Source organism: Chroicocephalus ridibundus, unplaced genomic scaffold (genome assembly GCF_963924245.1).
Source record: "Chroicocephalus ridibundus unplaced genomic scaffold, bChrRid1.1 SCAFFOLD_219, whole genome shotgun sequence".
NCBI classification, from domain to species: Eukaryota; Metazoa; Chordata; class Aves; order Charadriiformes; family Laridae; genus Chroicocephalus; species Chroicocephalus ridibundus.
This window is the reverse complement of record NW_026961300.1, coordinates 78,145-219,543: the sequence shown is the minus strand read 5'-3', so window position 1 is coordinate 219,543 and position 141,399 is coordinate 78,145. Positions and strand designations below refer to the sequence as shown.

At 46.3% G+C, this 141,399-nt stretch overlaps 8 protein-coding genes across 37 annotated transcripts; 3 read left to right on the top strand and 5 right to left on the bottom strand.

The window, feature by feature from the left end:
* The first annotated feature begins 3,933 nt into the window (after positions 1-3,933).
* LOC134509229 (olfactory receptor 6E1-like) lies at positions 3,934-4,887 on the top strand. The gene is given in 1 exon segment (XM_063321702.1): positions 3,934-4,887. A coding segment is annotated over 1 exon segment (954 nt).
* Positions 4,888-28,071: 23,184 nt separating this feature from the next.
* Positions 28,072-38,113, bottom strand: LOC134509235 (von Willebrand factor A domain-containing protein 5A-like). 11 transcript variants are annotated; one of them, XM_063321742.1, is made up of 19 exons: positions 37,880-38,113; positions 36,902-37,028; positions 36,723-36,801; positions 36,134-36,381; positions 35,806-36,055; positions 35,307-35,449; positions 35,038-35,167; positions 34,478-34,605; positions 34,117-34,205; positions 33,533-33,677; positions 33,129-33,208; positions 31,918-32,029; positions 31,420-31,584; positions 31,192-31,295; positions 30,656-30,837; positions 30,273-30,476; positions 29,544-29,767; positions 29,209-29,335; positions 28,072-29,004 (listed from the first exon to the last, which is right to left on the bottom strand). In XM_063321742.1, the coding sequence occupies exons 2-19, from the start codon at positions 37,007-37,009 to the stop codon at positions 28,925-28,927; spliced, it is 2,598 nt and encodes an 865-aa protein (XP_063177812.1). In that variant the 5' UTR covers positions 37,010-37,028; positions 37,880-38,113; the 3' UTR covers positions 28,072-28,924. The 11 variants fall into 11 exon arrangements, with proteins under 11 accessions (XP_063177812.1, XP_063177813.1, XP_063177802.1 ...); XM_063321743.1 differs by having other exon boundaries at positions 35,038-35,152; positions 35,806-36,028; XM_063321732.1 differs by having other exon boundaries at positions 33,129-33,677.
* A 23,360-nt stretch (positions 38,114-61,473) lies between these two features.
* On the bottom strand, positions 61,474-77,556 carry LOC134509233 (von Willebrand factor A domain-containing protein 5A-like). Of its 9 annotated transcripts, XM_063321713.1 has the most exons (19): positions 77,412-77,543; positions 73,961-74,142; positions 73,720-73,788; positions 72,113-72,360; positions 71,783-72,005; positions 71,275-71,420; positions 71,028-71,142; positions 70,723-70,850; positions 70,490-70,578; positions 70,089-70,233; positions 69,587-69,669; positions 68,246-68,360; positions 67,904-68,068; positions 67,514-67,617; positions 67,074-67,255; positions 66,703-66,909; positions 63,533-63,756; positions 63,097-63,220; positions 61,474-62,923 (listed from the first exon to the last, which is right to left on the bottom strand). In XM_063321713.1, the coding sequence occupies exons 3-19, from the start codon at positions 73,760-73,762 to the stop codon at positions 62,805-62,807; spliced, it is 2,460 nt and encodes an 819-aa protein (XP_063177783.1). In that variant the 5' UTR covers positions 73,763-73,788; positions 73,961-74,142; positions 77,412-77,543; the 3' UTR covers positions 61,474-62,804. The 9 variants fall into 9 exon arrangements, 6 of the variants coding, with proteins under 6 accessions (XP_063177783.1, XP_063177788.1, XP_063177782.1 ...); XM_063321712.1 differs by lacking the exon at positions 73,961-74,142 and having other exon boundaries at positions 61,475-62,923; positions 77,412-77,556; XM_063321715.1 differs by lacking the exon at positions 73,961-74,142 and having other exon boundaries at positions 61,475-62,923; positions 73,734-73,788; positions 77,412-77,535.
* A 4,576-nt stretch (positions 77,557-82,132) lies between these two features.
* LOC134509237 (olfactory receptor 10A7-like) lies at positions 82,133-83,083 on the bottom strand. Its single transcript, XM_063321747.1, has one exon. It carries the CDS (start codon positions 83,081-83,083, stop codon positions 82,133-82,135), a length of 951 nt encoding a protein of 316 aa, XP_063177817.1.
* A 12,130-nt stretch (positions 83,084-95,213) lies between these two features.
* Positions 95,214-96,149, top strand: LOC134509228 (olfactory receptor 13G1-like). Its single transcript, XM_063321701.1, has one exon. The coding sequence runs from the start codon at positions 95,214-95,216 to the stop codon at positions 96,147-96,149; it is 936 nt and encodes a 311-aa protein (XP_063177771.1).
* Positions 96,150-106,175: 10,026 nt separating this feature from the next.
* LOC134509234 (von Willebrand factor A domain-containing protein 5A-like) lies at positions 106,176-116,209 on the bottom strand. Of its 12 annotated transcripts, none has more exons than XM_063321726.1 (19): positions 115,976-116,209; positions 115,006-115,132; positions 114,827-114,905; positions 114,238-114,485; positions 113,910-114,159; positions 113,411-113,553; positions 113,142-113,271; positions 112,582-112,709; positions 112,221-112,309; positions 111,637-111,781; positions 111,233-111,312; positions 110,022-110,133; positions 109,524-109,688; positions 109,296-109,399; positions 108,760-108,941; positions 108,377-108,580; positions 107,648-107,871; positions 107,313-107,439; positions 106,176-107,108 (listed from the first exon to the last, which is right to left on the bottom strand). In XM_063321726.1, exons 2-19 carry the CDS (start codon positions 115,111-115,113, stop codon positions 107,029-107,031), a joined length of 2,598 nt encoding a protein of 865 aa, XP_063177796.1. In that variant the 5' UTR covers positions 115,114-115,132; positions 115,976-116,209; the 3' UTR covers positions 106,176-107,028. The 12 variants fall into 12 exon arrangements, with proteins under 12 accessions (XP_063177796.1, XP_063177797.1, XP_063177789.1 ...); XM_063321727.1 differs by having other exon boundaries at positions 113,142-113,256; positions 113,910-114,132; XM_063321719.1 differs by having other exon boundaries at positions 111,233-111,781.
* Positions 116,210-117,280: 1,071 nt separating this feature from the next.
* LOC134509238 (olfactory receptor 5J3-like) lies at positions 117,281-121,613 on the top strand. Its single transcript, XM_063321748.1, has 4 exons — positions 117,281-117,334; positions 117,913-118,074; positions 119,586-120,564; positions 121,210-121,613. The coding sequence occupies exons 3-4, from the start codon at positions 119,617-119,619 to the stop codon at positions 121,219-121,221; spliced, it is 960 nt and encodes a 319-aa protein (XP_063177818.1). The 5' UTR covers positions 117,281-117,334; positions 117,913-118,074; positions 119,586-119,616; the 3' UTR covers positions 121,222-121,613.
* A 10,332-nt stretch (positions 121,614-131,945) lies between these two features.
* LOC134509227 (granzyme B-like) lies at positions 131,946-134,938 on the bottom strand. Its single transcript, XM_063321700.1, is given in 4 exon segments — positions 131,946-131,969; positions 133,784-133,931; positions 134,314-134,470; positions 134,881-134,938. Coding segments are annotated over 4 exon segments (387 nt in total).
* Between the last annotated feature and the right edge of the window lie 6,461 nt (positions 134,939-141,399).

Genomic DNA, 141,399 nt, shown 5'->3' with positions numbered 1-141,399 from the left:
CTCTGCCATCTCATGGTCACTGCAGTCAAGGCTACCCCCAGACTTCATATCCCCAACTAGTCCTTCTCTGTTTGTTAGCACGAGGTCCAGTGGCACACCTCTCCTCATTGGTCCCTCTGCCACCTGTCTCAAAAAGTTATCATCAATGGTCTGTAGAAACCTCCTGGACTGTGTGTGCCTGGCTGTGTTGCCTTTCCAGCAAATAGCAGGGTGGTTGTAGTCGCCCATGAGAACCAGGGCCTGTGATCATGAGGCTATTTCCAGCTGTCTGTAGGCCTCATTGACTTCTTCTTCCTGATCTGTGGATCTGTAGTAAACACCCACAACAGTGTCTCCCATATTATCCTGACCCTTAATTCTTACCCATAGCCTCTCAACAAGTTCTTCATCCACCCCTAGGCAGAGCTTTCTCACCTAAAGAGCAACTCCACCCCGCTGGCCTGTCTTTCCTAAAAAGTACATAGCCATCTGTCCTGGTTCTGGTGGGCATAGGGTTCATTTCCCCAAGGATCTGTCAGGGACACAGGTGCACACATCCCATGTGAGCCATGCCCAGTCTGCAGCCTTGAGCTGCCGGGGGAGGGAGCAGGAAGTTGCCACTTGGGAGCGGGCTGGGGCGTCCCGGGTCTGGTCGGTGAGTGGTGGTACTGTAATTGTGTTTGTAGATTCCTCTGTACATTCCTCTCTCAGTGTTATTGTTGTTGTTTTCCTGTTCTTTTTGCTGTTCTGTTAAACTTTGTCTCACGCCACGAGTTTTGCCTTTTTCTTCTGATTCTCCCCCATGGCTGTGGGGCACTGAGAGGGCAGCCGCATGGTGCTTTGTTGCCAGCTAAGGCTAAACCACGACACCATCCATGACAGCATTCCAGTCGTGTGAGCTATCCCACTGTGTCTCTGTAATTGCAGTGAGATCATGGCCCTGCAACTGTACACAGGTCCCTCGTTCTTCCTGCTTATTCCCCATGCTGCATGCAGTGGTGTACGGGCATTTCAGAGAGGGAGTAGAGCACATAGGTTTCCCTGGAGGGGTGCAAGGAGATCCACCAGAGCCATTCACACCCTTGAGGTGGTTGGCCTTCTGAATCTCATTTTGGGAGTCAGCTAAGAACCATTTGTTGCTGCTCTGGTTGGCCTGGCTTATTTCCCAGTTGGATGTGATGGCATGAGCATTGCTATCTTGGGACCCCACTCCCTGAGTCCTTCAATTTAAAACCCACCTCACCAAGTTGGCCATCCTGCTGCCAAAGATTCCCCTGCCTATTCTAGACAGGTGGATTCCATCCCTCTCTAACAGGCCATATTCATCAAAGAATGTCCCATTGTCATAAAAGCCAAAACCCTCACAATGGTAACAGCCACGTAGCCAGGAGCTGGTACGTATTATCTGTCCATTTCTGGATGATCCCTTTCCTCTAATGGGTAAAATGGAGGGAAAGTAACTTGGGCACCAATTTTTTTCACTTGCACCCCCAGGGCTTTGTAGTCTTCCTTAATTCTGCCCAGGTTCCAGCTTACAGTGTCATTCATGACCACATGAAAGAGTAACAGTGGGTAGTAGTTTGTGCTCTTGACAAGTTGTAGAAGCCTCTCAGCAACATCTGAAACCTTACCTCCCAGAAGGACATGGACCTGTTGGAGCGGGTTCAGAGGAGGCCACAAATGATCAGAGGGCTGGAGGACCTCTTCTATGAAGAAAGGTTGAGAGAGTTGTGGTTGTTCGGCCTGGAGAAGAGAAGACTCCAGGGAGGCCTTATAGCCCCTTCCAGTATTTAAAGGGGACCTACGGGAAAGATGGGGAGAGACTCTTTATCAGGGATTGTAGTGAGAAGATGGGGGATAACAGTTTTAAATTGAAAGAGGGTAGGTTTAGACTACATAATGGGAAGAAATTTTTGACTCTGAGGGTGATGAGCCCCTGGCCCAGGTTGCCCAGAGAAGCTGTGGATGCCCTGTGCCAGGAGGTGTTCAAGGCCTGGTTGGACAGGGCTTTGAGCAACCTGGTCTAGTGGAAGGTGTCCCTGCCCATGGCGGGGGTCTTGGAACTAGATAGTCTTTAAGTAACCTTCTGACCCAAACCGTTCTATGATTCTATGATTCTGTGATTCCAGTCAGCCTCTACAGAACTGTATGTGTAATCTAGGAAAGTGATTTGTCTTGTTTGCAGGAATCTGTAATTAGATGTAAGCTACTCTACAACCAATATGTGCAATCAATCAACACCTCCTGAGAATGGTGCAACTAGTGCAGATGTCCAAAATGGGCTGAGTTGCCGCTTGGAGGTTCTACATGACTTGTGAACTGCTACACGCAAAGAGGTTTCTGCTTCCCCAGATGATAATAACAGATGTTGTCACTGACATAATCTGCTCCTGTGATTTGCAGTGAAGAAACCAAAGTTTCTGAAGAATCGGGCAACTGTTTTCACTGAACTGTTTCACTGAACAACACTAGGGTTATTACCTTGTCTGGCATTGTCTTTTATGATGTTCTGTGGAACTGGTTTAACAGGGAGAAGAAGAACAATGAAAATACAGATGGTGAAGATTGTAAAGACATTTTACAAAGGACCGGATGGAGGAGTAAATAGTTCTTGGATATTTGAAAGAGCTATGGTTACCTGAAAAGTAACAGTTTTACAGAGTGATTGACATTGACAAAAGATCAATCTGGGAAGCAAGTTCCACCTTATTTTTCACTCAGTCAAGGTAATAAAGTGAGTCATCATTATGAGTAAAGTTTGTTGCAAGAAGGCTTCTCCTCTCTTCTTTTCCGATAATACATTTTTTTTGCACTTTTATTCTTTATCGTCTTTCACTCAAACCCACATATTTTTCTATCTTTTGAATAATTAATGAGGAGCTATATTGCAACAATGATGACAATAAAACATTACATATATTTATTTAGCTGATATCAAGAGGTTCAGGTTGGTGTTAGTAAAACTAGTCAGAATTTAGCTAGCTAATGCCTGTGAACTAGTACTGAGTACCAAAGTCCCACATGTATTGAGTTCTGAAGAATGGGAAGCAGTCTGATAATTCAAATTTTTATAGGTTCCCATACAGCAAAGAATTAAACCATGCTTTTAGAGAGACTTAATGTTCATCATCATGCATGAATACATTGACAGTGATCACAGTCTAGAAAGAAACGTAATTAGAGAATTTAACGTGCTAATCCAGGGTGGTGTTTACATTTACAAGATGCCATGCTGTCCCAGGGTAGACATCTTCCCTCCTCCTTATTCTTGGTCAGTTACATAAAAGCCTTCATCATTTGGTGCTGGAGAATATGCCTGGAGAAGAGAGACCGAGCTCAGCCTTAGATAGTGCATTAGAACAGTGGGAGTATGAAGCATCTTAGACTTAAACCCTGACTTTCATCTTGTTACAAAGGTAACTAACTTACTATTCATGTGAAATTTTTTGAAAACAGACTCCTAGGAAAGTAGATTTATTTTCTTGCAACACATGTAGTTTCAAATACATCACAGAGTTTAGAAAACTCAACAATAGGATATCTTCTTCTCCCTTAAACTTTGTAATGGTTTTCTTAGATTGGAAAGAAATTGGAACAGGTTAGTAGAAACTGACTTCAGTGACATGTTTTTCTTTTGAAATCTTATTTTAGTCGTCTCAGCTTTCTTTTTGAAGATAGGATTTGACTGTGCAGTGGTATTATGAACTACAGCAGCTGTATAATTTTCCATATTTTGAAATCAGGAATAAACAAAAAGCTAGTATTGATGGAAAAGAAAACAAAAGTATTGAGTAGTTTATTAATAACGTGCCTTTATGTTAGAGAGTCATTTCACTTTCAGTTCACTGCTGATTCATGTTTCATATACATTTAAATTTAAAATATAGCATTGAATCTTCCCTTTCCTCTCCCCCACAGTTATTCACAGCACAAGACACATAAGTAAATATTGCAATGGAAAACCAAATGGTGGTCAAGAATTTCATCCTTGTGGGTTTCACAGCTGGCAGGAAGTTGCAGATCTTTATCTTTGTGCTTCTCCTCATCATCTACATATAAATTATAATTGGAAACTTAGTGATTGTCACCATCAGCATAGTGGACTGTGGGCTCCATGTGCCCATGTATTACTTTATTTAGAACTTCTCACTCTTGGAAATCGGTTTCACTTCCTCTATCATTCCTAAGGTCTTGTTTAACCTAGCATCAGGAGAAAGGACAATTTCTGTGACTGGTTGCTTTGTTCAATTTTCTTTATATTTCATCTTTGGCATGACAGAGTTTCTTCTCTTGACAGCAATGTCAATTGACAGGTATGTAGCCATCTGCTATCCCTTGACATACTCCACCATAATGAGCAATGGGCTTTGTAGCTTATTAGTACTTGGTTCATGGGGGATGAGCTTTGTACTTCTTATTGGCCCATCAGTTGTTGTCTTCCAGTTACCCTTTTGTAACCAAAACATTAACCATTTCTTCTGTGACAGTGCACCTTTGGTAAAACTTTCCTGCATAGAAACACCTGTTCTAGATCTTGTTAACTTCTCAATAGCTGTTTTTTCTCTCCTGGGCACTCTCATTATCACAGTCCTGTCTTATGCCAATATAATTTCCACTATATTGCACATTTCATCTGCTTCAGGGAGGCAGAAAGCCTTTTCCACTTGTGCATCTCACCTTATTGTTGTCTTCATGTCTTATGGGAGTTGCATTTTCATATATGTTAAACCTATACACATGGGTGGGCTTGACATCAGCAAAGGGGTAGCTATTCTCAACACAGTGGTATCTCCTCTGCTCAACCCATTCATCTTCAGTCTGAGGAACAGGCAGGTTCAAGAAGCCTTGCAAAAATATTTGTGCAGTTCTTACAGAACAATTCTGAGTCTGATGGCAAGTGACAAGTAGAGAAACTTTATGGTGAAGCACCTTAAAGGCTGAAGACATATAAATATTCCTAGTATGCATTTGTGCAGTGAATGTCAGAAACTTTGTTACTGTCTCTGATCTCTTGTCCATCACTCACTTTTTTGCCTACATGACAAAAACTTCAATATGGTGGAAGATGAGTCTCCAATACATTTTAGCAATATAGCAGCTGGTTCTGAAAAGAAAACCAGGCATTTGATATACACCATACTGGAAATACAGGAGCGATTTAGGAGGGCAATAATAAGAGGAGAAAGACCATATTGGTGTATGAACATGGACTGCAACAAACTGAACTTGGCCACAGGAAGGTACACTTAATGAGGTTACAGAAGAAAGAAGTTTTTCTTTGATCTAGAAAGTGGTCAATGCTGTAGATTTGCAAACTTTATTTTACAAGCCCTGATTGTTCTGTTTCTGTGCTAATGGAATTTTTCTTTCAGTTTTAAAGAAACAGAACTAATATTACTCTGTCAGGGACCTTGATGGGTGGTGGGATACTTTAAGGCATATATATTTGCTTACTACCTGAATCCTTGCCTTGTAGTGGTTGTGTTGTGTTATAGTTTTGCCTTCTGTGGGAAGTATGGACTTTGAATACTAATTAATGAAGAGCTTCTAGAAATCTGTCAGTGCATTTTAAGATCCATCTTTTGGAAGAGTACTGAGAGTCTGGGGGTTGCGATGGTATTTGTACTTTTGGGAGCCTTGGGTGGAGATGTGTTCTACTCAATCTAGTGGGAATACCCTTGAACTTTAAACCTACAAGAAAATTAAAAACTCCAGGCTTGTTTTTGAACGCCTCGCAATTCCAAAGCTGTTAGGAAGATTTTCAGGGTGGCCACTTTTAAAATCCGAAGCCAGAGTTCAGAAGACGAAAACCTCATACTTTTCAAGTTCCTGGTTGTTCTTTACTGTTGTCACCTGCATCTGAGGCGAACCAATTTGGACTTGTCTAAGAAGACTCTGGGCATGAAGGTCATGTTGACTTTACCAGCTCTTTCCAGATGAATTTTCTTTCCTGTTCCGCTTGACCTCTGTGGTGGACCTGTTAATTGCCAATATTGTTTATAGCACCTTCTTTTCTGAGTCTGAATTGAAAAGACTTTTATTTAAGGATAAAATTTTATTTTATAGCAAAAATGGTTTTATTTATTTATTTATTTTTACTCAGGAAAATAATCCTTTGGCCTTTGCCCAAAAGACAGCTCCCTTTTCTGTTTTTCAAAATGGCTGTGTAAAAATACAGTTGTTATTTTAGGCCTGTCATAATCATGTAAGTCCAAAAGCAAAATAAAAGTGGATCATTTCAACATATCATCTGTTCCTTCCCTGATGCTAATTATGAAAACTACAAAAGTTTTAATTACTGTGGGATCATCACCATTAGAGCTATGAGGCTTAGGAAGAGTTAGGAAACTCTGTTAATTGAATGGTCTAGAACTAGTAAAGCCTGAGAAGTTTCTCCAGTTATTCTTCAAAACTGTTTTTCTTGCATGGAAGAGAAGCATTTAGTGTGTCTAGTGACAGAACAAAAGAAAACCAAAAGGCCCAAAAACTCACTTGAAGCTGTTTTGGCGACAGATGCAGGCCACGATTTAGCAAACACTTGAAAACACGAGCTCAGTGATCAGCTAGTGTCTCCATGAACACACATTTAGGTCATAAACTGAAGATCAGTTGAAGAGCATGTTACTCTATAGCGAGCAGTTCACATCTCCACATCAGTACAGTTAAGAAAACCACAAAACCAAACGTTTCCTTTTTCTTTTTAACTCTTTCTCATTAAAGCTTGGATGTGGTCAGAAATATTTATTTGTTTATTTTTCCTAGAGAGAAACTGGAAATATTAGGAGATTTACGAAGCGTGTTTCTGTTCTAGAGTTCACATAATACCTGCAATGGGGCTTCATTTAAATGATCCTACTCTGAATAGAGCATTTTCAGAGCTTTGTAAAACACAGCAGGGTGTGTACTCCTGAACCTGCAGGACCAGGTGAAATCAATGATGATCTTTGGGGGATCTTATCTGACAGTATTAGTGAAGTGAACTTGGTTAAAGTAGACATTATAGTGTAGTTTTAAAAGTTTGCCAGTCTTCCCGTTGTTACTGCTCTGGCAGGGACCCAGTCTTACTGAAGGAGGCACACAAGTTTCATGGTTGTTGCAGAATGTGCAAGTAGGGTGGCCAGGCAGGGTGGTGTTACAATAGTAGATAGAGGAGGAGGTAAATCAGGCTGTTGCATTGTAGGAATGTGTCTGAGAGAAAATGGTCATGTGAGCCAGCCTCCCTACTATGAGAGATTAGATTAAGGGCAAAACAGGTGGTAGAAGATGGAATTAGTACATGGGAAAAATGGGAACTGAGAAGGTAGAAAACATGTTGTGCTAATGACTAAGCAATTTACTATGCGAATTCTTGTAACCAATCTGATGTGTGAATGAACTGCATGCACGGCGCGTGGACAGTGTAACTAGCTAATCAGAAATAAGCAAGTGGCATGTACGGCTACAACGCAGGGTATAAAAGATGATGATCTGTGCTTAATAAAGGGCTTCTGTTGATTCACATTGGATCGTCTGGAGTCCAGTTATTTCTCCTCAGATGGTGACCCCGACGTGATACCGATCGGCACTTGGCTTGAGCAACGGAATGCGAGGGGCGGAATACCCAGAAGGAGATCCACCGGCTGGAGGACGGCTCAGCTGGACTGAGACCGGGCGGATTGGGCGGCAATCCGGAATAGAGGAAACAGACGACGTGGCCACGGACACCCAGAGAGAGGTGAGCAGCCGGGGCAGGAGATGGGGCAACAAGTAACAAAAGAAGAAGGGGCTATATTAAGACTTCTCCTGCATATCCCCTCTAAGAGAGGGGTGAAATACGACGAGCGTATGCTCCGAAGGTTGTTAACCTGGTGCAGAGAGAATGGATTTGCACCAGAGCCCCAGACAGCTTTTAAACCAGAAATACAGGAGGCTGTTGGGAAAAAACTGTGGGAAGTGATAAGTAAAGGAGACAAAGAGGCATCACTGTTAGCGATGACATGGTGGTTGGTGTTATCGACCTTACAAGATATGAATGCAGAGCGAGCCATGGCAGCCGGGGCTTTTGCAGCATTACAACCCATGGGAGGGGGATCGAACAGGCCAGGTCTGAAGGTCTGGGACGATCCCCTGCTGATCCCCTCTGCTCCACCTGAGGCCGAGGGAGGAGGCAGAATGTCAGCAGAGAAGGACAGAGCCGGAGCTGTTTGCTCCTGCCATGGCCCGCCTCGCCCCCTCCCCTCCCCAGTCGTCTCCCTGAGATGGAAGTGCTGTTTTTGTATGTCTGCTGTGTAAGTGTGTGTGGGCGCCAGCTTATACCTGCTGATTAGCATGTGTACTACTGTTTGCTTTTTGTTGTGTGCAGTGTCGTTAGGTGACTACACTTGAGCAGGTATTCTGCCCGGTGTGGTACTGTTCTCGTATGCATCTAGGGCTGACACTCCGTCAAGTGAAGAAGTTTGTATATACACAGTGTTTAGACATAAGGCGAGCACGCCCCAGGCAGATACACCAGGATGGGCTGTAGAACCGATGGAAGTCCTGAAATACTGGGGGAGTTTTCACGAGCCGACACATTTACACTCTCAGAAACGGCTCGCCCGTGCGGGGCGTATCGCTGGTTGTTTGTTGTTTGTCTATAAGATCATGGTTGATTGGGAAAAGGAGTTGAGCCAAAATCTATAGGATGCTCTGTATGAAAATGAGAAACTTAAGGAAAAATGAGAAACTGAGCTCTTGTTGCAAAGGCAGACTTTTATGTCAGTCGTAAGTGATGGAAAAAAAAAAAAAGAAAAAGAGAAAAGAAAAAAAAAGAGAAATGAAAAAGAGAAAAAAAGAGAAAAAAAAGAGAAAAAAAAGGAAAAAAAAAAAGAAACCAAACAGGAACAATTAGATGGGAAATGTGCCACGTTAGCACAAAAGTATGCCATACGCATTACGAGAAAGCATCAGAAAAAGAGAAATAGGACACCTGATTCAAAGCAGTACCATAGAGATATGTTTTTGTTTTTTTCCTATATGTGTATATGTTATTGCATGCCTTAGTAGATTGCTCTGTGTTATACCCTGCGAGACTAAAATGAACCCCAGCAGAAGCAGTCTCTTGAGCAAGGGGGTGGAGTATGGGAAAGCAACGGAAGATCGGCGAGGAGGATTGTAAATACACTCAAGGGACTCGCACCTGGGTGCTGGAAAACACAGATATCACACCAATCGTTATTCAGTCTCGGGTGCTGGCAAGAAAAACATTTGGATGACATAAGCCGGTAATGGACTCACAGACACCTTATCTAGCTGCTTGAGAATCTTGGCCTGTTGTGGAAGAAGATCAAAGCACAGTACCGGCAAGAACAGGGAGTCCGCATGCGCTCTTGCTAACAAGGACTCTTTTGCTGCCAAGGATTCGTGATAACAAGGACTCTCTTGCTGCCAAGGATAAGTTTAACAATGCTACTAGTACAGCTATTTCTGAGTTATTGCTAGATGTAGATAGTATTCGATATGCGATGTTGCAAAACAGAACAGCTACTGATTTTTTGCTTTCAGCTCACAGACATGGTTGTCAAGATTTTGAAGGACTGTATTGTATGAATCTAAGTGACCACTCCAAATCCATCCGTGCCCAGTTGCAGGAACTGCACCGACTGAACCAGCAACTTGTGGAGACCACTGGGTGAAATCTCTTTGCTGGATGGACTCGGGGGTGGGGTTGGTTGAAGCAAGTTATACTCATTGCCTGTGTGGAAGGAATTTGTCTGTTATGTTTAGTATGCTGTTTGCCATGTTTAATAAGCATTATACGATCAGCTGTAAATGCCGCTTTGCATCATACCCTCATACGAGTTGTAGAATATGTTGCTCTAAAAACTACGTGTGTATCCATGAGAACCTGACCTTCACAGAAGAAGATAACAAGAAGGATTACAACAATGTAGTCACGTATCAGACAGCCGCTGTCAGCAGAGCTGGATCATGAGTTTGGTGAGACTTGCTGCATACGCTGGCCACGCGTGCAGCGACTCTAGCCTGTACTTTTCTACTTAATCCAGTGCAGGAGAGTCTGGTGGGACTCGCTGCGTGCACTGGCCATGCATGCAGTGACTCTAGCCTGTACTTCTCCAGTCAATGCAGTGCAGGATATAAGGGGGCTGTCTCGGGTCAGAGAGGGGGAGAGAGACATGAGCGCACTTTGAAGATACAGGGTATGCCCTGAAGCACTGTGTCTGCCTCCGTCCCCCCCCCCATAAGTTCTATGTTCATTAACCCCAACAGCTCCGAAGGCATTACAGCATGTTGCAGATAAGATATAGTCTACTACTGCTGCAAGACGCATTGAACACCTTCCTACAAGAATTTCAACTTTATGCCCTGACAGGACAATGGGATGATGCACTCGCAAAGAGCCTGACTGCATTAGAGTGGGTATTTTTTGCCGATTGTCAGCAGCTGGCTCCTCTGCCATCATTTGCGAGGGTTAACCTGAGAGGGCTTACACCTGATGAACTTTGGCAATCCGATGTTACGTGCATTATGGAATTTGGACATGTTTCAGTCGATTTGTTTTCTCACTTTGTTGTGGCTACTGCTCATACAGGAGAGAAGGCTTGTGATGTTATTCAACATTGGTTGCAATGCATTGCAGTCATGGGAGTACCGAAAACTACAAAAACTGATAATGAACCAGCTTATGTGTCTGCTAAAATACAGGTCTTTTTTTTTACAGATATGGGGTATTAAACATGTCACCAGTATTCCTCATTCCCCGATTGGGCAAGCAATTGTGGAGCGTATGCATCATACTTTAAAAACCATGCTTGCTAAACAAAAAAGGGGGAATCCTGTAGGTATGATACCTCAAGAGTGAGTGTATAAAGCAACTCATGTTTTAAATTTTCTAAACATGTCTTCTTTGTCATCCACAGCAGTAGATCGACATTTTGTAAGAACTGTTGAATGGCCTGAACAACCGAAGGTGTATTATAAGCACCTTAAATCGGGGTGCATGCTAACCACAGATAATACTGCAACAAATAGAAGTTGTGAGCAAGACAATTCTGTAATGATTTGTACTTCTCATCCGTATGTTTGCTTCGGCTCAAAATGCAAGTATACAAGAATGTAATCAATCTTATTGTGTAAATTTAACACGAGTAAGGTATAAAACAGCAGTAATATGGATAGGGAATCGTCAAAATGCATGAAAAACACGTCTTTCTCTGTATTGGGATTGGGAGTACAACTCTCGAAGACTTTGTGTTACATCTCTCCCCTGGAATACGTTGCTACATGGCTGAGAAATGGTTAAACACCATCTCCAAGGTGCTTTTGACATGTCATTGCAACAAAATATTCGCCCTTTACATGATCAGCTAAAAGCTCAAATACTAAAGATTCAAGACTTAATGAACCGCAATGTATTTGAAATATTACAAAAGGATTTCTCGTGGGTAAATCCAAAGAAATTGGCTTTCTGGGCTAAATTTAGGAATCTGGGTATTTATTGCCTTAGCAGGGTTCCTTTTGATTCTGTTTTTAATTGTGTTTAGTATATAACCTGCTAAGAGCGTCACAACGAGCAGAAGCACAAGTCATGGCGACCTTGTTAATAAATGGTCTGATGTTAAACAAAAAAGGGGAAGATGTGGCAGATCTACAAGCAGAGGCCTGCGTACGGCCAAAGACACAGAAAGCAGCAATAACATGGTACATGGACAATAAATGGCATGATATTGTGATCACAGACTGTAAAGGGTCCACACGAAAGCTAGAATTACGTGCTGTACTAGAAGTGTTTGTAGGTGGACAAAAGGAGGTATTAATATCATATGTGACTCCTTATATGTGGTTGGAATCGTTCAACAAATGGAGCGTGCTTTGCTGAAGGAGGTCAGAGATGAGCAGCTGTTCACCCTGCTCCATGAATTGTTGCTACTACCCAATGAACGGCACGATCCTTATTTCATCACCCATATTCGCAGCCATTTGGGGCTCCCAGAAGGTTTAGCTGAGGGCAATAGACGACCTGATAAACTTGTGGCTCCTGCATGGGCCGCACCACCTCCAGATAAGTTTGCACGGGCATCTCATACATTCTTCCATCAATCTGCACGAATGCTGCACAGACAATTCGGGATCTCGGATCTGATGCCCGAGGTATAGTGCAAACGTGTGCTGATTATCAACCATTTATACCTAACTTCAACCCAGGCGTCAGTCCCCGAGGGCATGGACCTTTGGAGTTCCGGCAGACTGATGTAACCCATGTGTCAGAATTTGGAAAACTGAAATTTATACACCTGAGTGTAGACTGTTATTCAACTGCAATTTGGGCAACTGCGCAGACTGGTGAATCTAGTAAACATGTACAAAAGCATTTGCGATCCGCGTTCGCGGCCTTAGGCGTACCGCGTGTGATAAAGACTGATAATGGCCCAGGGTATGTAGCCCGTTCAACACAGGTATTTCTACAGCTGTGAGGCATTACACATGTGACTGGCACACCACATTCTCCGACGGGTCAAGCCATAGTGGAACGCATGAACCAGTCTTTAAAAAATTTGCTTCAAAAACAAAAAGGGGGAGAGCAAGGGCTGAGTCCTGTAGATTGACTGAACAAGGACGTTTACGTCCTGAACTTCCTACACCTTCCTCAACACTGCCTTGTACCTCCAATCGTGCGGCACGGCGCAGGCCTGCAGAGAGACCTGGGAGATTTTAGGCAGGCAAATGGCATGGTAGCAGTTAAAAACAGTGTGACGGGGAAGTGGGAAGGACCGTGTAGACTATTAACCTGGGGTCGAGGATATGCCTGTATCGTTACAGATGCTGGAACCAGATGGGTACCAGCCAAGCGGATAAAGCCCTGGTTTGAGCAGACGGATTCGAATGAGTTACCCCACAATACCAACGACGACGGTGAGGGCTGAAGAAGTGCAGTGCCCTAGGTGTGGAACTGTGACCCATGGATCATTGTGCCTTGTGAGGATTGTTGAGGCCGGTGGTGGTTTGAAAGACCACGTGCTGCGGCCCGGTGTGCTGTGTGTTTTTAATCCGGTGTGCTGTGTATTTTAATTTTAGTGTGCTGTGTGTTTTTTATAAGGAATTAGGTAAAGTGATAGGGTATGCTGTGTGTTTTTAAATCCGGTGTGCTGTGTGTTTTAATAAAGAACTAAGTAAGGTGACGGGTTTAATTCGTTTAGCTATTGCAATAGAGTACAGAGTCAGGTTCATCTCAACACGAGCTGGCTGAGCGACAGGAGATTAGGGAAGTCTACCATTCACAAGGATTGGTCAAGGTGTGGCATACAGTGCTGTTACACAGTGCTACTGCCAGAGGTTTGGTCGGTTCCAGAGGACTAGCGGGGACAGGTAGTATGTCACTGTAGCAACAGGTTCGGTCATCTACAGCGCAGAAAGAAGGGCAAGGGTACTGATATTTGAAGATGCCACTGAGAATTAGTGTCGGGCTTATCCTTGTGATTGGAAGTTGTAGCTGAGCACAAAATTGAGAACCCTTGGTATTTCGGCTTCTTTTAATACAGCAGGATTCAATTCAGTTTACCCAACATTTAACACGTCCCTCGTGAACTTTTGTGGAGACACCATAGGGGTGATGATTGATTTTTGCTGTTGGCTCAGGATCATGGATGTGAAGATTTTGAAGGTATGTGTTGTATGAACCTTTCTGACCACTCATCATCCATTCATAAGCAGTTACGGGAGCTGAAGGATAACACGTCCAAATTAAAAGCGGTCAAAAACGGTTTCGATGATTGGTTAAGCTCATGGGGTATAACGGGATGGTTATCAGATTTACTAAAGCAAGGGTTCATGCTATTGTTGGTTATATTATTATTGATTATGGTAGCCTTGTGTGTTCTCTGCAAAGTGACTGACATTATAAAAAATGCCATGCATAAGGTCTGGCTGGCTCAAGAAGAAAAAGGGGGGATTGTAGGAATGTGTCTGAGAGAAAATGGTCACGTGAGCCAGCCTCCCTACTATGAGAGATTGGATTAAGAGCAAAACAGGTGGTAGAAGATGGAATTAGTACATGGGAAAAATGGGAACTGAGAAGGTAGAAAACATGTTGTGCTAATGACTAAGAAAGTTACTATGCAAATTCTTGTAACCAATCTGATGTGTGAATGAACTGCATGGACAGCGCGTGGACAGTGTAACTAGCTAATCAGAAATAAGCAAGTGGCACGTACGGCTACAACACAGGGTATAAAAGATGATGATCTGTGCTTAATAAAGGGCTTCTGTTGATTCACATTGGATCGTCTGGAGTCCAGTTATTTCTCCTCATTGCATCTTGGTGGATATCACACATTGGCAATGCCTCTGAAGAAGTGTGAGTGGGCACAGCTTTTCCCATTACAGGTGTTTCCCTGATCACAGAAAGGCTAGAAATATATTGTTAATTGTTTGTCTGAACACATTCCTCCGCAGAAGTGGGAGAAGATTCATAACTAATAATATTCATTATTGAGTATTGAACTAATAATATTCATTAATTCATAACTAATAATAGTTATTATTCATAACTAGTAATAGTCTGTCATGTTGGTATACTCTGAGTCTAGCCATCGGAACTGGAGTCCTATTTTGCAGGAGTAAAGTACATATACAAATTGCTGGGATCATTTTAAGGATTTCTGAATATTGATTTTGCAGAAGTCATAATGAGTAATTCAGGTATGTCTGTCTGAAACACAACAGAGTTTCAGTTCTGTACCAGTTCTTCATTAGCTTGACAAACATACTGAGGTAGGAGGAGAGGTAATAACTGTGTCTAGTTTTCTCCTGAGGAAAATTAACCCTGAAAGGAAAAAAATAAATAAAAAATAACATGACGATTAGAAGAAATGTCTTCCCTTTTTATTTAAAAATAGATATACACAGAAAAATATCAAGACCAGAAATATCTTTGGGAATGGTTGAAAAGGAGCAGGAATTATCTACAGGAAAAAATTAACCAAATGTCCTTGGAAAAAGAAAATATATAATTCATGGTCTTCTTTCTACCTTCCTTTTTAAAAAATACATAGATTGTATCAAGAGTCCATCTTTTGGGTAAAAAAATGTCCTCCTTCTTCCGGGACTTTCTCCTCAGATGTGGATGCCAAGGAAGGGTTATTAGCAGCGTCATAAAAGCAGCAGCAACTTTGCTGAATTCCAGGGAGCAGCTTTCATTGTGTCAGACACCAACAAGCACAGAATAACATTGTTAAGAATTGAATAGATGGTGATAATGAATGACGATGATTAAAAACTAACCACTGATGATGTATAATATTAATGAATGTCAACCTAGTGAAGTTCTGTTTTAAAGTTTGAAACTAGACTAATTTATTAGTAATCTGAACATTCCCATGACAGTGCTGACTAGTGCCTTCATATACATGACATGTAATTCTTTGATGTTCATACACATACATCACAGTTGCAACACAAGGCAATCAATGAATATACAGGCTGATCTCTGCAAAAAAAAAACAAACCAAAAAGTAATCATGGAAAGGTTAGAGTTGGAAGGCACCTTAAAGATCATCTGGTTCCAACCCCCCTGCCCTGGGCAGGGACACCTCCCACTGTCCAACCTGGCCTCAAACACCTCTAGGGATGGGGCAGCCACAGCTTCTCTGGGCAACCTGGGCCAGCGCCTCATCACTCTCACAGTCAAGAATTTCTTCTTATTATCTAACCTTTTTGTTTAAAACTGTCACCCCTCGTCCTATTGCTGCACTCCCTTATAAAGAGTCCCTCACCACCTTTCCTGTAGGCCCCCTTCAGGTACTGGAAGGTCACTATAAGGTCTCCCTGGACCCTTCTCTTCTCCAGGCTGAACAACCCGAAGTCTCTCAACCCTCAGCCTGTCTTCACAGGAGAGGTGCTCCAGCTGTCTGATTATCTTTGTGGCCCTCCTCTGGACTCGCTCCAACAGATCCATGTCCTTCTTATGCTGGGGGCCGCAAAGCGGGATGCAGTACTCCAGGTGGGATCTCACAAGAACGGAGTAGAGGGGTAGGAGCCCCTCCTTTGACCTGGTGGCCACGCTTCTTTTTGATGCAGGCCAGGATGCAGTTGGCTTTCTGGGCTGCAAGCGCACATTGCTGGCTCATGTTGATCTTCTCATCCACCAACACCCCCAAGTCCTTCTCCTCAGGGCTGCTCTTGTAAGAAAAATCTAAGTATTGTTTTTGCAAAGGAACAACTTGGCAGTCTGCAATGATGTAGCTAGAGAATGATTAACAACACATAGGCTGATCAAGAGACAGGCAAGAATGCTCATCCCTTAGACAAAGGAGAAACCAGCCTATGCCGGACCGGTGGTTTAACGGGAGGATGAATGTTTAACTGAGACCAGCTACTGTGGGCAATAATACCAAAAAAAGGAAGAAACAAACAGGTGGAGTGAGGGGTTTAGGAGGGGTGATGGGGAGAAGTAAACAGAGGCAGAGCGAATGGAATTAGTTTTAGGCAAATCGGACAGGCTGTAAACTCCGGAATACCTAGCCAGTGGTGAAACAGGGGAGGGAAATTTCGGCTGGGGATAGGAAATAAAAAGAAGTTACTTCGGGACCTCAGGTGTGCCTACCTGCTAGGTCACCTGTTCTTGCAAGAATGTCTAAATAAAATGTGCTTCGTATTGATCACTGCCTGAGCCATTGTTAGTGGATAAGGAGCGTTTCACACACTCTCAATCAATTCTCCACCCAGCCTGTATTTGGCTTGGGATTGCCCCGACGCAGGTGCAAGATCTTGCTCTTGGCCTGGTTGAACTTCATGAGGTTCATATGGGCCCACATCTCAAGCCTGTCCAGGACCCTGTAATTTTGCAAAAGAAATGTCCAGTTTCTTGGGCCCAGAAAGGTAGCCTGGTTTATATGATGGTGGGGCTGATTGCTGGTAGAGATGCCATCATTCAGCTGCTAAGGATGAACATAGAGCATGATCAACCATCCAAAGTTACAATATAGTGCAACAGGTTGCAAGTGACCACTAGCATCAATTCAGGTTGGATGAACCAACTTAAGGATATCCAGGTGTTATGATTTTGGAAAACCCATAACAATTTATTGTCATTTAGACAATTATTCTATCACCTGATGATCCCTCCACACCTGGAAAGGGGAATCAGGGAAAGCAAGGAAACACAAGGGTTGAAATATAAGTAGATTTAATACGATAAGACTAAATAATTAACAATAATACTAAAGAACCAGTATTAATCCTGATACTAATATAAGATATACAAGAATTATACTCAGCCAATTATATCAGTAGGAAGCCATGCACTCCCAGCAGTGGACAGTAAATGTCAGACACTGTGAGCACAACAGCTTCAGGAGGAAGGGAAGGCCTCAGGGATCCGGCACTGGGGCAAGGAGTTTCTCTGGACTGCCACCATCAAAGGAGAGAGAAACTACACAGCAAACTTTCTAATTTACATAGAATGTGACGTTCATGGTATGAAATAATCCTGTTGGCCAGCCTGGGTCAGATGCCCAGGCCTTGCTCCTCCTCATCCCTGCACCTGGTAAGGCTTGAAAACACTGAGAGCTTGAATCCCACATAGCCTAGCTGGCTATGAGGTAAATATTTTCCCAAATTCAGACACTAGAGTCTTCCAAAGGCAGAGTTTTCCTTAGCATTAGAACAGAAATTTGTCCTGTGTTGCTCAAAGCAGGACACCAGGAAGATGGAGGAGGAGGTTGGGATTCACAAGTAGCCACTAAAAAAGCCTTTATTTCCAAGATAAGGCTGACAAAGATTTTGGGGGAAATCACTAAGGTGAACAGAATATCTTAGAAGTGGCTGAGGAAGAAGTACTTTAAAGTGTGGAACTGTGGTGAAACACAACGGTGGAAAGTATGACCATGTTCCCCAGGAGAGTGAGCAGATAAATCAGCAGCAGAGTGAAAATTTGCATCTTTCAGGTGCAAAGGTCACCAGAAAGAATTCCCTATCCCAGGTCTGATTGAGAGGATCCATCTGAGTGCCCGGCCTGTTGAGAGGACCACCTGAAAGGTGGGATAAAGAGTCAGTTGAATCTAAAATTGCACAGCATCTCTGGGGAGACGACAGATGTGAAGGTGTTGCTGAAAGATGGCAGCTAGTATGGAAGAAGTATGTGGGTGTCTGGGGGTGCTAACTGTAAAGATATGTGGAAGATGAGAGGGTCTGCTTCCTATGGTTATCTGATCAAGGACCTTTTCAGTGCAAATATGTTAATAGGGAAAGAGGGAAGCGATAAACAAAAGCACAGAGGGGCACAAAACCTGGTTAACAAGGGATAATGGAGACAATGGCAAAGACCAAAAGTCTTCAGTCACCAACTGACAGGCCATTAAGAAACTCCAGACACAGCTTTGGAGAGGCCTCCCTGAAAATTTGTAACTGATAAGAAAGGGGGCAAGAGGAACTGAGGATTTGGGATATTCAACGGGTGAAATTACAAAGGAATGTTTGTGGAAAGAGGACTGGGGAAGAATAAACTGGGGTGGACAGTTAGGTGTGTAGATGGGGTGGGTCAGTGCTCTGAGCCCTACACCTGATCACCGCAGTCTGTCCTGTCTTCTTATTAAATCCTTTCTTAACTCTTTCTGTGTAGTGTCACTCTATCCATGTGTACATGTGCATGGACTAAGTGCCAGCTAATGGGGGGACTGTCATGAGTGGATTTGGTGCCAGCTACCAAATAGGAAAGAGGAAATATAGAGATATACATGTGTATGTGCATATATTTGTACACACCTGCATATACACATATATATGTAATATAGGAGGCATTGTGATGATTGATTTAAATGTTTATTTTAAATGAACCAGGAGATTTGAGATCGTTATAAAAGTTTTACTGTTTCATTTCTCAGTTACTTTTTCAGTTGAGCAAGTGATGTCTTTTATACTAGAAGACTGTAGGGAAGATTAAAGAATTTATAGTGATATATACTGGTAATGTTCCCTCTACCAGTTACACTTCTACAGGAGACATTAGCCTAATTTATGTCCTCGAAAAGATGGATGTCTAGCCAAAATTAATCTGGGCTCCTACTTTGAAGCCCAGAGTACCATTAAAAAGTGATTAACCCCATCTGGACATAGGCAGCATGAACTACCCCTTACCATAGGTTTTTCTCCATAGCAGAACACAGGATAGCTAGATGGGAATAGTTACCCGACAATGCTATTGTTTAAATAGAGATGAAACGTATTGCACCTGTTGTATATGCAAAAACCTTCATAAGTCTGTCCTGGATGTAGCTTTTTGTAAGAATTTGCTCTCCAGGGAATTATTTCATGCTAAAATATAGACTATACAGACAATACTTTAAATCTCTGCTTTATTAAACTTTATATCACCTGTTTTTTGTTACCTTGCTCTTTTTCATCCTCACAGGTTGTTGTGAAGTGGTTCTAAATGAAAGAAAGGGCATATGAGTCACATCTATTAATTGCTCATATATTTAGTTTTACTAACAATAAAAAAGTACAAAAGTTGGGGCTGTCCTTACATTCATACTTATCAAAATAAGCATGAAGTTTACTTGGGAGTAGAAATCATGTTCTTCCCGTGCTAAGTACATTTTAAAAATTATCCAAGTTTCTGGCCGTCCCTGCTTTAGGATATAAACACCTTACTAATACATTATTGTCAGCACATTCTGTGTCTATTCACCCTTATTTATATCATACAATCCAATTACACATACATGCAAACAGTCTAAATTTCTTGGACAACAGGTTATTCTGAAGTATTTTCTTTTTCTCGTCCTAAACCAGAGTATAATACTAACATGTCTCGGTCTCTTAGGGCCTGGACTACCTTCAGTAGCCACCAATGGTTCTCGGAATAATGAAAAGTCAAAAATGGGAACACTTTTATGAACAAGCCATCAATGTTGAAGTCACCCCCCGCCAAATAACAAATACATTCTGAGGCGGGAAGGAAAATAAATATCTGTCAGCAATGTCTGTACTCAGCATATCATTAAACCTCTCTATGTGGTATTGTGAAGCAAACTGGGTGGCTCTGGACTGAGGGAAGATATTCAGGTAGCTCCATTGCACATTCACAGGCATTTAAATGTCCCACTACTGTGCAAAGACTATTAGCTGGGAATGGGCAATTAACTCAGCTCATCCAACGTGAAATCCTTAGGGAGAAAATGGATCGCTTAAGGCATAAAGGGTCTGCAGAACTTTAAAGAAGAAGCCGAGTTGATAAATCAGCATGGAAAACCAGAGTATCTTAGCTAGTAACAAAAATTAAAATCTTGTAAAGAGCCCCAGATTCTCAGACAGACGTGATGAATCAGCTATTGCAGAGTATCTCAGCTCTATGGAGTCAGTGAACATAAGGATCTATATTTCATTTCCCTGTGTTTCTTTTCATTTTGGGTGGTAATGATGCTTAAAATTTGTGAGCAAGTCTGCACAGCTTCATCTGGGTAAGATGCCTTTGGTAATGACTGCTGATAGTAGAGTGAGTGCAAAAGACCTGTGGGAACAGAATACCCAAACCTGTCTCTTCTGAGAACTCTTTCTGCCCTACTGTAGTGGCAGCTTCATTTCTGAATTAGCAAACTTCAGGCTGCTATTATCACAAATGAAGCTCTCTGTCCCACATACCTCTCTGTCTCACCTTAACTCCCACAAAGGAAGTCCTTTGAAAGGAAGGAGCACATCCACTTGATCTGAATGGGAGGGCAGGGGTGACAGGTTCTGTTAATGTTCTGAAATTTGTTGGACACCTAAGTTGAAAGATTCCACTGTGAGATAAAAAAAATATATTCCTTAACTGCTAAGAGAAAGAAAATAATGAAGATATTTTCACTGGGGAACAAGTGGAGTCTGATGGCTGATTATGACCAGACAACACAGCTGAGGAGCAGACGGGATGGGGCAGGAGTGTATTTTGTGTACGTAACTGCACAGATATACAGAAACAAGGGAATATATCTGCATATACACATATGCAATGGAGAGGAGCATTAGTGATTTGATAAAGATTGAGTTAGCCTTTGAGTGCTTATTAAGGAAACCTCTCATGTTCACAACAAAAAGCAGCAGCTTGTTTTGATTCAGCATAGAAGTAGGGCTTTTTGTTACAACAGAATGATCCCGGTTCAAACTGAAATAAGGGCTTTCATGTAGAAGTTTTTCTCATTTGGGTTTTGCTCTAACTCAGCTACAGCAGCTTCCATCTGAAGTTCCACAGTTCACATCTGCAAGAACAGAACCCCAAAGAGTTTTGGCTCCTGCAAGTTTTTCTTTCCCACCCCTAGCCTTGCTCTCATTAATTTTGTTGTCAAAGGTTTTCACAAACCATTAGTCAGGCTTTTGTCAGGTATTTGTCATGAGGAGAGGCTGAGGGAACTGGGCACGTTTAGTTTGGGGAAGAGGAGGCTGAGGGGAGACCTCATTGCCCTCTACAAATACCTGAAAGGAGGTAGTACAGAGGTGGGTGTTGGCCTCTTGTCCCAGATGAATAATGACAGGACCAGAGGAAATGGTCTGAAGTTGTGGCAGGGGACATTTAGGTTAGATATCAGGAAGAATTACTTTACTGAAAGAGTGGTCAGGCACTGGAACAGCCTGCCCAGGGTGGTGGTTGAGTCACCATCCCTAGAGGTATTTAAGAAACGTCTTGATTAGCACTTTAGGGCAGAGATTGTAGGGGGGGTTTTTTGTGTGTGTATGGTTGGAATCGATGATCTCAAAGGTCCCTTCCAACCATGAAGATTCTATGATTTGTCTCACTACCCTTGGATCACGTGCTTGAAATCCTTTTTTCCTATCTCAAACAGCCAGGGATTTAAAGCAGCCCCTTTTTCTCCTTTACACAGGAGAAAGCCCCCAGTTCTGACCGCCGTCAGCCCACAGCAGAGAGACTCAAAAACACCAACAAAGACTCAACATTTACCTCAGACCCAGACAAAAGGCTGGATGGGGAACCCCTACTCCTACCAGTTACTTTTATGTTATGGATGCTGCTTTTTCTCTCTTCTTAAGATATGCAAGATGCATAAAGGCAACCATAGCCTAACGGACATTTTTTACAAGTATTGTTATAGGTACCAGGAAAATCACCCCCTGATAGTTGGTTTGCCAACAGAACTCGTAAGCATTCTGGAAGGACTGCTCAGCCTTTTTGTTCCTCCCTGTTGTTCCCAGTAGTGGTTTGGTTTCAGTCAGGTCTCAAACTGAAATAGATCTGTTAGCAATTTTCCCATCTGTAGGAACGTGCCAATAAAACAAAGTGTGTGTGAGAAAGCAGAACAGGGAAGAATGCAGCATTGCCTTCCCACCTCAAGGACCTTTAACAGCACTATGTTATCTGTATACAAATGACATATGTTCCCTTCCAGTACTTGGTACTCCTAAAAGTACAGCAGGCTATGATGTCGAAAAGAGCTAAAAGTCCACAAAACTGAGTGGCCTTGATGGCATACTCTGAAACCATAGCAACAGGAATAGAAAGTCCCTAAACCAAAAGGCCCATAAACATAAATAGTCCAATCTTGAAGTCAGACATTGTTCCAAGTGGAGCCCCAACAGAATAGAAAGTTAAACAGTAACCTAGTGGTAGCTGATAGGATGAAGGTATAACCTCTAGTTAAGTTAGATTATTTTAATACTAAAAATCACACCTCTAGGAGGAGATTTTATATGTAAATGTAAGACCACCTTAGTATAATGAGCCCGACATGTGCAAATGAGGTGTTGTCGTGTAATTAAAAGTGACCAGTCAGCTATTTTGATGTGATTTTTCTTCATTACCTTTTTGTATGAAAGACCTAACAGGTGTGCTGGCTGCATGAGATGCCTACCACCCTATTCTGCAGAACTGAAATGAAGACAACTATCTTAACTCAGTGTGTTGATTGGCTCTCACACACTGGGTGAAGAACCCTTGTTTTTAGGGACAACAGCTAGACAGGGAGTTGGCATTTGATGAGACCCATCACCAATTCTGTCTCCAGCTTTCTCTTCCTGTAAGCCAGCTCAGAGGGACATTGTTGTTATCTTGGGTATCAGGATTTTTTGGTGCATCACAGAAGATACTGGTCTCCTGGGAGGTGACTCCTGTCCCATTTAGAATCATAGAATCATAGAATGTGTTGGGTTGGAGGGACCTTTACAGGTCATCTAGTCCAACCCTGTTCTCTCCGGGCCCTTAAGGCATCCAGTTTTTCAACAGGATTATGATCTGAAATCTGGTTTAGCCCATCTGAAGTGGAAGCAAGAAGTCCCATGCATGAATTAGCCCATGGTACTGGGATTGACAGCCTCCTGGGAATCTGCTGCAGTGGACTGCGTGCATCGTGGTGGATAATTTAAAAAGGTTCTGGCCTGAAAATCTTAAAAAGACCACAACGAGCATGAATGATAATATCAGCACATCCTGTTGGCAACTGAATAACCTGAGGCCAGAAGAAAGTATCAGGCATTACCTCACCAGACACCTGAGAAACATGTTGTTCAGCACTGTCCATAAGCCTTCTGGCAATGAGTCAGCCCTTGTTCACACTAAATAGCCAGGGCTCTGGAGATATCTCCCTGCAGCCAGAGCTCCTGGCAGGTTCTGGCTCTAGGCAGTCACACAGGAACTTTTCTTTCCTTAGCTGAATAGGCTGGTTTTGAAAGAAAGGTGTTAAACACCCAGAAGGAAGACACAAATTTGGAAACAGATGTGGTTGTTTTGCAAATGCTAAGCAAACAAGAACAGTAAATGTTAATGACTGTAAAAAAAACCAACACAAAAAAACCAACAAAAAAACCCAAACCCAAACCAAACAACTGAACAAAAAAAAACCAAACCAAACCAAAAAGAACAGGTGAGATGAACAAGTTTTAGCACCTGAACTGTGAACTTCTACGTGGGGGAGGGTGAAATCTTCTCCAAGTATCTTTTTCCTTTTCTAACCCCTTGTTCTCATGTCTAGCTCATTTTTCATGGCTAACCCCAAACAGCCAGCACAATCCCTAAACCTGCCATTCTGAGCACACCCCCGGAGCAGCAGTCTGTACGAGCCTGCCGGATTAATGTACAGCAGAAAAAGGGATATTCTACTTTGTAATAAGTAAGCTTGGCTACTTTATTAATGCATGCCTTACTAATGACTGTATCCTTGAAGAAGATCTGAAAGGCTGATAAAGAAGGACTAAAGGCTGATAAAAACAAAACATCGTAGCCCAGGAGGTGCTGAAAGCCAAATAATTGCAAAAAAACCATAAAGTCAGCAAAAGTCAGCTTTAACTAAGGGAAAGGTGGCAGGGGGAGATCTCCAACTCAATTGGAGATGAACAGGCTTACCCCCCACTGTACTGGAGCACGTGCATATCAATTAAAGGGCACTGTAACTTTAAATGAAAGCAAGGAATAATACTAACCAATTGAAATTGTTAAAATAAGGTACTAACCAATAATCATAACTAAAGGCATGTACTTCTGTGTTTTGATTCATATAAACGTACTGAAGATTTTGTGAACAGGTACGCTAGCTTTGTGGAATACCACCTAGTGCCCATCTCTGCGCAAATAAAATATAATAAAATACCTTTGGTCTCTGTGTACGTTGGCGTCTTGCACGGCACTTCTTGGGACAAGAAGATAGCTGAAACTGCTGATTTTCACGATGCACATGCCTGATTGCCCCCAGTAGCCTTCTAGGTGGTCTTTCTTGGTATCTCATGCAGAAAGACTATAGTTCTTGTGTATATAGTTCCCACATGCAAGAATGTTCTTTTTACCTCAAAGGAATAAAGCAAAAACATTTTGTTCCACTACCTTTTAGTGAAGACTCATATTTCTGAAAGGAATTCTTCTCTCTCCCTGCCTGCCTTTCTAAAATTGTTCTGACAGCCAGACACCTCCAGAGATATACCTGCTACGTAATGTATTCCCTCCACATCATCCCTACAGTTTTGAGGAGAAATAAAGAGTGTTTTGTAGCCAGTGATGCACAGCTAGGGTGCACTCTCAGGGCAGGCCACCGTGTTCCTGACAGCTTTTCTCAAGGATTGCTTGACCTCTCCATTCCTCAGGCTTACAGTGGATTGACCAGGGGTGGGAAGATGGTATAGAAAAAGGAGAAGGTTTTGTTCAGGTTACTCAGTGGAGGTGTCCCAGGCAGCAAAGAGACAGTAAGAAGTGTCCCTTAGAAAATGTTGACCACAGGGATGTGTGAGAAGGCTTTCAGTTCTCACACATGGTATAAAAGGCCTTCTGCCTCCCCTTACTTGATGAGATCCTCAGGATGGAATCTGTAATGCAGACATAGGATGCCAGAGGGAATAAAAATAGCAAGACCGCATCTGGGATGGACATTATAGCAGCCTGGTGTCACTACAGGAGAGCTCCAGCAAAGAGATCAAATCACAGACGTTGTGACATCAATTGTCAATTGGGTTGGGGCCACAAAACTTCAATAGGCTTGAGAAGTATGTGATGATTGTGGAACTAGTCGTTCCTCCATGCCACAAGCCAACTGCCAGCTGGAAAAACACCTTCCAGTTCACCATTCTTGTATAGAGCATGAGGTGACATACGGCCAGGTACTGTTCGTAGGACATGGTGGTCAGCAGGTAACACTTGGAGACTACAAGAGATTCAAAGAAATAGAGCTGAGCCATAGCAGTCCTGAGCAGAGGTGGTGCAACAGTCAGGAAGCTGGCCAGCAGCCTAGGAAGATCGATGGAAGCGTAGCAGATCTCCAAGCTGGACAAATTCTCCACTGGGCTGGGGAGATGCTGGTGTGTTGCCACCAGCACAACAATGAAGATGTTCCCAAGCACAGTCTCTGTTGTTCCCATTCCCTTTCTCCATGCAGGTCTTGTGGAACTCAGCAGGTTGGTAGCTCTCGGGGATCTGAGAGTGCTTGTCCAAAGGCATCTGAAAGTGCCTGCATAACTGTAACACTGCACTGCTAATAGTGACCATGGCTGTGTGGCTGACTGCTTGATAGGTATCCACTGCCAATTGTTAGAGTCAATCATATCACAGTTATATTGTAGTCACATACTGGCAAATTTAAAGAGACATAACTGACATAAATGCGCCTGCTATTGCTGTGATTATCATAACCACAGGCCACAGCCTAGGTAAGGTATTACAGATCTCTCCACGTGTACTTCCTATAGTCACAGTTTCTTCCCTCACTGGCTCATGCCGCTCTATGCTTTCCTCCCCAATAACAGAGGAAAACACACAACTGATGTCATATCATATCAGGTGCCTTTTTTCCTGTCAGGAGAAGAATTGGCACCGCGGGTGCTGAGTACCTCTGGGCTCCCAGCTGTGGTTTTAGGGCTCTGTGTTCTGTTGCCATTAAGAGGCTGCTGAGTGCATAGAGTGGGGAGTGGGGAAGGAGCAGCATCTAGTGTGTGCTTGTGGTAAATACCCATTACAAACCTGCGTGCATGCTCAGGGAAAGCCCATGCTTGAGGAACAGAACCCTCTGCCCAGAGTGCATCCTAGGGTTTTCCCAATTTCCCAAGATTGTGGGTGAGCACAATGATGTCCCCGCTTATTTGCTCCCCATGGCTTTTGAGCCTTTAGAGGGAGATGGAGATGCTGAAGGAAAGCAGCTAAGGGTCCATAGAAATTCTGGGATGGGTGGGCTGCTCAAAAAGTGATGCACCCAAACTCGAATGCACCCTTCTCTGAGGCTGGGATGAATTGTGTCTGGAGATGTTAATGACAAGTGCAATTAGGAGAGGTTCCCCCGCTGAACACTGTGAATGAAGAGTGTGATGGTGCCTGTGAATGAGGACTCAGGTCTGGGTGTCACCTGTTCTGCCCCATATCGCTTACCTACCTATTCTCTCTGAAAGCCCTTACCTCGCAGGAAGGCCAACAGAAAGTTTAGCTTTTTCACTCTTCCATCCATAGATGGAGCTCTGGACCTGAAGCACCTGAATGCCATATCCTGGTGTTATGGAAATAATCGGTGTCCTGGAGGGTGCCTCCTGTGGGATTTCAGGGAGGGAGCACTGCACAAGTGTATCCCTGTGGAGGATGAAAGCTCTGAGTGGGTGCAAACTGTTTCAACACCTCAGGCAATGGCTGTCCCTCCCCAGACCTCCAAAGCATTTCAGCCTGCTGTGAGAAAAAGAGAAACTGAGGTGGGGCAACAAGCACAGCCTTTTCCAAACTGATGCAGCAGAGCCTGGTGAGGCTCCGAAAAGGGGATTCAGCTCACATTCTGCAGAAGACTAAAGTGGGATTGACTCCTTCAGAATTAGGCGGCCGTGGCTGACTGAGGTTGCCTTTTCAGCCTCTGCCAGTGGTCAATGGGGAGAAAGAAGCAGAGTCTGGTATTCCCTCCAGGCCATGGAGACCAAGTTCGATCAACCCTTGGAAGTATCTTGGAGGGAAGAAGCCAAAACCTGTCCCTGGGTCAACAATGCATTTGTTGGTGGCTGAAGTAAGCTGAGCTACCAGTACTTCCTCACAGCCATGATTCACCTCTCCAAAATGGGAGGTCCCCAATGCCCTTCTTTCCTCCTTCTGCACCCCAAGAAGTGTGGCAGGGACATTCCTCTCAGCCCCATCCCATTTGCATCTCTGGGGAAGGTGACTCCTCTGTCTCCCCACTGACGCCCAGGGAAGGAGGGGGTTGCCAATGCACTCAGACATTAGCGCTGTGTCTGCTCCAGATAGCAGAGATGAAGCTTAAAGGGAGAACAGCATTTATCTTCAGAGTCGCATGCTCCAATGGAGTTAAAAAGTTAAAGCTAAAACCAAGTTGGACATTAATCACCTGACAACTTTTCTGTTACAGCTAGGATAAGTTAGATATCAGTCATCGATCTGCTGGGCAAATGTTGCTACAGCCGGTACCTCTAAGAGCAAGCTGAAATAAGTTCAAGCCAAAAGGAGTCTAGAAAAAGCCTGGCATGTCCTTAACTCTTGTCTTGCTAACCTAGAACAGATCTATGTTCTTCCAAGAGCAATGGCAGTCCCTTATTCACTGTATTACAATACACAGCTCTCTGGGAAGCGACCTTTCGTGCCCCTCCTGGTGACTTATAGACGGCCCCTGGAAGGAAGGATCATAGACCCGACTGAAATAAAGACTATGTTGCACCTTTTGGCTTAGAGAAGATTCACTGTTTATTGGAAAATGAATCAGAGACTTTGCCAACACGGCATGAGACCCATGAATGAAGGGTGCTGGGGCAGGAGGTGGTACATTGCATGATTGGTTTGCTAATCAAAACCTCCTGCTGTTCCACCTCCAACATACTACTAGTTTTCAAATCAATCTCGCCCCACATGAGTTCTCTTGGACATTGTGATGGGCTGGGACTGATGCGGATGAGAGTTTTACTTCCAAAATGATTGCTTTACATGGCAACGCAGATACGGGAGTTCCTGACACAGCCTGATCTTATGGGGTAAAGGGAAGAGTTCGGTGAGTGGGGTGCAGCAGGAGTCCTTCATTGGGAGCCACTGCCGTTGACACCTCTAAACACTCTTCTGGTGTGCACAGCAGTCTCTCGTCAGGACAGAAACCATAGAATCATATAATAATTTGCATTGGAAAAGACCCTGCAGACCATCAAGTCCAATTGTTAACCTAACACTACCAAAACCACCACTAAACCATCTCCCTAAGCACCACCTTTGTGGAGGCCAGTAGCCCATTTTGCCAAAGCCAAATGCAGGAAGCGCAACCACTGGAGAATGTGATGCTTCCTTCCCACTCCCACCTCCATCCAAACCAAACACGCTGGAGGCTCTGAACTAGAGGCTTTCTCTTGAGGAGTTCGGCATGCTACAGGTTCAGCCCAACTGGTATAAGACATAAGCAGTGAGAATTCATCTGTAATGTAAGATCGCAGCTGGTAGCAATAGTGGTATCCCAGCATGGTAGGTGAATTTAGGCTATACTTTCTGGCCCTTTTTATCTCTGCAGGTGCTGCTGATCTGTAGCACAGGCACGTGTTGAGCTCAGAGCCTGAAAACACTTGGCTTCACGCTGCTCCCAAGGAGGGTGTTGGCTGTCTCCAGGCACTTGTCCAGCTGAGACACTGCAGTCAGAGAGAGACAGGCACACTAGGGAAGTTAGGCAGGAGGGAGACTCCACAAATGGAAAGGAGAATGGAGACACAGGACTCCTTCACCTGCCCCCAGGAAATTGTGGTCCTGCAAAGGGGTGAGGCAGGTCCCACTGGAGAGAGAATGGAGGAGGCTGTTCTGTGGGGATCAGCAGGAGAAGGATCATCAAGACTCACCAGCTTGGCTGCACAGCCAGGTCACAGCCTTGGCCTCCAGCAGCTCACAGAGGTCTTGGTAATACTCGTCATGTCTGTGTAGCCACGTCACAGCCATCACTGTGGCCCAGATGCTTGGCTCCATGACCTGTAGTAGAACAACAACTGAGACTAGCACGCAGTGCTGAGCATCCTCCCTGCCCCCTCACTGCTTCCCACCCCTTCCTTTGTGGCTTCTGGTTTCTGATCCCTTCATTCCTCTCTGTCTGCCCTTTGGATGCCAGTGTTGCCACCAGCCAATGGGCTCCCACTGCTCCAGGATGACATGCTGCCACCGTAAGAGGTTCTCCCCTTACCTCATCAGGCATCTTTCCCTTGATTTCATCCTCATCAACTTCTAGCACAGAGGCCAGTCCTGAGCTGAGGGCCCAGGAGCCATCTGCATTCTGCAGGGCCACCAGCTCCTGACACTTGGCAGCGGCTTCAGGGCACCATCGCCACAAAGTTGAAGAGCACAAACCAAATTCCATGGGATCCACATACTTGAGAGAAGAAAAAAGTGGTGGTGGTGGTTTACATGCTGTGGGAGGAGATGTGAACAGCAAGGTTGGGAGAATGACAGGAATCTGACCTCTCTCTACTCCCCTGTGCAATAATAATGCTCCAGAACATTATCTCTGCTCTTCTTTAGGCAGCTACCTGCAGTCTAAGCTCCTTCCTGTACGTCCCCAGAGCAGACCCATCCACAGCTCTTTCTGGACACCCCTAACTCATCTCCAACCTCGGTCATTGCCTATTCTCCTGTCATTCCTTCCAAGCCATGTCCCAGGACCTCCCTTGATACTCTCCCAAAACATTTTATCCAAACGTGTATTTATGATCCAGCACCATCCCTGCCCCATCCCTGGGTGTCCTTGAGCTGGGTCTGATATTTGCTGAAGGACTTGCAGGTTTAAGGGTAACTAAGGGAAGGGGTAAAGGCAAAATTCATTGGTTTCCATGCCATGGGCAAGACATGGCAGCATAACCCTTCTATAAGATATTAGGTTATCCCGACATCTCCCATGTGGGTCAAGGCCCCATACCTTTTGAGCAAGCTCTCCTCTGGGGCAGGGCAGCAATGTCATGGGTAAGTTGACGGAGGGCAAGCCATGATGCACGCACCGCTGTCAGCCAGCCAGGTGGGACCCAGATGCTCTTAGGATAGCAGGAAGAGATCCTGGAGCCACGAAGTTCAACGATCTGGCAGGGGATGAGTGACTGGCGGGGTGGCAACAGTGCCAGGGGCCCTTTGAGAGCAAAGAGGGCAAGGGGCTGAATTAAACAGATGGGAAAGAAGCACCTGGTGGTGACGGGGCCTACCCCGCAAGACTGGGGGTGCCCTGTGGCTGGGGTTCCAGATCCAGTGGAATGAAAACATCCCATGGAGCTGCCCCACCAGCTCTTTCCCAGAAATGTCTTTCCTTACTTTGGTACCAGGTGACCCTCTGTGGTGTGCGAACCCCCACATAGCTGGTAAAGGGGCAGATGATCCCCGAAGTGAGGCTGATCTCAACTGCGCGATGTCTTGGTTCCTCCCCTGACCCACTCACAGACTCTGGCAACAACCTCTTCATCAAGCACCTCGCAGCCAGACGATGCCCAGCCAGCCTGGGGACAGAATGGGGTGAGCCTGACCACCTGGCTTATCTTCATGTTAGGAGAAGGTGGACAGAGAGAGAGCCTGGACACCTGAATTCTTTCCCTTCAGGGGTGAGGATGGACAGAGGGGAAACCTGGACGCCTGGGTCCTTGTCTGTCTGAAAGCGATGCCCAGGTTTCTGGGTCCTACCACTGTGGGGTCAAATCAGGGAAGGGAGGCATGCTTGGACACCTGGGTTCTCTGCCAGTTTGGGATTGTGTGTGGAAGGTGGGAATGTGTAATCTATCTGGGCCCCTTCTCAGCTGGAGTCAATGTGAGCAATGAGGGGGATGCATGCATCTTCCCTTAGGACGGGCTCTCACCGGCCATCTCCCTGTGGGCACAGGGGGAATTCAATGGTGTAAGTGACATCTTGGCCATCCAGGCTGTACTGCAAGGTCATGACCCCTTTGGCCACTGTTGTATCCTGTGAACACATGGGAAGCTACTGGAGGTTACTGGGGACACAAGATGGTTACTGGGGGATATTGGAAAGTTACTGAAAGATTACTGGGAGGCTACTGGAAGGTAACTGTAGGCCCAGCTCTCACCTGTGCCTGTCCATGGATCTGGGCATAGAGGAGGTTGTGTTGACCCTGGAAGATGGACTGAGGAGTGCCCCCCAGCACCTCAACCTCCAGGCCGCGGGGCAGGGTCCAGCTCAGAGAGACTCCCTCAGCTGCTGGCTTGAGGGCCTGCTTCAGGCACTTCAGCACCTGGCGACAGAGGGCAGGACACCACAGTTGGCAGCTCCACCAGGGTTCAGCCCATGTCCCCCCATGCTGGGGATCTCTGGGGGACAGTGGAATGTGTGGGGTAGCCTGTGCCAGCTGGGTTCCCTGGGTGCAGTGATGTCTGTGGGTTGTAGTGGGGTAGAAGCCTGGGCACCTGGGTTCTCAGTGTGGGTAGAGTCAGGGAAAGTGAGTGCCTGGGGTCCTGGGGCAGCTGGGTCTCGACTACTGTGTGTGGGCAGTGCAGGTGCTGGGGTACTTGGAAGTCAGTGTGCCTGTGGAATAGAGGGGGACCTGCCAGGACTCCTGGGTTCCTACCACAAAGCTCCTCCTGCTGTCAGAGGAGACGTAGGCAGCTTCACCCCCTGTCTCCTTGGCCAGGGCCATAGCCAGGGCAGCGCTGTCCTCAGAGAAGCAGAAGGAGAAACACCTATGGGGGAAGCAGGGAAAGGTGTCAGAAATGAGAGCCAGAGGTGGGCGCAAGGATGTGGAGTAGAGCTGGAGGACACAGGCTGGAGTTAAAGCTGGAAGAACAAAGTTGGGTTGCAGAACAAGGGGGCAGGAGGAAGAGCAGGGAGTGAGGGCCTGGGGTTGGAGCTGGGGTTAGACAGGGAGCTGGCAGAGGAGAGCTGGGACTTGGGGCAGAGCTGGGGTGAGTCTAGTGGGGCTGAGAGAGAGCTTAGGGACACATCAGGGTGTACAAGCCCTGTGCCTCAGTCTCCCTGCTCACTCTGTGAAAAGTGCCTTGGTTGTGGGAGTAGTACGCAAAGACTGCCACATGGGAGCTTGGCACTGGAGAGCTGTGCTGGGTGGGAAGGGTCTTTGGGACACTGGAGGCACCCAAGGACTGGGACAGGCACTAGTGAACAGGGACCCTCATCGGGGATCATAGAATCATTTAGGTTGGAAAAGACCCTTGGGATCATCGAGTCCAACCATCAACTCCACTCTACAAAGTTCTCCCCTACATCATATCCCTTAACACCACATCTAAACGAGTCTTAAACACATTCGGGGATGGTGACTCCACCACCTCCCTGGGCAGCCTATTCCAATGTCTGACCACTCTCTCTGTGAAGAATTTTTTCCTAATGTCCAGTCTAAACCTACCCTGTTGCAGCTTGAAGCCATTCCCTCTTGTTCTATCGCTAATTACCTGTGAGAAGAGACCAGCACTAACCTCTCGACAATGTCCTTTCAAGTAGTTGTAGAGAGCGATGAGGTCTACCCTCAGCCTCCTCTTCCTCAAACTAAACAGTCCCAGCTCCTTCAATCTCTCCTCATTAGATTTATTCTCCAGGCCCTTCACCAGCTTCGTTGCCCTCCTCTGCACTCGCTCCAGCACCTCGATGTCTCTCTCATATTGAGGTGCCCAGAACCGGACACATTACTCAACGTGTGGCCTCACCAATGCTGAGTACAGGGGGACAATCACCTCCCTACTTCTGCTGGTCACGAAGCATGGAAGGGATGGAAATGACTGGGCAAGCAAAGGATGACTGGAGGACTGGGGAGCGAGTCTCCATTACCGGTGGCTGTTGCGGTGACGGCAGACCTCAGCTGCAATGGCTTCCACATCAGGGGGTAGCCCAGCCATAAAGATGAAGAGCTGAGAGACAGGGGACATGAGTGGTGGGGGTCTGGCACAGTGACCCCCAAATGGGGAGAGCAGGCCCCTGAAATGGAGAGAGGGGTCCAGCAGAGAGACCCTCTGTAGAGAGAGTACCCTAGGGAGAGATATCCACTCAGGGGCAGAAACCCCCAAAGATACAGACCCACCTCTCCATTCCCCCCTCCCCGACCCACAGTACCATCCTTGTTCCCTTGTGACCACCGTGTACTTTGGGTGGTTCCTTCCACCCACACTCCTGTGTCCTCTCTCTCTCCCCTTGGACACCTGTCCCTCCACCCCTCCATGCCCCTGTACCCAGACCTGTCGTGGATGGCGGTGGGGACGAGGGGTATTGTAGACTGAGCGGAGGGTTTCCAGCAGATTGGAGTCACCCAGACTGGAGCCGGTGGAGGGGATGCGCCGCATGGCCTCGGTCAGGTTGTCCTGAGTATATTCGACACTTTGCCTGCAGGGGACAGAGCATGTTTGGAGAGCACATTGCTCTGTGCTGGCCCTAGTGCTCCTGAGACCCTGTCCCATAGCACTTCCCACAGCTATGCCCTAAGGTCCTCTGCAAGTCCCCGCCCCGTAGTAGTTCTTCCAGAGACCTGGCTTCGTAGTTCCTACAAGTCTCTTCTCAGCAGAAGCCCAAGAGGTGCTGTCCCATAATGCCACAAAGAGGACAACCCCAGAATCCAGCCCTGCCCTCCCGCAGCTAGTCGAGCCCTCCTGCACCCAGCCTTGCCTTATACCATCCAGCATCAGAACATGCACCCGTGCCCTCCAGCATCTAACCCTTCCTCATAGCACCCATTCCAGCACCTGACCATGCCCCACAGTATCCAGCCCTACCCACAGCACCCAATCCAGCACCATAGCACCCAGCCTGTGCCATGTTTGCTTACGAGTAGATGCCCACAGAGGTTTCTTCATAGCAGTAGATGTTGAAGTAGCAGCCCAGGGGCAGGCTTTTGAGAAGGAAGAGCAGGGAGTCCTGTGGAAAGACACAGCAGGCAGGTCTTGGGAGGCACTTGTAAGGAGTACAGGTGCCTTGGCCCATAGCCTGGTCCTCTTAAAGCCTCTGGTCTCTCCTGGGTGACCCAAGCCAGTGCCCTGAACTCTGCTGGTCACACAAGTTATTTCAGGCCCTTTTCAGGCCCCACCAATCCCCCCTCATGCCTCTGTCCCTGCATAAACACCTGCCCTGGCCCGCTCCCCCTCAGCCTGCTCCTCCACCCCATCCTGGTCCCTGCTCTGAGGAGGTACCTGTGCATGCTCGAGGAATGTGGTGTTCAGGAGGAAGATGAACTCTCCAGACTGGCGCTGCCCAGGCACTGCCTCAGGGATGCTGGGTGCCAGCGTCACCAACACCATGGGGTCACCAAGGAGGGAGCCTGGAGGAGGCATGGGGTGGGATGAAGGCTAGATAAGGACCTCCCTCCTCCTTCTGGTACTGATTCTCATTGTGCTTTGGGCTTCCACCATCCCAGGGCCTGTGGTGCCCTACACTGGTACCTCAATACCCTACTGCACTGTCCACCAATTGCACAGCCCAGTGCCTCATGTATTCCAATCCAGTGTCTCCAATACAGCTACCCAGTGAGACCTAACATAGAACTTCACATGTGCATCCTGCTATAGCTGATAGCTCACCACAGTGTCCCCAGCACCCCACCCTGGAGCACCAGGACCCAAACTATGCCGTCTGAATGCCTACTATTCCCATCCCAGTGTCCAACGATACCTCGCCTCCTAGTGTCACCCTGTGCCCCAGTGCCTGCTGCAACCCAGAGGTGCCTCCATGTTTCCTCCCCAGCTGTACTCACCTGGAGGGGCCTCAGGGTCTCCCTTCTCCACCACAGCACTGACTGCAGTGGGGTCTCCATAATATACCAGCAGCTCCAAATCATGATGACATTGGGGGCTGCCAGCCAGTGAGACCTGAAGAAGGGGTGCCTGGTAATACACAGGAGGAGGGGACCAGAGCCAGCATTTGGCCGGGAGCACAGGCCCTGACACCAGTGCATCCCCTTTTTCTCAGTGAAGACACCCTTCCCCAGCTCCCCCTGGGATCCTGGCACGCAGGAGGACATACCTGTGCAGTGCTGTGGTCCTGGGCAGTGTAGATCAAAGGGGTGAGGGCAAAGTTGGCCTGGACATTGACCACTCCACGGGGTGACTGTAGGCTAGCGGTGAGCAGCAGGCTGTAGTGCAGCTTGCTAGTGCGACAATTCCAGACTGCAAGGAGAAACATGGCCCGGGGTAGCACAAAGGCTCTCCCTGTGCGGGTGCGCGCAGCAGGATTTTGCACCCCTATTTAGGACATGTGGAGAGAATTGGGGGCTGTCAATAAGGTGTATGGAGGGGTCCAAGAGTCTGTTTATGGGAAATGTGTGTGGGAGGTGTGGATCCCCACATGGGGCACAAGGAAGAATATGTGAATCTGTTCAGGGGCTGCATGGGGAACCAATATGGGTCCCCCTGTGGGTGCCAAGGGAAGTTGCATCAAGTCTGTTCATAAAGTACACGGGGACCCTGTGATCCTTCTGTGGGGTGTGTGACTGGGAGGGCAGGTTCCTTGTGGGGTCACTCACCATAGAGTGTTCCGTAGGGATTCAGTGTGGGTGACAGCACAAAACGGGCTGCTCCATCTGGCTCCCGTGGCAGCTCTTGGACGTAGCGCAAGGTCACGACCACCTCCCTGCCAGGGGACAGGGTGCCCAGGAAGCAGGCAAATGCCTCGCCTGGATACTCAGACTGATCCCGAAGGTATTCCAGATTCTCCCAGCCCCCTGTAGCCTCGTGCGGCTGCTGGACCTGGGAGGGACAGGGAGGGACAGAAAGCTGATCACCAGGCAGGCCATGGGCTGCTCATCCCATGCCCCTGTGGTGGTTCGCCCATTCATCCCTGGATGCTGGTACCTCATCTTGCAGCACAGCGTGGACCTTGGCGTCCTCACTGCGGGCCTGGAAGGAGTAGATGGCCATGTGAGGGCCCAGGGGGAAGACGAAGAGGACTTCCGTGGAGGTCTGACTCTTATTCTGGTAGATAAGTTCGGCAGCCACATCAGCCACATAATCCTGGATAGCAACATCTACAACAGCACTGCACAGAGATACTGGGTACAGGGGTACGCGGAGCCACTTCCCCAGGAAAAAGGATCCTGTTGCTGTTGGGAGAGATGCAACCTGTCCATCAGCACACATGAATGACACAAGGAGGTGATTGGGGCTGCTTCAACTATGTGGCTGTTCCCACTCTGAAAACCAAGACTAGGTGACCAACATTACTGAGGGTCTATTGTGAGCCTACCAGCAAACAGTGTCTGCCCTCCACTCCCCTTTTTCCCTTTTCCCCCATATCTCTGGTCCCCACCCATTTCCTGTAGAGTTCTTGACCATTCTCATCCTTGTTTCATCCTATAGCTGCCTACAGTCCTCCTTTTTTTGTCCCCCCTTGGGAGCATTCCCATCACCAAAATGTCCCTCAGCTGTCTGATCCCCAGCTCACTGTCATGGGCGTAGGATTTTCCTAGAAGTCCAAAGCTCTGATGCCACATTTCTGGAGACCTGCAGACAAGAAGGTTCTTCTGTAAGAGGAGAGATCCACAGAAACCATGTCAGCCCCTCATTGGTGAAGATTCCTTGTCATTTCCTGTCCTACACACGTAGCTGGAAGCCCCAACCCACCATGTATAGCCAAAGCAAACCCAGGGGTCCAGAATCCCTGTTCATGAGCACTGGGTTGTCACCAGGAGTATCTCTGCATTGAAGAGGTCTGGACTCCACCCCCAGCATGGGAGAATCTTGAAGAGAACTAAGGAATAGCAAGGGAAGACAGAGGGAAGAAGGTGTGAAAGCAAGAGTGCATGGATGGAAGGAAGGAAGGAAGGAAGGAAGGAAGGAAGGAAGGAAGGAAGGAAGGAAGGAAGGAAGGAAGGAAGGAAGGAAGGAAGGGAGGGACTGAATTGGGATGAACAATACATGGCTCTCCATCCATGGCTGGATGGACAGACTGGCAGACAAGGTCCATTTTGGGAAAGATGGATGGGCAGAGAGACATCAGAATTTTTGTTGAAATGGATAGATGGAGAGGCAGAGGGGTCCGTTTCAGAAGAGATGAGCAGGTACCCATCACTAACAGTATTGTGTCAATGTAGCTGCACAGGAGACCGCACACATGAGGATATGTTGATGGAGTAGCTTGTGAGGGCAGGTTGAAAGTCTAGGTAATAAGAGGAACATGATGGAGAGAGAAATGAGGCCAGGACATGATTGCAGAGCAAATCCCAGAAAGGCATGAGGGGGAGGGTGTAGTTCAAGTCATATCTGGCTGTCTTCCAGCCAAGTGCCAGGAGGTGAAAGGGACCACCCTCCACTCCAGACCCATCCACATAGATCTCTCTGGTTCAGACGCATTTGCCTCAATTTCCCCCCTTCTCACTCTGGGGTGACAGGGTGGGGAGCACCAGAAACATCCCCACCCCACCATTGTGCTGACAGGGTGGTCAGACAGAGCAACTAGGGTGTACGTCCTTGGGGGAGTAGGGGTGAGGGATGGAGAGAGGGATGGATTGAATAGGAGCGAGCTCTCCTCAGCGCACAGGGACAATGAACAGAGAATAAGGCCAGAATAACAAAACGAAGCACAAACAAGCAGACACTCACCAGAATCAAGGCCAGAGTCAGCAGGGACGGACTGACGATCAGACGGATGGAGGGAGAGATGGAAGAGGAAGGGGGAGAGAGGGTAAGGGGCAGACGAACGAGATATGGGAACAGAGGGGGGAGGGCTGCAGAGACAGAGAGAGATGCTCGGTCTGGCAGGAAGATGCAGGGCTACGCAAGGAGGAGGGATGGCTGTGATGGAGAGAGAGGCGGAGGGGCAGGCGGACAGACAGACGTCCGGGAAGGCGGGGAGGCAGGGGCAGGGGGGCGGAGACACTGGGATCGGCACTGGGATCGCTGCAAACCTCCTCCCCGGCACCGGGGCGACTGGTTCCCTTGGGGGCTGTGGGGGCAGCGGACACCGCCGGGAGGCTGTGGGATGGAGAGGGGACAGCCCCGGTGGAGGGAATCTGACCGGGGTCCCTGGACCCCTCACTCCGCCTCGGAAGCCAAAGTGGCGAGTGGGCGGGAGCGCGGCAAGAGCTGCTGCAGCGGCGGGAGCACCCGCGCCCCCGCCCCGCCCGCGCCCGAGCGCAGGATGCTCCGGGCACAGCCGAGGAAGGGGCTGCAGAGGCCCCTGCAGGCCTGCTCCTGGCCAAAGGGGCTCTGCCCAGCCCTTCCGCTCTGCCCTCACACCCGGTGCAATGGGCCGCAGCTGCCAAGGGGGCTCTGCAACCAGGGCGGTGTCTTCTGGGTGGCTGAGGAGGTGGCACTCGTCCCACCAGGAACCTGTCCCCTTGCCAGGCCTGCAGCACCGACTGCAGATTTGGAGACTGGGCTCAGGGCCATACGCTGAATAATGCTAGGCCGTTCATTGGGCGGTCGATTGCAAAGAAGCAAACCCAACATACTGGCCAGCTGAGGAATGGGGAGAGTTTGCACACCAGCTCAGGCTTATATACCTACTTTTGACATGGGTGTGTCCTCTCATCTGCTGTATTGGGAAGCTCCATCTCCGTTCTCCGTGCAGGAGCCAGCCCCATGCACATGCCTCCCTGGCAGCCAGCCCCTGGTTGAGACAACCCACCTCATCGGGGCACCAAGACACTCGAAGGGCCAAATTGCACTGGACTTCAGATGTGTTGCTCCCAGAGCACATCCTGGCTGTCTCTCACTGGGAGAGTGCAGTAAGATGAAAAACTCATGGGCTGAGATAAAGACAGTTTAATAAAGCAAAAGGAAAGGTTGTACACAGAAGCAAAGGAGAAAAAAAGGAAAAAAATATTTATTCTCTCCTTCCTATCAGCAGGCGATGTCCAGCCCCTTCCTGGGAAGCAGGAGCTCAGTACACATACTGGTTTCTTCGGAAGACAAACAACTTCATAACGAATGCGCCCCTTTCCTCCTCCTTTGTCTTAGGTTTGATTGCTTAGCATGATGTCATACAGCATAGAATATCTCTTTGGTCAGACTGGGTCAGCTGTCCTGGCTAATGTCCTCTCCCAACCCACCCCCAGCCTACTGGCCTTTGGGGACGGAGGGGTAGGGCGTGGGACATTCAGCCTTGATGCTGTGCGAGCACTGCTCAGCAGTAGCCAGAACACTGGTGTGTTATCAACACAGTTCTAGCTACAAAGCACAGCATTGTGAGGGCTGCTGTGGGGAAAGTTAACTCCGTCCCTTCTATTGCTACATTAGTTGTAAAAGGATGAACAAGGAACATGCAGGAAACTGTTTCAACAGTTATGACGTGCAAAGGCAACCAGCAGTGTCTGGGTTTGCAAGACTTCCTGCGTTACTGATGGAGAACTGCAGAGGGAGCCAAATAATGAGATTTTGTTCCTATTGTCTGTGGTTATAGTCCCTGAAACAAGCAAGCTGGAGAGTCTCACCACAACACAGAGGGAATTTGTGGATTAGCCCAAGAGTGAATGAAGTTTGCCTTCTTGTGGACGGTTGGAACTTGGAATTCAGGAATGGAGTGAAAACTTATGTGATTCACACCCTGGTTGCACCCTGTGCATCTAGAGGGACTCTGTCAGTCACAGTACATGTGAAAAATAATAATGCTGCAAATCTAGACATGTAGCGGAGAAAAAGGTGCCTGATGAGTATAGTGGCAAGGGATGTCTCCAGGACATGTGGAAAGAGTTGTCTTCTGGAGGTGTTTCTCTCTCTCCAGGACTCCAGCTAGAGCAAACATGACTATTTCAGACTTGATATATCATCTTTGTTGTACTATAGATCGAAAAGATAGTTCTTGGGCCAGTTCTTGTAGTCTAGTTGTGACTATTACAGCAGCGAAGATGGAATGAACTCCTTTTGGCTTCTGGAATTTATGCCCATCTTTGGGTTGCCAAATACAGCTGTACAGAGGTCAGTTCATCTGTCCAAACATTTGAGGTGCCCTGGGGTACCTGGACATTCTCATCAGGCCACTAAATATGATGTAGAAACTATAAGAAAACCACACTCTTCTGAGTATGCAGTTGGATGCCAGGTGGGGTACTCCAGGGAATCTCAAACTATTTGCAAGCCCATATTCTGCCTTTGTTGTGATGTAGACTTGAGGTTTCACTCCAAAGAAGTGAACAAGTGCTCATTCAGTGATGGTGACAGCATGAGTGTTCTCCGTGAGTTGCAGGGAGCAAAACTTGGGAAGCAGAGGGCAGTACCAAAGGATCATTTGGTCAGTCTCTTTTATCTCCATTGTAACAAGGAGGTAATGAACATTGCTGGAATTTGTTCTTACACCATAAAGTAGACTGTTGTAGGTCCTTACTTGGAGCATTATCAGAGCTCTGGCAAGAGGTAGTGGGATACATGACATCAAGAAAAGCCATTAAGCCCATGGTTTTGATCTCACAGAGCAGAGAAAGAGATGTTCAAGGTCAAATGTAACAGAGGATGGGGGCTGCGGTGCAACATTTAAGACTGCAGGTGTTTGAATCCAGAGATGGCTCAGATCGAGGTGGAAGGAGGGAGCTGTGAGTTAGGGTGGCTTGTGGTTCATGAATGTGTCAGCAGTGTGTGTTGCAGTCACAGTGTCTTGGCTGATCGTTATAACGGAAGCCTGGGGAGCAGAACCCCTGCATCTGCCAGTGTTTCAGAAGGGCAGGTTTGGAGAGGTGAGTCCATGGCCATTTCCTTTCCACGTGCCGTGTGTGGAGATTGCTGACTGAGAGGACCACCTTCCCGGCACCTGGGGATTGCCGTTTGACTTCTGTAAGGGAAGTTTGATACAGAAGATGTCTATGGCTTTCTGTGCTGCCTGTAATCAAAGTCTGTGAGTTTCTGCTCTGATGAGTCCTGGTGGGAGCACATTGTCCAATTACGTTTCTGGTCTCGCATCTCACACTGGGCTCCATTAAACTCCAAGTAACTTTTCCTTCTGCTTCTGCCTGTCATTTCTTCAAGGCAGCTTGCCAGATTTTGCCACAGCTACAAAGTAACAGGGAGGCAGCACCACATTCCTCACGGGGCTCATTAAAATGCTGACAGACATAATGAGCTCTGCGTGTGGTTTTCTGCCACTCCCCATAGAGTTGCAAGCATCCTGTAGCTGATCAGGGGCCTCTCAGATGTGTTTCAATGAATAAGTACAGTATAATTTTCATTTGTCATTTGTTTTAATTATGTATGACAAGAAGAATAGAAATGAAGGTGTTTTGAAAGGAAATTAGCCCCGCTTATATCCTGGAGGGAATAAGGCAGAGAGAGGAAAAGTACCTTTGTCGCCAAGCAACAAGTGGCCATAGTCAAACTTTGATTCATGTGCTGGGAATAAGATAGTTCTTATTACAGTCTATTCTCTTGTCACCGCAGCCCACAGCAGGGTCAAAGGCTCTCCTTGCAAAGCCTTTGCCTGCTCTAATTAGCACTGTCTTTACCTGGTACTAACTATGCACAGAAACAGGAGGAATGTTCGTCACCACTGCAAAACAATTTCAAGGTCTTTTTTGATGAAAGAAAGAAAAAAATCTCTATTAAAGAAAGTGATATCTTTTACTCTGGTCCCACTGACCTCCAGTTTCCTCAGGACATGAACCCTGAAAATAGCTGGCTCAATGGAGAGAGGGACAGGTGATAGAAATTTTCAGGGGCAATTAGACTACGGAATGTTTAAACAATGGGATGAACAGGAATAAATTCAGGAAAACTGCATGCTCATGCAGAAGAGAATGCCATTGGCTTGCCAGATAATTTAGCAGATGGACAGGACAACTGAGTATCGACTTGATTGACTGCTTCAGGAATTACAGCGTTAGTGAGGTAGAGCTATGGACAGGAGCATTCTCTTAGGATGGCTTTTCTTCTCCAAAGTTAACACCATTTTTCAACATTTCCATGTCGGGAACACGGGAAGTTACAACAAAGACATTTCAAATGTGAAGAATGGACTCAGCTGAAATAGAGGGATACCCAGGAAAGTTGTGGATGCCCCATCCCTGGAGGTGTTCAAGGCCAGGTTGGACGGGGCTTTGAGTAACCTGGTCTAGTGGGAGGTGACCCTATCCAGGGCAGGGTGTTGGAACTAGATGATCTTCAATGTCCCTTCCAACCCAAACCATTCTGTGATTCTGTGATTTTTTTGGAAATGGTAAACTAATTGTTGGAACTGTTCATTTAAAATTCTTATACTATTTATAGCCAAACAAAAGCAAACGAATAGCAAAACAAGACAAAAATATAATCATGAGATAATCAATCTATAATCAAACTATAATCAATAGACAGATGGGAAAGAGGCAAATATCAACACTTCTTACAGTTAAAAATGTATGGATCATAAAAAAATCTTTTGGTGTAGTGAAGTAGTATTTCCTTCTAAAGTTTATTGCTTGTTTCTTGCTTTTATTATTAAGGCATTCATAACGTTTTGCTTTTGGGTGTCAGTACTTATTCCAGGGATGGACTAAAGTAGCTTTCTTCTCCAAGCCTTGCATGTTCTGACTTTCCTAGAAAAGTGCACAAGACTCCAGTTGATGTTCTCAGCAGACTGACTCTTGAGAGACCCTCCAAAGGCAGCTTGGACTTGAGGGTGTATTTTGAGTGAACGTAGTGGATTGAGCTGAAATCCACCAAAAGCCTTTCTTACAGTATTTATTTACATCATAGAAGAGGTTGTTGCAATTTCAGTATAGCTAGTCGTTTGCAAAGTCCTGCACCTGGGACAAAATAAGCCCCCTCCAGAGGACAGGCTGGAGGCCTGGTGAACAAGGTGTTGAATGTGTCTCAGCAGTGTGCACTTCAGATGATGAAGGCAGACTATATATTGTACAAAATAATTAGAAAATAATTTCTGCAGAATAATTAGAAATCAGAATTATGCTGAAATGTCTCTTGTTAGTTGTTGGGGGAGAACCAGGGAAACTGTATTTTCAATTTTTATGTTTATTCTCTGGTTTTGTTTTGGACCCGGTGCTCTTTTCTTAGAGCCTACACCGAGCTCTTTGACAGGAACAATGTTTAAACTGCATTTGGGGACCTACAGCATTTTTTGAAGTTCAGAAAGGGTGGAATTTATGAGATTAGAACTTCAAGGGCAGGACTTACTTCAGTATTAAGATATCTACATCAAGGCATCTATAAGCATATTTCCCAATAGTCATTGGAGATCCAGCCAGTGCAGCCATCTGAGTTCCAGGCACGGTTTGTCTGACTGGCAGATAGATTTCTACTTAAGAGAGAGCCATCTAGGTTCTACATGAGGCTTTATTTTTTTTTTCCCTGTTCAAAAATCCTGAACTATTATGAGGGCTATGCGTAGTCACCAAAAAAAACCAGGAGAAAACTTCTATGTCATGGAGCTGAGGGTTTGCATTGTAGCCCTGAAGGAATTGCTTGAGAGCCATTGCAGGTGGTAGACACTGCAGAGCTTACCTAGGTAGCGTTGGATGACAGTGTAGAGCAGAAAGAACAAAACCTGTTCCAATCTTATCCATGTTGCCTCTTTGAAAGGGATTCCTGGAGTGATCTACTCTACAAACGTGTTTGTTTCACTCCAGATGGAGACAAGTAATTGACAGTCCGTTCCACCCTGTGGACATTCAGAGGACCAGGTGCCAAGAGCAATCAGAAGAGTTATTTGACAGCACTAAAGAAAATCCATTTCTTTCTGGGAAAGACAAACCCCAGGAGACTTTGTAGGGAAGAATCTATTTTCACCAAAATGGGTACAAAGCATATTTTCCTTTCCTAGTTCTTTTGTTAGTTCCTTAGTTTCCTTTCCTAGTTCATTTGTCTCAAATGACATCAGGAAAAAGCCTGATGCTTAGTTTTCATTTGCTGATGTCTTTATGCATTCCAAATATCTGCAATTACTTCATACCCATTGAAGAAGTCTTCATTATAGGGGACAGTGTGATTCAGCTGTGTAGTCAGCATGGGCAAGAATTAGGTGAAGATGAGGATATTTAAATCTAGGTGTCCAACTGAAGATGTAAATTGGGCATTTAAATCTTCATTATTATCCCTGCAGGTCCAGTTAATGCAGTTACTGGAATTAAACAAGCTATAGTGTCAAAGAATGACAGCATATACTGCTGTACAAGTTTCTGGAGGCTAGCAAAATATTCTGTAGCCCTAGCACTATATTTTGATTTATTCTTCCAGTCTTGCCTGTACACTAATGGTTACCTAAAAAATCAAGTTACCAAGCAAGGTGGGGCTTCTGTCTGACCTCCTGTGGATGTTCTTGGGTGGGATTACTCTTAGCTAACCTGAGGAGAGATTAACGGACCTACATTGGGGTGCCCAAATCCTGGTATTTATTTGTGAATCAGGCATCCAACGGTCAGAACAACCAATGGAGCCAAAAAAAAGATTCAGCTGATCAAATATAAGTGTTCTTGCTATGGGGACCTGAATGTCTCTCTCAAGTCCTTTTATTTTCTTGCTCTCCAGTCAGTACATTTGAAGCATAGAGGCATAACTCACATGACGATACAGGGACTGGGGGAGCAGTGAATGGATAAAATGGCTCAAATCCCCCATTCCTCCTTTTGAGTCTGAAGTGACAGGCAGAGCTGGTCAGAATTACTATTCAAGTGAGCAATGCATTTTCATATTCTAGGCTTTCACGCATGAAATGGGAGTCTTTCTTTCTAAGGATTTCTTCAACATAGTCCCTGGAGCTCTGTACTGTTCATAAGCTGAGATTCAAAGTAAAATTCTGCTGCATTTATTACATGTAAAGCTAGAAAATACCAATGTGATACTCTACTTTGTCCTTTTCAAGTAAATCAGTCAGATGATCTCAGTCAGAATTCCCAATTCTCAGCTCAGTCTGTCTGTGCAGAGACCAGAGGGGGAATGGAAGTCTTTGAGAGGTGTTAGCCATGATCTCAGAAACACTTCTGTGTCACACAATTTTAATGCTCTAGGTGATCTCACAGCCTCCTAGTCCCCTCTCTGCATCCTTCACTGTTTGAACACTACTGTAAACTTTTCAGTGTGTCTTGATTCCTGCCTTCCAGGTAATATTTTTGATCTTAAAAGGCATGGAGTTTGGGACCGGAGTGTTGGCTCAAAAGAATAAAGGAAGAGCAATAGTGAACAGTTACCATGTGATCCACCTCACTCAACATTAGAGTTCAACTGCTCACAGAGGTGTGCATGGCAACTGAGGATGCCTCAAAATAACCCCAGGATATCATACCTTGCTGCTTGACTTACTGCTGGGTCCTGCACTCTCTACCGGTCTTGTACTGATTTTGTACATAAACTCTGGCATCTCAAATGACACAAAAAACCCTAGAAAACGTATGAGCTTCTCCTCTTGGAACACTTTTCTGGCCATATATAGGAGACAAAGGTTACTTGGGAAAAGTCAGTCTGCAGGTACTGATCTGATCAACGTGGTCAACCTGATTGCCTATTACTGTCTTTGAAAAACAGCAATGAACAGATTGAGAGGTTGTGGATAAAAATTAAGGGCCAAGCCATCAAAGGAGATCTCATTAATGACATAGATAGCAGAATTGAGGGCAACTTCAGCAAGTTTGCAGGTGACACCAAGAGGAGTGGCACAGTTGATTCACTTGAGGGAAGAGATGCCATCCAGATTCACCTTCACAGGCTTGATTATTAGCTTCATGTGAAACTCATGAAGTTCAACAAGGCCAAGTGCAAGGTCCTGCACCTGGTTTAGGTTGTCACCAGAATCAGTACAGACTGGGGATAAATCCATTGAGAGCAGCCCTGCAGAGAAGGACTTGGGGATACTGGTGGATGAAAAATTGGGTATGAGCCAGTAATGTGCACTTGCAGCCCAGAAAGTCAATCATATCCTGGGCTGCATCAAAAGAAGCATGGCCAGCAGGTCAAGCGAGGTGATTCTGCCTCTCTGCTCCACTCTCATGAGACCTCACCTGTAGTACTGCATCCAGCTCTGGGGTCCCCAGCAAAAGAGAGATGTGGGCCTGTTAGAGCAGGCCCAGAGGAAGGCCACAAAAATGATAACACTTGATAAAATGATGAGTCGTAACACTTACCTTATGAAGAAAGGCTGTGTTCAGCCTGGAGAAAAGAAAGGTCCAGGGACCTTATTACAGCCTTTCTGTATATAAAGGGGGCTTCTAAGAAAGATGGAGAGCAACCTTTTACCAAGGCCTGTAGTGACAGGGCAAGGGGCAATGGTTTTATACTGAAAGAGGGTAGCTCTAGATTGGCTATAAAGAAGCATTTTTTATGATGAGGGTGATGAGACACAGGTTGCCCAGAGAAGTTGTAGAAGTCAGATAATTGAGACTGTTCAAGGTCAGGTTGGTCAGGGATTTCAGCAATGGCAGGGGGATTGGACTAGATGACCTTTAAAGTCCCTTCCAACCCAATCCATTTTATGATTCTACGATAAATTGACTAGATTTGTGGACCAGGAGAGAGCATGGTGTATCATTTACCTTGACTTTAGCAAGGATTTCCTCATTGTTTCCCATAAAATCCTTGTATCTAAGTTAGGTCATTATAATCTGGATGAGTGGACAGTTAGACGTGGAAAAAAACTACTTGGATAGTTGTACTCGGAAGACAGTGGTTAATAGGTTGTCCTCAACTTGGAAGCTGATAAAAAGTAGAGTGCTGTAGGGGTCCGTACTAGAACCCATCATGTTTATCAGTGACCTGGAGGAGGGGCAAGAGAGTGCATTCTTGTCAGTTTCACAGATGATACCAAATTGAGGGGACCAGGCAATACTCCTAAAGGCAGGACTGCCGTTCAGAAGGACTTAGGCAGGAGGAAGGGGGACAAAAGGAACTGCAAGAAATTTAACAAGAACAATGTACATTCCCCTTGGGCGAAAATACAGACTGTCGACTGATTGTCTTGAGAACAGCTCTATGGATAAGCACTTAGAGGACCCTGTGAGCAGCAAGTTGAGCATAAAACAAGCAGTATGCCCTAGCAGCAAAGAAAATCAACAGCACGCTGGGCTGCGTTAACAGGAGCATAGTCACTACATCAAAGGAAGTGACTGTTTCCCTCTAGTGGGAAGTCATTAGACGACATGTAGGCTACTGCATCAAGTTGTGGGTCCCCTGGTTCAGGAAACAGAAGCGAATGAACTGAAGCAATTTCAGAGGAAGGACACTAAGGTGGTTGGTGACCTTAGCACATGCCGTGTGAGGAAGAGCTGAGGGAAGATGGCTTGTTGATCCTGGAAAAAGGAATTTTTCAGAGAAACCTAACAGCAAGCCCTTCAGTACATTATGAATGTTATGAAAAGGAAGGAGCCTGGCTCTTCATAGTTGTGCAAGGTGGGAAGATGTGAAATAAGAGGCTTAAATTTAAAACAGACTGTATTTAAAGGAAAACTTTTTTCACCTTGAAAAGCAGTCAAGCATTGGAAAAGGGTATCCAGAGATGTTCTTAGGTAACCTGACTGAGCAACCTGAATCAAGGCCCTGCAGTTCCATATGAACATCAAAATGTCAAATTTTCCAAGTTTTCCCTCAATCTAAAGCTACATCTGCACTTTATTTCTTAATATGATTTCAGATGAAAAGAGGGAGAGGAGAGGAGAGGAGGGGAGGGGAGGGGAGGGGAGGGGAGCCTGACCACTTCAGGGCTGACCAAAAGTTAAAGAATGTTATAAAGAACATTGTCCAAATGCCTCGTAAATACTGAAAGGCATGGGGCATCAACCACATCTCCAGGAAGGCTGTTCCGATGTGTGGCCACCCTCTCAGTAAAGAAATGTTTCCTAATGTGAACCCTGAACCTTCCTGGATGCAGCTTTGAACCATTCTCATGTGTCCTGTCACTGGATTTCAGGGAGAAGGGATCAGCACCTTCCTTTCTCACTTCCCCTCCACAGGAAGCTGTAGAGAGCAATGAGGTCACCTCTCAGACTCTTTTTCTCTTAGACAAACCCAAAGTCCTCACTCACTCCTCATAGGACATGCCTTTCAGCCCTTTCACTGTCTTTGTTGCCTTCCTCTGGATGCATTCAGGTACTTTCACATCTTTCTTAAATTGTGGGGCCCAGAACTGCACGCAGTACTCAAGATGAGGCCACACCAACGTTAAATACAGCAGGATAATCCCCTCTCTTGACTGGCTGGTTGGACTGTGTTTGATGCACCCCAGGCTGTGGTTTGTCCTCTTGGCTGTGGTTTGTCCTCTTGGCTGCCAGGGCACACTGCTGACTCCTGTTGAGCCTGCTGCCAACCAGCACCCCCAGATCCCTTTCTGCAGGGCTGCTCTCCAGACACTCCTCTCCCAGTTTATACTTGTTCCTGGTGTTACTCCACCCCACTCCATCCCAGGTGCAGAATCTGTCATTTGGACTTGTTAAATTCCATCCATTGGAATCATTGCCCGATGCTCCGATCTATACAGATCCCTCTGCAAGGCCTCTTATCCCTCAAGACAGTCAGCAGCACCTCCTGGTTTAGTATCATCAGCGAACTTCCATTCAACTCCTGCATCTACCTCATTGACGTTTGCCTCTTCCCCTGCCCATCTGCTTATGACTATCTTCCACATGAGGTCTGGTACTCATGGTGATCATAGGCCATAGCATCATCTAGTTCAGTGGTCTCCAAACTTCTTTGACTGCACAACCCATCAGTAAAAAATTTTGCCAGCAGGCAAAGGAAGGGAAACAAGTTCATGGGCTTGGGGAAGCAAGCAGGAGGAGATCCCTCAGTCAGCAAGGATGTGTGATGGCATACCTTCAGCAGCATGATGTCATTTTTAAAGGGATGACTTGAATAATTGGGGTGGATGACCCAATGGCCAACATGGAAAGCTTGCTGACTTGGCTTGCCCTTATTTACATTGTCAGCTCTCAGGATCACAGTGATATTCACGTTTTTGCCAGGAAACACCAACACATTTCAGCTACACTGACCACAACCACATGGGGTCCCTTACTCCATGCTGGCATAGGGCTGAGGTGTCCCATTCTGAAGAATAAAGGGAAGCAGGGAATGGGAGACACTGGCCTTTCTTCTGCAAAAGTAGCTCCGAGCCATGGTTGGAACCATGGACCAGGAGACCACTGCCAAGGAGTCCCGTCCCAGGGGCACACAGCCCCTGGCAGACAATTCCTGCAACTCAGAGGGGATGTATCACCTCACAGAGAGCCCTGCTGTGCCTGAAGAGACACAGAGGACTCTTTCCCCCCAAAGCAGGACTGCGGCTCTTCATGACTGTGTGAGACTGTGAAAAAATTCCACATACAAGTAAGAATGGGCCTTACGTTTCTTCAGCCGCACAGTGAGCTGATGAGAGCACTGCATCTGGGCGAATTAGGAATCCTCCACATCAAATGTTATCATCTAACTCATTTCTAATTGATAAATAAGCCATGTAGGGCCAGGAGTGGGGCTTAGCTTCTGACCCGCCAATGATCCTTCCTGGAAGAGAGATAAGAAGTGTTAATATCACATACACCACTATTTCCCATCAAGTTCGGAGCTACGTGAGGAGAGAGAGTCATCCTCTGATGTCATATGCCAATGATGCCAATAACTCTCCTTCCTGGGGCTGTCCAAAGCATTTCTTATGCACAATGGAGAGAAAAACAAACACTTCCTGGGGATGACTGACCACACCTGACTCTGGATGTCTAAAATGCTGTCAAAGAACACTACATGGCTACCTGTAATGCATCATTGGTTTCAGCCACAGTCTGAGCTGAGCGATATGAGTAGAGTAGAGAGTAGAGATATGAGAAAAGACAAGGCAGGCACCAGACATATTTCCTATTCAGTGCCCATTTCTGCCCTTGTACGTCCTCCTCTACACCCCGTCTGTCTGTACTCACCAACCCCAGCCCATGGGACAAGGAGAAAAGCGCTTGCGAGCAGAAGGAGAAGCAGCATCTTCTACCACTGTTCTGAAGAGCCAAAACAGTTGTTATGGCCAGGCCAGGCAGGTGACAGGTACAGAATGGCAATCTATATATATGAAGTTTGGAGCTGAAACAGGAAACCTCAGCCTGCTTTCAGCTTGTGTCGTTTGCTGGCTTTGTTCTTACAAACCCCAACCTGTGGTTTGGTGAGGGGTTCATGTCACAGCCTCTCTGGGCAACTGACTCTGATGCTTCGCTGTTCTCATGGTGAAGAAGGTTTTTTTTACACATAGCCTGAACCTCTTTTATTTAATTCTTTATTTATTAATGTCATAGAATCATATGGTTCTTCATGGTTGGAAAGGACCTTTGAGATCATCGAGTCCAACCATTCACGCACAAACCCCCCCCCCCCTAAAATCTCTGTCACTAGAGCATGCCCTGAAGTGCCAAATCTAGACGTTTCTTAAATACCTCTAGGGATGGTGACTCAGCCACCTCCCTGGGTAGGCTGTTCCAGTGCCTTACCACTCTTTCAGTAAAGTAATTCCTCCTAATATCTAATCTAAACCTCCCCTGCCACAACTTCAGACCATTTCCTTCAGAGACCTCTCCTCTGGGAGAAGAGGCCAACACCCACCTCTCTACAACCTCCTTTCAGGTAGTTGTAGAGGGCAATGAGGTCTCCCCTCAGCCTCCTCTTCTCCAAGCTAAACGTGCCCAGCTCCCTCAGCCTCTCCTCATATGCCCTGGTCTCCAGACCCCTCACCAGCCTGGTAGCTCTCCTCTGGACACGCTCCAGCACCTCAATGTCCCTCTTGTACAGAGGGGCCCAGAACTGAACACAGCACTCGAGGTGAGGCTTCACCAGTGCCGAATACAGAGGCACAATCACTTCCCTGCTCCTGCTGGCCATGCTATTCCTGATACAAGCCAGAATGCTGTTGGGCTTCTTGGCCACCTGGGCACACTGCTGGCTCATGTTAAGCTGGCCGTCCACCAGCACCCCCAGGTCCTTTTCTGCCGGGCAGCTTTCCAGCCACTCTTCCCCAAGCCTGTAGCATTACTTGGGGTTGTCATGACGGAAATGCAGGACCTGGCACTTGGCCTTATTAAACCTCATACAGTTGGCCTTGGTCCATCGATCCAGCCTGTCCAGCTCTGTAGAGCCTTCCTACCCTCAAGCAGATCAACACTCCCACCTAGTTTGGTGTCATCTGCAAAGTTACTGAGGGTGCACTCAATCCCCTCATCCAGATCATTCATAAAGATATTAAACAAAACTTGCCCCTAAACCGAGCCCTGAGAGACACGACTCTCACGACTCTCTGGGCATGGCCATCCAGCCAGTTTTTACCCCAGCGAAGAGAACACTTGTCTATGCCATGATTTACCAGCTCCTCCAGGAGAAGAGCTGTCTTGAAGTAAACATGATATTCTGTTGCTTAACAAAAGTATCTAGGGTATCAAGACATGTCAGAGAGCTTGCAAATCCAACGCATTCCCTGGGAAGGGACAGGATCCCAGGCATCCTTTGCTATGTGTACCAATTCTGTTTTTTTTTACACTAGGGCAGTGCAGAAAATGCCAGCCATTTCCTTGTGTTACAGCATCAGACAGAATTCTGAAAACAAAGAGAATCAAAATGAAATTCAGTGATCCAAGACGAAAAAAAATCAAAAAAAAGACCCAAACCAACCCCCTCCCAAGAATTTCTTTACAATTTAGCCATGAGCTGATATTAACATGTCGAGAAGCAATTCTTCCTTTTCTTACAATGACAAGACAGTCAAGTCTGGTTGCCACCCAGTGTACTATGAATCGACATCCTACTGTGTGTACATCTAGTTTTTTTACCTGAGACCATAGTTGGATTTCCATTATATGAAAAGCATTCTATTAGCAAGTTGTCCGTTTTGACTTTGCAGTTGAAAAATACACCACGGATTAGCTTTGTCTTTGTGCTTCTGAGCTCCTATGCAGGCCTCCAGAGTGCTACTCCCACAAGTCTGGAGGAAGACATTAGTAGGCTGTTTTCTTGCAGTATTGGTCATATCCCTACAGCGGAGCTGTGAGCCAGGCGTACACAGCTCTTCCTGAGGTAAATTGGTTTGTATCTACTGCTTTAAGTTAATCCTGACATGAAGGTATAAGGAGACTGCAGCGACTGCATCTTTCATACCTAGACAGCACAACAGCATTTCTAGTGTTTCAAATTGTTCATTACTGAGTCATTCACAAAGAATCTCCATTTCAGAGGACCAGAGGCTTCACATCTTAGAAACGCATCCAAAAGAAACAACGTGTTAGGTTTGCCATTTCAATTCAAGGTAATAACAGTAATGCCGTTAATATAAAATAGAAGAAATATCATATGAATTCAGTAAAGTTTGAGCATTTTGCTTTGTATTTACTCCTACTGCAACAAGTTCAATAAAAAAGTTTATTTTGCAGGCATTTCCAAATGGAAAAAATAATGAGAAACCATAGACTGTTTCTCTCTCTGAGATTGCATGTGCACCACAGCACCAGGATGAATCATCTTCTGGAGATGGGCGAATCATTGCCTGAGAAGAAAAGTGGGGTCCTAGAAGGTCTAAGTATGGACTTATCTAACTTAATTTTAACATCTAAAATTGCCCATTTAGATCCAGACTAATCATGTTGCCCTCCTTTAATTAGCAGAGGAGAGGTTGGGCAATGAGAGAGAGAGATTTGCAGTTCATCCTTACACGGGATGTTTACAAGAGGTCACAGGAATTCATTCTGACTTTTTCTTCCCCTCCTACAGTGGGAGTCAGAAGCTTAAACGTGTGTGTTTAGTGTGTTTTGAGATGCCTTAAGGTTGCTGATACGTTTGCATGAGATTGTAGGTTACCTGCCACTTTCTGAAAAGTGGAGTCCAGGATGTGAAATACCAAGACCAAGACAAACACCAATTGGCACTTTCTGTCTCCATTTAGGCACCAGGATCTCACTACAGAAGGCTGATGAGTCACACTTCATGAAAGATAATAGTAGCAACTCTTGCTTGGGTTAGAAGAAATACTCTGAAAGCTCCACATAGAATCACTGCAGACGTGTTGGGACTCTTGTTCCTACCTAGACGTATTTCTGGGAAAAAAGTACGTTGCACTGGGTTTTCGTCATGGAGATGAAATATAATTATTATATATTATTCATATATTATGTGAAGTATCATTTATAACCAGGCTGATGTGGAAAAGAGACGCATCTAAGTGTGTGTGTGAGGGACTGCCCAAGAGGTCAAGACATTTATTTGCAAACATGATGAGAAATCCAGAGAGGTGTTTTGGTGGTGTCCATTTGGTTATGTCACAACTGGAATGTTTGTTGTTTCTTTATTGTGTCAAGTACATAAAGTACTATTATGACTACAGTGCAAGATGTGCATCTGTTTTATCATCACTTTACGTCTAAATAAATGACTGTTCACATCTGCTCTGTAAGTCATCTAAACTACCAGTATAATTGCACATCTTCCTTTCTCAAAGCAAATTATCACTGCCTTCCACCTCGTCCTACCCTCACGCCCAAATGCTCACAAAATGGAATGACTGCAGCCTTATTTTGAGCAGCTTAATCATTTTAAATTGTTGGAAATTCCCAAGGTTTTCTGTGTGATTCTAAACACTGAATCCTACTTTTGCTTTCAAATCAGATAACCCCATTAGAAGAAATACTCATTTACTGTCTTTGACTATGCAGGGAGTGTGGAGGCGTGATTCAAGTGACCAAAAAGCTACATTTTAAACTCTGCAGGGTGCTGTATTAGGCTTGCGGTTGCTGTTTCTGAAAAGCATGTCTCTCGTGTTGGCTTTCTGTTATGTTCTACTTCCATACAGGTGCAGGAATGACTTCACTCTACTCAGCCTTGGGGCAGTCTCACCTCAAGTACTGTGTGCAGTTTTGAGCTTCACAATATAAGAAAGATATAAAAATATTAGAATATGTCCAAAGGAGGGCAACAAAGATGGTGAAAGGACTAGAGGGCAGGACTTATGAGGAGTGTCTGAGGATACTAGGTTTGTTCAGTTTAGAGAAGAGGTGACTGAGGGATGACCTCATTGCTGTCTACAATATCCTCATGAAGGGAAGCAGAGAGGTTGGTGCTGATCTCTTTTCTGGTGATAGGACATGAGGGAATGCCCTAAAGCTGCATTAGGGGAAGTTCAGATTGGATATTAAGAAAAAGTTCTTCACTGAGAAAGTATCCGACCACTGAAACAAGCTCCCTGAGGAAATGGACATGGTCCCAAAACTGTCAGTGTTCAAGAAGCGCTTGGACAAGCTATGGAGCCCCCAGCATAACATGGGCCTGTTGGAGTGGGTCCAGAGAAAGGCCACAAGATGGTCAGAGGGTTAGAGCAGCTTTCCTATGAAGACAAGCTGAAAGATTTGGGAGGGGTTGAGCCTGCAGAAGAGAAGGCTTTGGGGAGACCTTATAATGGCTTTCCAGTATCTGAAGGGGGCCTACAAGAAAGACAGAAAGGGACATTTTACAAGGCCATGTAGTGATAGAACAAGGGGTAATGACTTAAAACTGAACGAGGGTAGATATAGATTAGATAACAGGAATAGATAACCCTCACTATGAGGGTGGTGAGCCACAGGAAGAGGTTGCCCAGAGAAGCTGTGGATGCCCCATTCCTGGAAGTGTTCAAGATGACTGGCTGGCTGGGGTTTTGAGCAACCTGGTCTAGTGGGAGATGTCCCTGCCCGTGGCAGGGGGGTTAGAACTGGATGATATTTAAGGTCCCTTCCAACCTAAACCATTCTATGATTCTACGACAACACTGTTAGGTATATGGATTAACGTTTAGGTTGCTCTGTGTGGAGTCAGGAGTTGGACTCATGGGTTCCTTCCAACTCAGAACTGAAACTGACTCCTGAGGAATGAATACCTTGTCCAGGCTCCTCCTGGGTCTGTCCCTGAAAAGTCATGAACTCCATTCTCCAGGCATGAAATCCATCAAGATGGGTCACCAGGAGGAGCTCTCCAGGTGACTCCAAGGAGCTCACCTTTGCAACTAACAGGTGGTTGGTGCATACGGGTGTGGGACACATTATGCGGGAAGGACAGTTCCCCCCCGCTTTCCCCAGGGGAAGAGCATTTTGGGATTCGACAGTACATCTTATGGGATGTTTAGGGGAGGAACCAAAGGTGAGAAAAAGGGGGGATTTAGTGACATGGGAAGCAACAGGTGTGAAAAATAGATGCACAAGGGAATAAAAGGATCCATTCACAGGTAATCAGGGGCTGCTTGCTTGGGATGCTTGTCTGATCATGCCCTGCCCCTGATCACTGCAGTTTGTCTTATTTCCTTCTTGAAATCCACCTTCAACTATTTTACGGCAAGGGTCTCGCTCTTCTGTGTGAATATGTGTGGACAGCAGTCAGTGGTGCCAGCAATGGAAAGAAGTGTTGGTGTGTGAGTAAATGTGATCACTAGTGAAGATAAAGCTGGACTAGCCAGTGATTAGGTGTCACTGCACCTAAGTTTTGCCACAGGGCTGAAATCAGAGAAGTCTTCTCTTTCGTTAGGGACACAGAAGGTTCATATAATCACAGAAACAGAGAATGGTTTGTGTTGGAAGGGACATTGTAAGGTCTTCTGGTCCAATCCCCCTGCCATGGGCAGGGCCACCTTCCACTAGATTAGGTTGCTGAAAGACCTTTCCAACCTGCCTTTGAACACTTCCAAGGCTGGGGCACCCACAACTTCTCTGGGCAGCCCGTTCCAGTGTCTCACTACCCTCATTGTAAAAAACGTCTGCCTTATATTCAATCTAAATCTAGCCTCTTTCACTTTAAAACCGTTGCCCCTTGTCCTGTCACTCCAGGCCCTGGGGAAAAGTTGCTCTCCATCTATTTTATAAGCTCCCTTTATAAATTGAATGGCTGCAATAAGGTCTCCCCGGATTACACTTTTCTCAGGTTGAACAACCCTAACTGCCTCAGCCTTTCTTCATAGGAGAGGTGTTCCACCCCTTAGATCATTTTTGTTGCAGTCTTCTGGACGTGCTCTAACAGGTCCATGTCTTTCTTTTACTGGGGACCTCAAAGCTGGATGCAGTACTCCAGGTGGGATTTCATGAGAGAAGACTTAGTGCAGACACCAATGACGTTATAGCAATACCATAACACTTTTATCCAGGAAACACATTCAAGCCAAGGCAGGGACTTGTGGTTTATCCAGTTTGTGTAATGTAACGGCTTGCCTGTTGCCAAATATCAATCACAAGACACTGCTGCCAGAAGGTAACATTCAATAGCTCCCAATGAATGAAAGAAGAACGTTTGTGCAAGGCAGCCACTAGCAGACATTCTCCTACCCCTGTCAGGAAGCTGGCCAGCATCCTAGGCAGGATGGTGAAGGTATAATCAGTCTTCAAGGACAACAGCTTCCCTAGAAAAAGGTACATTGATGCTTAAAGGTGCTGATCAGTTACAACTAGGAAACATAAGGATGTTTCCATCCACAGAAACCCTGTAAATGATGAGGAAAAACAGGAAAAGGAAACCCGTTATTCAGCAAGGTACTCAAATGCAAGGATACTCAAATATCAAGACTCCATGATATTAGGTTGATTTCTGCACTCTGTTTCTGGTAGCAGCATTATCTAGTCAGCAAGGATGAACCAGAAATACTTTCAGTTATCACCAAACATCTTTGCTTTTATTCTTGAACACAGAAATTCTTGATTCCCTTGTGGTGTTTTTGCCTATCGGCTGAATCAGGAGTTCAGATGTGAAATGTGCATTGAGAGGGATGGAAGGAGAGAATCAGAGAATCACAGAATTGTAGGGGTTCAAAGGGACCTAGAGGTGAACGAGGTTCACCTAGAAGGGACGAGCAGGTTCACCTAGAGCAGGCTGGACAAGAATGCCTCCAGAGGCAGAGACTCCACAACCTCTCTGGGCAGCTTGTTACAGTGCTCTGTTACCCACAAAGTAAAGAAGTTTTTCCTCATGTTTAGGTGAAATTTCCTGTGTTTTAGCTTGTGTCCATTGCCCCGTGTCCTGTCACCAGGCACCACTGAGAAGAATCTGACCCCATCCACTTGATACCCACCCTTTAGGTATTTATAAGGATTAATGAGACCCCCTCTCAGTCTTCTCTTCTCCAGGCTAAACAGACCCAGGTCTCTCAGCCTTTCCTCATAAGAGAGGTGCTCCATTCCCTTGATCATCTTCATAACCCTCTGCTGGACTCTTTCCAGTAGTTTCCTGGCTTTCTTGAACCAGGGAGCCCAGAACTGGACACAGTACTCCAGATGTGGCCTCACCACGGCAGAGTAGAGGGGGAGGATGACCTCCCTCGACCTGCTGGACACACTCTCCTTGATGCACCTGAGGATGCCATTGGCCTTTTTTGTCCACAAGGGCACATTGCTGGCTCATGGTCATCCTGTTGTCCACCAGGACTCCCAGGTCTCCTTCCACCGAGCTGCTTTCCAGCAGGTCAGCCCCTAACTGGTGTGTGGGGTTATTCCCCCGCGGGTGCAGCACCCTACACTTGCCCTCGTTGAATTTCATAAGGTTTCTCTCCGCCCAACTCTCCAGCCTGTCTAGGTCTCACTGAATGGCAGCACAGCCTTCTGCTGTGTCAGCCACCCCTCCCAGCTTTGTGTCATCAGCAAACTTGCTGAGGGTGCTCTCTATCCCTTCATCCAGGTCATTGATGAATATATTGAACAAGACAGGGCCCAGTACTGACCCCTGGGGAACGCTGCTAGTTACAGGCCTCCAACTAGAGTCTGCACCACTGATCACAACCCTCCGAGCTCTGCCATTCAGCCAGTAAAGCATTCAGCCAGAAGCAAGAAAGATTCCTCAGTAGCTCAACTACTTCTGCTTTTATTGAAGATGCGTCTGCTTCTCTGATGAGGACTGCTGAGCTGCAGCCAGAGTCTTTCAGAAACAAAGGGTTTTACAGGGAAGCCCAAGAAATCTCTCCTGAATGTCAAGAAGAGCACCAGCTGTCAAAGGACTGCAGGGTGATTCCTTAAATAAATGCCAGGCAATTACCTCAAATCAACTCTGTCTTCCCTGCACACTTACATTTTTTTATTTCTTTATGATGTAAGAACACACCGTATACTTGGCAATTGCATGCTCAAGTAGCTTTTAGTTATTTTTCCTCAAAGTCCAAGTGACTTTCCAGTGACATGAGATACCTCTTGTATCGTTCGTATCTCCCCTGATACCATTGCTGCCCTAGCCCGGAGTGGAGGCTTATTTTCTGGTCATATTCTCTTCATCAGGATCTGGTAGCTCTGACATCCAAATTCAATGCTTTCAAATTGAGTTTGAAATTTGAAATGCATTTCAAGTGCATTCAAATTCCAATGCTTTCTACTGTTTGGAGGGAAACTGCAGATGGTGATCTTAGCACGCATATGACCACACCATTCTAATGTTGGTAGGCTGGGGAATGCTGTCTTTTTGAAATAAAAGACACACAGTAAGCTGAAGTAAAATGTAACTTTCTTGAATAAAGAAAAGTGAAACCTAGCTAACCTATGAAGTGGCAAGGGATGCATTTTTTTTTCTCTTCAAGTGTTTTCAGTATGTTACACTCACTATATGAAAATGAAAAAATGAAATTAATGAAAAAAGTACTTACTGTGAATTCCATCCCTGTTCACCATCTAAGACATGCATCTAGGCATATTTTATGTTGCTAGTTCTACGGGGGGGGAAAAAAAGAGGTTTTGTGGATTTGACTTCCAGTGTCACTTTCAGGGTGACTTATTTCTTCTTTATGAAAACATTCTCAAACGATACATACTGAGATTTTTGTCCTGAACGGAGTAGGAAAAAAATAAGGAAATTTTTCAGCAATTCTGATAACACTACATGGTTGCAAATGAAAACACCAGTATCTACAGTCAGAATCATTGTATTTGAACTTTTTTAAGGCAAATTTCCAAATCTAAAAAGTTTGTAGAGATGGAAAATCAGATATTGATGTCCATCCTGAGGCAAGCCCTGTTTAATTTGCTTGTTAGTATCAAAGGGAGTGAGAAAGGGCAAATGAAATGCAAGCAAATAACAATAGGAGAGTTTCAGGAATATGAGCTTTGAGTTTAGTAGTAATCTTAACAAAAATAAAATAAAAATGGAGTATTACCTTTCTTACAGTGACTTGCTGAACACAACAAAAACCATTTTTACTGTAGGGGTAGTCGAACAGTGGAAGCAGGTGGCCCAAAGACGATGTGGAATTTTCATCTGTGGAGATATTCAAAACCTGACTGAACACATTCTTGGAACCTGTTCTACCTGACACTGCTTGAGCAGGGGGAGATTGGACTAGATGAACTCAAGAGTTCCCTTCCAACCTAATTGTTACATGATTCTGTGACATTTTTGGAAAATTATTTAAATGGCTAAACATAACCGAATAGGGGAAATTTACTCTAGTGTAGTTTGTCTATTGAAAAGTCCAGGCGCTACCATTCAAAGGCCAATTCTGAATTGAATGATAAGAATCTGTGCATGAAGGAGGATAAATCGTCTCCGGTGTCTGCTGGTTTTGGCTGGGGTAGAGTTAGTTTTCTTTATAGTAGCTAGTATGGGGCTATGTTTTGTTTTTTTGCTGAAAACAGTGTTGATAACACAGGGATGTTTTAGTTCTGGCTGAGCAGTACTTATACAGTGTCAAGGTCTTTTCTGCCTCTCACACCACCCCACCAGTGAGTAGGCTGGGGGGTGCACAAGAAGCTGGGGGGGACACAGCTGGGACAGCTGACCCCAACTGAACAAAGGTATATTCCATACCATATGATGTCATGGTCAGCGTATAAAGCTGGGTAAGAAGAAGGAAGGGGGGGGGGACACGTCTAGGTGATGGTGTTTGACTTCCCGAGGAACAATTATGTGTGATGGAGCACTGCTTTCCTTGGGATGGCTGAACAACTGCCTGCCAATGGGAAGCAGTGACTGAATTCCGTGGTGTGTTTTGCTTGCGTGCACAGCTTTTGCTTTACATATTAAACTGTTTTTATCTCAATCCACGGGCTTTCTCACTTTTGTACTTCTGATTCTCTCTCCCATTCTACTGCAGGGGGAAGTGAGTTACTGGCTGTGTGGTGCTTAGTTGCTGGCTGGGGTTAAACGATGACACAGTGATGCTGTCTTAGTGAGGAAGATAAATCTAGTTTGCTGAATGTCAGACTCTCGCCAAGGTTGGAGTGAAGTCATTGTAGTAATTCTCCCTAAGTTCCTACAGTTTTCATTTGTATGACATTGTCTCTGTCCTCCTGATCCCTTCTACATGCTGACCCAAGGAATAGAACTTCTGTGACAGAATTCAGTCCACTGGGATTTTAACCAGACGGCACTCTGTATTGCTCTTGCTTTTTTGACTTGTAGTCATTTCTGGGAACACTCTTCTCCCTCTTGCCATATATGCTGACTAAAGCCTCCACAACCCCATTTATTTTTTCTTGAGTAGTCTTTCCTTCTGTGAGACCTGCTATACAGACAGTACTGTTCCTTGGATGCTAACCAATTTCCTCACAGAGGAGAAGCCTCTCTTTCAGGGACTATACTGCACAGTTATATGTTTGTCTCCTTGGGAGGAACTGAATGTCTTCGATTAGTCATGATGCTGTGTGATTGCTATTTAGCTATCTGTAAACCTCTTCATTATACAGCTATAATGAACCGGAATATTTTTTCAGCGCTCAAAGCTCTTTTCTGAATTACTGCCTTTGCAGTCACCCTGGTGATCATTGTATTGAAGCTGAATTTGATTTTTGGTGGCCAAAATGGGGCTGCAGAAAACCATTTGTACTAGTTCATATCCCCTCACTGTGGTCACTACTTTTTATGGGATTCTTGCTATCATGTGTGTATTACTACCTACCAGTATTTCCCTATATCTGAATTAAGCGTTCTCCACCTGCTATAAAACTGTGATCCTAATCCCCTTATATACAGCTTGAGAAATAAGGAGGTCCAGGAAGCCATCAAAAGGTTGTGGGGTAGAAAATCAACTTTGTGTTAATATTTTGGGGGATTTCTGGGATACTGTAACCATCCATGCATATGGGGTAAGTTTGATCTAATCTTAAGTGTGAGATTCAACTTCCCAAACAATCAGTATAAAAAGTGTAGATGTAGAAAAGTAACCACTGTTAAAATATGATGATTTTTTTTTTTCTTAGGGTTTGACCTTGGCTAGCTGCCAGATGCCCATACAGCTATTCTCTCATTCGTCTTTCTCAATAAGACAGCAGGAGAAAAATAAGATGAACTAATGCGGGTCAAGAAAAAGACAGGCAGATTGCTTGGCAATTACCATCACAGGCAAAACAGACTTGTCTTGGGCAAGATTAATATAATTTATTGACAATTAAAAATAGAATAGGATGCTGAGAAACAAAACCAAAAACATAACCACTCTTCCCCCCTGTCCCCATATTCCCAGGTTCAGTTTCACTCCTTAGCTCCTGCCTTCTCCTCTACCCCATGCCCCTGCCATCTGTACAGGGGGGATGGAACACAGGGAGCTGTGATCAACACATAGCATTTTCTCTTTGATGCGCTTTCCTCCTTACACATTTCTTCTGCTCCAGCATGGGTCCTCTCCATGGTCTGCAAGTCCTTTAGTAAACATCCATCTGCATGGGGCCCTCCATGGGCTGCAGCATGAATATCTGCTCTACCATGGACTTTAGGGAAATGCCTCCTCCTTCCCCTCTTATCTTGGTGTTTGCACTGCTTTTCTCATTTTTTTTCCCCCCCTCCTTCTCTGGCTGTGTGGCATTTTTTATCTTTTTTTAAATATGCTTTTATAGGGACGCCACCAGCTTTGCTGATTGGCTCATCTTTGGCCAGCAGTGGGTCTGTTTTGGAATGCTCTGTGACTGGCATGGGGCAGCCTTTTACCACAGAGGTCACCCCTGCAAACCCACTGCTACTGAAACCTTGCCATGTAAACCAAATACACTTGAAAATCCTAGAACAACCATATATAGGCAACTGAATCCCATGACACATGGTATTCCATTCACTCTCCACCTGCCACCTCAGAAAATCAGTCCTTTATATCCTGGCTCCTATCTGGCAGGTGTTTCAGATACCTCAGAACAGCAGAAATGGCGCTGGGCAACTACGGTAGGCCCTACAGTGATACGGTGAAATCCACCCCTATATTTGACCCCTTTAAAAATAAACAAAACAAAACAAAAAAAAATCCTCTAGCTTGTGGGGATGAGTGAATATGCAAAACCAAATAATATTGATCTTACATTTCTATAAAAGGCAGAAAAAAAGTACATACATAGACAGATAGATAGATAGCTTGATTCATGTAGAAGGTGTTTTTCTGTTGTATCTGAGCACAACTTTTCTCCCTGCGATCTGGTATTTTCAGCAGATGACTGTGTGGGTAAACCTCAGAGAAAAGCAGAATGTGGAAAAATGAAGCAAAGTTTAGTGTATGTATTTAGGGTTATTTTTCAGAGCCCAGTGGAAACTCGCATATTATGGTGGAGAGCATATGTGTGAACAAGTCAGCTGCAGTGGGTTGGCCCCATGCAGCATCTGAGCACCCACGCAGCCATTCACTCAGTCACTCCCGCAAGGGCATGATGTTAATGCTACAGAATATGCCTTGGGCTAGTTTGGGTCAGCTGTTCTGGCTGTGTTCCTACACAGCTTGTTGCCCGCCCGCAGTAACAGGGTAAGTTCGAATCCTGAAGATGGTGGGCTCCACAAAGCAGCCTAGCAGGGAATTTGCTGCCTCCAGACATGCATCCAGCTGAACCTCTGTAAGCAGAGAGGAAAAGTAGAGGGTGACAACAACTCAGTGAGGAAAGGCTGTGTATTGACAAATAGCCATGCAAGAGCACTGGGAAAGAAGGACATGGGTCAACAGCTCTCAGCTGTAGATTTGGTGGGGAAGGCCCAAAGCGTGACTCCTCCCAATAAAATCTTCTTACCAGCTTGGTCCCGCAGCCAGCTACGCGCTTTGGTCTCCAGAATCTCTGACCAAGACACTTTCCATTTATACTGATGCAACCAGACTAAAGCCAAAACTGTTGCCCAGACAGTTGGCTGCACATCCTGTGGGGGAAACCGGAACAATCAGGTGGAAGAAAGAAAAAGAAAGATCAAACCTAAACCAGCACATTTAAAAAGTAAGACCTCCACATGTACACAGAAAATCCCTAAGCTTCTGAAATCCTCACAGGGAAAGTTCCCAGGTGTCTCTGCGGATTCTGCCCCACAGCCCCCATACCCCGCTTCCACAAGCAAAGAGGCTCTATATCCCAACTGCTTTGATCTCTTCCTCTCAGTTCAGCTTAGACTGGAAACTTGGAGCAGAGGAAGGTTCAGCTCATGACAGTGCCTCACTCCTGCCCTTGATCTGCTTACCGCACTGGGCCTTTGTAGCTCAACATCAGCCTTGCTGAGTCCCAGGGCAGAGGCCAGAGCTGTGGTGAGGGCCCAGGAGCCATTTGCTTTCTGGAGTGCCACCACTACCCTAAGCCTAGAGAAGTCGCACAGTCTTGTTGACAGTGGTGAGATTGTCCAGTCCCAACTCATTTTAAATGCTGTTGGTTCTTCCATTGGCTGCTCTTCAGGAGGAGGCTTCTGGTCTGGAAGACAAAAACTTCCACGTAGCTCATATGAGACAGGCAACAGCTCATAACCTTAAATTCTGCCTTCTCCAGATACACTTAATAGATATGCGCCATCGTCTCTGTGCTTTCCCAATCTTTTCTAGTCCTCCACAAGCATCCCTCCCAGAGCATCCACAGATTTTCCCAGTCCTTCATAAGCATACTAAAAATCTGCCCTATAAGCTCTAGTTCACTCAGCATAATTCCCTCTGAACACCCTTAATTCCTCCCATGAGCATCACTAATGTTACTCCTTCCCCCATGCAGTGCTACAGGCTTGGGGAAGAGTGGCTGGAAAGCTGCCCGGTGGAAAAGGACCTGGGGGTGTTGGTCGACTGCCGACTGAGTATGAGCCAGCAGTGTGCCCAGGTGGACAAGAATGCTAACAGCATCCAGGCCTGTATCAGGAACAGTGTGGTGAGTAGGATCATCCCCCTGTACTCGGCACCAGAGAGGCCACACCTTGAATACTGTGTTCAGTTTCAGGACCCTCAGTACAATAAAGACACTGAGGTGCTGGAGCGGAGCATGTCCAGAGGAGGGCAACAAAGCTGGTGAGGGGTCTGGAGCACAAGCCTTATGAGGAGCGGCTGTGGGAACTAGGGTTGTTTAGTCTGGAGAAAAGGAGGCTGACGGGGAGACCTTGTCGCTCTCTGTAACTACCTGAACCATAGAATCATAGAATGGTTTAGGTTGGAAGGGACCTTAAAGATCACCCAGTTCTAACCCCCTTGCCATGGGCAGGGACACCTCCCACTAGAGGTCCCGTCCAGCCTGGCCTTGAACATTTCCAGGGATCAGACCTCCACAACTTCTCTGGGCAACCTGTGCCAGTATCTCGTCACCCTCATAGTGAAAAATTTCTTCCTGATATCTAATCTAAATCTACCCTCTTCCAATTTGAAGCCATTACCCCTCGTCTTATCACTACATACCCTTGTAAAAAGTCCCTCTCCATCTTTCTTGTAGGCACACTTCCAATACTGGAAGGCCAGTAAAAGGTGTCCCTCGAGCCTTCTCTTCTCCAGGCTGAACAACCCCAATTCTCTCAGCCTGTCTTCATAGGAGAGGTGCCAGAGGTGCCAGGGAAGTATGAGAGGCTTCCCTGTCTTCCTGTCCCGTAAACACATCTTCTCAACCCCTTGTGCCCCCACTTTTCTTCAGATTACTGTAGCCCTTCCTCAACAAACCTGCTTTACAGTCCTCCTTGCTAGGTTTGCAAGCCTGTTTGCAAGGGCACTTTTGTTCCACGTGGTCAGACCAATCCTGTTCCTTTTCAGTAACACTTGTTCCTCAGAGAGGGTCCTGCAGTCATGGTAGTAAAAGTCCTGCATGTGACACCAGCTATGCATCCAATTGACCTGTAGGATGAGTCAATTTCTACCAATCCTTTTTCTTTCACTGGAAGAACTGAAGAACACCATGTGGGCTCCCATGCCCTTCACCCTCTCCCACAGGGTTCCATAATTGCACATGATATGCTCCAGGTTATCCCTGTTAGTGCCATTGCTGTCCACAGAGAAGAGCAGCAATGGGTAATAGCCTTGGCAGTCTCTGCAGATTCTTCAGTCCTGGCCTCTGATGAGCATCCGGAAGTGTGAGGTTATATGTGAGATATATGTGTCCATCCCCTGCAGGAGACAATTTCCAGTAACTATGACATGCCTTTCCCCTCTGCTTGGACACTAGGTTCAGGCTCAGCTGGCTCTGGATGCCTCTCCTGACAGGCCTTGTTTGTCCTCACCAGTGCCCAGGCACTATACCTACTCTGAAGCTGTAGGTCTGCAGGTTGAGCAGAAGCCTTCCCCCTACTGTCAGAAGCCACAAGGTACCTTTCCCTCTTTTCACTACATCCTCCAGATCTTCCATCCTCCTTGCTTCACATAACTCAGGCTTTTTTCTCTGCAGACTTTCCATAAAAAACAGGACAATCTCCTCTTCATTCACCCTGACAGTGTGCAGTGTGCTTACTTCTTCCTTCTAGCTCCTCCAGTTAGCAAGTCCGAGCCTTGACCACAACATACCTCCAATAGAGGAGGGCACTTCTGCCCCAGCCCCAGGGTGAAACACCAGCTTCTTCTCTCTTCAGTTCAGGACCTAGGCAGCACTATCTTACTTTTATGGTCTGTCTGGCCTGAGGCTTCCAATGTACCAAGGGTAAATGCACCAGTTAGTGCTGGAGAGGGTGTTGTGTCGCATGCTGCACAAGCTTCACTCAGCCCCACACAGGATTGAACAGCTGATGGACCCCTCTGCATCCCTGCTGCACTAACTGCTGAGACAACTGCTATGTCTCTGTTAACTAGCTGTAAGTTCTTGCCTACCTGATATATTGCAACACCAGCTGAAAAAGTGCTTGACACCTTCTCCCACTGTGAGAAGTTTCTTGAAAACAGTAAGCAGACACACTCCCTGATGTGGAAACAGTCAGCAGAAGCCGATCGTTAGAGATGACTGAAGTACAAGTCTACAGAAGCTAACACTCGTCAACAGAAATCACAAGAAGTTCCCAGCAGGTGATCCTTGGAGATCAGAAGATGAGACCTGGACAAGCAGAAGGCTGGAAGAAAAGGAAGTACGGAAACTGCTGTGCAAACGCTGCGCTAGCTGGCTCATTTTTGCTGAACTGTATGAGGATAAAGCTAAAGATTCATGCAGATATTTTGTGACGAACTTAGTGTTTGGGTATGGAGTTAAGGATAGCTGAAGACAAGAATAAGGTTACTTCAGAAAAGTAATAAGGCATTTGATTCTCAATTTCCAGCCCAGAATTGAGATGTAGGAGTTTGCTTAGTCTGTCACTCCATCTGTCCCCAGCACAATGACAATCAAGAAGTCTGGTGAGAAGATAAATGCTGAAAGGGGAGTTCAACCCTAGACCAATACATTTTGAGAATGCCTGGCTGAGAAGTTTCTCCTTACCTTTACAGGTTGCTGAAAGCTGAGTGAGTGCCTCAGTGTCCGGGGTTTTGCGATCAAGTATGTCAAGCAAGAACTGGCACTTCTGGACCATCCAAAACTTGGTGGACTTGAACAACGCAGGCCTGAAGCTACTTAACCAGAGCAGCTGGCAGGGAACCAGGTTGCAAGAGGGAGAGAAAAACATTGAGGAGTCTGGAGGCAAAGAATCTGGGGAGAGAAGCAAGGAGATGGGGGTTAGATCCAGAGGTACTAGAGATAGCCAAAAGGGTGGTCAGGTCCACACGATAGAGGGCTGCAGATGGTGAGGAGGCATCAGACCAACAAGCCCCACTTTCCCCTCCCAGTCCTGTCCCCACTGCTTCTGGCCTTACCGTGGTGCCAGGCATCCCTCTGTTTCATGCGTACTGCCACAATGGATGTGAAGGGGGACAAGACCCCCAGGCTGAGGCTGGACTTAACTGCATTGTGCCAGATATCCTTCTCTGTCCTGCTTGTCCCTTCCCAGGCCAGTTTCCACAGCAGGTGCATCATGGCCATGCGGTGCACAGGTAGCCTGCAGGGGCAGGGAGTTAGTCCTTGGCTTCACCTTGGAGAGGGGCGCAGGACACGTGGAGTAAAGAGGAGGGAGCAGCGGGGCAATGGTCACACAGGTCATCTCCCGAGGTCAGGGCAGAGGGGACAACAGGGGAGCACTGAATGCCCAGATCCTCTTCCCACCTCAGGCTACAGCAGGAAGGATGCAAGCGGGAAGGAAGAGGGACACCTGCTGTCCCTCTTCCAGAACTCATGGGCAAGTGTGTTACCCTCTCACCTGTTGTCTGCTGATGGGGACAGTGAGAATCTGAGCGTGTAATCAAAGGACTGGCTGCCCACGTGGTACTGAAGGGTCACAGCTCCCTCACCCACTTTTGGATCCTGGCGACACAGGGGAAAGAGTCAGACAGAAATATTCATCTGCAAGGCACAGGCAGCCTGGCTACCTAGGTAGCCTGATCTATTAATGTAGTAGATGTCCATGGTTGGAGCAGCAGCAGTGGTGTCTCTGAGGGAAAGAAGGGGGGTCAGAAGAGCCCTATCATGGTGTCTCTCAGGTATAGTGGAGGTGAACGACTCTGAGTGCTGGGAAGATGAAGCAGGCAGTGGGTCCTTTACTTTCCAGAAAGCCCTGCCCCAGTGCATATCGTTCCTGGATCAATCTCACCTGTGTTTGCCCATGGATCTGGGCATAGATGGAGCTCTTATGTCCCTGGAAGATCATGTCAGGAGCTTTTCTGATCATTGACACCTCCAGGCCAGGTGGAAGTTCCCAGTGTAGTGAGATCCCACTTGCCAGAGGCTGCAATGCCCTCTGTAAGCATTTCACTGCCTGGTAAGGGGAAGAAGAGAGCACAGATCACTCAGGTTCACTCCCAGTTCTGGGGCGGGGGGAGAAGTTGGAGGTGGATCTCTGAGTTTGAATGGATGGTGGTATCTAGATTGCCTTCCATGTCTAGGAGAGCCATGGGAGGTATTGAATAGAGCAGAGGGGTACCTGGGTCATTACCTCGGATGTCATGTCCATCCTAGAGTGGATGCACACACATTCACCTTTGGTCTCCAGGGCCATGGCCTGGGAAAGGTTGAAGCTGTCACATCGGTTAGTAGGAAAACAGAAACACCTGTACAGGAAAAAGGAGGACGTTAGAGATGGGACAAAGGTGAGAGGTATGAAGGACAAGAGTGGTACAAAGGACAAAATCTGGAGAGGTAAGAATACTTCTAATCACAGAATTACAGAATCACAGAATGATAGGGGTTCGAAGGGACCCCTGGATTTCATCTAGTCCAGCCCCCCTGCTACAGCAGGGTCACCTAGAGCAGGTTGCACAGGAATGTGTCCAGGCGGGTTTTGAACGTCTCCAGAGACGGAGACTCCACCACCTCTCTGGGCAGCCTGTGCCAGGCCTCTGCCACCCTCACAGCAAAGAAGTTTTTCCTCATGTTGAGATGGAACTTCCTACGTCCAAGTTTGTGCCCATTACTGCTTGTCCTGTCACTGGGCAACACTGAAAAGAGCCTGGTCCCATCCTCCTGACACCCACCCTTTCAGTATTTATAAGCATTGATAAGATCCCCCCTCAGCCTTCTTTTTTCCAGACTAAAAAGACCCAAGTCCCTCAGCCTTTCTTCATCAGAGAGGTGTTCCAGTCCCCTAATCATCTCGGTAGCCCTTTGCTGTAACCTCTCCAGCAGTTCCCTGTCCTTCTTGAAGCGGGGAGCCCAGAAATGGACACAGTAACAGTACTCCAGGTGTGGCCTCACCAGGGCAGAGTAGAGGGGGAGGATGACCTCCCTTGACCTGCTGGCCACGCTGTTTTTAATGCACCCCAGGATGCCATTGGCCTTTTTGTCCACAAAGGCACATTGCTGGCTCATGGTCATCCTGTTGTCCACCAGGACTCCCAGGCCTCTTTCCACCGAGCTGCTCTCCAGCAGGTCAGCCCCAGCCTGTACCGGTAATAGTACATAACAGAAATGGAATTGACTCGGAGTTTCCCCATTCACTTCGGGGTGAGAAACATTACCTGCTGGTCAGGGAGATCATGGGAATGTGTTTTGGGCCCAAAGAGAATGTTAAGGTATTGCAGGCTGAGAGGGAAGAGGAAAAGTGGTGAGAAGAGCAGGGAAAGTTTGGGACAGGAGACTCACTAGATGAAAAGTACAGGCATTCTTTGTGAGGTAAGGAAAACATGTGGGGGTGTCCTTGCTGAAGTTCCACCAAGGTAAAGAGAATATCTGTGGCAAGCTAGGATCTGAGAGAACGTTTGAAGCACTCTGACAGTCAAGGGGAGGGGAAGGTTGTGAATTAGTATGTTAAGGGACAGGAACAGGGCTCCCCCATTACCGGTGGTGGTCCCGGTAACGGTAGACCTCAGCCATGACAGCTTCCTCTTCACTGGAGATCTTCCTTTGAATGAAGATGAAAAGCTGAGGGAGAGAGGAGGGGAAACAAAGATTGACAGGGCTGGGCACCCCCGTAGAGGAAAAACGCCCTTCTAAAATGCAGGAAGCCTTCCCAGTTTGCTCCCTTACCCTCTCACACCCACTGGCCTTGAAGCAGGAAAAGAGATTGTTTGTCTCCTTTCATTAACACCAGGCCACCTCTTTGCACAAAGGGGCACCCCACAAGGAAAATCCACCTTCCTCAAGTGCAGGCAAATTCCACAGAAGCCCTCCCACACTGCCCACACCAAAGATGGTGTCACTTTCTGCCATGAGGACACCCCCCCGCCATGCCAACTCCCAGTGCAAACAGCAGCAGACTATCTCACCCTGAGCCCTGACGTCTACCTTTACCCCATTGTTTACACTCATTCCCCTCCCCATAACCACTTGGCCCCTGATACCTGGCGGGCGTGCCCATGAAGGAGAGGAGTGCTGTAGATAAACCTTAGAAGGCCCAACAGGTCACAGCCCCCCAGATCAGGGCAGATGGAGGAGATGCGCCCCACTGCATTGTCCATGCTTTCCTGCGTGTATTCCACACTCTGCCTGTGGGATGGCACCTGGAGTGTCAGAGGGGAGAGAACCTGGCCCACAGCTACCCTCACATGGCCACTCCCTAGAAAAGCCCTACCTCATTACCAGTGCTACAGAAGCACCCTGAAAAGAGGACTTACCCCCTCACTGCTCCCAACATATCCTGCCCCATAACTACCCTCTAGCAAGAGCTTGTCCCATAGTTTCACTTCGAAAAGTCATACTGTACTTACCCCTTGGCCCTGCCCCATCATCACCCGCAACTCACAGATAGAAGGCTTTGAAAGTGGCCCCAAAACTGTAGATGTTGAAGTAACAGCCCAGAGGCAAACTCTTGAGGAGGAAGAGCAGGGTGTTCTGGAGACAGACGGAGGGATGAGCAGAGCTCAGATGGGGAAACTTGGCAGAACATCTGGCTACGTGAAGTAGCTTGCCTCTAACCCCACCAGCTGGGCATGACCAGCGTGGAAAATTCTCCCTGATGACCTCCTCCGGTGGTACCTGTGCATCCTGGAAGAGGCTGCAGTCCATGAGAAAGAGAAATTCCCCCAGATGGCCTGGACTGGGCTCGACCTCAGGAATACTGGGCATCAGTGTCACCATCACCACAGGGTCTCCCAGCAGAGAGCCTGGAGTGTGTGGGGGGAAACAAGGAGGACTTTTAGGTTGGAGTCTTCTTCTCTGTCTCTTTGCTTTTGTCCTCCACATAGCCCTCAGCTTTGACCTATTGCCTGAAAAGCCCCTCAGAGACTCCCAGGCTCCCTGACAGCCTCTCTCTAATGCTCACTTCCACCCTCCTCACTCACCAGGTGGGGCTTTGGGATCTCTCCTCTCCACCACTGCGCTGAGTGTGTGAGACCCTCTGTAATACACCAGCACGTTCAGATCAGCCTGCATCCAGGGTGGACATTTCAAGGATACCTGAGGACAAGCAGGGTGTGGAGAGGAAAGAGAAACAAATAAAAGGACTGAGGAGTCCTAAGGAACATCAGCAGGTTGCAGACCCTTCCATCCTCTTCCCCTTTGATATTCTAGCATCTGGCAGGGCCGTACCACAGCAGATGTTTGATCTGGAGTCGTGTATTGCAGAGGAGTGTAGCTGCTGTTAATGGCTATATGGGACACACCACGGGCTGAATTCAGACAGATGCTGAAGTGCAGGTTTTCAGATTCTGTCTCCTCCTCAGAAGAATGCCATCCTGCAGAAAGAAAGAGGTGTGAGAAGATGAAAGAAGAGACCCTAGGGCAGCAGACAGCTATGGTGGAGCACAGTTTGTCATTGGTAGGGGGAAAATGCAGCTTCTGAGATGTCCCTCACTGTGGTGCTTAGTTGGGGGGTGGTGGTGGTGAATCTGTAGACACTGGTTTGTATAGGTATCTGTGGGGATCTCTTCCTGTGGGATACATGGGGAGACCTGTGGAGTTCCTGACTATGAAGTGCAAGGGGGAATATTCAGATTTTCTCACTGAGGCACGTGTGCAGATATAGGGGTCCCCTCCAGGAGGGGTGCTGGGCAGTGATGTGTTCCTCCTTAGGGGATGCACCTGGGTGATCACTCACTAATGTAGTTTGTCCGGGGGAAGAGCTCGTGTGGCCAGCAAAACTGAGCAGCTCCATCAGGCTGCATTGGCAGCTCCTGGACATAGCACAGGCTGATGGTCACTTCGCTGTTAGGAGGCAGGGTCCCCAAGAAACAAGCGAACACAGGACCCCAAAGATCCCACTGGTTCTGCAGGTATCCTAAATTCTCCATGCCTGAAGTGGCTTTGCACAGCTGCTGGGCCTGCCACAGAGGGAGAAAATTGTGTCACAGGCCTCCACAGGATTCCATTCTCTCACCTCCACCCTTCATCCCAATCTGCTGACCCCCTCTCACCACAGTCCCAATACCTCCTCCTTCTCCCAGAGCATTGCTTCAATGCGAGTGTCCCCCATGGTAGCGTAGAAGGTGTGTACAACAGTATCAGAGTCCACAGGAAATACGAACATGGTCTCCTTAGGGACTTGGTGCGTATTGCGGAAAAACAGCTCAGACACCACATCAGCCACAAAGTCCTGGATGGTTACATTTACTGTCACACTTTCCAGCTCCATTTCAGAATAGGAAGAAAAGAACCATATTCCCCTCTGGAATAAGCCTGAGGAAGACACAACAGCTGTCAGATTCCCTGGCTGCACGTAGGAAACTTTAAATTTGAGGTGTCTGCTTGTAATGGGAAAAAATTTCGTGTCCAAACCTGCCACAGAAATGCCAGTTGCAGAAGCTGACAAATAGTAATAAAAAGTCCCTGAGGCTGTCAATGTGTTTCCCATCTTTCTAAGCCCCTTTCTGTCCAACACACAACAACTGTGCCCTCAGATCACCTAAATGCGTTGTGCTTCATCTTAGTTCAGGCCTTCCATGGCATTGAGAGGAGTCTGTCTGTCCCCCAGCACATAGAGTGTGACAGTCCCACAATAGAGCTTCATGCAAACTGCAGGAGGTTCCCTGCAGCTCCTCAAACCTTCAGACCATATCTCAGAGATAGGAGCAGGTGCTGTCACCTGCTTTGAGACTAATGCTCCAAAGAGATTATCTTGATTTTCAACTTAAGTAGATATACTACTCATTTTGGACTACTGGAAGGGAAGGGGGGACCATACCAAGGGCACTTAGCATGGCATCAGAGGTACAGTCACAGGAAGTTACTTCATCTCCTTTTCATTGTCAGCAGTGGAGATGTTTCTTGATGACCTCGCTTCCTCACCTGTCATACCTGTAGCATATGTTTTATTTGAGGCCAACAATATGCACATGCAAATTTGATGATCTGTCTTCCTGTTATGACAGCAGCCCATGGAAAGGCAACCTTCTCCATACCTTTGCACGCAGTTTGAGATGAAGAGCATCTCGTATTAGGGCAAGGTTTGGCATCAGTGGTGTGTCAAACCTGATGGCAAAATGCGTTGGAGTAGTGTCTTAGTCAAGAATGGCATAACATTGTAGTAGGAACAGAGGGACAGTTAGCAAAGGAAGGTATAAGACCTTCACAGGAGTTGTTGTAATGTCTTGGAAGGGGATGGTATACAGAAGATGGTAGAGTTCACCTGGAGGGAACAATGCAACTCACCAATCAAGTGATGTACCTAGGTATCACAACACAATTCAGTAGTGGATGATTTAGCACCACAGTAGAGGTGATGCAATATCCTAGCACTGAGGAGTGTTGCCCCCCCATCCCATAGTGCCAGACGTCTCTTCTGCATCATCCCCTCACTTTGTGATGGTTTCCCTGGAAAGCCTTCAGCACTTACAAAATCACACTTACAAAAACATCTTTTACTATGTCGTCCAGAAAAAGTGAAGGCTGACTACAGGCCCTGCTCCTGAGTTCCCAGTACATGGTGAGGTATGCCTCCTTGTCAATGACCCAAGAAATCAGTTGCTTCCCACATTGCTCTCCCAGATAAAATCTTCCCCACTGCTCACAGATGCCACCTTTATGGCCCCAACTCACCTCTATACATATACCTTTTGCTCAGGATGCCACTTTTCCTCATCTTAACTCTTTAGTTGAAGACAGCTTCTGTGTGGGAAAGAGCATGAAGTGAGCTATGAGGACCTTGTGGGAAAAAAAAAGGGCACCTCCATCTTGCCTTGCTCCAAGGTACGGAGCTACCCCCGCATACATGGGACAAGATGACTCTTTGCTTCTTCACATCCCACCTCAGGATCCTTTTTGCCCCTCTGTCACCAACCTGGTAGCAGATTAGTAGGAGACAGGCGTCGGATGGGAATTGCAGGTGTCAAAAATGCCTATCGGTTCAGTGGGGTGGCGGTACTTAAATCAGATTGGAGCACAGGGAAGGTGGGCGCAACGATGTGTCAAAGTCTGAGACACAAGGCACGGGATGCGTTTGGGCCTGAGTGATAATTGCACCTGGAAGACACCAGTACCAATGATGACAGAGGAAGAAATAGGCAGAGAAGCAGAAAGATAGAGCAGGCGAAGAACGGTCTGGGAGGATGAGTGGAAGAATGCACGAATTCGTATGAGGAGAGTGGCATAGTTGGATAGTTGGAGGGGGCTATATTTAGTGGCAGTAAGAGTCAATGGCAGAAAACAGTGAACGTATGGGGAATTGGGGAGGGGAATGGATGAATGAATTTGTAGTTGGGATGCATGGATGCACATCCAAGGAAGAGGGGGGCAGGAAGGTGTTGGAGGAATTGATGAGCAAATGCAGTTGTGTGGAATGTGAGGGAGTGGGTGATAAAAAGGTGCCCGGTTTGTGACTAATCTGTCAATTAGGCAGATAAAGAGAGGCGTCTAAAGCCACAAGCCTTTCTACAGGTCAGTGGTCTGGAAGTCTCCCAGTACTGAATAAAGCTTTAACTCCACTGTCAAAACATTGGACAGGAGGGCCATTTGCAGTGAGGAGCCCTAGAACAGCTGAGCGTTTCTTGCAAAGGTGGGGAAATCCTATCTAGCTGTCTCCCATAGGTCCTGTGCTATGTATATTGGCATCACGTGTCTATCTTGGAAATGACAGGACATCTAAAATTATACTAGACACTCGTGTTTCAACAACTAAATCTCATCCCTAAATTTAAATAAGAGCAAGAGCCTCTTCTGCTTATCACAAGAGTAGGATTCACTTCAAGATTATTATATAGAAATGTAGGTATTTAAAACGAGATATATTCAGATTAAGTTCTAAACCAATGCAAGGCTTTTGCCAGAGGGCACAAAAAGAGGGGGTGAGAATGGGGCACAGGAATGAATGAGGAGTGAGGGGAATGTGAAGGGAGGTAGAATGAGGCAGGGAAGGAGGGATGTGCATTCTGTGCTATAGTGATCCTGATGGGGACACCATTGTACATTAAGGACTTGGTGGTCCACATAGCAGTTAACCCAAGGAGGCACAGGACAGGACTGTGCCATGCTGCACATTCAGCTTGGCCTTCAGACCTGTGCTGGGCTGCACAAATCCCATGGCTGCAGGATAACTTCAGCCATCTCACTGTAAGAGCCAGCTCTGGAACATGCGCATTGTAATATGCTGTGTACTGACCGGAGGCCCATTTGATGCTGCACAACCCGGGTTCCCAGCGTCTGAGGGGACGTAAGATTATCTATACTGTCTTTATCATGTCGGCTCTAAGAAATGTATTTCAAATGATACTTTGCAGAATTTGTGTGTCTTTCTTACTGGGATCATAGTGAACAAGCACCTGGCTCCTGGGGCAAAACATTTTGCACAGACAGAAAGTCCCAGTGAAAAATACTTTTCTGGAAACGGGATAATTAGGAAGATACAGACTGAGAGCCTGGCTGGTCCCTGCACAGGGCCATGGGGGGCAGTCACAAGAAACTTGGCCCAGATGGTTTTCCTGGTGAGTTGGGAATGTGAGGAGGGATTATCTGGATGTCCCAGGCCGGCTGAAGTATTAATGCAGACCAAGAAACACAGTGTAGGGCAAGCAAAAGGCAAGAAAAACGTGTGGTGTGTTCAGTTGTTGGTAATGTGCTCAGCGCTGTCACGGGGATGCTTGGAGCCAAAGCAGTGGCCCTGTGGGAGCTGCAGGCCCAGCAGTGTAAGAGGGGCCCAGGCAGCAAAAGGGGCAGGGGGCGCAGGGGGTGGCCAGTGCCGGGGACCGCTGAGACATGAGCCACTTGTGACGGGGTAAGGGGGATGGGAGACCTCGGGACCCCAGCAGGGTCGGGGCACAAGTGCAGCACCTGCAGCTCTGCACAGACGCCGGACACAGAGACGGCCAAGGCAGGGGCATGAAGGGAAGCACCGAGCCACAGGGCACCGGCCCTAGCTGCCACTCCCTCGGTCACAGGGAAGAGGCGCCATCCTTAACTGCGCCCCGCTCCCTGCGAACAAGCCCAGGGAAGGGGCAGGTGCTCCCCGCATGGGTGGCAGGGAGGCTGGGGACAAGGGGTGCGGGGGCACAGGCCCTTACACTCTGCTTGACCCACTGCGGAGCCGGCAGAGTACGCAGCAGGTGATGGCTCTGCAAGTACTGGGGCAGATGGAACCCAAAGTAATGGAAAGCCACCCCATTACCCCAGGATTAAAGTGATGACTGTTAAGAAAATCGGGGCTTAGGGTGGAAAAGTGTCCTTCTAACCTTGCAGCCGGGAGGATGCAATGCATGATTATGCAGTTCCCTCCCAGGCACGATAACAGAACACCCAAGAGAGCTGTGAGGAACCCTTGATGATCCTGCTTGGGGTGGGATTTCCAAGGGAATGGCTATCAGGAACGTCTCTTTAGTTCCCAGGTGAAGAATCATCTCCTGCTACCCTGACTCAGCCCAGCATTAACAGCACTCTTTTATTCTGGGCCAGCGCTGCCCCAGGCAGACCTTCTGAGTTAATGGCCCCTTTTTCTTAACACACAGGAATCTCAAACAGCTCCACAGGAATCAAGGTAATTTTTTCGTGGAAGTTTGGGATCTGCCCAGAGCAAAAGCAGAGAGTGAGAAAAGTCAAAGGAAAAAAAAGGAATGAAGGAAAGCCAGCAGGTCCAAACCCAACACCAGGGATTTGGACTTCACTCACCACCAAACAGATGGACAGGTATAATTCTCCTCACTTTACTCATATGAAAAAACGAAGCACACACTCTCTCTCTCTGGTGCTCTCAGAGACTTCTGTCTTTAGTCATCCATCCTTCAAGCTGTACTTGGATAATCCTCCAAGTTCTGGAGGACACCTTTGTCAGAGGAATTCCTGGGCAAATAGCCCCCATTTGATGAAACCGAGAGTTGCTAAATCGATACAAAACTAAAGCTGTGGTTTTTTGTTCTTAGTAGAAATCCTGGTTTACTGACAACTGCGTTTAAGGATTCCAATAACAGAATGCTCAGACATCCCTGTTATCATTATAAAACATTATTTTCTGTCAGGGTAAGAGATTGAATTTACAGATATCATGATGGAGGATGTGCCTCATTTTGAATTTGGACCATAGCCTGCTGTCCGCGACCTTAGAGATCCCAAATGTGTAGGTACCATTTGAACTAAGTGGCCTGGCAGTTTGGGGCAGCAAACACAGACGGAGACACGGAAGCCTCCAAGCCTTTGCCAGGGTATGGCAAGCACAGACAGGCAAAAGCACACATGCACACAGAACAGGTCTGCATGCATTCCACGTGGAGGGAAGGAAGGATGGATGCACAGACAAACGCACTCACCGTGGAACCGCAGCCTGCAGCAGGAGCAATGAGCAGACACGGGAATGGCCCCAGGACTCAAACCTGTCAGCTGCAGCAGGAAAGGATGTTCACAGGCGCTCTTGGAGGAGGAGGAGGGCTGATCATTGCGTCATTGCAGGAAGCAGCAGGGACGGGTGGGAGCTGCGGTTACAGCCGCAGTGCCTGGCCAGATTCCAGGAAAGGGAATGCTGCCAAATGCGCACTCTGGGATATGCAGTTAGGAACCAGGGATGATGCCCGCCCTGCCTGCTGGGATGAGGTAGGGGCACTGGAGATGCTGCCATCCCTGCCTGCTGGGATGGGTAGGAGGCAGTGGGCGTAGGGGTGCTCCAGGTCACTGGGCAGCTCTGGGAGGTCAGTGGAGCCCCGAAGAAAGCGGGATTGATGGGGAACCCACTTAGAGGGTACTTTTTGGGCCCAAACTGGGGACCCACGCTGGGAGGAGCAGAGGGCACTAATAGAGACAATGCTCTGGGTTGTTGACTGTCCTGGGGGCTCTGAGCTGTGGATGCTGCCTTGGAAAGGACTCTCGTGTGTGGCAGGGGCGTCTTGGGGAGAGAACTGCAGCAGTGCCGCACGGGGTGGGCAGGGGAGGGGGAGCTGCCCAGTACCACCTGCCCTGCGGGGGGGTTGGAGGCAGCTGAGGGAGGGGTGGGATCAGGGGAAGGCTCTCATGTTCCCGGTTGGGAAACACCTCCCCACCAGAAGCAGAAGTGGCTGCTGCACCAGGGAGCCATCCCATTCCTGCAGCCAAAGTGCACCCACACAAGCACTTCACCCTGCCTTCCTGACACTCTCCCCTGACTTTTCCTTTTCCAGCGGGCCTCAGCATGTCCAAGAGGATACAGGTAGGAAGGCAGTTTTGGACCAGTGAGAAAAACTTGGAAGAAGAGATGTCCATCTTGTGTCTTTATTCTAGACATTGCTGAGCTTGCTTGGAGTCATACACCTCCAGAAAAGTGAATGCGAAAGCGCCAGACATGGAAGGGGTGCTGATATGAATGAAATCTGGGGGCCTACATCAGAAGACAAGGTCCCATTTTCTTGAGGGGCACCGAGATCTCCTTGTTCCCCAGAGGACAGACTATTTAGGTTGAGAGCCGGAGTCACCAAAGTGCACTAGGTAGCTTGGGCATGATCTTGTCAGAGGAGCAGCTACAGTGTAGTCAGATGTCCATGTGCATGACTGTGGAGTAACAGACATGGTCAGACCCTGATTTGCTTCTGGAACAGTGAAATTTTCTATTTCCTACCTTGTGGCATTTCAGTAAGCCAGATTTCATCAATTTCTTTTCAGGGATTTTCTTCTCTGTTATGGTTTTGGCTGTATAGAGTTAATTTTCTTCACAGTAGCTAGTATGGGGCTATGTTTTGTATTTGTGATTTGTGCTGAAAACAGCGTTGATAATATAGAGATGTTTTCATTACTGTTGAACAGTGCTTACACAGAGTCAAGGCCATTTCTGCTCCTCATACCCACTCCACCAGTGAGCAGGCGGGGAGTGCACCAGGTGTTGGGAGAGGATAGGTGACTGTTTAATAAGTAAAGCAAAAGCCACGCACACAAGCAAAGCAAACCAAGGAATTCATTCACTACTTCCCATTGGCAGGCAGGTGTTCAGCCATCTCTAGGAAAGCGGGGCTCCGTCACATGTAATGGTTCCTTGGGAAAACAAACAACACCACTCCAAATGTTCCCCTCTTCCTTCTTCTTTCCCCAGCTTTATAGGCTGATCATGATGTCATATGGTATATGACATCGTGATAATAGGCCTTTGGTCAGTTGGGGTCAGCTGTCCCAGCTGTGTCCCCTCCTAACTCCTTGTGCACTCCCAGCCTACTCCCTGGCTGGTTAATAACAGGCCTCAGTTGGCTGCCAGGTGCACACCAAGCTGCTCTGTCCCTCCTCTTTCTCAGCAGGACTTGGGGGAGGAAATAAGGACAGGCAAATTGCTCATCTGATACCATCATGGGCAAAAGAGACTCATCTTTAGGAAATGAATTTAATTTATTGTCAATAACAGAGTAGGAAACTGAGAAATAAAAACAAAACTAAAACCACCTTCCCACCACCTCTCTTCTTCCTAGGCTCAACTTTACCCCTGACTCTTCTACCTCATTCGCCCTGAGTGGCCCAGGGGAATGGGGAATGGAGATTGCAGTTAGTTCATAACATGTTTTGTCTGGCACTTCTTCCTCCTCATGCTCTTCCGCTGCTCCAGCATGGGGTTCTTCCCACAGGATACAGTCCATGAACTTCTCCCACGTGGGTTCTTCCCACGGGCTGCAGTTCTTCAAGAACTGCTCCAGCATGGGTCCTTTTCAATGGGCCACAGTCCATCAGGAACAGACTGCCCCAGCATTGGTCCCCCGCTGGTCACAACTTCCTTCGGGGCATCTCGACCTGCTCCAGCATGGGGTCTTCAGTGGGCTGTGGTGTGGATATCCTCTCCTCTGTGGTTGTCCGTGGGCTGCAGGGGGAGAACCTGCTCCACCATGATCTTCTCCATGGGCTGCAAGAGGTGCTCTGCACCCATCCCCTGGAGCCCTTCTTCCCCCTCCTGCTTCACTGGCCTTGGTGTCTGCAGGGCTGTTTCTCTCACATTTTCTCACTCCTCTCTCACAGCTGCTGTGCGGTGTAAATATGTTATCACAGAGGTGCCACCAGCATCGCTCATTGGCTCTGTTTTGGGTAGTGGTGTGTCTGTCTTGGAGCCTTGGCTCTGTCTGACATGGGGGTAGCTCCTGGTCTCTTCTCACTGAGGACACCTCTGCAGCTCCCCTCCCACTTCCACCCTCAACCCAAGCCACATAAACTCAATACAAACACCATGTGGGATTTCACAGATCTTAAAGAGAGTAATGCAACCCTATCCCAACAGAAACCTGGGCTCACAGCAGGTCACTAAACTTCATCCATAGGGAAGAATGCTATGGATTCCTTTCTCCCTTTTGGAAAGTCTTGTTTACAATAAGCAGATGATTAAAGATTGTCTCATATGCAAAACCAAGCCATGGTGACAGAATTTATTCTCATGGCAGTCACAGATGTGTCGTCTCTGTAGGTTCTACTATTCTTTTCAGTTCCCTGTTTCCTATTTACCCTACCCAGAAACCCCATTATCCCACACCAAGTGACCCAAGTTTAATGTAAAAGCCCCTGGACTCAACCAGGAGTAACTGTCTTGGATGCTTTTATAAGTACTGGCATAAGGATACATTCACAAAGAGATGCATTGTGTCCAAACACAAACCTGGGCCAACGTTCCTTCTGAATGTGTTCATTACATCCCTTTGACTTTCAGGAAGACTCAGCAACAATCTAAAACCAGGCAGCTGGGATAGGGCAAAATTCAAAATTAAGACCCCATGGCATCTAGAGTGCTTTCACGCAGGGTGAGCTATCAGTGAAAAGGAACAAAAGTTTCCTGTATGCCATGGGTTTTACCAGCAAGCTTCATGATTGTATCCAAAATAGCACTATCTTTAGGCAACTACAGAGAAGGCTGAAATTTAACCCTCATGGGTACATGTGAGTGTATAAACAGGTCACTAAACTACATCTGTAGATGTACACTCATTGAGGTCTTTTAGGTTTTCTGTTGGATTGTTGGTTTTATTTTTTTCCCATTCCTGAACCACAAATTCTGCTCCCAGTCAATTTTAGAAACCAAAATGTCAAATCTGGAGCCTGGCCGTAGGGATGGAAGTTTCCCCTGTACTGCACTGGAGAAGAAACCACAGGAGCTACTTGGGAAATCTGGCCAGGCGCTGAGATTACCAGGTGAAATGGCACATACGGAGTGATGCCACACTTTCACAGGGCCACTTGCGGACACAGAACTTACCTGGGTCATGCAGGAGACTAGTTTCAGTGTCCTTCTCTCTCAGAGAAGGCTAGCAGTATTTTCTTCCCCCCACACCCATCCCCCCTCCCCAAAAATGATTACTCCAAGGTCGTAGCATACCTTTTTCTCCGTGTGCTTGTGGAGATCTCAGCTGCTCCTCTTGGAACTGTCCCGTGATCGTGCCTGGATGAATCTCTCCATCTGAGTGATGCAGAATGCTAATTATCCCATGACTCAGACTCTAAGATGCTTGTGGGCACTGTACTATATGAAATGCTTAGTTCTTGCTAGAAACAACAAATGAGCACTAGTTTCTCTTCCTTTCCTTTGCCTTCTCCACACCTTCAATAAAAACCATGAGTCTCTTAAAGAACTGCAGTAATGTCTTTATCACTTTCATGTAGTGGATCCCTTTTCTGCTGAAAGGAATGGAAATCATATAAAATGAAAAGAAAAAAAAAGTGAAAGCAACCTGCCTACTCACTATCAATTGTGTATGCTTATCCTGAAAAGTTCACTGTAAAAGAATATATCTTAAGTGAGAGGGGCAGCTGAACTCCTGCAATGAAAGTGAGAACTTCAAGCCTGAATACCTGAAAAAGATGTGGGAAGTGGGGTGGGTTTTGGCTGCTCTGTTTTAGAAGAAATGTCTGGTATACATTTCATACTCCTCAGGAAGAAATGTAAATGGAAATTCTAAATAATTTGCTTCTGAAGCCAAGAATAAGGACAAGATATTCTCAAGTATGAAACACTTTGCTTCTGGTGTTTCCAGTGAGCTAGTAAACCTTACACACCCACTGAAAGTGGAAATAACATTTTTAAAACACACGTTCTCGGACAAGAAAAGATTTATTTCTTCATCAGCTCAGACATCATTCTGATTAGTACTTCTTTCACATCTTTATTCCTCAGGCTGTAAATCAGAGGGTTTAACATAGGAATTATGGCTGTGTATGTGAAAGGCATAAATTTCTTTGCGTCTTGAGAGTAACTGACTTTGGGCCGTAAGTAAATCAAGGTCCCACTTCCACAGTGCAATGTTACAACAATTAGGTGTGAGGAACAGGTGGAGAAGATCTTGTGTCTACCCTCTGCAGAGGAAATCTTCAGGATGTTGGAGATGATGTAGGCATAGGATACCAGAATGAGACAAAATGGCATAACGATAACCAGTGCTGTGGCTATAACGATCTGCTTTTCATACAAAGAAGTGTCAGTGCAGGAGAGCATGATGAGGGGGGGAATATCACAGAAGAAGTAGTTAATCTTCCTGGGCCCACAAAACGGCAATGCGAACACCCAAGCTGTCTGCACCACGGATGCAACATTACCACTGCAGCATGACAGCAGGACCAAGGAAAGACAAACTCTGCTGTTCATGATGATTGCATATCTAAGGGGGTTGCATATGGCCACGTAACGGTCGTAGGCCATGGCTGCCAAAAGGTACCACTCAGTGGCTCCTAAAAAAATCACACAGTAGAGCTGTGCGACACAGCCCATGTAGGAAATGCTCCTGTCCTCTGACAGGAAGTTTACCAGCATCTTGGGAACAACCACCGATGCTGTGGAGATATCCAGGAAGGACAGGAGCCGGAGGAAGAAGTACATGGGCATGCGGAGGGAGGGGTGCAGTGTGACCGTGAAGATGAGAAGGTTCCCAAAGATGGTGATGGTGTAAATGAAGCAGAATGTGAAGAACAGCAAGTGCTTCAGTTCTGGGTATCTGGACAATCCAGAGAGGACAAATCCAGTCAGAAGAGTGTGGTTTCCTGGTTCTGGATCATCTGTTGGCTTCATCTGGGAGGAATTAAATGGACGGACTGTCAGAGGGGTAGTCACTGGACCAAGATCACGGTGCTTCAGCCAGAGCCAGTTGCTGAAGTGAGGAGTTTCTTTGAAATCCCTGGAGAGCCACTGGATCAAAGGGTGAAACTCTATAGAGGGCTCAGCTGAACAAAGGAAGAAGGCAATGTCCATGCGTGCTGCAAGTGCGTGATGTTAGCACTCCCTACATTTCATAGTTTGGGACAGTGACCAAGCATACAACTATGAGGAGTTAGTATTTAAGGGTTGGCTCCATTATGGGTGTATGGTTAATTGCTGAGAACATGGGCTCCCCCCACATGTCAGGTCTGTGGTCCCAAGTGGTTTTGTAGGTGTTTTCTGCACTGCAGAGAAAGCCCAGCTGACAGCCAAAACACCCACAGTCCAAAGAAAGCAAAACCAAAACAAATCAAAGCAAACCCAAATACCCATTGTATACAGACAAAAAATGGAAGAAGGAGTAATTAGAGGGAAAGATACCCACAGAGAACACTAATAAAGTGTAGAGGGTGAAGCTCAGTACCATCTCCTTCATTAGTCACATTGCCTCATTACCGTGGTGAGTGTTGCTGTGTGTGCGATGCCAATGGGATATTCATGCAGCGCTGTGCCAGCCGTGGTACCTCTGTGTTTTCTTTCTGCCCAGAATGGGAAACTGATGCACAGAAGGAGAGAAGAAATTAGCCTGGCACAGAGGAGAAAGTGGTCATTAATTCTGCGTTCTTCCGACTTGTCATCTCTTCCCAAAGGGGCAACCAACCTGTGGACGACACCAGTAAATCTCAAGGCACAGAATGCATTTGGGCAGCAGAAATGTATGCATATATGGGCACACAGCAGGGAAGCACCTTTTCCACTGTGCACACATGGACCTGGTCAACAGACCACCACTCATAGAGAAGGACACATCATCAGAGCAAGAGCAGTGCACACAGCCCTGCCATGATGCAATCATTTCTCATACTGACTTCATCTAAATTCTTTCTGCCAAAACTTCACTCACACAAGATGCCTTTCTGTCAGCGTTCTTTTCTGACATGAACATGAAAATGAAAGCTGTGGAATTGGGAGTCACAGATGATTTTAGCTTACAAGCACAATAAAGAAACTCCTCATGTTCTTGGGCATTTAAAGGTCTGATGTATTTAAAAGGAATCTTTCTGGTTTTGACTGATTCCGTTAACAAAGAAATGAAAGAACACTGTGCTATTTGAAGCTCCAAAGTCTGAGAGATACCTCAATATAACCTGTGCGTAACAGAATAGAGAATGACATCAAATATTTTCTGCAGTTTGTAATGGCACACATTCACACCAGTTTTCTTAACTTGTCAGATCCATGCACCTGAAGTTGAATCTACCTAATTCTGCTCTTTGATCCCTTACTAAAGTTTTAGACTACCGCTTTGGTCATCAGCTGTTAATTAAAGTCAGTAAGTCTCACAGCAGTCATTGGTTTACTGAACAGAAACTGAGAGAAACAACTGAGAGAAACAACTGAGAGAAACAACTCTCACTTTGTGTAATTCTTGTTTAGTGGCTATGAGGACCTTCAAGTTTTGGTCTTCACTCTTCCTTGGATTTGCTTTATGTATTCACAAAGAGCATTTTGAAGTAAGTGTCCTACCTTCAGCAGTTCTGTCATCCAGTGGATCATGCAGAACGGATCATCCAGAACGGATCATGCAAATTTCACTAGAAGTATTTCCCTTGTTTTCTTACATTAAGGACAGTGTTGGGCTGATGACTCTTACAGTCAGCTTACATTGCAGATTTTAAATTGTATGTTAAATGTAGATTCTCTCCTGCCACATCTTGAATAATCTGTGACATTATCACATGGTATATTCCATGGGACATCAGGCAAGTTTTCTCTGAAACACGATAAATGGAATTTACCTGCCCTTCACACAGATGTCATAATGCTAGTTGTCAAAGATTAACCTCACAGAGAAGAAGTAAAAGAATTTGTTAAAGTTGTTTCAATTTAGTTGAATTGGGTGCAACTGAAAAGACAGAGTCCTTAATGCATCTTTATTTTTTGTGGCCAAGAGGAGAACAGCTGAGCTACCTCTGATACATGACTTACTCCACGATTAAATAGACTCTCTTGAAATCCCCATTTAACCTATGGGTGGGATTGATTTCAGCTGATTTTAGAAATGTCATAGTTGGTTGTTCAGAACTTAATGCTCTCTCTGTGGGCAATGGGAGGCAACAAGGTAATGATATCTTTACAACAGCAGATGAAACACTATTTTGAATGGCAACTTTCCCTCCATAGTCTGCAAAGTGGGACCAGAGTGACTCCTTCAGATTTAGGCATATCATGTCTTACATGACTAATGCTATGAACTGTGCATCCTGAACCAGCTGAAAAATAGCTGGAAACATCAAGGGATGTGTGATTCAAAGGACAGAATTAGCTTGATCTATCCTACTGCCTTCGCCTAATTGCAGTGGATTAGAGGAAGAGCTATCTCCTGTAGCAGAGGTTTCATTCACATTTGAATCTTTAATCTTAACTTTGAATTTTTCCCTTCCCTTCCCTTCCCTCATTTCCATTTTCACCCTCCTTTTTTCCCTTCCTTCTTTCAGTAGGAACAAACAAACAAACAAACAAAAATCAGATTTGAACTGGAATTACTTACTGGAATTAAACGTGTACCTATTGACAACCTAACAAAAGGTTCTGAGTATCTATTCCATAATAAAGTTGCACTTAAATTTAGTCAACCTCTCTTTTACAGATGAGAAGCAAATTCATTGAAAATAAAAGACTTGGTCATTGAGTACAAAACTATAGTTTCTTCCGCATTTGGATTCATGGATTTCATTTCACTTTTTTTGCCTGGTGTACCTTATTTGCATAGGTCAAAGATCTGTCTTTACATTTTTGGCTTTGATTATTTCGCATGATCTTTTCCGTGTATTTCCACGAAGAGGATTTCAGCTTCAACCAATTGTTGAAGGTCTCTTTAGAATGGCCTGAGAACCAGAAATGTTTAGATAAAAACTTCTCCATTTTTGCTGTCTTTACACAAGTTTTGCTCTGAAATGTCCCATGCTTGTAATGCATGTTCTTTCTGAGTAACCCAGTTGCCAAGGAAGATCAGAAAAAAAAATGTTATTCTCTAGGTACTCTAAGTGCTGTGTCTTCAGCAGCAGTGTCATCACTACTGACATCCAGTACCTAAAAGACAGAAAAGAGTAGATGGCCACACACTATTTAGCTTAAATATTTTACTAAGTGTGCAGTATTTGGACTTGCTCTGTGGAATCTGTCCAAACTGATGTCCTTTCTGTGGGTTTCATCTTACTAGAGAATGAATATAACCTCAATCTCATTTAAAATCACAACTGTTTCTGAACACTATATTATTTCAGCCTAACAGTGACTCAGGTCCAGCATACATTGGGTCTGATCTGACGAAGCATAGCCACATGAATTATTTTGATTCACACAAGAAATCACATTGTTTGCACCAGGAATTAAAAATTATGTAAGGAGTGTCTCAAATTTACTAGCAAATTTCTCTAGAAGTACACAAAAAAATACTTTTCGGTTAACTTAGGATTGGTACTACAAACTTAATTCATCTAAGTAGCCCTGACATGCAGAGTCTGAAGAGCCATGGAACCAATTATTGCATGAGACAATATTCAAATTAAGACTTTTTAAGTTGTTCATTGTCAAGAGTGTGAGAACGGAAAATATCAGGCAAGTTTACAGCTTTTGTTTCTTGAATTCTTTGAGACGCCCTTAGACACCTGCTTTAATACTTAAAGTACTCTATGGAGACATTGGGAAAAAGGATTTTTGTCCTTCAAATGGATAAGAAATCTTTGTTTTCTCAAAGAACAGCCACATTTTTCATCTCTTTTGTTGGGGTTTTTTGAGTTGAGCTTAAAGTAAGCGCTACACTTACAGTGCAGTTACTGTTCAACAGTACCTGAACCATGACCTTTCTGTTAAAGACCTACAAGGAGGGGAATCTCAAAGGGAAACAGCCACAACCAGTTTGGAACTGGAAAAGCATATACAGTTCTCTGTTTTTGGAGACTGAAGGAATGTTCCATCTTTTTTTCCATTTCTTCTATGAGTGATTGACAGAATCTTTAACTTGTAGTCTGAAAATGTGATATGAAAGACAGAAAGAAAGTAAAACCTATGTCGCAGAATTGTGACCTTCCTCAAGTTAACTGTTTACATGTAAGTTAGTTATTTATAGTCTGCAGAGCCATGAGAAAGAGGAATCTGCAGAGAACGATTCATCACATAACAAGATAGTCATAATTGAAACTAGGGCAAAGCATCTTTGTTCCATGAACTGAATAAATATATTAGTACAATTATGCTTATAAATTAGAATTTTCACTTAAATATATTTCATAGATTCATAGAATGTCTTAGGTTGGAAGGGTCCATAAAGATCATCTAGTTCCAACCCCCCTGCCATGGGCAGGGACACCTCCCACTAGACCAGGTTGCTCAAAGCCCCATTCAGCCTGGCCTTGAACACCTTCAGGGATGGGGCATTCACAGCTTCCCTGGATAACATAACCTGTTCCAGCACCTCACCATCCTTATAGTGAAAAATTTATTTCTCATATTGAAGATATGGGAGAAAAAGAAAGCAGAAAAATATGTCAGTATGCAATAGCTTTCCCTTAACTTTTTCTGTTACTATTTGTCCAGCTCGTACAATACAATTGAAAATCTTTGCAGATTGGGTGTGCTCTCAGTTCACATTGTTTTGGCCTATTTTGAAATTCTGTGTGAATCCCAAACCGTTGCCAGGGCCTGAGTGTACCAGGAGGTTCTGCAGCCTCCTCCTCCTTCTGCCCATGCCACAGGACTTAGCTCCCTATACTTAAAGTCAGCTCTGATCTGGCACCTTAAATCAGACCAGTAAACAAACAGCTATGCTGTGAGAGGCCTCCTCAGGAACCATCATCTTTTGGCTTGGAATCTGCTTTTAATGTCAAACTCTTGCTTTGCTTCCTCGTCTGAACTATGTTATAGGTGTGCCTACGCGCAGCCTTGTGCCTTGTTGTTCCTGAGGGAAAAAAAAAAGGCGTGGAGTGCCTCGGCTTCTCCCAAGTACTGTGTCACTGGCTACCCTGCACTGCTGAGCAGTAGGCCAACATTATCTTTTCATTTCCTTTCTTTTTTTCTGCCAAGGAATTACGGGCAACATCTTATTAACCATCATATCCCTGGCTACTTTCAATTGCAGAAGAGTTTTGTCTTTCCTAACTCCATACCTATATAGCCTGTATTTCTCCTGGGTAGCCCATTGCCACTTCCACCTTTTGAGTACTTCTTTTTTGCATCCGAGTTCAGATGGGAGTTTTTCATTCATCCATGTCAGCCAAACTTACCGCACTAGTTCAACTTTCTATGTGTTGGTCAGGACCATTCTTGTGTTTTGAGTCAGAGTCCTCCTCAGAGATCAATCAGCTCTTCTGCGGCCGCTTGACCCTCCAAGGCCTTGTGTGATCCAGCCAAGCAGCTCCCTGAAAAAGGTAAAAACTGCTCTCCTGAAATATAGGGTTGTAGTTATGCTATTTATATTATTCACTTCTGTCAGCTTTTCAGATTCACGGTCACTGAAGCCAAGGCTGCCCTAAACCTTCACATGCAAAATGTTTTCTTATCGGTTGTTTATGAGTATTAGGTCCATCACAGCATCTTCCCTAGACAGCTCTTCAGTCACTTCTGACAAGGTATTTTATTTGACCTACTCCAGTGGTGCCCAGTGACAGGACAAGAAGTAATGGGCACAAACTTGAACACAGGAAGTTCCACCTAAACATGAGGAGGAACTTCTTTACCCTCAGAGAGGGCAGAGCCCTGGCACAGGCTGCCCAGAGAGGTGGTGGAGTCTCCGTCTCTGGAGACATTCCAACCCCGCCTGCACGCGTTCCTGTGTCACCTGCTCTGGGTGACCCTGCTCTGGCAGGGGGGCTTGGAGGGGATGATCTCCAGAGGTCCTTCCAACCACTATCGTTCTGTGATTCTGTGAATATATAAGTAGGGGTTGGCCGGGGGGCAGGAATCTGCGATCACTGCTCGGGATGGGCTAGGCATCCGGTTCACTGGGTGGTGAGAGTGACTTGTGTTGTATTACCTTTTATTGTATATTCTTTTACCATTATAATGATTGTCATTGCTATTTCCCTTTTCTGTTATTGTTCTATCAAGCTATTTTTTCTCAACCCACAAGTTTGTTTTTTTGGTATTTTTTCCTTTTCCTCTCCATTTTTCCCTCTTCTCCCTGCCCTTCCGGGAGGCAGGGGAAGAACTGAGAGAGTGGCTGTATGGTCCTAGCTGCCAACTGGGGTTAAACCCCAACAGTCTTTTTTGGTGCCCAACGTGGGTACAAAGGTGAGGCTGCAGGAATGGCCTCTGTGAGAAGAGCAGCATGATGTTTCCTGAAGCAATTGCAGGCCATGGGAAGGACCCCACTGGAGAAGGGGAAAAGATGAGGAGGAAAGAGCAGCAGGGAAGAATCGTTATGTACTGACCGTAACGCCCCCATCCTCCACACCCTCCGCACTGCTTGAGGTGGTAGTCAGAGTAGGGTAGCGGAGTCAAGAGTAATGGAGAGAAGCTGAGCCTGGAAAAAGGGGAGAGGCAATGTGTTGTTCTAATTTTTGTCTTTGTTTCTCATTACTCAAACCTATTTTAATTGGTAGTAAATGAAATTCATTTTCCCCAAGTGAAGCATGTTTTGCCCGTGACAGTATTAAGGTGAGTGATCTCCCTGACTTTACCTTGACCTGTTTTCTCCCCCTGTGCTGTTGAGGAGGGAAAATGAGAGACCAATTGGGTGGGAGTTCCGCCTTTAGCATACATTAATATATCACAATAACACACCAACATTCTGGCTCTTACTGAACAGCCCTTGCACAGCATCAAGGCTTTCTCTTTTGCCCCCTGCCCCCATGCACACACAGAGAGTAGGCTGGAGGAGGGCAATAGGTTGGGAGGGCGCATAGCCAGGACAGCTGACCCAAACTGACCAAAGGGATGTTCCATGCCATATGACATCACACTCAGCAATAAAAGCTATGGGAAAAGAGGAGGAAGGGGGAGCATTATTGGCTATGGCATTTGTGTTCCCAAGCAACCAATGTGCTGATGCTCTATTTTCATCAGCAGCATGTGCTGATGCTCTGCTTTCCAGGCATTGACTGGATGCCTGCCTGCCGATGGGAGGTAATAAATGAATGCTGCGTTGCTTGCACACGCAGCTTGTGGTTTTCCTATTAAACTCCCATTATCTAAATCCATGAATCTTCTCTCCTTCCTTCCATTTTCTCACCATCCCACAGGAGAAAGGAGTCAGAGAGAGGCTGTGTGGGTGTTTGGCTGTCGGCTGAGTCACCCCCACAGAGCATTAATTGATACAGTCAGTGGAGTCTGGAGAATGAACCAGCTCACTCAGAAGTGGGCCCTCACTTGCTCAGATGAGGTGATCTTTATATGCGGCTGAATGTATTGAGTAAGGACTAAAGACAGTCACCCACACGTACACACCTGCTGCCACCTGATACATCCTAGGATGTCTCCTCTGGCAACCACCTGTACCTCCAAAAGGGAACAGGTCTACCTCTACACTCTGTCCATCACCACAGGCAAGAAATGGACTTTTCTAGCTCGTGTTCACAATGAGGTAAAGACCTTTACTTGCTAGATCTGTGCACCAACAGAAGTCTTCAAATCTGTAAAATTACCTTTCAGCAAAACAAGTCAAATTTCCTACGCCTTCATTCCTTTTGTGTACAAACATAAACAGGCTTGAGAGAGAGGCAAGCTAGAGAGAGTTTATTTTGATTTACGTCATGTATGAAGATTTTTAAAAGCCTTGCTTTTGAGACTAAAAGTAACTTACACTCGCAAAACCATTTATTTTGATAGAAATATTTAATTAAGGAATTATATTTTTCTTCTATCCACCATGGGGAAAATTAATAGGAGCTCGTGATATGCTGGCGGCAAAGCCACTAATGGTGTATTTGGTGTATTCTGAAAACAATAATGACTGTGCTTTACGCTCTTGACCCTCATTTAGCATAGGAGGGAATTTAGGCAATATTTTCCATGAAGTTTCACACGTTCACTCTTTGTTGTTTGGTTAAGATCGTAATAAATCATAAATAAATGAATACATAAATAAATAGAGGATGAAATATTTCCAGTGTGCTGTACTACACAGGAAAATTGCCTCTTAGAAGCATCTCAGAGATCAGACGCATATAAGTCCTGTGTTTCTGACATTTCCGTGCCACAGCCAAAAAGGACAGCTGCATGTTGTTGCACTTCTATGTCCCTCCAGGGAACATCTTCCCATCTGTACAGAAGGCATCTCCGTCTGTTTTCTGCTGAAAAGAAGGGGAAAGAAGGGGCAGACTGCGTGGAAGACAAAGCTGGGAGAGAAAGGAAGAAGATACTGAGGGTTCAGGTACTGGAAGCATTTTAAAGCAGTCAAAGAATACTGTTGCTCTCATCCTAGAGAGCTGAGGTTTAAACATCTCCAAGTATAAGTAGCACTGTTACATCAAAAAAAAAGAAAAGGTGACTGCTGTCTTCATGCTTGATTGCTTGCCGCTATGAGGGAGCAGCTGTCAATTATTAAAAAAAAAAAAAGAAAGAAACATATCAACCTGCAGTAATCTGCAGCAACGTTCATGCAGCATTCTGCACGCACTGATCATTCCTCCCTTATCTTAGGAAACCTCATACTAAGTTGCTTGTATTGTGTTTGAACACAGAAGTCACATAACTAAATGGCTTGATGCAGTTATATCCAGAAATCATGTAGAAGGAGACATCCATGCAGTCTTTTCATTTACTATACCTACAAGTTAGTACAATCAATATCATACATTTAATAATACTTTTATAAGCCTAGGATGACTTGAAGGCGACACTCTGCTCTGGACAGGGGAATCCCTGGGGCGTGCTGGTAGAAGGAATCTGCAGCCTTAGTACTCAGTGAAAGGTCTGTGATGACAGCTGAGGTGAGATCAGGAAGGAGTAAATGGAAGATTTCGTGTAATGCACAACTTACTACTGCTTCTGAATGAATGCCCAAAATTCATTTCCTGTCAGGCCAAAGCAGAGGCAGCTGTTGGAAGTGGCAGTGTCTGGAGGGCTGGGGTCCCAGAGGACACCTCACCCCAAGCTGCAGGGGCCATCGCATGATCTAGGACCCAGCACAGGGACTGAAGCAGCAGCTGCAGTGCCTCCTGCCAGGGTTTCCCAGAGCAGATGGACCCCTCCAGGCACATTCACACGTGCACCCCTGGCAGGACTACATCTTCAGGCTGGCCACACAGATCAATGTGGATAGAAACACTCTGCAAATGCTGATGGCACCTATCCCGGTTCACCTCTGGCCGATCAGGTTGAGGATCTGTCAGTGGAGCATACATACGAGTGTAAACATACATACATGTACACATACGATACAGATCTCCCAGTCACTGCCCTAGACACTTAGAGTGTGCAGTGCCTGTCCTTGAATCCCCAGTTACCCTCACATGGGCCTGTGTGTCCTGAGGTCCAGCACCACTACAACAGCTGGCACAGACCCAGACCGACCTACAAACCTCCCACAAACATGAGCAATCCCACACAGGCACACTGTGCATCTCCCCACAGCTGGGCTGAGATACTCAGTCTACCCAGTAACTGACCTGGGACCTCCACCAACAGCTTCCCTGTTCCCATCCCATTGCGAATAAAGTTCTGTGTTTCATTCATGGTTAAAGGAATCATTCTGAAACTTCTTTTCCTCTCTTCCTGTTTAATATGAATACAGGCTTTACAGAAGCCTGCATAGTTTGCCACCTTAACAGCTCCTCAGGATAGGGGCGATGTGCATGAAAATATGAGAAAAACCATGAACTAATCCTTCTTTAGGCTATTTTTTACAGGAACCCCTCCTTTTCCCCTTGGGAATTATTAAGCTGTCATAAGGTCCCACTAAGCCTTCTGTTTTCCAGGAACAAGAAACTCAGTTCCCTGAGTCTCATCAAATACAGTGTGTTCTTCCAGCACCTTGGCCATCTTACTTATCTCCACCGGACTCACCCAAGCTTATGAACATCTTTCTTATACAGGAGGACCCCATACTGGATGTGCTATTCCAGATTCTGTCTAACCAGTGCTGGGTAAAAGGGAATAAACACTTCCCTCCATAGCCTGCTGGCTGTCCTCCTCATGATACAGCCCAGTACACTGTTAGTTTTCAAGCCCAAGAATCATAACCAGCAAGTCTGAGTAGAAATCAGCTTTACTAATACCAGGGTTGTCAAGGAGGGAAAATGAAGAGAAACTTCTCCCCTAGAGGCAAATTAGGTAACAAACCTGTCTGGGTCTCACTCCACGGGGCATTTGGTTATTGCAGGTCATGACTTCAGTGCTGAACTGAGTTAGAAGTACTTGCCTCCTTCTCTTGGGGCATGCTTTTGAGCTCATTCTAGCCTCCATTCATGAGGGAGGAGAAACCTCCAGCAGAAATTACCTTGATAGATGGGGTGCATTTTAAGATACTATTTCAGAAAGGCTTGTGAAGACTATTTGTGCTTCTGATGAAAGGTGAGAATATTAATCCTTTGCTGCTGGGTCCTTTTCTATTTTCTTTGCTGTTTTCTCTTTCGTACATTCTTCACTGGGTCTAATAAAGCAACAATGAATTATATTCCTTGTTCTATATTTGTCTGACTCTTTCAATGCTATAGGTAAACAGAACTAACTATTACAGTCTTAAATTAATACTTTAGTGTCAGGAACTCCATATCTCCACCTTCAATATCTCCATCTTCAATTCAATGGGAAATGAGCAGAGACTTGCTCCACACTTTTCATTCCAGTAATGCCTTAATATTGTATGAAAAATATGATCACTGGAGATTCATTCAACCCCAAGTTAGTCACCTAATTCTGAGCTAAGTTTTAATCAACACAGGGGAGAAAATGCTGGTGCCTCTGCACGGTGATTCGGGTAAACCATCTTAGACTTGTGTCTTCATCAAGAGATGAGTGTGCTATAGATGAGTCAGTCTCTCTCAGTTGACACCAGTGAAAGGGGAAATCTCCATCAGACTCTGTTTGCAGGTCGCCTGGAAGTGCAGGGAGATGAGTTGAATTCCACTGAAGAGCTATTTTTGTACCATTGCACTACAAGGCAGAAATTATAACTCTGTTTCTTGTACCTGAGTATGAGAACCTCTGCTTGGTCATTTGGAATGGAATCCCAGGCACAATTTTAGATTGTCAAAATGGGATGAACCAGATGGAACTATGTAAAATCTACTAGTAATGACCATATTTGGGAAGATCGCCAGTTGCAGCTAGCAGCACTCTAGTTTGGTGAAATGCAAGCCCAGAGACAGCTTCAACCTTACACTGCTGAGTAAATCCTCATGCAGACAGTCTCTGATCTCTCCATTATCAGCCAGATTCCTGGAGGACAATCACCAAAGATGGTCAGAAACGTTAACCTTTTCTGCTTGCAATTAATAGGCATGTACCTTCAGTAGCTGAGATCCCTTCATAGCCCTGATCGGTCATAGTTAAAGTATGTAGGGTGCATGATACACAGCTGCTAAACAAGTTTCTCCGTTCCTCAGGGAACACTGAAATTCTTTTTAAAAAGTAATTATTTACATTACGTATTTATTTATAAATTAGTAAATCAATATCGCTGTTCTCTTCTGTCTATCTGTTACTCTGTGGTACAACGACACAATATTCCCTATTCCTCTCCTTGCGTTCACTTCTGAAAGGTGTTGCTTTTAGCCCAATGCAGACTTATTTTGCACCCAAACAGCACTGGAAGAAATTAGGTTTCAGCATCTAAGTTTGGGGATTCGTGTGTAGAAGTCTAAGTCCATACCACAGTCAGGGAAGATCCACTATGCAATGTGATTGCTTTAAAATGTCTCTGATACTATTTCAGGAGAAAAAGAAAAGAAGAGAAAGGGAAAAAAAAGGAAAAACCCCAAAAGTCCTGTTAGCGTTGAATATGTTCTGGCCATGATGCAGTAATGTCTTTATTTTTGTTCCTACGTAGGGGACCCCAAGGCAAATGCACCCACAGAATCTCACCAAGGTCTCTGAATTCATCCTTGAGAGTGTTTTTGACAACCCTCACCTCCAAGGTCTCTATATTGCAATATCTTTGTGTGTCTACCTCACTGCTATCCTCAGCAACTCATTTGTCATTATAGCTACCATTGTCCACCCACGGCTTCACAACCCTATGTACTTTTTCATCTCCAACCTGGCCATCCTTGACCTGGTAATTATCTCCTCAGTGCTGCCCAAGATGTTGGAGAACCTGATCCTGGGCAAGAACACCATCTCATTTGAGGGTTGTGTAGCACAGCTCTACATCTTCACTTTCTCAGGCTCAACAGAGCTTATACTGTTAACAGTCATGTCCTATGACCGGTACCTGGCCATCTGCCGGCCTCCTCACTATGTAAGCATGATGAGCAAGGGGACTTGCATCACTTTAATGGCTGGTGTCTGGGGAATCGGTACTGTCAATTCCCTCATAAACACCCTTCTTGTGGCACAGTTGGACTTTTGTGGGCCAAATTTAGTCCAAAATTTCTTATGTGAGATACCCCCAGTCCTTGCCCTGTCCTGCAGCTCAACCTATCTCAGTGAAATCATGGTTTACACGGCAGACATCATCTTAGGCATGGGAAACTTCCTGCTGGTCATCCTCTCCTATTGCCTTATCATTATCACCATCCTGAAGATCCAGGGTTCTGAAGGGAAGTGGAAAGCCTTCTCCACCTGCTCCTCACACCTTGCTGTTGTTGGCTTGTTCTACTCCAGCATCATCTACACCTATATCCAGCCAACTAGCGCTCTATTAGAAAAGAAAAACAAACCAGTGAGCATTATGTATGCTCTGGTGACTCCCACTGTGAACCCTCTGATCTACAGCTTGCGAAACAAAGTCATCAAAGCGGCATTCTGTGAATTTGTATCATTTCTCAGGAAAAATTAATACACATAGCCACATCCCCATCCTTGTCGGCCCTGTTCTGCATGGTCCACGCTCATGGGTAGTCGCAGTGTTGTGTCAACCTTTGCTGCTAATAAGGGTGATGTTGTTTTCAGTGAAGTTCATATGGCTGCAACAATGGTAGTTCTTAAGAAGAAATAATCTGAACTGAGGATACTCAGAGCAGGCTGAGGTGAAGTGTACCTTAGAAGTGTTTGTTGCTTTGAATCCAGTGATCTCTTGAGTCAATCTCTAGTTTTGGTCAGCAGAGAGGAAAAGGCGCTTTAAAGAGGTAATGCCTCTGAATTTTCCAGACCTCCTTCTGCTTCTGAGATTCTCCCTTAAAGGTCTGTTTCTCCCTATTGTAAAGTAGAATGCCCTCCTACCATTACCTCAGCCCACCTATTGATAAACTATCCAACATTTATGTTTCTAGTGTTTTTTATATAGAAAAGCAGATCTTTGCTTAAGAACATAAAAATCATTAATCAAATCATCATTTAATATTATGAGAAACAAATCTCCATGATTATCTGCTCAGTCTCAGGCTATTGGTCATGATTTTCCCTCATTCTTCTCCAGATTTACTTTTGTTAAGACACTGCAAAGGAAAACAATAAAAAGAAACAGCCTAAGTAGATAACAATAGAAATACATTATTTTTAAGATATGCTTCTACAACTATTTGTGTGCCCTTGGATTTTTAGATGGTGTGTAAAATCCTGTGTGTACTTGTCTTCTGAAGGATATACTGTATGCCTCAGAATACACTCCTGTCCTCATGGGGTGCAGATATTTGTCCACCAGAGATGGACTTCTAAATCCTCGTCACAGTTAGTGGAACTCCATCTTGTTGAACAAAGTGAAAAAAATGTTAACAAAATTACTTTACTTAACACTTTGGGGAAGAAATTTTAGGGGATGTAGGCTCACTTTCAGTAAACCGATGATTACTTTCACTGCTTTCTTGGTTGCTTTACCTTTTATTGCCATAACAGAAGGAAAGAAGGAGGAAAGGAAAGACGGAGGAACTTAACCATCTAAAAACAAATATTAAAAAAAAAATTAATCTTCTCCATATTGCCTTTGCATTTTGCTTACGGTTTCAGAGAGTTTATCTTCTAGAGGATATACAACTATTTTTGGAGTATTTTGGTGTTTTTTCTTAGAGATTAAGAATCACGTGTTCAAAGAAGAAATAACTTTACCTGCTGTAAGGAGGGCAGTGACCTCATGAAACTTTAGAAACCACCTGTGAAACGAAATTCCTCTGATCTTATCATCTATGCTTTTTTGGTTCCAGTGGGAAACAATCCCAGAGACAGCCAGATGAAGTAAATTTAGTTCAGAATCAGCTACGTTAGGGAAGGTTAGGAGACACCTATGTAATTTCTTCAGAGCCTGTAGGGTTTGTCTCTACATCTTGCTCTTACAAATATTTGTAATACATACCAAATCCTAAGGCAAATGAGTGCACTTTATTTCAAATGGCATGCTGATTTTAATCAGCAGAGTTTTTATTTCTTGCAAGTGAAAGGAATGTTGTATGCCTATGTTCTCACCTTAAATATTGAACAGTTTTGCAGCCCTGCCAGAGCTCCTGACTTGGGACACACTGTTAAAGCCGTGCAGAGAAAGACTTCTACAGAGCAATGCCATGCCAGTCATGTCAGGGACCTGTGACAGAGACTACTGTTCATACGAGGACCCAGCTCCCAAAACGCCACCCCAAAACTTCTTTCTGTCCAGTTCCACCTGCCGCCCTGCAGCTGAGATCCTACCTGCCACATCCTTTACACTAGATTGTCCAAGCGTTTCTTCCACAGATACACTGGTCTCTCCACCCCCTGGGACAACCTCTCCTGGTTCTGCCTCATTGCTTCTTCACACTTTATCTGTTCTTTCTTTGCATAAAGCTCTTTTCTCCAGAGAATCCACAATGCTGAAGGAAAGGGCTGATCAGCCTCTCTCCAGTTCAATCAGAAGAAGGGATGCAGCACACCAACTCTAATGCTGCCTGGGATTCTTCTCAGCTACTTTTTGGGGCTGGTAGCTTTTAGTTACCTAAAGATAAACATTTGGTAACATTTTGGATGACTTGAAGTAATCTCTGCAGCCAACAGGTGATACTCCTGTAGGACACGTGTGTGTCTTGCACCTTACCTGCCAGCTCCTATGGCGTAAGATGCTCATACTTAAGCAATTCATCCCCAACCCGAAGGGAGGGAATAATTGACTCACACAGCTTTACAATTCTAAGAACTACAAAGCAAAGGCAACTTAGAACCCTTAAGCTCTCCTTTGAGCCAGAGCACAAAGGCAGGCAGGATCCATCCACATGGCAGCCACATAACTCCACTTTTTTTGGACAGAAATATTAGGGAAAATAAACAGTTGTCTCCAGATGTTCATTTCTCTACAGCGCACATCAGGGAGGACGGGTTCCAGGTTGACTACTGGCATTTAGAAATAATATTTTTAGCTTTTCTAGTTATACACAGAGCTGAGGTCAACCTCACTGCAAAACTGAAGGTGTTAATTACAGGCAATGGTCAGGATAGGCAGTCACATCTTATTGTGAGCCAGTCACAGTCTGGCTCTGGACGAATGGGATCCACCTGCTACTCGTGGTATCCGCATAGGTGCAGATGAACTCTGCAGTGCTCTTGGAGAAAGCCCATGGGATCTGCCCGTACAGAACAGATACGGGCCTCTGGAGACAGACGATGAGGTAATTAAGTATGCAATAAAGCCCCATCCGGGGAATTGCCAAAGCAGCCAGCTCCACGCATTAAGACTGCTTCTGTGAAGAGCAGGAGGAGGGCAATACTCATAGGGGGTTCCATTCTGAGGGGAACTGAGCGTGCCATATGCAGGCCGGACCCTTCCCACAGGGAGGTCTGCTGCCTCCCTGGGGCCCGCGTTAAGGATATAGCCAGGAAGCTTCCTGGCCTGATACAGCCCTCACATTATTACCCTCTTTTGATCGTACAGGCAGAGAGTGAGGAGCTGGACACTAGAAGTCTGAGGGCAATGAAGAAAGTTTCCAGGGCGTTGGGACGGCTTGTCAAGGGTTCGGGAGCATAAACTGTGTTCTCCTCTGCCCTTCCAGTTTTGGGGACTGACGAATGGGTAAACAAGAAAATTGGACAGATCGACACCTGGCTCCAAAACTAGTGATACCAGCAGGACTTTGGGTTCTGTGATCATAGTTTGATCTGCAGGACACCAGGCCTGCTTGCTAAGAATGGGAAAAGCCTATCCCAAAAGGGGAAAAGGGGACTAGGCCAGGAATTAGCAAGGCTCATAGACAGGGCTTTAAACTAGAAACGAAGGGGGAAGGGGATAAAACCAGGCCCACTAGTAACGAGCCTAGGGATAAAGGGCCAAGGATGGGGGTGAAATCGGTAGCCCAGCTCAAGTGCATCTACACAAATGCACGTAGCATGGGCAACAAACAGGATGAGCTGGAAGCCGTTGTGCAGCAGGGCACCTATGATGTAGTTGCCATCATGGAAACGTGGTGGGATGACTGTCACGACTGGCATGCTGCGATGAATGGCTATAAGCTCTTCAGAAGGGATAGGCAAGGAAGGAGAGGTGGGGGTGTGGCTCTGTGCATCAGGGAATGTTTTGATTGTATAGCGCTAGATTCCAGTGATGATAAAGTCGAGTGTTTATGGGTAAGGATGAAGGGGAAGGCAAATAAGGGAGATCTTGTGCTGGGAGTATGCTATAGACCACGCAACCAGGATGAGGAGACAGATGAAGTATTCTGTAAGCGGCTGGCTGAAGTCTCGCAATCGCCAGCCCTTGTTCTGGTTGGGGACTTCAACCTGCTGAGTATCTGCTGGAAATATAACACAGCAGAGAGCAGGCAGGCTAGAAGGTTCCTCAAGTGCATGGAAGAGAACTTCCTGACCCAACTGGTAGGTGAGCCTACCAGGGGAGGTGCCTCGCTGGACCTACTGTTCACAAACAGGGAAGGACTTGTGGGAGATGTGGTGGTCGGAGGTCGTCTTGGGTTTAGCAATCATGAAATGGTCAAGTTTTCAATTTGTAGTGATGTAAGGAGGGGGGTTAGCAAAACCTCCACCTTGGACTTCTGGAGGGCGCACTTTGGCTTGTTCAGGACACTGGTTGAAAGAGTCCCTTGGGTGATAGTCCTGAAGGGCAAAGGGGTCCAGGAAGGCTGGACACACTTCAAGAAGGAAATCTTAAAGGCCCAGGAGCAGGCTGTCCCCAAGTGTCGCAAGTTTAAAGGGCGGGGAAAATGGCCGGTCTGGATGAATAAGGAACTTCCGAAGGGACTTAGGAATAAAAGGAGGGTTTACCACCTTAAAGGGATCAGGGCCAGCCAAGGGATCAGGGCCAGCCAGCATGGGTTTAGGAAAGGGAGGTCCTGCTTAACTGACCTGATCTCTTTCTATGACCATGTGACCTGCCTTCTGGATGCTGGGAAGGCTGTGGACATTGTCTATCTGGACTTTGGTAAGGCCTTTGACAGCGTCCCCCACAGCATTCTCCTGGAGAAGCTGGCGAATCATGGCATAGACAAGTGTACTCTTTGCTGGGGTAAAAACTGGCTGGATGGCCATGTCCAGAGAGTCGTGATTAATGGGGTGAAATCCTCTTGGCGGCCCGTCACCATTGGTGTCTCTCAGGGCTCAGTTTAGGGGCAAGTTTTGTTTAATATCTTTGTGAATGATCTGGATGAGGGGATTGAGTGCACCCTCAGTAACTTTGCAGACGACACCAAACTAGGTGGGAGTGTTGATCTGCTTCAGGGTAGGAAGGCTCTACAGAGCTGGACAGGCTGGATCGATGGACCAAGGCCAACTGTATGAGGTTTAATAAGGCCAAGTGCCGGGTCCTGCATTTCCGTCATGACAACCCCAAGTAATGCTACAGGCTTGGGGAAGAGTGGCTGGAAAGCTGCCCGGCAGAAAAGGACCTGGGGGTGCTGGTGGACGGCCAGCTTAACATGAGCCAGCAGTGTGCCCAGGTGGCCAAGAAGGCCAATAGCATTCTGGCTTTTATCAGGAATAGCGTGGCCAGCAGGAGCAGGGAAGTGATGGTGCCTCTGTACTCGGCGCTGGTGAGGCCTCACCTCGAGTGCTGTGTTCAGTTCTGGGCCCCTCTGTACAAGAGGGACGTTGAAGTCTTAAACTTTAAAAAGGTTCTGGCCTGGAAATCTTAAAAGGACCACAACGAGCATGAATGATAATATCAGCACATCCTGTTGGCAACTGAATAACCTGAGGCCAGAAGAAAGTATCAGGCATTACCTCACCAGACACCTGAGAAACATGTTGTTCAGCACTGTCCATAAGCCTTCTGGCAATGAGTCAGCCCTTGTTCACACTAAATAGCCAGGGCTCTGGAGATATCTCCCTGCAGCCAGAGCTCCTGGCAGGTTCTGGCTCTAGGCAGTCACACAGGAACTTTTCTTTCCTTAGCTGAATAGGCTGGTTTTGAAAGAAAGGTGTTAAACACCCAGAAGGAAGACACAAATTTGGAAACAGATGTGGTTGTTTTGCAAATGCTAAGCAAACAAGAACAGTAAATGTTAATGACTGTAAAAAAAACCAACACAAAAAAACCAACAAAAAAACCCAAACCCAAACCAAACAACTGAACAAAAAAAAACCAAACCAAACCAAAAAGAACAGGTGAGATGAACAAGTTTTAGCACCTGAACTGTGAACTTCTACGTGGGGGAGGGTGAAATCTTCTCCAAGTATCTTTTTCCTTTTCTAACCCCTTGTTCTCATGTCTAGCTCATTTTTCATGGCTAACCCCAAACAGCCAGCACAATCCCTAAACCTGCCATTCTGAGCACACCCCCGGAGCAGCAGTCTGTACGAGCCTGCTGGATTAATGTACAGCAGAAAAAGGGATATTCTACTTTGTAATAAGTAAGCTTGGCTACTTTATTAATGCATGCCTTACTAATGACTGTATCCTTGAAGAAGATCTGAAAGGCTGATAAAGAAGGACTAAAGGCTGATAAAAACAAAACATCGTAGCCCAGGAGGTGCTGAAAGCCAAATAATTGCAAAAAAACCATAAAGTCAGCAAAAGTCAGCTTTAACTAAGGGAAAGGTGGCAGGGGGAGATCTCCAACTCAATTGGAGATGAACAGGCTTACCCCCCACTGTACTGGAGCACGTGCATATCAATTAAAGGGCACTGTAACTTTAAATGAAAGCAAGGAATAATACTAACCAATTGAAATTGTTAAAATAAGGTACTAACCAATAATCATAACTAAAGGCATGTACTTCTGTGTTTTGATTCATATAAATGTACTGAAGATTTTGTGAACAGGTACGCTAGCTTTGTGGAATACCACCTAGCGCCCATCTCTGAGCAAATAAACTATAATAAAATACCTTTGGTCTCTGTGTACGTTGGCGTCTTGCACGGCACTTCTTGGGACAACAAGATAGCTGAAACTGCTGATTTTCACGATGCACATGCCTGATTGCCCCCAGTAGCCTTCTAGGTGGTCTTTCTTGGTATCTCATGCAGAAAGACTATAGTTCTTGTGTATATAGTTCCCACATGCAAGAATGTTCTTTTTACCTCAAAGGAATAAAGCAAAAACATTTTGTTCCACTACCTTTTAGTGAAGACTCATGTTTCTGAAAGGAATTCTTCTCTCTCCCTGCCTGCCTTTCTAAAATTGTTCTGACAGCCAGACACCTCCAGAGATATACCTGCTACGTAATGTATTCCCTCCACATCATCCCTACAGTTTTGAGGAGAAATAAAGAGTGTTTTGTAGCCAGTGATGCACAGCTAGGGTGCACTCTCAGGGCAGGCCACCGTGTTCCTGACAGCTTTTCTCAAGGATTGCTTGACCTCTCCATTCCTCAGGCTTACAGTGGATTGACCAGGGGTGGGAAGATGGTATAGAAAAAGGAGAAGGTTTTGTTCAGGTTACTCAGTGGAGGTGTCCCAGGCAGCAAAGAGACAGTAAGAAGTGTCCCTTAGAAAATGTTGACCACAGTGATGTGTGAGAAGGCTTTCAGTTCTCACACATGGTATAAAAGGCCTTCTGCCTCCCCTTACTTGATAAGATCCTCAGGATGGAATCTGTAATGCAGACATAGGATGCCAGAGGGAATAAAAATAGTAAGACCGCATCTGGGATGGACATTATAGCAGCCTGGTGTCACTACAGGAGAGCTCCAGCAAAGAGATCAAATCACAGACGTTGTGACGTCAATTGTCAATTGGGTTGGGGCCACAAAACTTCAATAGGCTTGAGAAGTATGTGATGATTGTGGAACTAGTCGTTCCTCCATGCCACAAGCCAACTGCCAGCTGGAAAAACACCTTCCAGTTCACCATTCTTGTATAGAGCATGAGGTGACATACGGCCGGGTACTGTTCGTAGGACATGGTGGTCAGCAGGTAACACTTGGAGACTACAAGAGATTCAAAGAAATAGAGCTGAGCCATAGCAGTCCTGAGCAGAGGTGGTGCAACAGTCAGGAAGCTGGCCAGCAGCCTAGGAAGATCGGTGGAAGCGTAGCAGATCTCCAAGCTGGACAAATTCTCCACTGGGCTGGGGAGATGCTGGTGTGTTGCCACCAGCACAACAATGAAGGTGTTCCCAAGCACACTCTCTGTATAGACTGAGAGAGAGAGGAGGAAGAGAGGCACCTGGAATCACATGCTTTCCTGAATCCAAGCAGGAGAAACTCTCTAGGTGATGACTGTTGTTCCCATTCCCTTTCTCCATGCAGGTCTTGTGGAACTCAGCAGGTTGGTAGCTCTCAGGGATCTGAGAGTGCTTGTCCAAAGGCATCTGAAAGTGCCTGCATAACTGTAACACTGCACTGCTAATAGTGACCATGGCTGTGTGGCTGACTGCTTGATAGGTATCCACTGCCAATTGTTAGAGTCAATCATATCACAGTTATATTGTAGTCACATGCTGGCAAATTTAAAGAGACATAACTGACATAAATGCGCCTGCTATTGCTGTGATTATCATAACCACAGGCCACAGCCTAGGTAAGGTATTACAGATCTCTCCACGTGTACTTCCTATAGTCACAGTTTCTTCCCTCACTGGCTCATGCCGCTCTATGCTTTCCTCCCCAATAACAGAGGAAAACACACAACTGATGTCATATCATATCAGATGCCTTTTTTCCTGTCAGGAGAAGAATTGGCACCGCGGGTGCTGAGTACCTCTGGGCTCCCAGCTGTGGTTTTAGGGCTCTGTGTTCTGTTGCCATTAAGAGGCTGCTGAGTGCATAGAGTGGGGAGTGGGGAAGGAGCAGCATCTAGTGTGTGCTTGTGGTAAATACCCATTACAAACCTGCGTGCATGCTCAGGGAAAGCCCATGCTTGAGGAACAGAACCCTCTGCCCAGAGTGCATCCTAGGGTTTTCCCAATTTCCCAAGATTGTGGGTGAGCACAATGATGTCCCCGCTTATTTGCTCCCCATGGCTTTTGAGCCTTTAGAGGGAGATGGAGATGCTGAAGGAAAGCAGCTAAGGGTCCATAGAAATTCTGGGATGGGTGGGCTGCTCAAAAAGTGATGCACCCAAACTCGAATGCACCCTTCTCTGAGGCTGGGATGAATTGTGTCTGGAGATGTTAATGACAAGTGCAATTAGGAGAGGTTCCCCCGCTGAACACTGTGAATGAAGAGTGTGATGGTGCCTGTGAATGAGGACTCAGGTCTGGGTGTCACCTGTTCTGCCCCATATCGCTTACCTACCTATTCTCTCTGAAAGCCCTTACCTCGCAGGAAGGCCAACAGAAAGTTTAGCTTTTTCACTCTTCCATCCATAGATGGAGCTCTGGACCTGAAGCACCTGAATGCCATATCCTGGTGTTATGGAAATAATCGGTGTCCTGGAGGGTGCCTCCTGTGGGATTTCAGGGAGGGAGCACTGCACAAGTGTATCCCTGTGGAGGATGAAAGCTCTGAGTGGGTGCAAACTGTTTCAACACCTCAGGCAATGGCTGTCCCTCCCCAGACCTCCAAAGCATTTCAGCCTGCTGTGAGAAAAAGAGAAACTGAGGTGGGGCAACAAGCACAGCCTTTTCCAAACTGATGCAGCAGAGCCTGGTGAGGCTCCGAAAAGGGGATTCAGCTCACATTCTGCAGAAGACTAAAGTGGGATTGACTCCTTCAGAATTAGGCGGCCGTGGCTGACTGAGGTTGCCTTTTCAGCCTCTGCCAGTGGTCAATGGGGAGAAAGAAGCAGAGTCTGGTATTCCCTCCAGGCCATGGAGACCAAGTTCGATCAACCCTTGGAAGTATCTTGGAGGGAAGAAGCCAAAACCTGTCCCTGGGTCAACAATGCATTTGTTGGTGGCTGAAGTAAGCTGAGCTACCAGTACTTCCTCACAGCCATGATTCACCTCTCCAAAATGGGAGGTCCCCAATGCCCTTCTTTCCTCCTTCTGCACCCCAAGAAGTGTGGCAGGGACATTCCTCTCAGCCCCATCCCATTTGCATCTCTGGGGAAGGTGACTCCTCTGTCTCCCCACTGACGCCCAGGGAAGGAGGGGGCTGCCAATGCACTCAGACATTAGCGCTGTGTCTGCTCCAGATAGCAGAGATGAAGCTTAAAGGGAGAACAGCATTTATCTTCAGAGTCGCATGCTCCAATGGAGTTAAAAAGTTAAAGCTAAAACCAAGTTGGACATTAATCACCTGACAACTTTTCTGTTACAGCTAGGATAAGTTAGATATCAGTCATCAATCTGCTGGGCAAATGTTGCTACAGCCGGTACCTCTAAGATCAAGCTGAAATAAGTTCAAGCCAAAAGGAGTCTAGAAAAAGCCTGGCATGTCCTTAACTCTTGTCTTGCTAACCTAGAACAGATCTATGTTCTTCCAAGAGCAATGGCAGTCCCTTATTCACTGTATTACAGTACACAGCTCTCTGGGAAGCGACCTTTCGTGCCCCTCCTGGTGACTTATAGACGGCCCCTGGAAGGAAGGATCATAGACCCGACTGAAATAAAGACTATGTTGCACCTTTTGGCTTAGAGAAGATTCACTGTTTATTGGAAAATGAATCAGAGACTTTGCCAACACGGCATGAGACCCATGAATGAAGGGTGCTGGGGCAGGAGGTGGTACATTGCATGATTGGTTTGCTAATCAAAACCTCCTGCTGTTCCACCTCCAACATACTACTAGTTTTCAAATCAATCTCGCCCCACATGAGTTCTCTTGGACATTGTGATGGGCTGGGACTGATGCGGATGAGAGTTTTACTTCCAAAATGATTGCTTTACATGGCAACGCAGATACGGGAGTTCCTGACACAGCCTGATCTTATGGGGTAAAGGGAAGAGTTCGGTGAGTGGGGTGCAGCAGGAGTCCTTCATTGGGAGCCACTGCCGTTGACACCTCTAAACACTCTTCTGGTGTGCACAGCAGTCTCTCGTCAGGACAGAAACCATAGAATCATATAATAATTTGCATTGGAAAAGACCCTGCAGACCATCAAGTCCAATTGTTAACCTAACACTACCAAAACCACCACTAAACCATCTCCCTAAGCACCACCTTTGTGGAGGCCAGTAGCCCATTTTGCCAAAGCCAAATGCAGGAAGCGCAACCACTGGAGAATGTGATGCTTCCTTCCCACTCCCACCTCCATCCAAACCAAACACGCTGGAGGCTCTGAACTAGAGGCTTTCTCTTGAGGAGTTCGGCATGCTACAGGTTCAGCCCAACTGGTATAAGACATAAGCAGTGAGAATTCATCTGTAATGTAAGATCGCAGCTGGTAGCAATAGTGGTATCCCAGCATGGTAGGTGAATTTAGGCTATACTTTCTGGCCCTTTTTATCTCTGCAGGTGCTGCTGATCTGTAGCACAGGCACGTGTTGAGCTCAGAGCCTGAAAACACTTGGCTTCACGCTGCTCCCAAGGAGGGTGTTGGCTGTCTCCAGGCACTTGTCCAGCTGAGACACTGCAGTCAGAGAGAGACAGGCACACTAGGGAAGTTAGGCAGGAGGGAGACTCCACAAATGGAAAGGAGAATGGAGACACAGGACTCCTTCACCTGCCCCCAGGAAATTGTGGTCCTGCAAAGGGGTGAGGCAGGTCCCACTGGAGAGAGAATGGAGGAGGCTGTTCTGTGGGGATCAGCAGGAGAAGGATCATCAAGACTCACCAGCTTGGCTGCACAGCCAGGTCACAGCCTTGGCCTCCAGCAGCTCACAGAGGTCTTGGTAATACTCGTCATGTCTGTGTAGCCAGGTCACAGCCAGCACTGTGGCCCAGATGCTTGGCTCCATGACCTGTAGTAGAACAACAACTGAGACTAGCACGCAGTGCTGAGCATCCTCCCTGCCCCCTCACTGCTTCCCACCCCTTCCTTTGTGGCTTCTGGTTTCTGATCCCTTCATTCCTCTCTGTCTGCCCTTTGGATGCCAGTGTTGCCACCAGCCAATGGGCTCCCACTGCTCCAGGATGACATGCTGCCACCGTAAGGGGTTCTCCCCTTACCTCATCAGGCATCTTTCCCTTGATTTCATCCTCATCAACTTCTAGCACAGAGGCCAGTCCTGAGCTGAGGGCCCAGGAGCCATCTGCATTCTGCAGGGCCACCAGCTCCTGACACTTGGCAGCGGCTTCAGGGCACCATCGCCACAAAATTGAAGAGCACAAACCAAATTCCATGCGATCCACATACTTGAGAGAAGAAAAAAGTGGTGGTGGTGGTTTACATGCTGTGGGAGGAGATGTGAACAGCAGGGTTGGGAGAATGACAGGAATCTGACCTCTCTCTACTCCCCTGTGCAATAATAATGCTCCAGAACATTATCTCTGCTCTTCTTTAGGCAGCTACCTGCAGTCTAAGCTCCTTCCTGTACGTCCCCAGAGCAGACCCATCCACAGCTCTTTCTGGACACCCCTAACTCATCTCCAACCTCGGTCATTGCCTATTCTCCTGTCATTCCTTCCAAGCCATGTCCCAGGACCTCCCTTGATACTCTCCCAAAACATTTTATCCAAACGTGTATTTATGATCCAGCACCATCCCTGCCCCATCCCTGGGTGTCCTTGAGCTGGGTCTGATATTTGCTGAAGGACTTGCAGGTTTAAGGGTAACTAAGGGAAGGGGTAAAGGCAAAATTCATTGGTTTCCATGCCATGGGCAAGACATGGCAGCATAACCCTTCTATAAGATATTAGGTTATCCCGACATCTCCCATGTGGGTCAAGGCCCCATACCTTTTGAGCAAGCTCCCCTCTGGGGCAGGGCAGCAATGTCATGGGTAAGTTGACGGAGGGCAAGCCATGATGCACGCACCGCTGTCAGCCAGCCAGGTGGGACCCAGATGCTCTTAGGATAGCAGGAAGAGATCCTGGAGCCACGAAGTTCAACGATCTGGCAGGGGATGAGTGACTGGCGGGGTGGCAACAGTGCCAGGGGCCCTTTGAGAGCAAAGAGGGCAAGGGGCTGAATTAAACAGATGGGAAAGAAGCACCTGGTGGTGATGGGGCCTACCCCGCAAGACTGGGGGTGCCCTGTGGTTGGGGTTCCAGATCCAGTGGAATGAAAACATCCCATGGAGCTGCCCCACCAGCTCTTTCCCAGAAATGTCTTTCCTTACTTTGGTACCAGGTGACCCTCTGTGGTGTGCGAACCCCCACATAGCTGGTAAAGGGGCAGATGATCCCCGAAGTGAGGCTGATCTCAACTGCGCGATGTCTTGGTTCCTCCCCTGACCCACTCACAGACTCTGGCAACAACCTCTTCATCAAGCACCTCGCAGCCAGACGATGCCCAGCCAGCCTGGGGACAGAATGGGGTGAGCCTGACCACCTGGCTTATCTTCATGTTAGGAGAAGGTGGACAGAGAGAGAGCCTGGACACCTGAATTCTTTCCCTTCAGGGGTGAGGATGGACAGAGGGGAAACCTGGACGCCTGGGTCCTTGTCTGTCTGAAAGCGATGCCCAGGTTTCTGGGTCCTACCACTGTGGGGTCAAATCAGGGAAGGGAGGCATGCTTGGACACCTGGGTTCTCTGCCAGTTTGGGATTGTGTGTGGAAGGTGGGAATGTGTAATCTATCTGGGCCCCTTCTCAGCTGGAGTCAATGTGAGCAATGAGGGGGATGCATGCATCTTCCCTTAGGACGGGCTCTCACCGGCCATCTCCCTGTGGGCACAGGGGGAATTCAATGGTGTAAGTGACATCTTGGCCATCCAGGCTGTACTGCAAGGTCATGACCCCTTTGGCCACTGTTGTATCCTGTGAACACATGGGAAGCTACTGGAGGTTACTGGGGACACAAGATGGTTACTGGGGGATATTGGAAAGTTACTGAAAGATTACTGGGAGGCTACTGGAAGGTAACTGTAGGCCCAGCTCTCACCTGTGCCTGTCCATGGATCTGGGCATAGAGGAGGTTGTGTTGACCCTGGAAGATGGACTGAGGAGTGCCCCCCAGCACCTCAACCTCCAGGCCGCGGGGCAGGGTCCAGCTCAGAGAGACTCCCTCAGCTGCTGGCTTGAGGGCCTGCTTCAGGCACTTCAGCACCTGGCGACAGAGGGCAGGACACCACAGTTGGCAGCTCCACCAGGGTTCAGCCCATGTCCCCCCATGCTGGGGATCTCTGGGGGACAGTGGAATGTGTGGGGTAGCCTGTGCCAGCTGGGTTCCCTGGGTGCAGTGATGTCTGTGGGTTGTAGTGGGGTAGAAGCCTGGGCACCTGGGTTCTCAGTGTGGGTAGAGTCAGGGAAAGTGAGTGCCTGGGGTCCTGGGGCAGCTGGGTCTCGACTACTGTGTGTGGGCAGTGCAGGTGCTGGGGTACTTGGAAGTCAGTGTGCCTGTGGAATAGAGGGGGACCTGCCAGGACTCCTGGGTTCCTACCACAAGGCTCATACTGCTGTCAGAGGAGACGTAGGCAGCTTCACCCCCTGTCTCCTTGGCCAGGGCCATAGCCAGGGCAGCGCTGTCCTCAGAGAAGCAGAAGGAGAAACACCTATGGGGGAAGCAGGGAAAGGTGTCAGAAATGAGAGCCAGAGGTGGGCGCAAGGATGTGGAGTAGAGCTGGAGGACACAGGCTGGAGTTAAAGCTGGAAGAACAAAGTTGGGTTGCAGAACAAGGGGGCAGGAGGAAGAGCAGGGAGTGAGGGCCTGGGGTTGGAGCTGGGGTTAGACGGGGAGCTGGCAGAGGAGAGCTGGGACTTGGGGCAGAGATGGGGTGAGTCTAGTGGGGCTGAGAGAGAGCTTAGGGACACATCAGGGTGTACAAGCCCTGTGCCTCAGTCTCCCTGCTCACTCTGTGAAAGGTGCCTTGGTTGTGGGAGTAGTACGCAAAGACTGCCACATGGGAGCTTGGCACTGGAGAGCTGTGCTGGGTGGGAAGGGTCTTTGGGACACTGGAGGCACCCAAGGACTGGGACAGGCACTAGTGAACAGGGACCCTCATCAGGGATCATAGAATCATTTAGGTTGGAAAAGACCCTTGGGATCATTGAGTCCAACCATCAGCTCCACTCTACAAAGTTCTCCCTTACACCATATCCCTTAACACCACATCTAAACGAGTCTTAAACACATTCGGGGATGGTGACTCCACCACCTCCCTGGGCAGCCTATTCCAATGTCTGACCACTCTCTCTGTGAAGAATTTTTTCCTAATGTCCAGTCTAAACCTACCCTGTTGCAGCTTGAAGCCATTCCCTCTTGTTCTATCGCTAATTACCTGTGAGAAGAGACCAGCACTAACCTCTCGACAATGTCCTTTCAAGTAGTTGTCGAGAGCGATGAGGTCTCCCCTCAGCCTCCTCTTCCTCAAACTAAACAGTCCCAGCTCCTTCAATCTCTCCTCATTAGATTTATTCTCCAGGCCCTTCACCAGCTTCGTTGCCCTCCTCTGCACTCGCTCCAGCACCTCGATATCTCTCTCATATTGAGGTGCCCAGAACCGGACACATTACTCAACGTGTGGCCTCACCAATGCTGAGTACAGGGGGACAATCACCTCCCTACTTCTGCTGGTCACGAAGCATGGAAGGGATGGAAATGACTGGGCAAGCAAAGGATGACTGGAGGACTGGGGAGCGAGTCTCCATTACCGGTGGCTGTTGCGGTGACGGCAGACCTCAGCTGCAATGGCTTCCACATCAGGGGGTAGCCCAGCCATAAAGATGAAGAGCTGAGAGACAGGGGACATGAGTGGTGGGGGTCTGGCACAGTGACCCCCAAATGGGGAGAGCAGGCCCCTGAAATGGAGAGAGGGGTCCAGCAGAGAGACCCTCTGTAGAGAGAGTACCCTAGGGAGAGATATCCACTCAGGGGCAGAAACCCCCAAAGATACAGACCCACCTCTCCATTCCCCCCTCCCCGACCCACAGTACCATCCTTGTTCCCTTGTGACCACCGTGTACTTTGGGTGGTTCCTTCCACCCACACTCCTGTGTCCTCTCTCTCTCCCCTTGGACACCTGTCCCTCCACCCCTCCATGCCCCTGTACCCAGACCTGTCGTGGATGGCGGTGGGGACGAGGGGTATTGTAGACTGAGCGGAGGGTTTCCAGCAGATTGGAGTCACCCAGACTGGAGCCGGTGGAGGGGATGCGCCGCATGGCCTCGGTCAGGTTGTCCTGAGTATATTCGACACTTTGCCTGCAGGGGACAGAGCATGTTTGGAGAGCACATTGCTCTGTGCTGGCCCTAGTGCTCCTGAGACCCTGTCCCATAGCACTTCCCACAGCTATGCCCTAAGGTCCTCTGCAAGTCCCCGCCCCGTAGTAGTTCTTCCAGAGACCTGGCTTCGTAGTTCCTACAAGTCTCTTCTCAGCAGAAGCCCAAGAGGTGCTGTCCCATAATGCCACAAAGAGGACAACCCCAGAATCCAGCCCTGCCCTCCCGCAGCTAGTCGAGCCCTCCTGCACCCAGCCTTGCCTTATACCATCCAGCATCAGAACATGCACCCGTGCCCTCCAGCATCTAACCCTTCCTCATAGCACCCATTCCAGCACCTGACCATGCCCCACAGTATCCAGCCCTACCCACAGCACCCAATCCAGCACCATAGCACCCAGCCTGTGCCATGTTTGCTTACGAGTAGATGCCCACAGAGGTTTCTTCATAGCAGTAGATGTTGAAGTAGCAGCCCAGGGGCAGGCTTTTGAGAAGGAAGAGCAGGGAGTCCTGTGGAAAGACACAGCAGGCAGGTCTTGGGAGGCACTTGTAAGGAGTACAGGTGCCTTGGCCCATAGCCTGGTCCTCTTAAAGCCTCTGGTCTCTCCTGGGTGACCCAAGCCAGTGCCCTGAACTCTGCTGGTCACACAAGTTATTTCAGGCCCTTTTCAGGCCCCACCAATCCCCCCTCATGCCTCTGTCCCTGCATAAACACCTGCCCTGGCCCGCTCCCCCTCAGCCTGCTCCTCCACCCCATCCTGGTCCCTGCTCTGAGGAGGTACCTGTGCATGCTCGAGGAATGTGGTGTTCAGGAGGAAGATGAACTCTCCAGACTGGCGCTGCCCAGGCACTGCCTCAGGGATGCTGGGTGCCAGCGTCACCAACACCATGGGGTCACCAAGGAGGGAGCCTGGAGGAGGCATGGGGTGGGATGAAGGCTAGATAAGGACCTCCCTCCTCCTTCTGGTACTGATTCTCATTGTGCTTTGGGCTTCCACCATCCCAGGGCCTGTGGTGCCCTACACTGGTACCTCAATACCCTACTGCACTGTCCACCAATTGCACAGCCCAGTGCCTCATGTATTCCAATCCAGTGTCTCCAATACAGCTACCCAGTGAGACCTAACATAGAACTTCACATGTGCATCCTGCTATAGCTGATAGCTCACCACAGTGTCCCCAGCACCCCACCCTGGAGCACCAGGACCCAAACTATGCCGTCTGAATGCCTACTATTCCCATCCCAGTGTCCAACGATACCTCGCCTCCTAGTGTCACCCTGTGCCCCAGTGCCTGCTGCAACCCAGAGGTGCCTCCATGTTTCCTCCCCAGCTGTACTCACCTGGAGGGGCCTCAGGGTCTCCCTTCTCCACCACAGCACTGACTGCAGAGGGGTCTCCATAATATACCAGCAGCTCCAAATCATGATGACGTTGGGGGCTGCCAGCCAGTGAGACCTGGAGAAGGGGTGCCTGGTAATACACAGGAGGAGGGGACCAGAGCCAGCATTTGGCCGGGAGCACAGGCCCTGACACCAGTGCATCCCCTTTTTCTCAGTGAAGACACCCTTCCCCAGCTCCCCCTGGGATCCTGGCACGCAGGAGGACATACCTGTGCAGTGCTGTGGTCCTGGGCAGTGTAGATCAAAGGGGTGAGGGCAAAGTTGGCCTGGACATTGACCACTCCACGGGGTGACTGTAGGCTAGCGGTGAGCAGCAGGCTGTAGTGCAGCTTGCTAGTGCGACAATTCCAGACTGCAAGGAGAAACATGGCCCTGGGTAGCACAAAGGCTCTCCCTGTGCGGGTGCGCGCAGCAGGATTTGGCACCCCTATTTAGGACATGTGGAGAGAACTGGGGGTTGTCAATAAGGCGTATGGAGGGGTCCAAGAGTCTGTTTATGGGAAATGTGTGTGGGAGGTGTGGATCCCCACATGGGGCACAAGGAAGAATATGTGAATCTGTTCAGGGGCTGCATGGGGAACCAATGTGGGTCCCCCTGTGGGTGCCAAGGGAAGTTGCATCAAGTCTGTTCATAAAGTACATGGGGACCCTGTGATCCTTCTGTGGGGTGTGTGACTGGGAGGGCAGGTTCCTTGTGGGGTCACTCACCATAGTGTGTTCTGTAGGGATTCAGTGTGGGTGACAGCACAAAACGGGCTGCTCCATCTGGCTCCCGTGGCAGCTCTTGGACGTAGCGCAAGGTCACGACCACCTCCCTGCCAGGGGACAGGGTGCCCAGGAAGCAGGCAAATGCCTCCCCTGGATACTCAGACTGATCCCGAAGGTATTCCAGATTCTCCCAGCCCCCTGTAGCCTCGTGCGGCTGCTGGACCTGGGAGGGACAGGGAGGGACAGAAAGCTGATCACCAGGCAGGCCATGGGCTGCTCATCCCATGCCCCTGTGGTGGTTCGCCCATTCATCCCTGGATGCTGGTACCTCATCTTGCAGCACAGCGTGGACCTTGGCATCCTCACTGCGGGCCTGGAAGGAGTAGATGGCCATGTGAGGGCCCAGGGGGAAGACGAAGAGGACTTCCGTGGAGGTCTGACTCTTATTCTGGTAGATAAGTTCGGCAGCCACATCAGCCACATAATCCTGGATAGCAACATCTACAACAGCACTGCACAGAGATACTGGGTACAGGGGTATGCAGAGCCACTTCCCCAGGAAAAAGGATCCTGTTGCTGTTGGGAGAGATGCAACCTGTCCATCAGCACACATGAATGACACAAGGAGGTGATTGGGGCTGCTTCAACTATGTGGCTGTTCCCACTCTGAAAACCAAGACTAGGTGACCAACATTACTGAGGGTCTATTGTGAGCCTACCAGCAAACAGTGTCTGCCCTCCACTCCCCTTTTTCCCTTTTCCCCCATATCTCTGGTCCCCACCCATTTCCTGTAGAGTTCTTGACCATTCTCATCCTTGTTTCATCCTATAGCTGCCTACAGTCCTCCTTTTTTTGTCCCCCCTTGGGAGCATTCCCATCACCAAAATGTCCCTCAGCTGTCTGATCCCCAGCTCACTGTCATGGGCGTAGGATTTTCCTAGAAGTCCAAAGCTCTGATGCCACATTTCTGGAGACCTGCAGACAAGAAGGTTCTTCTGTAAGAGGAGAGATCCACAGAAACCATGTCAGCCCCTCATTGGTGAAGATTCCTTGTCATTTCCTGTCCTACACACGTAGCTGGAAGCCCCAACCCACCATGTATAGCCAAAGCAAACCCAGGGGTCCAGAATCCCTGTTCATGAGCACTGGGTTGTCACCAGGAGTATCTCTGCATTGAAGAGGTCTGGACTCCACCCCCAGCATGGGAGAATCTTGAAGAGAACTAAGGAATAGCAAGGGAAGACAGAGGGAAGAAGGTGTGAAAGCAAGAGTGCATGGATGGAAGGAAGGAAGGAAGGAAGGAAGGAAGGAAGGAAGGAAGGAAGGAAGGAAGGAAGGAAGGAAGGAAGGAAGGGAGGGACTGAATTGGGATGAACAATACATGGCTCTCCATCCATGGCTGGATGGACAGACTGGCAGACAAGGTCCATTTTGGGAAAGATGGATGGGCAGAGAGACATCAGAATTTTTGTTGAAATGGATAGATGGAGAGGCAGAGGGGTCCGTTTCAGAAGAGATGAGCAGGTACCCATCACTAACAGTATTGTGTCAATGTAGCTGCACAGGAGACCGCACACATGAGGATATGTTGATGGAGTAGCTTGTGAGGGCAGGTTGAAAGTCTAGGTAATAAGAGGAACATGATGGAGAGAGAAATGAGGCCAGGACATGATTGCAGAGCAAATCCCAGAAAGGCATGAGGGGGAGGGTGTAGTTCAAGTCATATCTGGCTGTCTTCCAGCCAAGTGCCAGGAGGTGAAAGGGACCACCCTCCACTCCAGACCCATCCACATAGATCTCTCTGGTTCAGACGCATTTGCCTCAATTTCCCCCCTTCTCACTCTGGGGTGACAGGGTGGGGAGCACCAGAAACATCCCCACCCCACCATTGTGCTGACAGGGTGGTCAGACAGAGCAACTAGGGTGTACGTCCTTGGGGGAGTAGGGGTGAGGGATGGAGAGAGGGATGGATTGAATAGGAGCGAGCTCTCCTCAGCGCACAGGGACAATGAACAGAGAATAAGGCCAGAATAACAAAACGAAGCACAAACAAGCAGACACTCACCAGAATCAAGGCCAGAGTCAGCAGGGACGGACTGACGATCAGACGGATGGAGGGAGAGATGGAAGAGGAAGGGGGAGAGAGGGTAAGGGGCAGACGAACGAGATATGGGAACAGAGGGGGGAGGGCTGCAGAGACAGAGAGAGATGCTCGGTCTGGCAGGAAGATGCAGGGCTACGCAAGGAGGAGGGATGGCTGTGATGGAGAGAGAGGCGGAGGGGCAGGCGGACAGACAGACGTCCGGGAAGGCGGGGAGGCAGGGGCAGGGGGGCGGAGACACTGGGATCGGCACTGGGATCGCTGCAAACCTCCTCCCCGGCACCGGGGCGACTGGTTCCCTTGGGGGCTGTGGGGGCAGCGGACACCGCCGGGAGGCTGTGGGATGGAGAGGGGACAGCCCCGGTGGAGGGAATCTGACCGGGGTCCCTGGACCCCTCACTCCGCCTCGGAAGCCAAAGTGGCGAGTGGGCGGGAGCGCGGCAAGAGCTGCTGCAGCGGCGGGAGCACCCGCGCCCCCGCCCCGCCCGCGCCCGAGCGCAGGATGCTCCGGGCACAGCCGAGGAAGGGGCTGCAGAGGCCCCTGCAGGCCTGCTCCTGGCCAAAGGGGCTCTGCCCAGCCCTTCCGCTCTGCCCTCACACCCGGTGCAATGGGCCGCAGCTGCCAAGGGGGCTCTGCAACCAGGGCGGTGTCTTCTGGGTGGCTGAGGAGGTGGCACTCGTCCCACCAGGAACCTGTCCCCTTGCCAGGCCTGCAGCACCGACTGCAGATTTGGAGACTGGGCTCAGGGCCATACGCTGAATAATGCTAGGCCGTTCATTGGGCGGTCGATTGCAAAGAAGCAAACCCAACATACTGGCCAGCTGAGGAATGGGGAGAGTTTGCACACCAGCTCAGGCTTATATACCTACTTTTGACATGGGTGTGTCCTCTCATCTGCTGTATTGGGAAGCTCCATCTCCGTTCTCCGTGCAGGAGCCAGCCCCATGCACATGCCTCCCTGGCAGCCAGCCCCTGGTTGAGACAACCCACCTCATCGGGGCACCAAGACACTCGAAGGGCCAAATTGCACTGGACTTCAGATGTGTTGCTCCCAGAGCACATCCTGGCTGTCTCTCACTGGGAGAGTGCAGTAAGATGAAAAACTCATGGGCTGAGATAAAGACAGTTTAATAAAGCAAAAGGAAAGGTTGTACACAGAAGCAAAGGAGAAAAAAAGGAAAAAAATATTTATTCTCTCCTTCCTATCAGCAGGCGATGTCCAGCCCCTTCCTGGGAAGCAGGAGCTCAGTACACATACTGGTTTCTTCGGAAGACAAACAACTTCATAACGAATGCGCCCCTTTCCTCCTCCTTTGTCTTAGGTTTGATTGCTTAGCATGATGTCATACAGCATAGAATATCTCTTTGGTCAGACTGGGTCAGCTGTCCTGGCTAATGTCCTCTCCCAACCCACCCCCAGCCTACTGGCCTTTGGGGACGGAGGGGTAGGGCGTGGGACATTCAGCCTTGATGCTGTGCGAGCACTGCTCAGCAGTAGCCAGAACACTGGTGTGTTATCAACACAGTTCTAGCTACAAAGCACAGCATTGTGAGGGCTGCTGTGGGGAAAGTTAACTCCGTCCCAGCCAGACCCAACACAACATCTGTAGAACACAGTTTAGGAAAAATAAATCATTTTAATGTAAATAGTAGTCCCACAGAAATAAGCAGTTTTTTGCAATGTTGACTGATAATGGGAAATAAAGTAACAGAGAAAACAAACGATAAAGACAACCAGGAAAAGTACTTTGTAAAGATCTTATTTCAGACAGAAAATTCTGTTTTCACCCTGTTCCACTGGTGTCATAGTCTGAAAAATCTGCAAAACATATGAGGTATTGTGGGTTGTTAATAGCAAATTCCCAAATGCAATAATGCCTAGGGACACTTGTTATTCCAGCAGGAAAAAGAAGCAATGGGATAACTGACCCGTCTTATATCAGTTCCAGATGGAGGCTCATCTTTTAGCAGTACACAGGCAGGCAGAGCAGAGCCGCAGCCATCTGAAGACCTGATTCAGCTAGAGTCGTATCAAACTAGGCTGAAATCACATTTCTAAGAGGTAAGTCAGATTAATTTTTATTAAATCAGAAAATATTATTTTATAACTCTCTTCTATCCTCTAATATTGATCCAGGATGAAAATATAAGGATGGACATTAATGCACAGGATGTGAAGAAAATTACAGCAGGAAGAATGAATAGACAGATAAACATGCTGTCAATCTGTTAGATATTCATCATAGTGTAACTGAATACCGAATTTCCTTAGGCATTTTTTTAGTTTCTATTCATACAGTATATTTTGGGCTAAGAAGGGCAGAAATTCTACTGGTAGCCTTAGCAGTCTGCCTGTAAGAATTACAGCTGCAAAGTGTCCTGCAGCAAGGTAGGTGGGGAAATTTCCCATGATCTTTTCTATTGAAATACAGTTTGCGAAACAGGAATATTTTGTATTCTATTTTGAAGTGTTACTCTTTTGAATATTTCATCTAAATGAAATAAAGATATTTCAATGTGACAGTCCAGAACTAAGACAGTAGCCTGTGGTCAATAGAGAGAAAAATCCTTGTTACGGTATAGCTCATCTCAATTACTTTGAACACTGACTGTGGGATTAATATGTTCAGATATGTGTGTACACTGAGGCTAATTGTGTGTGCAACACTATTTAATTTAACAAGTAACACCAGGCCCCTGGCAGATCACTTTCTTCTTCCTCAGCCTTGTGTTCTTTTAGCTGCTGAAGGAACTCTTTAACAGAAAAAAAAAAAAACGTGCACGCACACACACACAAAACCAACGAAACAAAAAACGAATAAAAACCTGCCAACCTCTAAAAAGGAAAAGAAATAAAAAAAAAAAAAGGAGAGAGGAGAGAAGAGAGGGAGAGAAAGAACAGAAATTGATAGGTTTGATAGGTTTAATAACTAACAGTGCACTAAAATAAAAAATACATTTCTCCTCATGATTTCCTTCAGTATCTGTTATATTTCCTAGGTATGGTACTTGTCATCTTGGGTGATGAAATCGTCACCCGTTCAAGAATTCCTCTCTTTTTCTTTCTTCTGTTGACTGAAGATTTCTAAATCATAGCTTGTTTCTGTTGCCTCGAATATCGCTTTCTGACCCTTCAGGTTTAAAAAAAAAGTTGTCAAGTGAGATAAGCCATATCTTTCAACATTTTCCTTAACATTTTTCTGGATATTTCACTTTCTTATGAAGTTCAGTATCCACAAACACTCATCAATCTGTCTGGTTCTTAGAAAACGCGTATTACAGTTTTCCACTGATTGCATTGGACTGGCATAGTCTAAATCATCAAAAAATCCTGCTGCCGTTCCATATGATGCTTTCCAAATACAAGGAAACAATTTTGTTAAAAACTTTGCATAAGAGAAAATTAATATACAATAATGTCTCTTGTAGATTATTATCTGGAGAAAGTTCAAGCACTGCTTAAAAGGAAATAAACAATACAACCACACAATGTTAACAATAGCATCTTTCTTCTGTAATTACTTGGTGATGATGGATCAATAATTAAATGTAGTTCTTGATGCTTTATTCCAGGCTGTGATGCCATTTCCTCTTGAATTGATACATGGCACATGAGGAATGTGGAAATAAAACAGTCGTCACAACATTTCTGCTCCTGGAATTTGGGAATATCCCAGAAATGCAATCTTTTCTCTTCCTCCTTTTCTTGGTGATCTATGTTGTGACTGTGATTTGCAACATCCTCATTTTTGTTTTGGTGGTGGCTGATCGGCACCTCCACAAACCCATGTACTTCTTCCTGTGCAGCTTGTCTTGCTTGGAGACCTGCTACAGCTCTACCATCCTGCCCAGGATGTTGTCCAGCTTTCTAACTGGGGACAAGAGCATTTCTGTTGGCAGCTGCATCACACAATTTTATTTCTTTGGTTCCCTTGCAGTCACTGAAAGTTTTCTCTTATCAGTGATGTCCTATGATAGGTATTTAGCAGTATGCAAGCCCTTTCATTACGGAGTTGTCATGAATAGCAGATATTGTCTGCAGCTTGTAGCGTGGTCTTGGATAGGTGGTTTCCTTGTTATGTCCATAAGCTGTTTCCTGATTTCACAACATGCCTTTTGTGGTCCTAAGTTTATCGATCATTTCTTTTGTGATTTCACTCCAATGATAAAACTCGCCTGTTGTGACACCAGCCTGACCGAAATGTTGGTGTTCATCCTCTCATCAGTATGTGCACTACCCCCTTTCCTACTAACCCTGGTGTCCTACATGTATATCATTACCACTGTCCTGAGAATGTCTTCCACCACTGGGACGCAGAAAGCTTTTTCCACCTGCTTTTCCCACCTCATGGTTATTACAGTTTTTTATGGAAGCTTAATAATTGTTTATATCCTGCCAAAAACTAGGACTCTGAAAGCACTAAATAAATTCTTCTCAGTTTTCTACACTCTTGTGACTCCGCTGCTCAACCCACTCATCTACAGTCTGAGAAATAGAGAGGTGAAGGATGCCCTGAGTAAAGTCATCAAGAAATGTGAATATTTCCTAAAGGTTAGAAAGTTTTAACCATTTTCTTCCCCTAGAAGACAATGAAAGAAAATAACTTACGATATTTGAGGGAAGATTCTCCTCATGTATTTTTTAGTACTCGGAGCCTGTGCTGATTACACTAGACTTTTCACTGTCAAATCAGTTAATCTGACTTACCTTAACTGCCCAAGTAAGGATGAGACATTTTTCTCTGGAAACGGGTCATGTCTCTTTTCGAATTTTACCAGTTGTTTGGGTGACTAGTTCAGATTTCAACATCTAACTAGTGATTCTCCAAATCAGCTGATTACAATCCCATTCCTCTGAAGAGTGGCCCATTTCACTTTAAAAGAGTTGTTGAGGACAGCCGATTCTTAGATGAATAATTTAGATTTAAAGAGTAATATTTTTAGGCAGCTAAAGGTAGGTCAGAGGAATGTATCTAATTCAGAGAGAGTAATTTAATCTCTGGTTTAGGGTAACTATACCAGCATGACTATAATTGTCTCAGTGAATGTGAATGCTACACAGTTGATTGCATAGCTGTAAGAAACTCTTAACTGGTTATATATTTTTAGACATTTCATATTCACATTTTTTTGTAATTGTCATCTCAGCTGTTTTCAGCCATTTATGTGAAATGACTTCATAATTTTTCTCTTCTAGACTCAGCACTGATGGCAAGTATGAACACGAGTTCTACAGAGGTGCCTTACTCAACATCCTCTTACAAGGCGATTTTGTAAGGAAGCAAATAAAAGACATTGCTGCCATCAAGGACACAGAAACAATTAAAAATACCTTGAAAGGTGAAATGTAAATTTTGGCTGGGATTCATCTCATCTAGCTGTAGACACTGCATGCAATTATCAACCTGTGAGACAATTGTCTAGGTTGACTTGATAATCGACTGTCTTAGGCTGTTGCATGATTTGGAGCATTGTGCAACATAATAGCCATCTGAATTAACAAAACAACTCAGGAGAAAGTGCCTACTTTGTTGATATCAAAGTCTGAGCAGGTGAACCACAACCATGGAGTCAGTTTTTCATTAATAGCTTGGGATGCGAAGATGGTTGAAGAAAGAGAACTGTCTTAAACTTTTTTCCTCAGAAAGACACCCCTACCTTTTCATGTGGGTAATTACAAATGCTTTTCAGCACTTAGCCTGAGATTTTAACACTCCTCTGACACTTTATGTCCATGATTTAGATGCCTAAGCCACAGTTTGTCACCCTAGAAGTCTTCAAGAGTCCATGGAGAGAAATTTAAATAAATTGGTGATTTCTTTGCCCTTTCATGGAAGATCATTGCAGGATGGACTGACTCATCCTTCCGAGATCACTATTTAAAGAAATTTGCTGCAGCAATTTTCTTTAGGTGTTTAAGGAGGATGAATTGCTAGGGTAACTCCCCTCATATATTTCATGATGCATTGAAAAATATGACCATAGGATTCTACAGAGTTCTGTGGGGAAGTCATTCTTTCTATATAACAAGATCCTTGCTGATTCTCCAAAACTGACATTTCTGAAGACGTCAAAACTTCCACTTTGCCACAATACGTGCTTGGAATTCGTATTTAAACCCCATAAGGCTCAGGACAGTCTTCTTAAAGCTTTTTTTGCCTGGGGACTAGGACTTATCTAAGCATCTAGTGGATGAGGGAAAAGCTGGGTATGTTGTTTACCTGGACTTTAGTAAAGCCTTCAACACCGTTTCCCACAGCATCCTCCTGAAGAAACTGGCTGCTCATGTCTTGGATGGGAGTACTCTTCACTGGGTCAAAAACTGGCTGTATGTCCAGGCCCAGAGAGTGGTGGTGAATGGAGTTAAATCCAGTTGGTGGCCAGTCACGAGTGGTGTTCCCCAGGACTCGGCATTGGGGCCAATTCTCTTTAATATGTTTATCAATAATCTGGATGAGGGGATCGAGTGCAGCCTCAGCAAGTTTGCAGACGACACTAAATTAGGTAAATTAGGTTGACATGCTTGAGGGTAGAAAGCTTTGCAGAGGAATCTGGACAGGTTGGATTGATGGGCCAAGGCCAGGTGTATGAGCTTCAACAAGGCCAAGTGCTGCACTTGGGGCACAACAACAACCCCATGCAGTGCTGCATGCCTAAGGAAGAGTGGCTGGAGAGCTGCCCGGCAGAAAAGGACCTGGGGGTGTTGGTTGACAGCTGGCTGAGTATGAGCCAGCAGTGTGCCCAGGTGGCCAAGAAGGCCAACAGCATCCTGGCCTGTATCAGGAATAGTGTGGCCAGCAGGACTAGGGAAGTGATTATCCCCTTGTACTTGGCACTGGTGTGGCCACACCTCGAATACTGTGTTCAGTTTTGGGCCCCTCACTACAGGGAAGACATTGAGATTCTGGAGCATGTCCAGAGAAGGGCAACAAAGCTGGTGAGGGGTCTAGACAATAAATCTTAAGAGGAGCAGCTGATGGAACTGGGATTGTTTATTCAGAGAAAAGGAGGCTGAGGGGAGACCTTATTGCTCTCTACAACTACCTGAAAGGAAGTTGTAGTGAGGCGGGGGGGGTCGGTCTCTATTCCCAAGGAACAGACAATAGGACAAGAGAAAATGGCCAATATAGCCTGCACTGAAGCTAGTCACCCTGAGATTCCCCTTTGAGCTCGTGAGGAGAAAAACATGGTTCACATGGCTCAGCTGACCTCTTTTAGACATTGAAGGAACAATCCACAAGCGTAACCAAAATCACCTAGTGTGCAAATTAACTGTCTGAACATAAACAACTACTGCCTTTGCAGATACCCTGGGGTATCCAAATCAACTGCCGCAGGCTGATGATACTAGGCATCTGTGCTTCAGAAACTGATTGTCTCCTTAGCACCTTTTCAGACGGTTTGTGTCATTCTGTGTTGCTTCCAACACAACTCCTGGAAGCACTAATCAAAGAACATAACATAAGATGTGAGTGTTTATTAATCACCTCACAGAATGAAAAATAAAGACAAATTTATCATCAGCATTGGTTATCCATACGTTGGAGGAATGTGTGGCGTATTTACGATAACAAATTCATTAATTCCATAAATAAGTTACTTGTACTTGTTGTGTGATCAGGTGCTCTAAGTACACGAATGTTTCAAATCCATCACACTGAGTTTATTTATGAAGAATCTCATTTGCACGCTAAACAGGACTTGAGTGCTCAGTACTTTTATATTGTGTGCCTTAGTGGCACATCAGTGCATGTGGACCAGTGCAGGTCCTCCCTACCTGACCTCCAGCCACTTGTCCAGAAACTGACTTCGGGAGGCCTTGCATCATAACTAAAAGCCCCATACCCATACTTGAGACACCTTAGACTTTCTAAATCTATACTAGACACTTAAAAGTTTTGACACCTGAATAGTTCCCTGAATGTCTCACCTGAATTCACTGTCTAAATTGGGGAGAAATATGAGCCTCCAGTGTCTTTCCAGGCAGCTAGCCCAGCTAGACACATGCACATTCTGATACCTAACGGGTAGATCGTGCTGGTGGAGCTCAGGAAACCTGTCAGGTCTTTGAGAATAGCATCCTCCCCGGTGCAAGAACCATGCATCCTGATACCCTGGAAAACAAGTAGGCCCGCCAGGAAATTGTCTTGTCTATGCAGGGAGCTCATGACAGAGCTCCAATGCAAAAAGGTGTCACACAGACTGTAAAATAACATTTAGAAACTTTGCAAAGGCATATAGGAGCGGTGTTAGGAAAGCCAGCTTTGTAAGAGATGTCAAGGGCACAAGAAGAACTTCTATTGCTACATTAGTTGTAAAAGGATGAACAAGGAACATGCAGGAAACTGTTTCAACAGTTATGACGTGTAAAGGCAACCAGCAGTGTCTGGGTTTGCAAGACTTCCTGCGTTACTGATCGAGAACTGTAGAGGGAGCCAAATAATGAGATTTTGTTCCTATTGTCTGTGGTTATAGTCCCTGAAACAAGCAAGCTGGAGAGTCTCACCACAACACAGAGGGAATTTGTGGATTAGCCCAAGAGTGAATGAAGTTTGCCTTCTTGTGGACGGTTGGAACTTGGAATTCAGGAATGGAGTGAAAACTTATGTGATTCACACCCTGGTTGCACCCTGTGCATCTAGAGGGACTCTGTCAGTCACAGTACATGTGAAAAATAATAATGCTGCAAATCTAGACATGTAGCGGAGAAAAAGGTGCCTGATGAGTATAGTGGCAAGGGATGTCTCCAGGACATGTGGAAAGAGTTGTCTTCTGGAGGTGTTTCTCTCTCTCCAGGACTCCAGCTAGAGCAAACATGACTATTTCAGACTTGATATATCATCTTTGTTGTACTATAGATCGAAAAGATAGTTCTTGGACCAGTTCTTGTAGTCTAGTTGTGACTATTACAGCAGCGAAGATGGAATGAACTCTTTTTGGCTTCTGGAATTTATGCCCATCTTTGGGTTGCCAAATACAGCTGTACAGAGGTCGGTTCATCTGTCCAAACATTTGAGGTGCCCTGGGGTACCTGGACATTCTCATCAGGCCACTAAATATGACGTAGAAACTATAAGAAAACCACACTCTTCTGAGTATGCAGTTGGATGCCAGGTGGGGTACTCCAGGGAATCTCAAACTATTTGCAAGCCCATATTCTGCCTTTGTTGTGATGTAGACTTGAGGTTTCACTCCAAAGAAGTGAACAAGTGCTCATTCAGTGATGGTGACAGCATGAGTGCTCTCCGTGAGTTGCAGGGAGCAAAACTTGGGAAGCAGAGGGCAGTACCAAAGGATCATTTGGTCAGTCTCTTTTATCTCCATTGTAACAAGGAGGTAATGAACATTGCTGGAATTTGTTCTTACACCATAAAGTAGACTGTTGTAGGTCCTTACTTGGAGCATTATCAGAGCTCTGGCAAGAGGTAGTGGGATACATGACATCAAGAAAAGCCATTAAGCCCATGGTTTTGATCTCACAGAGCAGAGAAAGAGATGTTCAAGGTCAAATGTAACAGAGGATGGGGGCTGCGGTGCAACATTTAAGACTGCAGGTGTTTGAATCCAGAGATGGCTCAGATCGAGGTGGAAGGAGGGAGCTGTGAGTTAGGGTGGCTTGTGGTTCATGAATGTGTCAGCAGTGTGTGTTGCAGTCACAGTGTCTTGGTTGATCGCTATAACGGCAGCCTGGGGAGCAGAACCCCTGCATCTGCCAGTGTTTCAGAAGGGCAGGTTTGGAGAGGTGAGTCCATGGCCATTTCCTTTCCACGTGCCGTGTGTGGAGATTGCTGACTGAGAGGACCACCTTCCCGGCACCTGGGGATTGCCGTTTGACTTCTGTAAGGGAAGTTTGATACAGAAGATGTCTATGGCTTTCTGTGCTGCCTGTAATCAAAGTCTGTGAGTTTCTGCTCTGATGAGTCCTGGTGGGAGCACATTGTCCAATTACGTTTCTGGTCTCGCATCTCACACTGGGCTCCATTAAACTCCAAGTAACTTTTCCTTCTGCTTCTGCCTGTCATTTCTTCAAGGCAGCTTGCCAGATTTTGCCACAGCTACAAAGTAACAGGGAGGCAGCACCACATTCCTCACGGGGCTCATTAAAATGCTGACAGACATAATGAGCTCTGCGTGTGGTTTTCTGCCACTCCCCATAGAGTTGCAAGCATCCTGTAGCTGATCAGGGGCCTCTCAGATGTGTTTCAATGAATAAGTACAGTATAATTTTCATTTGTCATTTGTTTTAATTATGTATGACAAGAAGAATAGAAATGAAGGTGTTTTGAAAGGAAATTAGCCCCGCTTATATCCTGGAGGGAATAAGGCAGAGAGAGGAAAAGTACCTTTGTCGCCAAGCAACAAGTGGCCATAGTCAAACTTTGATTCATGTGCTGGGAATAAGATAGTTCTTATTACAGTCTATTCTCTTGTCACCGCAGCCCACAGCAGGGTCAAAGGCTCTCCTTGCAAAGCCTTTGCCTGCTCTAACTAGCACTGTCTTTACCTGGTACTAACTATGCACAGAAACAGGAGGAATGTTCGTCACCACTGCAAAACAATTTCAAGGTCTTTTTTGATGAAAGAAAGAAAAAAATCTCTATTAAAGAAAGTGATATCTTTTACTCTGGTCCCACTGACCTCCAGTTTCCTCAGGACATGAACCCTGAAAATAGCTGGCTCAATGGGAGAGGGACAGGTGATAGAAATTTTCAGGGGCAATTAGACTACGGAATGTTTAAACAATGGGATGAACAGGAATAAATTCAGAAAAACTGCATGCTCATGCAGAAGAGAATGCCATTGGCTTGCCAGATAATTTAGCAGATGGAAAGGACAACTGAGTATCGACTTGATTGACTGCTTCAGGAATTACAGCGTTAGTGAGGTAGAGCTATGGACAGGAGCATTCTCTTAGGATGGCTTTTCTTCTCCAAAGTTAACACCATTTTTCAACATTTCCATGTCGGGAACACGGGAAGTTACAACAAAGACATTTCAAATGTGAAGAATGGACTCAGCTGAAATAGAGGGATACCCAGGAAAGTTGTGGATGCCCCATCCCTGGAGGTGTTCAAGGCCAGGTTGGACGGGGCTTTGAGTAACCTGGTCTAGTGGGAGGTGACCCTATCCAGGGCAGGGGGTTGGAACTAGATGATCTTCAATGTCCCTTCCAACCCAAACCATTCTGTGATTCTGTGATTTTTTTGGAAATGGTAAAGTAATTGTTGGAACTGTTCATTTAAAATTCTTATACTATTTATAGCCAAACAAAAGCAAACGAATAGGAAAACAAGACAAAAATATAATCATGAGATAATCAATCTATAATCAAACTATAATCAATAGACAGATGGGAAAGAGGCAAATATCAACACTTCTTACAGTTAAAAATGTATGGATCATAAAAAAATCTTTTGGTGTAGTGAAGTAGTATTTCCTTCTAAAGTTTATTGCTTGTTTCTTGCTTTTATTATTAAGGCATTCATAACGTTTTGCTTTTGGGTGTCAGTACTTATTCCAGGGATGGACTAAAGTAGCTTTCTTCTCCAAGCCTTGCATGTTCTGACTTTTCTAGAAAAGTGCACAAGACTCCAGTTGATGTTCTCAGCAGACTGACTCTTGAGAGACCCTCCAAAGGCAGCTTGGACTTGAGGGTGTATTTTGAGTGAACGTAGTGGATTGAGCTGAAATCCACCAAAAGCCTTTCTTACAGTATTTATTTACATCATAGAAGAGGTTGTTGTAATTTCAGTATAGCTAGTCGTTTGCAAAGTCCTGCACCTGGGACAAAATAAGCCCCCTCCAGAGGACAGGCTGGAGGCCTGGTGAACAAGGTGTTGAATGTGTCTCAGCAGTGTGCACTTCAGATGATGAAGGCAGACTATATATTGTACAAAATAATTAGAAAATAATTTCTGCAGAATAATTAGAAATCAGAATTATGCTGAAATGTCTCTTGTTAGTTGTTGGGGGAGAACCAGGGAAACTGTATTTTCAATTTTTATGTTTATTCTCTGGTTTTGTTTTGGACCCGGTGCTCTTTTCTTAGAGCCTACACCGAGCTCTTTGACAGGAACAATGTTTAAACTGCATTTGGGGACCTACAGCATTTTTTGAAGTTCAGAAAGGGTGGAATTTATGAGATTAGAACTTCAAGGGCAGGACTTACTTCAGTATTAAGATATCTACATCAAGGCATCTATAAGCATATTTCCCAATAGTCATTGGAGATCCAGCCAGTGCAGCCATCTGAGTTCCAGGCACGGTTTGTCTGACTGGCAGATAGATTTCTACTTAAGAGAGAGCCATCTAGGTTCTACATGAGGCTTTATTTTTTTTTTCCCTGTTCAAAAATCCTGAACTATTATGAGGGCTATGCGTAGTCACCAAAAAAAACCAGGAGAAAACTTCTATGTCATGGAGCTGAGGGTTTGCATTGTAGCCCTGAAGGAATTGCTTGAGAGCCATTGCAGGTGGTAGACACTGCAGAGCTTACCTAGGTAGCGTTGGATGACAGTGTAGAGCAGAAAGAACAAAACCTGTTCCAATCTTATCCATGTTGCCTCTTTGAAAGGGATTCCTGGAGTGATCTACTCTACAAACGTGTTTGTTTCACTCCAGATGGAGACAAGTAATTGACAGTCAGTTCCACCCTGTGGACATTCAGAGGACCAGGTGCCAAGAGCAATCAGAAGAGTTATTTGACAGCACTAAAGAAAATCCATTTCTTTCTGGGAAAGACAAACCCCAGGAGACTTTGTAGGGAAGAATCTATTTTCACCAAAATGGGTACAAAACATATTTTCCTTTCCTAGTTCTTTTGTTAGTTCCTTAGTTTCCTTTCCTAGTTCATTTGTCTCAAATGACATCAGGAAAAAGCCTGATGCTTAGTTTTCATTTGCTGATGTCTTTATGCATTCCAAATATCTGCAATTACTTCATACCCATTGAAGAAGTCTTCATTATAGGGGACAGTGTGATTCAGCTGTGTAGTCAGCATGGGCAAGAATTAGGTGAAGATGAGGATATTTAAATCTAGGTGTCCAACTGAAGATGTAAATTGGGCATTTAAATCTTCATTATTATCCCTGCAGGTCCAGTTAATGCAGTTACTGGAATTAAACAAGCTATAGTGTCAAAGAATGACAGCATATACTGCTGTACAAGTTTCTGGAGGCTAGCAAAATATTCTGTAGCCCTAGCACTATATTTTGATTTATTCTTCCAGTCTTGCCTGTACACTAATGGTTACCTAAAAAATCAAGTTACCAAGCAAGGTGGGGCTTCTGTCTGACCTCCTGTGGATGTTCTTGGGTGGGATTACTCTTAGCTAACCTGAGGAGAGATTAACGGACCTACATTGGGGTGCCCAAATCCTGGTATTTATTTGTGAATCAGGCATCCAACGGTCAGAACAACCAATGGAGCCAAAAAAAAGATTCAGCTGATCAAATATAAGTGTTCTTGCTATGGGGACCTGAATGTCTCTCTCAAGTCCTTTTATTTTCTTGCTCTCCAGTCAGTACATTTGAAGCATAGAGGCATAACTCACATGACGATACAGGGACTGGGGGAGCAGTGAATGGATAAAATGGCTCAAATCCCCCATTCCTCCTTTTGAGTCTGAAGTGACAGGCAGAGCTGGTCAGAATTACTATTCAAGTGAGCAATGCATTTTCATATTCTAGGCTTTCACGCATGAAATGGGAGTCTTTCTTTCTAAGGATTTCTTCAACATAGTCCCTGGAGCTCTGTACTGTTCATAAGCTGAGATTCAAAGTAAAATTCTGCTGCGTTTATTACATGTAAGGCTAGAAAATACCAATGTGATACTCTACTTTGTCCTTTTCAAGTAAATCAGTCAGATGATCTCAGTCAGAATTCCCAATTCTCAGCTCAGTCTGTCTGTGCAGAGACCAGAGGGGGAATGGAAGTCTTTGAGAGGTGTTAGCCATGATCTCAGAAACACTTCTGTGTCACACAATTTTAATGCTCTAGGTGATCTCACAGCCTCCTAGTCCGCTCTCTGCATCCTTCACTGTTTGAACACTACTGTAAACTTTTCAGTGTGTCTTGATTCCTGCCTTCCAGGTAATATTTTTGATCTTAAAAGGCATGGAGTTTGGGACTGGAGTGTCGGCTCAAAAGAATAAAGGAAGAGCAATAGTGAACAGTTACCATGTGATCCATCTCACCCAACATTAGAGTTCAACTGCTCACAGAGGTGTGCATGGCAACTGAGGATGCCTCAAAATAACCCCAGGATATCATACCTTGCTGCTCGACTTACTGCTGGGTCCTGCACTCTCTACCGGTCTTGTACTGATTTTGTACATAAACTCTGGCATCTCAAATGACACAAAAAATCCTAGAAAATGAATGAGCTTCTCCTCTTGGAACACTTTTCTGGCCATATATAGGAGACAAAGGTTACTTGGGAAAAGTCAGTCTGCATGTACCGATCTGATCAACGTGGTCAACCTGATTGCCTATTACTGTCTTTGAAAAACAGCAATGAACAGATTGAGAGGTTGTGGATAAAAATTAAGGGCCAAGCCATCAAAGGAGATCTCATTAATGACATAGATAGCAGAATTGAGGGCAACTTCAGCAAGTTTGCAGGTGACACCAAGAGGAGTGGCACAGTTGATTCACTTGAGGGAAGAGATGCCATCCAGATTCACCTTCACAGGCTTGATTATTAGCTTCATGTGAAACTCATGAAGTTCAACAAGGCCAAGTGCAAGGTCCTGCACCTGGTTTAGGTTGTCACCAGAATCAGTACAGACTGGGGATAAATCCATTGAGAGACTTGGGGATACTGGTGGATGAAAAATTGGGTATGAGCCAGTAATGTGCACTTGCAGCCCAGAAAGTCAATCATATCCTGGGCTGCATCAAAAGAAGCATGGCCAGCAGGTCAAGCGAGGTGATTCTGCCTCTCTGCTCCACTCTCATGAGACCTCACCTGTAGTACTGCATCCAGCTCTGGGGTCCCCAGCAAAAGAGAGATGTGGGCCTGTTAGAGCAGGCCCAGAGGAAGGCCACAAAAATGATAACACTTGATAAAATGATGAGTCGTAACACTTACCTTATGAAGAAAGGCTGTGTTCAGCCTGGAGAAAAGAAAGGTCCAGGGACCTTATTACAGCCTTTCTGTATATAAAGGGGGCTTCTAAGAAAGATGGAGAGCAACCTTTTACCAAGGCCTGTAGTGACAGGGCAAGGGGCAATGGTTTTATACTGAAAGAGGGTAGCTCTAGATTGGCTATAAAGAAGCATTTTTTATGATGAGGGTGATGAGACACAGGTTGCCCAGAGAAGTTGTAGAAGTCAGATAATTGAGACTGTTCAAGGTCAGGTTGGTCAGGGATTTCAGCAATGGCAGGGGGATTGGACTAGATGACCTTTAAAGTCCCTTCCAACCCAATCCATTTTATGATTCTACGATAAATTGACTAGATTTGTGGACCAGGAGAGAGCATGGTGTATCATTTACCTTGACTTTAGCAAGGATTTCCTCATTGTTTCCCATAAAATCCTTGTATCTAAGTTAGGTCATTATAATCTGGATGAGTGGACAGTTAGACGTGGAAAAAAACTACTTGGATAGTTGTACTCGGAAGACAGTGGTTAATAGGTTGTCCTCAACTTGGAAGCTGATAAAAAGTAGAGTGCTGTAGGGGTCCGTACTAGAACCCATCATGTTTATCAGTGACCTGGAGGAGGGGCAAGAGAGTGCATTCTTGTCAGTTTCACAGATGATACCAAATTGAGGGGACCAGGCAATACTCCTAAAGGCAGGACTGCCGTTCAGAAGGACTTAGGCAGGAGGAAGGGGGACAAAAGGAACTGCAAGAAATTTAACAAGAACAATGTACATTCCCCTTGGGCAAAAATACAGACTGTCGACTGATTGTCTTGAGAACAGCTCTATGGATAAGCACTTAGAGGACCCTGTGAGCAGCAAGTTGAGCATAAAACAAGCAGTATGCCCTAGCAGCAAAGAAAATCAACAGCACGCTGGGCTGCGTTAACAGGAGCATAGTCACTACATCAAAGGAAGTGACTGTTTCCCTCTAGTGGGAAGTCATTAGACGACATGTAGGCTACTGCATCAAGTTGTGGGTCCCCTGGTTCAGGAAACAGAAGCGAATGAACTGAAGCAATTTCAGAGGAAGGACACTAAGGTGGTTGGTGACCTTAGCACATGCCGTGTGAGGAAGAGCTGAGGGAAGATGGCTTGTTGATCCTGGAAAAAGGAATTTTTCAGAGAAACCTAACAGCAAGCCCTTCAGTACATTATGAATGTTATGAAAAGGAAGGAGCCTGGCTCTTCATAGTTGTGCAAGGTGGGAAGATGTGAAATAAGAGGCTTAAATTTAAAACAGACTGTATTTAAAGGAAAACTTTTTTCACCTTGAAAAGCAGTCAAGCATTGGAAAAGGGTATCCAGAGATGTTCTTAGGTAACCTGACTGAGCAACCTGAATCAAGGCCCTGCAGTTCCATATGAACATCAAAATGTCAAATTTTCCAAGTTTTCCCTCAATCTAAAGCTACATCTGCACTTTATTTCTTAATATGATTTCAGATGAAAAGAGGGAGAGGAGAGGAGAGGAGGGGAGGGGAGGGGAGGGGAGGGGAGCCTGACCACTTCAGGGCTGACCAAAAGTTAAAGAATGTTATAAAGAACATTGTCCAAATGCCTCGTAAATACTGAAAGGCATGGGGCATCAACCACATCTCCAGGAAGGCTGTTCCGATGTGTGGCCACCCTCTCAGTAAAGAAATGTTTCCTAATGTGAACCCTGAACCTTCCTGGATGCAGCTTTGAACCATTCTCATGTGTCCTGTCACTGGATTTCAGGGAGAAGGGATCAGCACCTTCCTTTCTCACTTCCCCTCCACAGGAAGCTGTAGAGAGCAATGAGGTCACCTCTCAGACTCTTTTTCTCTTAGACAAACCCAAAGTCCTCACTCACTCCTCATAGGACATGCCTTTCAGCCCTTTCACTGTCTTTGTTGCCTTCCTCTGGATGCATTCAGGTACTTTCACATCTTTCTTAAATTGTGGGGCCCAGAACTGCACGCAGTACTCAAGATGAGGCCACACCAACGTTAAATACAGCAGGATAATCCCCTCTCTTGACCGGCTGGTTGGACTGTGTTTGATGCACCCCAGGCTGTGGTTTGTCCTCTTGGCTGTGGTTTGTCCTCTTGGCTGCCAGGGCACACTGCTGACTCCTGTTGAGCCTGCTGCCAACCAGCACCCCCAGATCCCTTTCTGCAGGGCTGCTCTCCAGACACTCCTCTCCCAGTTTATACTTGTTCCTGGTGTTACTCCACCCCACTCCATCCCAGGTGCAGAATCTGTCATTTGGACTTGTTAAATTCCATCCATTGGAATCATTGCCCGATGCTCCGATCTATACAGATCCCTCTGCAAGGCCTCTTATCCCTCAAGACAGTCAGCAGCACCTCCTGGTTTAGTATCATCAGCGAACTTCCATTCAACTCCTGCATCTACCTCATTGACGTTTGCCTCTTCCCCTGCCCATCTGCTTATGACTATCTTCCACATGAGGTCTGGTACTCATGGTGATCATAGGCCATAGCATCATCTAGTTCAGTGGTCTCCAAACTTCTTTGACTGCACAACCCATCAGTAAAAAATTTTGCCAGCAGGCAAAGGAAGGGAAACAAGTTCATGGGCTTGGGGAAGCAAGCAGGAGGAGATCCCTCAGTCAGCAAGGATGTGTGATGGCATACCTTCAGCAGCATGATGTCATTTTTAAAGGGATGACTTGAATAATTGGGGTGGATGACCCAATGGCCAACATGGAAAGCTTGCTGACTTGGCTTGCCCTTATTTACATTGTCAGCTCTCAGGATCACAGTGATATTCACGTTTTTGCCAGGAAACACCAACACATTTCAGCTACACTGACCACAACCACATGGGGTCCCTTACTCCATGCTGGCATAGGGCTGAGGTGTCCCATTCTGAAGAATAAAGGGAAGCAGGGAATGGGAGACACTGGCCTTTCTTCTGCAAAAGTAGCTCCGAGCCATGGTTGGAACCATGGACCAGGAGACCACTGCCAAGGAGTCCCGTCCCAGGGGCACACAGCCCCTGGCAGACAATTCCTGCAACTCAGAGGGGATGTATCACCTCACAGAGAGCCCTGCTGTGCCTGAAGAGACACAGAGGACTCTTTCCCCCCAAAGCAGGACTGCGGCTCTTCATGACTGTGTGAGACTGTGAAAAAATTCCACATACAAGTAAGAATGGGCCTTACGTTTCTTCAGCCGCACAGTGAGCTGATGAGAGCACTGCATCTGGGCGAATTAGGAATCCTCCACATCAAATGTTATCATCTAACTCATTTCTAATTGATAAATAAGCCATGTAGGGCCAGGAGTGGGGCTTAGCTTCTGACCCGCCAATGATCCTTCCTGGAAGAGAGATAAGAAGTGTTAATATCACATACACCACTATTTCCCATCAAGTTCGGAGCTACGTGAGGAGAGAGAGTCATCCTCTGATGTCATATGCCAATGATGCCAATAACTCTCCTTCCTGGGGCTGTGCAAAGCATTTCTTATGCACAATGGAGAGAAAAACAAACACTTCCTGGGGATGACTGACCACACCTGACTCTGGATGTCTAAAATGCTGTCAAAGAACACTACATGGCTACCTGTAATGCATCATTGGTTTCAGCCACAGTCTGAGCTGAGCGATATGAGTAGAGTAGAGAGTAGAGATATGAGAAAAGACAAGGCAGGCACCAGACATATTTCCTATTCAGTGCCCATTTCTGCCCTTGTACGTCCTCCTCTACACCCCGTCTGTCTGTACTCACCAACCCCAGCCCATGGGACAAGGAGAAAAGCGCTTGCGAGCAGAAGGAGAAGCAGCATCTTCTACCACTGTTCTGAAGAGCCAAAACAGTTGTTATGGCCAGGCCGGGCAGGTGACAGGTACAGAATGGCAATCTATATATATGAAGTTTGGAGCTGAAACAGGAAACCTCAGCCTGCTTTCAGCTTGTGTCGTTTGCTGGTTTTGTTCTTACAAACCCCAACCTGTGGTTTGGTGAGGGGTTCATGTCACAGCCTCTCTGGGCAACTGACTCTGATGCTTCGCTGTTCTCATGGTGAAGAAGGTTTTTTTTACACATAGCCTGAACCTCTTTTATTTAATTCTTTATTTATTAATGTCATAGAATCATATGGTTCTTCATGGTTGGAAAGGACCTTTGAGATCATCGAGTCCAACCATTCACGCACAAACCCCCCCCCCCCTAAAATCTCTGTCACTAGAGCGTGCCCTGAAGTGCCAAATCTAGACGTTTCTTAAATACCTCTAGGGATGGTGACTCAGCCACCTCCCTGGGTAGGCTGTTCCAGTGCCTGACCACTCTTTCAGTAAAGTAATTCCTCCTAATATCTAATCTAAACCTCCCCTCCCACAACTTCAGACCATTTCCTTCAGAGACCTCTCCTCTGGGAGAAGAGGCCAACACCCACCTCTCTACAACCTCCTTTCAGGTAGTTGTAGAGGGCAATGAGGTCTCCCCTCAGCCTCCTCTTCTCCAAGCTAAACGTGCCCAGCTCCCTCAGCCTCTCCTCATATGCCCTGGTCTCCAGACCCCTCACCAGCCTGGTAGCTCTCCTCTGGACACAATCCAGCACTTCAATGTCCCTCTTGTACAGAGGGGCCCAGAACTGAACACAGCACTCGAGGTGAGGCTTCACCAGTGCCGAATACAGAGGCACAATCACTTCCCTGCTCCTGCTGGCCATGCTATTCCTGATACAAGCCAGAATGCTGTTGGGCTTCTTGGCCACCTGGGCACACTGCTGGCTCATGTTAAGCTGGCTGTCCACCAGCACCCCCAGGTCCTTTTCTGCTGGGCAGCTTTCCAGCCGCTCTTCCCCAAGCCTGTAGCATTACTTGGGGTTGTCATGACGGAAATGCAGGACCTGGCACTTGGCCTTATTAAACCTCATACAGTTGGCCTTGGTCCATCGATCCAGCCTGTCCAGCTCTGTAGAGCCTTCCTACCCTCAAGCAGATCAACACTCCCACCTAGTTTGGTGTCATCTGCAAAGTTACTGAGGGTGCACTCAATCCCCTCATCCAGATCATTCATAAAGATATTAAACAAAACTTGCCCCTAAACCGAGCCCTGAGAGACACCAATGGTGACGGGCCGCCAAGAGGATTTCACCCCATTAATCACGACTCTCTGGGCACGGCCATCCAGCCAGTTTTTACCCCAGCGAAGAGAACACTTGTCTATGCCATGATTTACCAGCTCCTCCAGGAGAAGAGCTGTCTTGAAGTAAACATGATATTCTGTTGCTTAACAAAAGTATCTAGGGTATCAAGACATGTCAGAGAGCTTGCAAATCCAACGCATTCCCTGGGAAGGGACAGGATCCCAGGCATCCTTTGCTATGTGTACCAATTCTGTTTTTTTTTACACTAGGGCAGTGCAGAAAATGCCAGCCATTTCCTTGTGTTACAGCATCAGACAGAATTCTGAAAACAAAGAGAATCAAAATGAAATTCAGTGATCCAAGACGAAAAAAAATCAAAAAAAAGACCCAAACCAACCCCCTCCCAAGAATTTCTTTACAATTTAGCCATGAGCTGATATTAACATGTCGAGAAGCAATTCTTCCTTTTCTTACAATGACAAGACAGTCAAGTCTGGTTGCCACCCAGTGTACTATGAATCGACATCCTACTGTGTGTACATCTAGTTTTTTTACCTGAGACCATAGTTGGATTTCCATTATATGAAAAGCATTCTATTAGCAAGTTGTCCGTTTTGACTTTGCAGTTGAAAAATACACCACGGATTAGCTTTGTCTTTGTGCTTCTGAGCTCCTATGCAGGCCTCCAGAGTGCTACTCCCACAAGTCTGGAGGAAGACATTAGTAGGCTGTTTTCTTGCAGTATTGGTCATATCCCTACAGCGGAGCTGTGAGCCAGGCGTACACAGCTCTTCCTGAGGTAAATTGGTTTGTATCTACTGCTTTAAGTTAATCCTGACATGAAGGTATAAGGAGACTGCAGCGACTGCATCTTTCATACCTAGACAGCACAACAGCATTTCTAGTGTTTCAAATTGTTCATTACTGAGTCATTCACAAAGAATCTCCATTTCAGAGGACCAGAGGCTTCACATCTTAGAAACGCATCCAAAAGAAACAACGTGTTAGGTTTGCCATTTCAATTCAAGGTAATAACAGTAATGCCGTTAATATAAAATAGAAGAAATATCATATGAATTCAGTAAAGTTTGAGCATTTTGCTTTGTATTTACTCCTACTGCAACAAGTTCAATAAAAAAGTTTATTTTGCAGGCATTTCCAAATGGAAAAAATAATGAGAAACCATAGACTGTTTCTCTCTCTGAGATTGCATGTGCACCACAGCACCAGGATGAATCATCTTCTGGAGATGGGCGAATCATTGCCTGAGAAGAAAAGTGGGGTCCTAGAAGGTCTAAGTATGGACTTATCTAACTTAATTTTAACATCTAAAATTGCCCATTTAGATCCAGACTAATCATGTTGCCCTCCTTTAATTAGCAGAGGAGAGGTTGGGCAATGAGAGAGAGAGATTTGCAGTTCATCCTTACACGGGATGTTTACAAGAGGTCACAGGAATTCATTCTGACTTTTTCTTCCCCTCCTACAGTGGGAGTCAGAAGCTTAAACGTGTGTGTTTAGTGTGTTTTGAGATGCCTTAAGGTTGCTGATACGTTTGCATGAGATTGTAGGTTACCTGCCACTTTCTGAAAAGTGGAGTCCAGGATGTGAAATACCAAGACCAAGACAAACACCAATTGGCACTTTCTGTCTCCATTTAGGCACCAGGATCTCACTACAGAAGGCTGATGAGTCACACTTCATGAAAGATAATAGTAGCAACTCTTGCTTGGGTTAGAAGAAATACTCTGAAAGCTCCACATAGAATCACTGCAGACGTGTTGGGACTCTTGTTCCTACCTAGACGTATTTCTGGGAAAAAAGTACGTTGCACTGGGTTTTCGTCATGGAGATGAAATATAATTATTATATATTATTCATATATTATGTGAAGTATCATTTATAACCAGGCTGATGTGGAAAAGAGACGCATCTAAGTGTGTGTGTGAGGGACTGCCCAAGAGGTCAAGACATTTATTTGCAAACATGATGAGAAATCCAGAGAGGTGTTTTGGTGGTGTCCATTTGGTTATGTCACAACTGGAATGTTTGTTGTTTCTTTATTGTGTCAAGTACATAAAGTACTATTATGACTACAGTGCAAGATGTGCATCTGTTTTATCATCACTTTACGTCTAAATAAATGACTGTTCACATCTGCTCTGTAAGTCATCTAAACTACCAGTATAATTGCACATCTTCCTTTCTCAAAGCAAATTATCACTGCCTTCCACCTCGTCCTACCCTCACGCCCAAATGCTCACAAAATGGAATGACTGCAGCCTTATTTTGAGCAGCTTAATCATTTTAAATTGTTGGAAATTCCCAAGGTTTTCTGTGTGATTCTAAACACTGAATCCTACTTTTGCTTTCAAATCAGATAACCCCATTAGAAGAAATACTCATTTACTGTCTTTGACTATGCAGGGAGTGTGGAGGCGTGATTCAAGTGACCAAAAAGCTACATTTTAAACTCTGCAGGGTGCTGTATTAGGCTTGCGGTTGCTGTTTCTGAAAAGCATGTCTCTCGTGTTGGCTTTCTGTTATGTTCTACTTCCATACAGGTGCAGGAATGACTTCACTCTACTCAGCCTTGGGGCAGTCTCACCTCAAGTACTGTGTGCAGTTTTGAGCTTCACACTATAAGAAAGATATAAAAATATTAGAATATGTCCAAAGGAGGGCAACAAAGATGGTGAAAGGACTAGAGGGCAGGACTTATGAGGAGTGTCTGAGGATACTAGGTTTGTTCAGTTTAGAGAAGAGGTGACTGAGGGATGACCTCATTGCTGTCTACAATATCCTCATGAAGGGAAGCAGAGAGGTTGGTGCTGATCTCTTTTCTGGTGATAGGACATGAGGGAATGCCCTAAAGCTGCATTAGGGGAAGTTCAGATTGGATATTAAGAAAAAGTTCTTCACTGAGAAAGTATCCGACCACTGAAACAAGCTCCCTGAGGAAATGGACATGGTCCCAAAACTGTCAGTGTTCAAGAAGCGCTTGGACAAGCTATGGAGCCCCCAGCATAACATGGGCCTGTTGGAGTGGGTCCAGAGAAAGGCCACAAGATGGTCAGAGGGTTAGAGCAGCTTTCCTATGAAGACAAGCTGAAAGATTTGGGAGGGGTTGAGCCTGCAGAAGAGAAGGCTTTGGGGAGACCTTATAATGGCTTTCCAGTATCTGAAGGGGGCCTACAAGAAAGACAGAAAGGGACATTTTACAAGGCCATGTAGTGATAGAACAAGGGGTAATGACTTAAAACTGAACGAGGGTAGATATAGATTAGATAACAGGAATAGATAACCCTCACTATGAGGGTGGTGAGCCACAGGAAGAGGTTGCCCAGAGAAGCTGTGGATGCCCCATTCCTGGAAGTGTTCAAGATGACTGGCTGGCTGGGGTTTTGAGCAACCTGGTCTAGTGGGAGATGTCCCTGCCCGTGGCAGGGGGGTTAGAACTGGATGATATTTAAGGTCCCTTCCAACCTAAACCATTCTATGATTCTACGACAACACTGTTAGGTATATGGATTAACGTTTAGGTTGCTCTGTGTGGAGTCAGGAGTTGGACTCATGGGTTCCTTCCAACTCAGAACTGAAACTGACTCCTGAGGAATGAATACCTTGTCCAGGCTCCTCCTGGGTCTGTCCCTGAAAAGTCATGAACTCCATTCTCCAGGCATGAAATCCATCAAGATGGGTCACCAGGAGGAGCTCTCCAGGTGACTCCAAGGAGCTCACCTTTGCAACTAACAGGTGGTTGGTGCATACGGGTGTGGGACACATTATGCAGGAAGGACAGTTCCCCCCCGCTTTCCCCAGGGGAAGAGCATTTTGGGATTCAACAGTACATCTTATGGGATGTTTAGGGGAGGAACCAAAGGTGAGAAAAAGGGGGGATTTAGTGACATGGGAAGCAACAGGTGTGAAAAATAGATGCACAAGGGAATAAAAGGATCCATTCACAGGTAATCAGGGGCTGCTTGCTTGGGATGCTTGTCTGATCATGCCCTGCCCCTGATCACTGCAGTTTGTCTTATTTCCTTCTTGAAATCCACCTTCAACTATTTTACGGCAAGGGTCTCGCTCTTCTGTGTGAATATGTGTGGACAGCAGTCAGTGGTGCCAGCAATGGAAAGAAGTGTTGGTGTGTGAGTAAATGTGATCACTAGTGAAGATAAAGCTGGACTAGCCAGTGATTAGGTGTCACTGCACCTAAGTTTTGCCACAGGGCTGAAATCAGAGAAGTCTTCTCTTTCGTTAGGGACACAGAAGGTTCATATAATCACAGAAACAGAGAATGGTTTGTGTTGGAAGGGACATTGTAAGGTCTTCTGGTCCAATCCCCCTGCCATGGGCAGGGCCACCTTCCACTAGATTAGGTTGCTGAAAGACCTTTCCAACCTGCCTTTGAACACTTCCAAGGCTGGGGCACCCACAACTTCTCTGGGCAGCCCGTTCCAGTGTCTCACTACCCTCATTGTAAAAAACATCTGCCTTATATTCAATCTAAATCTAGCCTCTTTCACTTTAAAACCGTTGCCCCTTGTCCTGTCACTCCAGGCCCTGGGGAAAAGTTGCTCTCCATCTATTTTATAAGCTCCCTTTATAAATTGAATGGCTGCAATAAGGTCTCCCCGGATTACACTTTTCTCAGGTTGAACAACCCTAACTGCCTCAGCCTTTCTTCATAGGAGAGGTGTTCCACCCCTTAGATCATTTTTGTTGCAGTCTTCTGGACGTGCTCTAACAGGTCCATGTCTTTCTTTTACTGGGGACCTCAAAGCTGGATGCAGTACTCCAGGTGGGATTTCATGAGAGAAGACTTAGTGCAGACACCAATGACGTTATAGCAATACCATAACACTTTTATCCAGGAAACACATTCAAGCCAAGGCAGGGACTTGTGGTTTATCCAGTTTGTGTAATGTAACGGCTTGCCTGTTGCCAAATATCAATCACAAGACACTGCTGCCAGAAGGTAACATTCAATAGCTCCCAATGAATGAAAGAAGAACGTTTGTGCAAGGCAGCCACTAGCAGACATTCTCCTACCCCTGTCAGGAAGCTGGCCAGCATCCTAGGCAGGATGGTGAAGGTATAATCAGTCTTCAAGGACAACAGCTTCCCTAGAAAAAGGTACATTGATGCTTAAA

Excerpts from the sequence above, each read along its gene's own strand:
- LOC134509235 (XM_063321732.1), bottom strand. The coding sequence starts at position 37,009 with ATGCTGGGGGTGGAGTCCAGACCTCTTCAATGCAGAGATACTCCTGGT. Across the intron at positions 35,450-35,805 it reads TCCCTACGGAACACTCTATG|TCTGGAATTGTCGCACTAGC; the intron begins GTGAGTGACCCC and ends TTCTCCTTGCAG. Across the intron at positions 31,585-31,917 it reads ACAGCAGGAGGAGCTTTGTG|GTGCTGAAGTGCCTGAAGCA; the intron begins GTAGGAACCCAG and ends CTCTGTCGCCAG.
- LOC134509233 (XM_063321712.1), bottom strand. The coding sequence starts at position 73,762 with ATGAGGAAAAGTGGCATCCTGAGCAAAAGGTATATGTATAGAG. Across the intron at positions 72,361-73,719 it reads CAAAAGGTATATGTATAGAG|GCTTATTCCAGAGGGGAATA; the intron begins GTGAGTTGGGGC and ends TGTCTTCCTCAG. Across the intron at positions 69,670-70,088 it reads TTCATGGGCACGCCCGCCAG|CTTTTCATCTTCATTCAAAG; the intron begins GTATCAGGGGCC and ends TCTCTCCCTCAG.
- LOC134509237 (XM_063321747.1), bottom strand. The coding sequence starts at position 83,083 with ATGAAGCCAACAGATGATCCAGAACCAGGAAACCACACTCTTCTGACT.
- LOC134509228 (XM_063321701.1), top strand. The coding sequence starts at position 95,214 with ATGCACCCACAGAATCTCACCAAGGTCTCTGAATTCATCCTTGAGAGT.
- LOC134509234 (XM_063321719.1), bottom strand. The coding sequence starts at position 115,113 with ATGCTGGGGGTGGAGTCCAGACCTCTTCAATGCAGAGATACTCCTGGT. Across the intron at positions 114,486-114,826 it reads AAAATCCTACGCCCATGACA|CAACAGGATCCTTTTTCCTG; the intron begins GTGAGCTGGGGA and ends CTCTCCCAACAG. Across the intron at positions 108,942-109,295 it reads TGCCCACAGGGAGATGGCCG|GCTGGCTGGGCATCGTCTGG; the intron begins GTGAGAGCCCGT and ends TTCTGTCCCCAG.
- LOC134509238 (XM_063321748.1), top strand. The coding sequence starts at position 119,617 with ATGGCACATGAGGAATGTGGAAATAAAACAGTCGTCACAACATTTCTG.